General features: G+C 40.3%; 3 protein-coding genes across 5 annotated transcripts; all 3 read left to right on the top strand.

The window, feature by feature from the left end:
* Positions 1–3,082: 3,082 nt before the first annotated feature.
* LOC131198254 (uncharacterized) lies at positions 3,083–11,732 on the top strand (the record flags this gene model as incomplete). Its single annotated transcript, XM_058182744.1, has 4 exons — positions 3,083–3,178; positions 8,448–8,532; positions 11,529–11,674; positions 11,724–11,732. Coding segments are annotated over 4 exons (336 nt in total), but the record flags the coding sequence as incomplete, so codon positions are not given.
* Positions 11,733–42,898: 31,166 nt separating this feature from the next.
* Positions 42,899–123,736, top strand: SCIN (scinderin). 3 transcript variants are annotated; one of them, XM_058183267.1, is made up of 16 exons: positions 42,906–43,577; positions 52,792–52,946; positions 53,863–54,024; positions 62,441–62,590; positions 77,271–77,363; positions 79,985–80,117; positions 92,401–92,489; positions 101,594–101,809; positions 103,105–103,226; positions 108,200–108,290; positions 111,619–111,789; positions 112,741–112,918; positions 113,039–113,160; positions 115,619–115,696; positions 119,380–119,440; positions 122,175–123,736. In XM_058183267.1, exons 1-16 carry the CDS (start codon positions 43,376–43,378, stop codon positions 122,306–122,308), a joined length of 2,157 nt encoding a protein of 718 aa, XP_058039250.1. In that variant the 5' UTR covers positions 42,906–43,375; the 3' UTR covers positions 122,309–123,736. The 3 variants fall into 3 exon arrangements, with proteins under 3 accessions (XP_058039252.1, XP_058039251.1, XP_058039250.1); XM_058183269.1 differs by lacking the exon at positions 62,441–62,590 and having other exon boundaries at positions 42,899–43,577; XM_058183268.1 differs by lacking the exon at positions 115,619–115,696 and having other exon boundaries at positions 42,904–43,577.
* Positions 123,737–133,571: 9,835 nt separating this feature from the next.
* ARL4A (ADP ribosylation factor like GTPase 4A) lies at positions 133,572–136,287 on the top strand. Its single transcript, XM_058183273.1, has one exon. It carries the CDS (start codon positions 133,862–133,864, stop codon positions 134,462–134,464), a length of 603 nt encoding a protein of 200 aa, XP_058039256.1. The 5' UTR covers positions 133,572–133,861; the 3' UTR covers positions 134,465–136,287.
* The last annotated feature ends 7,892 nt before the right edge of the window (positions 136,288–144,179 follow it).

The following is a 144,179-nucleotide window of genomic DNA, read 5'->3' as shown; positions in this document are numbered from 1 at the left end:
ACATCCATTCCAGAGCCGCTAAAAGAGCGGCTGCTTGGCCCGCCCTGGTTGGGGAACGGGCACAAAAAAAGGGTCCCTGGTGACCCAGAATTCATCCTAGCCCCATTGACTGGCCCCTTTGACTCGATAGGATTTAGCTGACGGGATTGTTAAACAGCGCACCTTTCTTCTGGGGAGAGAAGTCACCTAATAAATATTGGGAGGTGTTTTCAAGGAAACATAGGGGTCCACCTTCTGCCCACAAGAAATGTAGGGAAATGCCACCATTCCCAGCCTTCTGAGCACATCAGCTTATCCTGGCAGAGGATGAGGAAAGTCGATTTCAAAGCCTTTGGAAATCACCAGCTTGGAAAAAGCTAAATTATGTAGGGCTATTCAGCTACAACTTCGTGTTTAGGTTTTGTCTTTTGAAGCGAGATAATGATAGCTAGCTAGCTAGCTAATTAGATAGATAGATAGATAGATAGATAGATAGATAGATAGATAGATAGATAGATAGATAGATAGATAGATAGATTAGAAAGAAAACAGAACAAAAAAACAGAATAATAGAGTTGGAAGGACCTTGGAGGTCTTCTAGTCTAACCTGCTTACACAGGAAACCTTATACCACTTCAAATGCTTATCCAATATCTTCTTAAAAACTTCCAGTGTTAGAGCATTCACAACTTCTGGAGGCAAGTTGTTCCACTGGTTAATTGTTCTAACTGTCAGGAAATTTCTCCTTAGTTCTAGGTTGCTTCTCTCCTTGATTAGTTTCCACCCATGCTTCTTGTCCTGCCCTCAGGTGCTTTGGAGAATAGTTTGATTCCCCCTTCTTTGTGGCAGCCCCTGAGATATTGGAATGTTCCTATCATGTCACCCCTAAACTAGACATACCCAGTTCACATGCCCGTGAGACGCCTTGCTTGCATGTCACACACACGCACCGCTCGCTGGGAAAAAAAAGGATGGAAGGAAGGAAGGAAGGAAGGATGGATTGATGGATGGAGGCGACCGCTTTGAAGCGCAACCCTTCTCCCGCAACTAAGGGGGTCAATGTTTTCCCAATCCTAGGGTGTGGGAAACAGTCATTCTTTCTTCCCTAGTCTCTCCCGAGATCGCACTGCAGCGCCCATCATCCCCAGCCGGCAATCTGAGCTCGTGCCATCGATGTGGTCCTTGAACTTCCTCCTTGTTTCTAACCCAGCCTAGGATGGCCGGGCGTGGAGGGTATGGTGGTGGTAAACGACCAGGAGAAAGCTGCCTTTTCGAGAGGTCCTCTTGGAAGGCTGCCTTGGAAAGGGAAAGTGGGAGGGGCAGAGATTTCTCCTCAAAGGTCCCCTTGGAAGGCTGGGTTGGAAAGGGAAAGTGGGAGGGGCAGAGATTTCTTCCTCTCGGGTCCCCTTGGAAGGCTGGGTTGGAAAGGGAAAGTGGGAGGGGCAGAGATTTCTTCCTCGGGTCCTTCTAGAGTCCTTGAGAAACTGATATCATACAAGGTTAATAAATTATACCCTCCTCCTCATTGATGAGTTTTTCATCCTGAAATTGATTGAAACATTGTACCATCATATGCTGCCATAGTATAGTGTTAACAACATCTGTAAAGATGATATATGAGCATGACACTAAGTTTTTCTATATTTCCCTTTATTGAAAAACTTCCATCATGCTTCTTTCTGAAAACAAAGGTCATTATAATATACCTCATTATATATTTGATTTGATGATATTTCAGTTAATAAATACCATTTAAGGTGTTAAGCTTCCTTTCTTTTCAGCAGCAAAGTGAATTACAACTTTAAAGAACTTTATTACTTTATATTCATTTATTTTAAGTATAGATTTTAGATTTTTAAACAAATATGTTTAGAGCTTTTATATCTTTCAAGTTATTCAAATTATCCCCTCAGCAGGTATATAATGGCATCCAATTCCAATATCATGTTGGGGCTTTTGAGCAAGGGAGGAGGAACGCGAGCACCACCTTTCGCGCTGGCATTCCGGGATTTCCCTTTGTTTAGAGCTGGGAATCCTCCTTCCCCCTTTTGCACTTTTATTGTTTTTCGTTCAAATAAATATTCATGTTATTTTACTTGGCTCTATCTTTATTTTTTACATTGACCAGTAGCTGCCTCATTTCCCACCCTCGGCTTATACTCGAGTCAATAGTTTTTCCCAGTTTTTTGTGGTAAAATTAGGTGCCTCGGCTTATATTCGGGTCGGCTTATACTCGAGTATATACGGTATTTATTTGTTACTGATGATTCTCTGCCATTCTTCCCCCAAACAGCTATTTTCATAGCACTGAGTTTGCTTTATTTCTTTAAGGCTCTGCACAAAAAAACAAAACAAAAACCCAAAAGTACAATATTTGTTTCTCTTCATGAATTGTGTTCTTTAATAAGTTTTTACAACTTTGTTAAAAGAGGTTCCTGCTATTTTGCTTGTACCTAATTGTCACAGCGAGGACTGTGTTGTATAAGCTTGAGCTGTGCCACAACTCCGGTATTTTCTATACCTCCTAGTTATTCGTTCTGAGAGTGTTTTATTGAAGGACGTTGTTATGTAAATGTAATAATATGCACTGGTGAAAATATTATGAGTGAAAGTGTACAGGAATTCCTGTAATTTTATATGTTGATATTAGAATAATGCATTTATTCACTGCTATAGAATACCAAATTAACAACCAACAATAATAAATTTCATTTTTTAAAACTTTTTTCAGACTTAAGGGGAGAAGTACACTATGTTTCCCAGTGCTCTTATCAAGAAGCCATCCATATGTTCTTTTGACTCAAAAGAAAAATTTGCTACAAACCTGAAGTTAGCATTAGAACGAAATCAAATCCGTATATCGAAGCAGTGCAAAGCTCCTCCAGAAAGACAAGGATGGATGTGCCAACCACCGGATTTTAGCTATAAAGTGCACTTATGTTCACGTAAGCCAGTTGCAAAGTTCCAAGAGCTGGAAAAAAAGGAAAAAAAGAAGACATTTTCTGAAGAATTACATAGATTAAGATCAGGATTGATTGTCCCAGAGGACAATCTGAGACAAATAGAAGAGGACAAACAAACAAAGATTGTTAACAAGTTTCCTTATACAGGCTCTTGTGAAGCCAAGTTAATGTCTGTGAAGATGGGAAAATTTACTAGCAACATATACCAAGATCCCAAACCATATGATTACAGACAGGTAAAAGTTCAGCTGAGGCTGGAGCAATAATCTGTATAAACTCCTATCTGGGATTTATGCTACTTTATACAGGTGATATCAATCCTATTTTGTATGTGAGCTACAAAACAGTAACAAAGATCGGTTATCCTTTGAGAGGCTCAAAAACAACAAGATGGAAGCTATGATCACTCAATCAAAGCCTTACCCACTTTTGAACATGAGTGGCAGACACAACACATATAAAAAGGGGACAGGACTTTGTCTGAATTGCTATTCTGAATTCTCCGTAAGTGTTCTCCAACAAATAAAAAAGGGCATTTTCTGCACAGTAGTACACTTGCAGCAAAAGTCTTGGCTAGATGAAGATTGTGGTGTGGATCATATTTAACTGCCCTTTGGGAGGGTTAGTTTATGTGGCTAATAATAGCCATTGAAAAATTTCTTTGAAACCTTGGGGGTTCTCAGAAAATTCTTGAATTATTGGAATATTTATCTTTAGTCCCTTTGCTCACTTAGTGCCTGGATAATTTTTGAGTTTTTTTATTAAACTCAAGTACTTTTAGACTAATTCAACTTAAAATGTATTTCTTCCACTTATGTTCCATTGGTTTTCTCCACTTTTTCACAGCAGGAATTAGTTGTAAATTAGCCCCTCTGTGATATTGTTAAATTAGCAATATTACTTTTATTGCTGGGAAGTTTTGAGAACATAGCTGAAACAATAACCTTTCCTAATGTAATGTTTTCATGCAAGACCTGTTTTTGAAATGATTCACATATGGAAATTATTTCACTGATATATATATATTTTTTGTATTCCATAATATTTTTCACAGGGAGGTCTGTTTGTAGTTCATTTGTATTGCCTGCACGATTGTTACAAAAGATAGAATTTTAAGAAAACATGGTACCTCCCAGGAATGCATCAAATAATTGTGATTAAGGATGTTTTGTCGGTTTCCTTATTGGCTTCTAGACTTACAATATTGACGTCAGCTCTCATAATCAGATAGGAAACATGATGCACTAATTCTACTTTATTGTAAGACTACATTAACCAAATCTTGCAAGTTTGAAGGTATAAACTTCCTGCCACCTCTTCTAACTCCTTTACTAATTAGGGTGGGTCTTTCTTAAGTTTCTTTCTTTGATCTATATAAGCCATTGGAAGGGGGATCTTCCCCTCTCTTGTCTGACTGTTTCTTAGGTAGCATCTCTTCTCCTTATCCTCTCAGTCATCCAGCTATTCCATCACGTATTGTGAACTTAATTTTAAGGGACAAAATAGTTCTATTCAGAATAAGTTGAATAACATTACCTTGAAAAACCCTATTATAGTTTATATTGTCTATCCATCTTATCGGGACTGAGCACTGTTTTTACAACTGGATCTCCAATCCAGTTTATTAGTAGTTTTAGCAATCTAATCAAATCATTGATCTGTTGTTCAGATTTGAGTGAAAAGGAGAAATAGTTTTATTATCATCAATATGTTCATGAGACTTTATGCATAAAAGTTGCTAAAATATCTTCAAATAACTTATTTGTGTAATTGAAATCTTTAAAAGATAAGATATGCTCTAAGATGATTATAGAGCATTACAAGATCAATTATATGGCACTATATGTCTTCCAGCAATATCTTTTTGAATTAAATTTCTACTTTGGATTAGAATACAGAATATAGGGAAATGGTGGTATGGTGTGGTATGAAACCTACTGCAAGCATTTATGTGTGGCCAATTATCAAAATACCAGACTAAGTGAAAAATGTATTTCTGACTTAAAAGGACCATGTATTATTAACAGATTGTTTTATGATCTTTAGAGCCTCTAAAGAAATGAACATATGGTTTGTCACTGAGAATGTAGCAATAATTGAATAGCAATAAATGTCAGTCTTTTTCTGCTCTTTTTTACATATGTTCATTGATTAGACTATAGTTAAAAGAAAAACCCTAATATATATATTTACAGTACATTACACATCGGGGTGAAATCCAGCAGGTTCTAGTGGAAATTTTGAGCAGTTTGGAGAACTGGCAGCAGAAATTTTGGGTAGTTCGGAGTACCGGCAAATACCACCTCTGGCTGCCCCCAGAGTGGTGTGGGAATGGAGATTTTGCAATATCCTTCCCCCAGGAGTGGGGAGGGAATGGAGATTCTGCAGCATCCTTCCCCTGCAATGCCCACCAAGCCATGTCCACCAAGCCACACCACGCCCACAGAACTGGTAGTAAAAAAAAATTGAATTCCACCACTTGGAAAAAGTAAATATTGACATTTTGAATCTCTCAAAATGTTGAATCTTTCTTACTTTGCTTAGAATACATCATGTCTTTTTAGAGAGTCCAAGGATGGGATACTCCAACCATGGAAACTGGCCGATGGGTAAGAGAGTAGAATCCTATTTCAGTTTCAATTTTTTTAAGTTAATAGGGATACTGCAAAATCCCTATTCCCTCCCCACCAAGCCACACCACGCCCACCAAGCTCTACACGCAGAACCAGTAGAAAAAAATTTGCATTTCACCACTGTTACACATCATTAAATGTTCATTTCTTTTGCACTCTAACCCCAAATATGCATTTTATTATTACCACATTTTCTGAACTGTGAAGTATGAAAACTGAAAGATAATTTCATTTTGATCTTTGTCTTAGTTTTTGAAAGGGTGATAGCAGATCCTTTTACCTTAAGAGAAAGAACAAATACAATGTTTTCTAGTAGCACAAAGGAAATTCATTTCAATTCCTGGATGGATTGATTAATTACGTGCCATCAAGTCATTGTCAGCTCTTAGTTACCATGTAGATAAATTTTGTCCATGATACTCAACCTCATCTCTCAGGTCTTCCAACAGTACATCTATTGCCATTGTAATTGAATTTCTCCACCTTGCTGCTAGTTATCCTCTTCTTCTCAAAGCTTTTTCAAAAGCTTTTTTCCTTACAATGCACTATATCTTACAACATCTTGAATCTCCAAAGACGTATGTAAGGGTTCTCTTTGTAGACTTTAGTTCAGCATTCAATACCATCATTCCAGACACTCTTCTAACTAAGCTAAACCAGCTACAGGTACCTGAACAGACTTGTAAATGGATCACAAGCTTCCTAACAAACAGGAAACAGCAGGTAAAGCTAAGTGGGATCACTTTAGATACCTGTACAATTAGGACAGGGCCCCCCCAAGGCTGTGTGCTCTCCCACTTCTCTTCTCTCTGTATACCAATGACTGCATCTCCAACGATCCATCTGTTAAACTATAGAAGTTCGCAGATGACACTACAGTGATCAGTCTCATTCAGACAATGACGAATCCGCATATAGACGTGAGGTTGAATGACTAGCCTTGTGGTACGACCGTAACAATCTGGAACTGAACACACTAAAAACTGTAGAAATGGTGGTAGACTTTAGGAAAAACCCTTCCATACTTCCACCTCTCACAATACTTGACAACACAGTATCAACAGTAAAAACCTTCAAATTTCTAGGTTCTATCATATCACAAGATCTAAAATGGACAGTTAACATCAAAAACATCATTAAAAAAGGACAACAAAGAATGTTCTTTCTGCGCCAACTCAGAAAGCTCAAACTGCCCAAGGAGCTACTGATCCAGTTCTACAGAGGAATTATTGAGTCTGTCATTTGCACCTCTATAACGGTCTGGTTCGGTTCTGCAACCCATCAAGAAAGACACAGACTTCAGTGGATAATTAGAACTGCAGAAAAAATAATTGCTACCAATCTGCCTTCCATTGAGGACCTGTATACTGCATGAATCAAGAAGAGAGCCGTGAAAATATTTACAGATCCCTCACATCCTGGACATAAAATGTTTCAACTCCTACCCTCAAAACGACGCTACAGAGCATTGCATACCAGAACAACTAGACACAAGAACATTTTTTTTCCCGAAGGCCATCACTCTGCTAAACAAATAATTCCCTCAACACTGTCAAACTATTTACTAAATCTACACTAATATTAATCTTCTCGTTTTCATCACCAATCTCTTTCCACCTATGACTGTATGACTGTAACTTTTTGTTGCTATCATTAAGGGTTAAATTGCAACCTATGACCATCATTTGTGTTAAAAATGTTGTACCTTTGATGTATTTTTTTCTTTTCTTTTTTTTACTTTTTCTTTTATACACTGAGAGCATATGCACCAAAACAAATTCCTTGTGTGTCCAATCACACTTGGCCAATAAAATTTTATTCTATTCTATTCTTAAGGAAGAGGAACAAAACATTTTACTTCTTACCCAAGATGCTCCATAAGTTGTGATGGCGGTTGGGGGAGGGGGGATGGAAGGATAGGTATTAACAGTTGAGACTGAATGGTGGAAGTTGGAAAGATATGTTCTAACCAGATAGTATGGGAGGGGAAGGGAAGGATTATATTTCTTTAAAGTGATCTGGTGGTTAGCATTCTCCCTGAGAGCTCTTGAAGCCACTTGGGGGATTTATCCTTTCCCTAAGGGTCACATGAATCAGAGTGCAATTGTTTGTGGAATTTTCTTGGAACTGCTGCAAGGGCTAAGTTGTCGACTGGAGATAGGTTGTATCTTACTCTTCTCTCTCTGTTGTAAATGGCCTCTTTTACCTCTTTTTCAAAAGGATAGATCAGAACCTATCCTTCCACCCCCCCCATGACAATCTAAACTGTCAATCCATCCTCCCACCACCACCATCACAACTAATGAAGCTTCTTGGATGAGACAAGAAATGTCTTGTTCTTCTTCTTCAAAGAAAAACAGTCCAGTTGCCTTTTGAAAAAGCATCTTAGGACAGCTATGACCTGGCTGACTGAGAATTTCCACAGACAATACTCATCTTCCCTTTCCTGCCACCTTTTCTAGTAGTAGAAGCTTCTCCAAAGAGTTAGATAATGCACATAATGTATCCAAAATAAGATTATTTGACTTTTGTTCCTGAATTATTTAATATTAATTTATTTTAGAGTAATTATTCAAAAGATCTACCAATACAGATTTGAGTTTTAAAAAACAGGAAAAAAATAGTCTGAATAAATAAATACCAACTAATAAAATTAAAAAGGAAGCAAGACAGGAGTAGAATAATTTCAGTTCAGAATATCATAACAGGAGGTTACAAAAAGGAAAAGCTACTTGTCAGTATGGCAAAATTTTTACTGTCCTAATGAACCATTATGAATGCCTAATTGGAGACAATTCATGAAACATGTCTTTAGAGTTATTTGCCATCAAAACCATATCTTTCTCCTTTGTTTCCCCCTCCCCCTTTGCAGTATGAACAAGGAATACCAGATTTTGTGACAAGTTATGACAGGGATCCTTTAAATCTAAAGTTCAAATCACAATGTTTAAGCAAAAGTAAGTCTTTGCTGATGTATTAAGGTAAGTATGAAACTTCACATGGATCATATAAACATTACAGTTTAGACATAATCTTCTCACATTAATAAATATTGGGATGAAGATACTTCAAGAAGTCAAAAAAGTGCTTGAAATTTCATCTATGATCATTAATTTTCTGGAGTGGAAACATATGTTGAGCCCCATGTAGCTATTTATTTACTTTTTAGAACAAGTACAAGAAAGGTTAGCGATTAGTGATTGTTAACAAAATATTTGTTATGAGTTCCATTTGACTCTCTATGTATAGAGTTCATGTGCCAACATTAATTCTTGGAGAAGTTTAAAGTTCAACTAATCTTTATATATAAATAAATATAAAATTCAATGAAGTAGCTCTAATTTTTCACTTTTAAGACATGACAAATAGTCTAAGCTATATATTGTGTTCTCCATACTTCACAGATATAAAAATAGAAATGTTAAATGATAGATTGTGATCCATGGAACTATGCCTTTAGTGGAAAAGGGAATATCTGCTGCATTTCTTCCAAAATTTCACACAAGATTTAACATAGATTCCCACAGTTAATAGTAACACCACTACACAGAATAGTTTGGGCAGTGGTTTAGTAATGTGGAACAATTGTGTAGGTCAATAAGTTCAAAATGAAAGAGTTAATTTTTCAGCTTTCATTCTTATAATGTAAGATAAATTTAAGCCTATAGCTCTTCTTTCTATCAAAGATGAAAAAATATAGTCTGATGGTAGCCCACGTTAAAAAACAAACACTTCCTCAGATACACTGAAAATAACTGGGAAAATAAAGAATCATTGTACCAGGTACTTAGTAAAGTAGGTATAATGGACAGATAACAAATCCATATGCAATTTTGGGTACGTTTTATTTTATAAAAGTGTATGTGCTCCACTAAGAAACTATGAAAAACATAAAACATATAATAATAAGAGTTAGAAGGGATTTTGGATGTCTTCTACTCCAACTTCATGCTCAAGCAGGAGATCCTATACTATTTCAGACAAATGGTTCTCCAGTCTCTTTTTGAAAACCTCCAGTAATGGAGCACCACAACTTCTGAAGGCAAGCTGTTCTATTATTGATTACTCTCACCATTTGGAATTTTCTCCTTAGTTCTAGGTTGGTTATCTCCTTGTTTAGTTTCCATCCATTGTTTCTTTTCAGTTTGAAGACACAAGACATTAACTTGAAATAGGTAGGCATTTCCTGACCATGCTCCTGATTTGAATTTAAATCATGGTTTCCAGTGAGGATTCATGTTGAATTAGGTATACCTGAAGGAGCAGGATAACACTGCAGTGGAGACCTGAAGCCAAACAGCGAATTCTGACCACTGCAATCTTTCCAGGTAAAGGAGAGATTTTGAGGTCATCCAATTGGATTCTGGACAGTTGCTCCTTGTTAATAGACTGCAGAACCTGAGGTTTTTGTAGTTGGCTCATGAGCTGCAGGCAGGGCAGGCTTTGGCCTAATTTTCTACCCAGAAACAATTCAGAGGCTTCATTTAGATACCCCCCACCCCACAATGGCAGAATCAGCTTTCACACCACCAAAATCATATCACAGGGGTGTAGGGGGGATCTAAATCTAAACCTATAATTTGTACTCAAATATAAACATTCCCATACATAAATATTCAGGATATATTGGCTTTTTATATGATGCCCATTTGTCTATTTGCCTGTTTGAGGTTGATTCTGTCAAGTATATTCAGCTTTAGGTAACGTCAATTATTAAGAAATAATATCAGTAGTCCTTGACTGACAACCACAATGAAGCCCAAAATTGTTTAATGTTAAATACATTTTTTAAGTGAGGTTTGACCCATTTTATGACATTTCTTGCCACAGTTAAGTGAATCAATGCAGTTGATAAGTGGATCTAGCTGATAAGTGGATCTGGCTTCCCTATTGACTTTGCTTGTCAAAAGTTGCAAAAGATGATCTTGGGACATAGCAACAGTCATAAGTATGAAATAGTTGCCAAACATCTGAATTTTGATCACATGATCATGGGGCTGCTACAAAGGACATAACTGTGAAAAATTGTCAAAAGTCACTTTTTTCAGTGCTGTTATAACTTTGAATGGTCACTAAATGAACTTTTGTAAGTACTTGTATAAGGAAGAAGCCATTTATTGTGGGAAATAGGATCTTGGACTAAGTAGATTTTTAATCTGACCTATAGAATTCTTTTTACTTTTCTTCAGTTCTACTGAACTTGTAAAATTAGTGCTTTGTATATGTCTAATTCTTTTTTTCCCCTCTTTTTAATAATGTGTGTTGCTGACCAAAATCAAATAGTTATTGAGTTAGAAGAGTATTATTATTCAGTATTTATTAGGAATACTGTGCTTAATGTTTTTAGTAGACAGTTATTGTAATTATATGATTCAATCCACTATCTGCATACTTTGCGAAGTGCCCAATGATACCTGAGGGAGAAGCTGGGTGAGGGTTTTTTTAGTAATCCTATTGCTCAACAAGTTTTTTTTTCTTGGGGCCATTTTAAAGTAAAAGTTTGCAGGTGAAAACTTGCATCCACATAGTTTTTATTACTGTATTTTCATTTTAAAATTTGTTGTTAAAACAACTTTCAAAGCTCTTTTTTTTTTTGTAAATAGTCTAGGCGTGCTTTAAAATGATTATTTCTTAATTGGTTATGGATAAAGTAGGTTGGCAAGTTAAAAAAAAAATCAAAGGAAAATCTACTACCAGAAAATTACCGGTGTCCATGGATACCTTACTTAACCTGGATACTTTACATTGTATTTTAAAAATGCCCGTGCCTTTTCTAAAGTAATAAGAATAGCACAGTCTGTTTATTATTAAATTAAATTCTTAGTGTATTTTTACAATTTGCATTCCATTTCTGAGTCTTCTTTGGATTACGGGCTTAAGTCCTTCCATTGTTAAAAATAGTGTGGTATGGTTATTAAGCACAAACTATTGTTTGTTGGTGAATTTGCTTCAGTTTATGGACTGCATCTTCTGAAAGATGAAAAAAAAAAGTCCAGCTCAAAGGAAAGATTCATCACCCACAAGCCTCAAGAACTGAAGTGGGATTCAAAGCTATTTCTACCCAAGGAGCCCTGGCCTACAAAAACTGGTTCCTTTACGGTTAGTATAAGTCAGGTTTTGATTCTTCTTTATCTGCATTTGTCCATAGGTGTTTTGAGCACTTTTAGGGAGAATATTAGTTGCAGGAGTTTTAAAAGCCTTAGCAAAGATTGCCATTTGCTGAAGTTTAACCTCCATGGAAACATTGAAAAAGCAAATATCTAAAGATGTATTAAAAATCTAGTTCTAGGGTTTCCTAAGTTTCAAGAGTGGTTATTGCTAGAACTGATTTTGAAAATGTAACCTTATTTTGCTTTGCGTAAATTGCATCATAGGAAGTATGTTCCCCTATAGTGTTTTTCTGTCGAAGCACCTGGTCTGCCCCAATGTGGGAGGGAGCATACTGCTTCCCTTTCCCCTTTTGCCTTTCAACTCCAATCTAGAAGTCCTCAAGCAGTCGCATTCATGACAAACCATTTTATACCAAATATATATTTGCTGATAAAGAAATAAAAGGAGACTAGTATAGATAGTCTCTTTATCTATTTTATATATATATATGGCTGTGAAGGTTGGACCATAAGAAAGGCTGATTGCTAAAGAATTGAGGCCTTTGAACTCTGGTGCTGGAGAAGACTCCTGCGAGTCCCTTGGACTGCAAGGCAAACAAACAAGTCAATCCTAGAGGAGATCAAACCTGACTGCTCTTTAGAAGGCCAGATCCTGAAGATGAAACTGAAATACTTTGACCACCTAATGAGAAAGAAGGACTCACTGGAGAAGAGCCTAATGCTGGGAAAGATTGAAGGCAAAAGAAGAAAGGGATGACAGAGAACGAGGTGGCTGGATGGAGTCACTGAAGCAGTAGGCGTGAACTTAAATGGGCTCCAGAGGATGGTAGAGGACAGGAAGGCCTGGAGGAACGTTGTCCATGGGGTCGCGATGGGTCAGACACGACTTCGCAACTAACAACAAGTATAGATCTATTTCAAGCTTCTTAGCTTTCATCAGTTCAGTTCTGCAACCCAACAAGAAAAACACAGACTTCAGAGGATAATTAGAACTGCAGAAAAAATAATTGCTACCAACCTGCCTTCCATTGAAGACCAAATCAAGAAGAGGGCCATGAAAATATTTGCAGATCACTCGCATCCTGGACATAAACTGTTTCAACTCCTACCCTCAAAACGACACTATAGAGCACTGCACACCAGAACAACTAGACACAAGAACAGTTTTTTCCCGAAGGCCATCACTCTGCTAAACAAATAATTCCATCAACACTGTCAGACTATTTACTGAATCTGCACTACTATTAATCGTTTCATAGTTCCCATCACCAATCTCTTTCCACTTATGACTGTATGACTATAACTTGTTGCTGGCAGTCCTTATGATTTATATTGATATATTGACCATCAATTGTGTTGTAAATGTTGTACCTTGATGAACGTATCTTTTCTTTTATGTACACTGAGAGCATATGCACCAAGACAAATTCCTTGTGTGTCCAATCACACTTGGCCAATAAAATTCTATTCTATTCTATTCTATCAGCTAGCCATACCCTTACTCAAATTCAAACTTGGGCTGCCTGCAAATTATGCAGTTGTATTAACCTCTGAGCCACGAGTTCTTCTTCCTTTATCAGCTGAGCCAGGGGAGAGATTAACTGAGGTTTTCGCGGGTGTTTGTATGTAGGTCTTTGGTTATTCGGGTTTTCTCCCGCGTAAAATTGGAAGTGTCTTGGCGACGTTTCGATGAAGTCTCATTCGTCATCTTCAGGCTAGGTGTTTACAGCTTCGTGCTTCTGGGAGCAATGTGTGATTGCAGCTGTTTCGTCCTTTTTAACTGCTAGTGGGGGTTTGAACTGATTGGGCGGGAGCTTGGCTGTGCTCTGATTGGATGGGGGTTTTTTTGTGCTCTGATTGGCTGGGGGTGTTTCCTGTTTGGGTGGGGGATTGGTTGTGCTCAGATTAGTTTGAGTTGCAGGGGGATTTGAGCTGGTGAGCTGCACTGCTGCTGTTTGGCTTCGTGGTCGTGGTCGTGGTCACACATTGCTCCCAGAAGCACGAAGTTGTAAACACCTAGCCTGAAGATGACGAATGAGACTTCGTCGAAACGTCGCCAAGACACTTCCAATTTTACGCGGGAGAAAACCCGAATAACCAAAGACCTACATATAGATAGATAGATAGATAGATAGATAGATAGATAGATAGATAGATAGATAGATAAGGTTTATTTTCTTTTGTCTTTTAAACTATCTGTATAAGAAGTTTCCTTATTGTTATGGTTCATTGCACAGTCAGCCAGGTGATTGGATTGGATTTGGCATTTTATCTTTCAAATCTTTATTGTTGACGTTATTATTTTGCGGTGACTTCCTATTTAGTTAAAAAATAATTTTCTGACAGCAGGAGTATTTAATTGTTCTCCCAAACTGTTTTAATTATTTTATTTTCAGAGGCAGAGAATCCACTGGGGTGCACCTATAGATCGTGTAGAAGAAACATTAAGCAAACAATGGCTGAAAGAGGCAAGCGATTTTTCACTAAGAATTTTTAGTAGCCTACCAAAATATTTTAGTCTGGCTTTCTGAATAGATTAAATAAATATAAAAAATGCTTAGCTAAACAGTTTTTTGCTGTTACCTGGTTGCTAAATATGTAAAATATGATTTTGAATTTATAGATATCTCCAAAGTTCCAAAGCTGTTTTTTCCCCCCCCAAAAGGCAATGGGACTTTCTTGAGGTTTTTTTCCCTTGAAACCTTTTACTTCTCAGCCAAGAATCTTCTGAAAAAGCACCTTTGGGACAACCATGACCTGGATGATTGAGAATTTTATAAGCTACAATCTTTTGTCCTTTATTTATTTTATTTTATTTATTTTATTCAATTTTTATACCGCCCTTCTCCCGAAGGACTCAGGGCGGTGTACAGCCATGTAAAAAATCACATTATAAACATTAAAAGAAATTAAAACAAGCATATTATAAGGTGGCCGAATTTAAAACCATTTAAAATATTAAAATATAAATAACCCCACTAAAATTTTAAGCCAGTCCCGCTTGAATAAATAGGTGCGTTTTCAGCTCACGGCGAAAGGTCCGAAGATCAGGCACTTGACGTAACCCAGGGGGAAGCTCGTTCCAGGCGTGGAGCTCCCACAGAGAAGGCCCTACCCCTGGGGGCCGCCAGCCGACATTGTTTGGCGGACGGCACCCTGAGAAGGCCCTCTCTGTGAGAGCGTACGGGTCGGTGGGAGGCAAAAGGTAACAGCAGGCGGTCCCGTAAGTACCTGGGTCCTAAGCCATGGAGCGCTTTAAAGGTGGTAACCAAAATCTTAAAGCGCACCCGGAAAACCACAGGAAGCCAGTGCAGACTGCGCAGGATTAGTGTTACATGGGAGCAACGAGTTGCTCCCACTATTACCCGCGCAGCTGCATTCTGGACTAACTGCAGCCTCCGGGTGCACTTCAAATAATTACTTTCATATTTCATGATATGCTATTCTGAGTGTATTTCTTCAGGACATAGCTGGAATTTATTTTGGCCTGGAACAAACATGGCTCATTAAAACCATTGCATTATTCTTATTTTGTTTACATAGTAGCTTATTATTTGAACTCCTGAGAAGTATCAAACAATACTAAGCCTTGTAGTGTAGCTGCTGAATTTTTAAAAAATGCTAACTGTTATTATGTGATAAAAAGTTGCACAATCAGGCAGGCTGTGTTGCTGTCATTATGGTTACACTATTGGAGAACTGAATTTTTTATAAAATGATAGACAGCAAAAAAGAAGAGGCGTATAAAAATGCTAATTAGTTAGACAAGTGGTGAGGATGAGTGTATTAAATAAGGAGTTCTAGGAGAAACAAATGCCATTTCTGTGAATTGCAAAGGGCAAAAGATAAGTTGCTAGAGATGAGAGAATGAAAGAAAAGAAGTCTGAAATAGCAAGAGCAAGATTATGCTCTAGTCTAGGATAATGTGCAAATGGATTATGGCAAATCCTTGGATACTTTCTCTAGGAATCACAGTGAGTGTTCAATTGTTTCATTCCAGGCAATTAAGAATCAGAAAGAAATCAGAAGGAAAACAGCAGCAAATATAAAGCAAAATTACCAAGTATACCTGTTTCCATTCGAAAGCAACAACTGACTGGAAGGAAGGAAGAAAAAAGCTTACCCCAAACATTCCATTCTCCATCACTCTCCTTAGGACAATGTGAATGGTCAATATCTAGGGTTATGAGCCTTGTAAAGCCAGAACCTTTAGGCTTCTTGCTGCCAACAGGTATAGCTCAAACTGTACAGGAGCTGAAATACAGTAATAAAATATTTCCAAAAATTACTACTATTGCTTTTTAACATTTAGAATCAATGGCATTCTGGCTAGTATAGAACTGCTAACAGCAGTTTGATTAATTTACTTTAAAAGAAGAGCAAAACTATTATAAATATAATTGTATTATATTATAGTCATTATATTGTAAATAAGAATAGGTCTACAAAAATACAGGTAGTCCTATTCAGTCAGTGACTGTTCAAAGTTATAATGGCACTTATAATGGGGCATATGAGAATTTATGAGAACCTGTGAAGTTGTGGCTATTGCACCATTCTCTGTGCCCAAATTGCAATGACAACCTTGACTGAGTTGTTGTTACATTAGAACAGAGGTGGGGAACTATGTCCCTTTTATAACGGACTCAGGAATTCTAAGACTTGAAATCCACAAGTCATAAAAGGGACATAGTTCCCCACCCCTGCATTAGAAAATTCTAATGTTCCCTATCTGCTTTCCAGAAATGAGGAAGCTGTCAGCAAGTTGGAAGTCACTCCCACTCTCATTCATTTTTCATATGCCTGTGGTCCAATAGCACTCTCCCCACAACACCCCTGAATCTTTCTATCTTGGCAGATGATGGGGGTCTTGTGAAGGGGGATGTTATGGGACCACAGGCAGCTGAAAAATTGATGAGTAGGAGCAACACTGAACTTCCCTGCCTCCTGTAGCACCTACTGAATTGTCTTAAGATTCCCATTTTTCCCACTTAACCCACATGGTCCTGGGATTGCCATTACTAAGCAAAGCAGGAAATGTGATGCCATGTTTTATGATCATATCACTTAACAATAGAAATCCCTATCCCAATTGCCATTGTAACCCAAGTCGTATTGTCCTGTATATAGTTGAAGAATAAAATTCTGTTTTTATTTTTTTAAAAAGTGCTGTTTTTGGGAAATTTATAAATTCTGGGCAACAATCACTGCAGAATTATTATATGAAAAAATATCTGGAAAAGTCATACATTTAAATCTTAACAGTATCAAAACTGGTTTCAATAAAACATCAAAATAAAAACTGAAGAGCATTGTGGACTGAATCAAAGAAGCAAATTTAGATACAGATGACAAAAGATTTCCAGCCTTATTTCACAATGTAATCTCAATATTTATTTATTTATTTTGTCACAACATCATACAAAAAGATTATATAATGTATATAAACATATATATGAGTAAATGTTAGGAGGTATAAGCATATATATATATTTATTTATTTTATTTATTTTATTAAATTTTTATACCGCCCTTCTCCCGAAGGACTCAGGGCGGTGTACAGCCATGTAAAAAATCACATTATAAACATTAAAAGAAATTAAAACAAGCATATTATAAGGTGGCCGAATTTAAAACCATTTAAAATATTAAAATATAAATAACCCCACTAAAATTTTAAGCCAGTCCCGCTTGAATAAATAGGTGCGTTTTCAGCTCACGGCGAAAGGTCCGAAGATCAGGCACTTGACGTAACCCAGGGGGAAGCTCGTTCCAGAGCGTAGGAGCTCCCACAGAGAAGGCCCTACCCCTGGGGGCCGCCAGCCGACATTGTTTGGCGGACGGCACCCTGAGAAGGCCCTCTCTGTGAGAGCGTACGGGTCGGTGGGAGGCAAAAGGTAACAGCAGGCGGTCCCGTAAGTACCTGGGTCCTAAGCCATGGAGCGCTTTAAAGGTGGTAACCAAAATCTTAAAGCGCACCCGGAAAACCACAGGAAGCCAGTGCAGACTGCGCAGGATTAGTGTTACATGGGAGCAACGAGTTGCTCCCACTATTACCCGCGCAGCTGCATTCTGGACTAACTGCAGCCTCCGGGTGCACTTCAAATAATTACTTTCATATTTCATGATATGCTATTCTGAGTGTATTTCTTCAGGACATAGCTGGAATTTATTTTGGCCTGGAACAAACATGGCTCATTAAAACCATTGCATTATTCTTATTTTGTTTACATAGTAGCTTATTATTTGAACTCCTGAGAAGTATCAAACAATACTAAGCCTTGTAGTGTAGCTGCTGAATTTTTAAAAAATGCTAACTGTTATTATGTGATAAAAAGTTGCACAATCAGGCAGGCTGTGTTGCTGTCATTATGGTTACACTATTGGAGAACTGAATTTTTTATAAAATGATAGACAGCAAAAAAGAAGAGGCGTATAAAATGCTAATTAGTTAGACAAGTGGTGAGGATGAGTGTATTAAATAAGGGAGTTCTAGGAGAAACAAATGCCATTTCTGTGAATTGCAAAGGGCAAAAGATAAGTTGCTAGAGATGAGAGAATGAAAGAAAAGAAGTCTGAAATAGCAAGAGCAAGATTATGCTCTAGTCTAGGATAATGTGCAAATGGATTATGGCAAATCCTTGGATACTTTCTCTAGGAATCACAGTGAGTGTTCAATTGTTTCATTCCAGGCAATTAAGAATCAGAAAGAAATCAGAAGGAAAACAGCAGCAAATATAAAGCAAAAATTACCAAGTATACCTGTTTCCATTCGAAAGCAACAACTGACTGGAAGGAAGGAAGAAAAAAGCTTACCCCAAACATTCCATTCTCCATCACTCTCCTTAGGACAATGTGAATGGTCAATATCTAGGGTTATGAGCCTTGTAAAGCCAGAACCTTTAGGCTTCTTGCTGCCAACAGGTATAGCTCAAACTGTACAGGAGCTGAAATACGAGTAATAAAAATATTTCCAAAAATTACTACTATTGCTTTTTAACATTTAGAATCAATGGCATTCTGGCTAGTATAGAACTGCTAACAGCAGTTTGATTAATTTACTTTAAAAGAAGAGCAAAACTATTATAAATATAATTGTATTATATTATAGTCATTATATTGTAAATAAGAATAGGTCTACAAAAATACAGGTAGTCCTATTCAGTCAGTGACTGTTCAAAGTTATAATGGCACTTATAATGGGGCATATGAGAATTTATGAGAACCTGTGAAGTTGTGGCTATTGCACCATTCTCTGTGCCCAAATTGCAATGACAACCTTGACTGAGTTGTTGTTACATTAGAACAGAGGTGGGGAACTATGTCCCTTTTATAACGGACTCAGGAATTCTAAGACTTGAAATCCACAAGTCATAAAAGGGACATAGTTCCCCACCCCTGCATTAGAAAATTCTAATGTTCCCTATCTGCTTTCCAGAAATGAGGAAGCTGTCAGCAAGTTGGAAGTCACTCCCACTCTCATTCATTTTTCATATGCCTGTGGTCCAATAGCACTCTCCCACAACACCCCTGAATCTTTCTATCTTGGCAGATGATGGGGTCTTGTGAAGGGGATGTTATGGGACCACAGGCAGCTGAAAATTGATGAGTAGGAGCAACACTGAACTTCCTGCCTCCTGTAGCACCTACTGAATTGTCTTAAGATTCCCATTTTCCCACTTAACCCACATGGTCCTGGGATTGCCATTACTAAGCAAAGCAGGAAATGTGATGCCATGTTTTATGATCATATCACTTAACAATAGAAATTCCTATCCCAATTGCCATTGTAACCCAAGTCGTATTGTCCTGTATATAGTTGAAGAATAAAATTCTGTTTTATTTTTTAAAAGTGCTGTTTTGGGAAATTTATAAATTCTGGGCAACAATCACTGCAGAATTATTATATGAAAAAATATCTGGAAAAGTCATACATTTAAATCTTAACAGTATCAAAACTGGTTTCAATAAAACATCAAAATAAAAACTGAAGAGCATTGTGGACTGAATCAAAGAAGCAAATTTAGATACAGATGACAAAAGATTTCCAGCCTTATTTCACAATGTAATCTCAATATTTATTTATTTATTTTGTCACAACATCATACAAAAAGATTATATAATGTATATAAACATATATATGAGTAAATGTTAGGAGGTATAAGCATATATATATATTTATTTATTTTATTTATTTTATTAAATTTTTATACCGCCCTTCTCCCGAAGGACTCAGGGCGGTGTACAGCCAGAAATAAAATACAAGATATATACAATTAAAAGAAATTAAAATATAGCAATTACTAAACGGCTGATAGTTAAAAATGAATTTAAAATTTAAAATATTAATAAAACCCCAATTTAAAATCAAACTATTATGCCAGTCCCGCTTGAGTAAATAAATATGTTTTTAGCTCACGAGGGAAGGTCCGAAGATCAGGCACTTGACGTAGGCCAGGGGGAGTTCATTCCAGAGCGTCGATGCTCCCACAGAGAAGGCCCTACTCCTGGGGGCCGCCAGCCGACATTGTTTGGCGGACGGCACCCTGAGGAGACCCTCTCTGTGAGAGCGTACGGGCGTATATAGGAAGAAGAAAAGAAAAACAATAGGACAGGAACGGTAGGCATGTTTGTGGCTTATGCACACCCCTTATGGTCCTCTTAGGAATGGGGTGAGGTCCATAGTTGAAAGTTTTTGGTTAAAGCTTTTAGGATTATGAGAAGAGACCACAGAGTCAGGTAGTTTATTCCAAGCATTAACAACTCTGTTACTGAAGTCATATTTTCTGCAATCAAGATTAAAGTGGTTAACATTAAGTTTAAATCTATTGGTTACCCTTGTATTATTGCAATTAAAGCTGAAGTAGTCTTTAACAGGAAGGACATTACAATAGATGATTCTGTGAGTTAAACTTAGGTCTTGTCGAAGGCGACGGAGTTCCAAGTTTTCTAAGCCTAGGATTTCAAGTCTGATAGGATAAGGTATTTTGTTGTTTTCAGAGGAATGGAGAACTCTTCTTGTAAAATATTTCTGGACACGTTCAATTGTATTGATGTCAGAGATGTGGTGAGGGTTCCAAACAGGCGAGCTGTATTCTAGAATTGGTCTAGCAAATGTTTTATATGCTCTGGTAAGTAGTGTGATGTTTTTGGAAAAGAAGCTACGCAAAATTAGGTTTACAACTCTTAGAGCTTTTTTTGCTATGTAGTTGCAGTGGGCTTTGGTACTTAGATCATTTGACATGAAAACTCCAAGGTCTTTAACGGGATGGGGGTCATCTGTAAGGTAATGTCCATCTAGTATGTATTTAGTTTTTGGGTTCTTTTTTGCTATATGTAAGACTGAGCATTTGCTGGTTGAAATTTGGAGCTGCCAATTTTTAGACCAAGCGGATAGATGATCAAGGTCGTTTTGAATGATAGAAGTATTGTCTGTGGTGTTAAATAGTTTGACATCATCAGCAAAGAGAACACAATTACTTGAGATGTGGTCACAAAGATCATTAATATATAGTATAAAGAGTGTTGGTCCAAGGACGCTGCCTTGAGGAACGCCACTCTTGACAGGAACAGGATTTGATAAAGCATTGCCAATTTTGACCACTTGTTGTCTGTTAGACAGAAAAGCAGATATCCATTTGTGGAGGGGTCCTGAGATGCCATAGGATGTTAGTTTTAGGAGAAGTTTATCGTGTACTACTGAGTCAAAAGCTTTGCAGAAGTCTATGTAGATTGCATCTATTGATTTGCCTTGATCGAGATTTGAAGTCCATATGTTTTTGCAGTGGAGAAGTTGTAAGTTACATGATAATTTTTTCCTGAAACCAAATTGTTTGTTGGAGAGTAGGTTGTTAGTTTCTAAGTGTGAGGTAATGGATTGGTTGATGATAGATTCCATGACTTTGCAGGTGACGCAGCAAAGGGAGATCGGTCTGTAGTTTTCGACGAAGCTGGGGTCTCCTTTTTTGAAGATAGGGATGACTGTGGCTAGTGACCAAAGTTTGGGAAGAGAACTGGTAGTGAAAGCTTTATCAAAGATAATACTTAGGGGTTCTGCTATATTAATGGAAAGTTTTTTTAAGAAATATGCACATAGTCCATCGGGTCCAATAGAAAGCGATGGTTTTAAGTTGTGAAGAGCTTTTCCAACGTTGTCTTCTGTGAAATCTATATGAGTTAAATCATCATAGTCATTGCTGGTTCGTTTGTGGAATGTCGGATATGTGTTATTGGAGTTAACAAAAACTGAGCCAAAGAAAATGTTGAAGAGGTTTGCTTTGACTGTTTCGTCATTGCATTCTTTGTTGTTAGAATCTTTTAGTGGTGGGATGGATCTTGAGTCTTTAAGTTTATTGTTGACATATGTATGATAGGCTTCTGAGCAATCTTGCTGATAAATAATTTTTTATTTATTTATTTATTTATTTATTTTTCAGATTTATATACCGCCCTATCTCCCTAAGGACTCAGGGCGGTTCACAGGCAATTAAAAAACAAACATATAAATACAATTTAAAATCAGACATAAAAAACTTATTCAATAGCCAGATTAGTAAAAAACAATATAAATACTAAAAACCCCATTAAAACCAATAAATTTAAAAGCTAACCCAGCCCCGCGCAAATAAATAGGTGTGTTTTGAGCTCGCGACGAAAGGTTCGGAGGTCCGGAAGTTGACGAAGTCCTGGAGGGAGTTCGTTCCAGAGGGTGGGAGCCCCCACAGAGAAGGCCCTTCCCCTGGGTGTCGCCAGACGGCACTGCCTAGCCGACGGCACCCTGAGGAGTCCCTCTCTGTGAGAGCGGACGGGTCGGTGAGAGGTACTCGGTAGCAGCAGGCGGTCCCGTAAGTAACCCGGCCCTATGCCATGGAGCGCTTTAAAGATTGTCACCAAAACCTTGAAGCGCACCCGGAAGGCCACAGGTAGCCAGTGCAGTCTGCGCAGGATAGGTGTCACACGGGAGCCACGAGGGGCTCCCTCTATCACCCGCGCAGCCGCATTCTGGACTAACTGGAGCCTCCGGATGCCCCTCAAGGGGAGCCCCATGTAGAGAGCATTGCAGTAATCCAGACGAGACATCACGAGAGCGTGAGTGACTGTGCATAAGGCATCCCGGTCTAGAAAGGGGCGCAACTGGCGCACCAGGTGAACCTGGTGGAAAGCTCTCCTGGAGACGGCCATCAGGTGATCCTCAAAAGACAGCCGTTCATCCAGGAGGACACCCAAGTTACGCACCCTCTCCATCGGGGCCAATGACTCGCCCCCAACAGTCAGCCGTGGACTCAGCTGACTGTACCGGGATGCCGGCATCCACAGCCACTCTGTCTTGGAGGGATTGAACTTGAGCCTGTTTCTCCATCCAGACCCGTACGGCTTCCAAACACCGGGACAGCACTTCGATAGCTTCATTGGGGTGGTCCGGTGTGGAAAAGTACAGCTGGGTGTCATCAGCGTACAGCTGGTACCTCACACCAAAACCACTGATGATCTCACCCAGCGGCTTCATATAGATGTTGAACAGAGAGGGTGAGAGAATCGACCCCTGCGGCACCCCACACATGAGGCGCCTCGGAGCTGACCTCTGCCCTCCTGTCAACATCGTCTGCGACCGGTCGGAGAGATAGGAGGAGAACCACCGATAAACGGTGCCTCCCACTCCCAATCCCTCCAACCGGCGCAGCAGGATACCATGGTCGATGGTATCGAAAGCCGCTGAGAGGTCTAATAGGACCAGGGCAGAGGAACAACCCCTGTCCCTGGCCCTCCAGAGATCATCCACCAATGCGACCAAAGCCGTCTCAGTGCTGTAACCGGGCCGGAAACCGGACTGGAACGGGTCTAGATAGACAGTTTCATCCAGGTGAAGGGAAAACTGATATGCCACCATACTCTCTACAACCTTCGCCGCAAAGCGAAGGTTGGAGACCGGACGATAATTACCTAAAACAGCCGGGTCCAGGGAGGGCTTCTTGAGGAGGGGCCTCACCACCGCCTCTTTCAAGGAGGCCGGAAAGACTCCCTCCAACAAAGAAGCACTCGTAATCGCCTGGAGCCAGCCTCGTGTCACCTCCCGAGTGGCCAGCACCAACCAGGAGGGGCACAGGTCCAGTAAACACGTGGTGGCATTCAACCTGCCCAACAACCTGTCCATGTCCTCGGGAGCCACAGGGTCAAACTCATCCCAGACAATATCACCAAGACCGCCCTCAGACATCCCGTCTGAATCGCCGCAATTTTGGTCCAGACCGTCTCGAAGCTGAACGATTTTATCGTATAGATAACCGTTAAACTCCTCGGCACGTCCCTGCAACGGGTCTTCCCGTTCCCCCTGGTGAAGGAGGGAGCGGGTCACCCGAAACAGGGCGGCCGGGCGGTTATCTGCCGATGCAATGAGGGAGGAGGTGTAGCAACGCCTCGCATCCCTCAGTGCCACTAGGTACGCTCTAGTATAGGACCTAACTAGTGTCCGATCAGCCTCTAAACGGCTAGACCTCCAAGAGCTCTCTAGGCGTCTTCTCCAGCGTTTCATCCCCCTCAGCTCCTCGGAGAACCAGGGAGCCGGTTGGGATCTGCGCCAGGTCAGAGGCCGCAGAGGCACGACACGGTCTAAGGCCCCAGCCGCAGCCCGTTCCCAGGCTGCGGCTAGTTCCTCCGCCGTGCCGTGGGCCAGACCCTCAGGAAATGGCCCAAGCTCCGTCCGGAACCTCTCCGGGTCCATCAGGCGCCTGGGACGGAACCACCGTAACGGTTCCGTCTCCCTGCGGTGTTGAGTAGCGGTCAGAAAGTCCAGGCGAAGGAGAGAGTGATCTGACCATGACAAAGGTTCTGTGACTACATCTCTCAAATCCAGATCCTTCAACCACTGACCAGAGATGAAAATAAGGTCCAATGTGCCTCCCCCGATGTGAGTGGGGCCATCCACTACTTGAGTCAGGTCCAGGGCCGTCATGGAAGCCATGAACTCCCGAGCTACTGTCGATGACGAGCCGGCAGATGGCAAGTTAAAGTCCCCCATGACTAAAAGTCTGGGGGTCTCCACTGCCACCCCGGCAAGCACCTCCAGGAGCTCGGGCAGGGCGGCTGTCACGCAGCAAGGAGCCAGGTACGTGACCAGCAAGCCCATCTGACACCTATGACCCCACCTCACAAAGAGGGATTCACACCCGGCAATCTGAGGTACAGTGGTCTCCCTCGGCTCTAGACTCTCTTTAATAACGACCGCCACCCCCCCACCCCTACCCTGGGCCCTCGGCTGATGGAATGCACGGAAACCCGGTGGGCACATCTCAACCAGGGGCACGCCCCCTTCAGTGCCCAACCAGGTTTCCGTAACGCCTATAATATCCGCGGCACCCCCCTGAATAAGATCATGTATTAGGGGGGCCTTATTGGCCACGGACCGTGCGTTGCATAACATCAGACGGAGGCCCAGGCTCTGAGGGTCTTGGCCATCCGGGGAACGGGAGAAGTCAGAGGGATCGGGGCACGCGATCGCCTGCGTACATCGAACGTGTGACCCCCTAAACCGATACGATTCCCCCTTCCGCCATATCTGCCCCTCCCACTTACCGTGCAGATGGACTCACCCTCACACAAAGGAACACACTCCCCCCCCATAACCTCCGAACCCATTAGATAGTCGCCACGAGCATGCGCTGGGGCTGGTTTCCCTCCCGACGGGCTACCCCCATCACCCGCCCTAACCCTCCCACCCCTTAAAAATGCCCTGTCTAAAAAACCCCAAAGGCTCTTTCTTTTCGCATGCCACCTCTGTGGGTCCCAAGACCCGTCATTGAGGCCGGCCCTTGATAGCGACGCGGGCCATTCCTGCGAGGCGGGGGCACCTCGCAGGCGCAAGAGTTCATGTACAGTTCATAATGGCTTTTGGAATGAAATTATTCCAAAATTTGGAATAATTCATTATTTGTAATTATTCATCCAACCTAAATGCATGTCAAGAGAGGATCATTTGTAATTCATTAGTTTTTGAACAAGATTGTAATACTGTTTATTTGTCCACAGACAACTTTGATACATTGTATAGAATTTAGCAGCATAGTATTAAGGTCTTCAAAATTGATATGTTGCTACCAATTTGTTGCTTTTAGGGATTCACACTGCACAGATTAAATACTAATTAGAACAATAAACAAATATCATAACACCACATACATTTAAGACATTTGATGATGAGTTTGAATAATAAAAAATTGAAATCATGCTCTTAAAGGCATTCATTTATATGAAAAGCTATAATAACAAATACTGTTTTTGTCTAAGTCCAGAGGTCCCCAAGTCCATTCAAGGTACAATTGTTCAACTAGGAAAATATTCGCCATATAAAATTGTGAAATTCAGATCCTTTATATGGTTGTTTACATTGACTATTCATGTTATTGGAGTCCATAACATTTTTCCATATTTCAGTATTTTTATTATGTTGGTTGCATCTCCATATAAAACTACAAAAGCTTGAAAATAAAGACTATTTGGGAAGTATTGCCATAAAACATTATTTATATATCTGTCATGTTCCCATTGGAGCCTGAAACTGTGGAGAAAGATGAGCCAGAATTGGAGCTGACGGAGAATAAGGAGGCTTGGTTGGTTTCAGAGAAATGTGGGGAGGAACATGCTGAGTCAGGCCAGGGCCCTTCAGGATTGGGATGGCTTGTAGGCAGGGAGGAAGGGGACAGGATGACAAAGAGAGGCTAAGCAGTGAACATAAGAGGCAGAGCTCAGGCAATGAGCAAGGACCACTCCTTTCTGTTCCTTGAACATGGAGAGTGGAGAGAAGGCAAGAACAGCACAGACTGACCCAACTACTCGGGAGGAGAGTGCCCCACCCCTCTTCACAAGGCATATCTGGAGACTAAGACTTAAGGAGATGCTGTGGGGAGGGGCATTTGTTGGGAACAAATGCTGAATTCCTGGAGTGTTGAATGCTATTGCCGATGTTTGAGGTTTCCTGGATTTTCTGCTTTCTTCCTGGCTTCCTGGATTAATTGCCTTGGTCTTTTGCTTCCTGGACTCATTGACTTGCCCTGCTGGGTTTCTTGCTTTGCAGCCATTGTGCTTTCAGCATTAGGCTAGACTACTTGCAGCCAGAGGCTGCTGAAGGGGTGTGTGTGTGTGTGTGTGTGTGTGTGTGTGTGTGTGTACGATCAATTTGTTCTGGAAGTTGCCAGAAACATGGGAACAAGGGAAATTTGGAGCAATGAACTGCCAGCTGCCTGTGTTGCCTCTGTGCCACGCTCCGGGTCATCACAATATTTATAAAGCAAAGGTTTGCAATGAATTGGGGACCAGAAACACAATCTCGCAGGCCATTTTTAAGTGCTCACTTCAAAAAATACATTAGGTCAGGGCAAAGAAGTGGATAGAACTGGGGGAAAAAACCCTAAATATCAGTAATTTGAAAACTTTGGGGGATGTGTGCTTCCAAGTTAATAGTCCAAAGAAATGTCATTTGCATTAATAATCTTATTTTTAATCTGAATTTCTTTTTTCTTGTTCTTTAAACAATGAAAAGGGTTTACGATTGTTTTCTCAATAACAAAGGCAACTTCTGTTTTGTCTCTGGAGTAAAGGGAAGCCAAAAAAAGATTGGGCATTTTATTCTGTTTTCCAGGAAGTGTACTTATTAATAAACAGAACTGGAATCATCTTATGCTTTGATGTGAAATAGTTTTTCTTTGATCTTGAAAAATGCTTTTTGCATTGGTCTTTTCCTATCAAGAATCTCCCTAAGACTTCACTCACCACTTGAAGTTTTGAATAGAAAAGAAATACCTTATTTCTATCTATTTCTAGGAGAATAGAGTTGATCTCTAAATGACACATGAATTAGTTTAGAATACAAATCGTTTTCTTCAGTCTGATTTTAATTGACCGACTCTTAGAGCTCCTCCAATTCCTTTGAAATCAGCAGAAAAACCAACCATTGATCTTAAAGAAATTTGAATCTATCACTTAATTTCTGGTAGTTTACTGCATAACACTACATTTCCTGAATAATTTCAACAGCAGTATTGATTATGTGCCATCAAGTAATTTTTGACTTAATTTTTGAGACTTCTGGTTTGATGTCATGGCTAGATTGGACATAGGAGCTGCTTCATGAACTTGTGCTGAATCCTCCTCATCAATTGACAGAGAATTGACAGGCTATAGACAGGCTATTGAGCAATATTTGGACCTATCAAAATAAGACAAAATGTTGCACTGGGGAAAATGAGTGGATTTCAGCAAAAAGTGGTGTAGATGCTCCAAAGTATTTATGATATGTTGATAAAGAACCACAGGGAGATAAAAGACTTAATGCATGACATAGTGGGGAAATCAGAAAATGTTCAACAAGGGACAATGAATAAAGATAATAAAACACAGGAAATAGAGGAGATAATGGAAAGACTAAAGAAAAAGACAGAACAGATAAATCAACAAATAAAATAAGAAAAGGAGAAGACAATAAAGACTTATGAATCAAATAAGGGACAATATATATTAAGAGTTCAAAAAATGGGATTGGATAAAAAGAAAGATATTTTTTGAAGACAAGATAAGAGGCTTGGACAGATTCTCCATAGTTATGGCAGCAAAAGATAGTAGAGATGGAAGAAATATTTGGGTTAAATAGGAAAGATGTAGACAGAGACAAAGACCCAAGGGAGGAGTTTGGGAGGCAAGTCAAAAAACAAATAAGAATTGAAATACTAAATTGGGCAAGAGATAATGGTTAGAAACTTCTGTAAGAGAGTTCTGTAACAGACTTCTGTAACAGAATTGTTAATGCTTGGAACTCATTAGCTGACTCCATAGTCTCTACCCAAAATCCCAAAATCTTCAACCAAAAACTGTCAACTATTGACCTCACCTCATTCCTAAGAGGACTATAAGGGGCGTGCATAAGAGCACAAAAGTGCCTACCGTTCCTGTCCTATTGTTCCCTTCATTGTATCAAATTAATATAGGTGAAGCATATTCTTTACTTATATATATATATATATTTTCTTCATGATATGTTTTTTTTATGACAATGTTTGTGTATACTGTTGTGACAAAATGAAAAAATCAAAAAGGGAATGCTGTTTAATATAAGATTGGCTTTATTGAGAGCTATAATAGAGGTAGAAACAAGATCAAGGGGGAATATTACATATTTTGATATAATATACTAAAAGTAATAGCTAGATGTAAAGATTAGATGTTGAAAGATGGTATCACTATGTACATTTAAATAATATTGTGATTGTTATTAGAATGGCACACAAAAACATAGAACAACTAAATAATGAAGGAACATACTCTAATACAAATTTGTATAATAATACCAAGTCATTTTTGACTCTTTGTGACCACACAGATATTCACCATGGCCTTTGTGTGCCCCAAATCTGTGCTTTCAAATATTCCAATGGTGCATTCATCTCTACTGTAACTGAGCCCATCTAACTTGCTATTGGTTATCCTTTTCTTCTCTTTCTTTCCCCTTTCCCAGCATTAGAGTCTTTTTCAAGGCAATTCAAAATATGGTATATTCGTTAAGTTAGGTAAAGACTGTCCAGAATTCTTTATGTTGTGTATTAAATAAATGAATAGAATAACAGAATAACAGAATTGAAAGGGACTTTGGGGGTCTTCTAATCCAACCCCCTGTTCCTCCCACAACTTTTGGAGGCAAGCAGTTTCACTGGTTAAATTTTCTCACTGTTAGGAAATTTCTCCATAGTTCTAGGTTGCTTCTCTTCTTGTTTAGTTTCCATTCATTATTTCTTGTCTTGCTTCTGGTGCTTTGGAAAATAGGTTGACTCTCTCTTTTTTGTTGTAGCCCTTCAAGTATTAGCTCTTCAAGTATTAGAACATAGAACTTATTAGAACATTATTATCATGCCACCCCCTAGTCCTTCCTTTCATTAGATTAGACATACTCAATTTCTGCATTTCCCGCAACTGTTCTTCATATGTTTTAGCTTCCAGCCCTCTAATCATCTTTGTTGCTCTTCTTTCCATTCCTTCCAGAGTCTGAATATCTTTTTATAATATAGTAACCAAAACTGGATGCAGTATTCTAAGTACTCTAAGCAGTAAGTAATACTTCATTTGTTTATAAAGCAGTAGTAATACTTCAGGTGATCTTAATTCTATCCCTCTATTAATGCAACCTAGGATTGCACTGGCTTTTTTGGCTGCTGCTGACCACTGCTTGCTTATATTTTTTAGAACAGAATAACAGTTGGAAGGAACCTTGGAGGTCTTCTAGTCCAACCCCCTGCGTAGGCAGGAAACCCTAAATCCACTTCAGACAAATTATCTAATCTCTACTTAAACATTTCCTGTGTTGGAGCATTTACAACTTCTGGAGGCAAATTGTTCCACTGATTAATTGTTCTAACTGTCAGGAAATTTCTCCTCAGTTCTAAGTTGCTTTTCTCCTTGATTAGTTTTCATTTTCCACTTCTTGTTCTACTCCCAGGTGCTTTGGAGAATAGTTTGACTCCCTCTTCTTTGTGGCAACCCCTGAGATATTGGAACACTGCTATCATGTCACCCCTAATCCTTCTTTTCATAAGACTAGACATATCCAGTTCCAGCAACCGTTCTTTATATATTTTATCCTTGAATCCCCATATTATCTTTGTTGCTCTTCTCTGCACTCTTTCTAGCGTCTTGACATCTTTTACATTGTGGTGATCAAAATTAGATGCAGTATTCCAAGTGTGTCCTTACCAAGGCATTGTAAAGTGATATTAACACTTCATATGATCTTGATTCTATCCCTCTGTTTATGCAGCCTAGAACTGTGTTGGATTTTTTGGCAACTGAAGCACACTCCTGCTTCATATTTAAGTGACTGTCCACTAGGATTCCAAGATCCATCTCACAGTCAGCACTATTGAGCAAGGTACCACATATACTGTACCTGTGCATTTTGTTTTTCTTGCCTAAATGTAGAACATTACTTTTTTTACCATTGAATTTCATTTTGTTAGAGTGTGCCCAATGTTCAGTTCTGACAAGATCCTTCTGTATCTTAGGCCTATCTTCTGGAGTGTTGGCTATTCCTGCTAGCTTCATGTCATCTGTAAATTTGATGAGTTCCCCGTCTATCCCCTCATCAAATCATTGATGAATATGTTGAAGAGTACTGGGCATAAAACAGAGCCTTGGGGTACCCACTGCATACCTCCCTCCATGTAGATGCAGTTATATTGAGGCCTACACATTGAGTGTAGTTGGATAGCCAGTTACTAGTCCATCTGCTGGTGATGCTGTCTAACCCACATTTTTCTATTTTATCAAGTAGTAAGTTCTGGTCTACTTTATCAAATGTCTTACTGAAGTCAAGTAAATTATATTGACAACATTCTTCTGGTCCACTAATTAGTCACATTGTCAAATAATGCAATAAGATTAGTCTGGCATAATCTGTTTTTGACAAACCCATGTTGGCTTTTGGTTACTACTTTGTTTGCTTCTACAGGTAGGTGTTTGCTGATTAGTTGCTTGATTATCTTTTCCAGAATCTTCTCTGATATTGAGGTCAGGATGATGGTTCTGTAGTTTCCTGGATCTAATTTTTTTTCTTTTTTAAATATGGGAACTACATCAGCTCTTTTCCAGTCCTCTGGCAGTTCCCTGGTGCTCCAGAATCTTTGAAAGATATATTTCAATGGTTCTGAGATCACATCTGCCAGTTCCTTCAGAACCTTGGGGTATAATCCATCTGGTCCCGGTGATTTGAACTTGTCTAGGGTAGACAGGTGCTCACTTTCCATTTTATTCCCTATTTTAATTTGTGTTCCTAATATGGTTTTTGTGGTACTGTTTTTGATAGGTTGGACTGTTTTTTTCCTTGTGTAAAGGCAGAGGAACATGGTGGCTCAGTGGCTAAGATGCTGAACTTGTCGAAAGAAAGGTCGGCAGTTCCAGCGGTTCGAATCCCTAGTTCTGCGTAATGGGGTGCGCTCCCATTACTTTTCCCAGCTTCTGCCAACCTAGCACTTCAAAAGCAAGTAGAAAAATAGGGACCACCTTTGGTGGGAAGGTAACAGCGTTCTGTGCAACTTTGGCATTTAGTCATGCCGGCCACATGACCATGGAGACGTCTTCGGACAGCGCTGGCTCTTCGGGCTTTGAAACGGAAATGAGCACCATCCCCTAAAGTGACTAGCACATATACACGAGGGGAACCTTTACCTTTACCTTAAAGACAGATACAAAAAACGAGTTAAGTATTTCTGCTTTCTCCCTGTTGCTTGTTATCTTCTTGCCACTTTCTCCTAGCAATGGACCAATTGTTTCCTTGACTTTTTTCTTCTTCTTAACATTGGAAAAAGCTTTTTTGTTGTTGTTATTTTTTTACTTTTGTCGCAAGCCTTTGTTCTTTGTGAACCTTAGCTTTCCTCACTTCATCTTTGCAGGCTCAGGCTATTTGCTGATATTCTGCTTTAGTTATGTGCCCCTCTTTCCACTTTTTATACTTGTCCGTTTTGTCATTCAATTTGTCAGAGAGTTCTTCATGCAGCCATGCTGGTTTCTTTTGAGAGCTGTTATTTTTCTTCTTCATTGGTATTTTGTTAGACTGGGCTTTTATAATCTCACTTTTCAAAATTTCCCAAGCTTCTTGAGTTGTTTTCCCCTTGAGTATTCTCATCCATGGAATCCTTCCCAAGCTCTCTCTAAGTTTATTGAAATTAAGCTCTCTCTTAAAGTCCAAGAATCTATTTATTTTATTTTATTTTTTATTTTATTTTATTTTATTTTATTTATTTATTTATTTGTCACAACAGTATATATAAGCATAAGCATGAAAAACTATACTATATAAAGCAGCGGTCACCAACTGGTGGTCCATGAGAAAATTTTGGTGGTCCGCAGAGAAATTATTTGCATTTTTAATATTGCACTAAATCAGGGGTCCTCAAACTACGCCCCCAGGGCCAGATACGTGTAATGAACGTTTGTGTTGCTGCAGAGTCTCCCCCTTCAAGGTCTTTTTGTTTGGGGCAGAGGGGGGCAGAAATTCCGATTTGGGGTCTGCTTCGGCCTCCTAGTACAGGGCTTTGGGCGAAGACTGGAGGGAAGTACCTCTGGTGGCGAAGAGCCGGAGGACCTTGTTCCAGTGGGACTGCATCATGGCCTGGAATTGGCTGACCATCTCAGCCTGCTGAGCCTCCAGGTGCTGGTACCTGGCCTTGCACTCCCGCAGGTCTTCCCTCTGCTTGGAAAGCCTATGCTAGTAGTTCTCTGTGAGGTGCTTCTGCTGAGCCTCCTTCTTTGTCAGATCCAATTTGAACTGAGCTGTTTTGCCAACTCTTTCTCATGGTGGCTGCTTAGCTCCAACAACTTCTTCCTGTTGGGGTCCAAAGGAGCCTGGTGGGGAGGCGAGGAGTTGGCTATGTCCACCCAGTCACATGACCACCAAGCCACACCCACCCAGCCGGTCATTAGGCAGATCATATTAGTGGTCCGCAGGATTTAAAATTATGGACTTAGTGGTCCCTGAGGTCGGAAAGGTTGGTGACCCCTGATATAAAGCATATATATAATCATAAGTATGTAATAACTATATGAAATTGGATACTATCAAAGGGAACATTAGGGCAGGAACGGTAGGCATGTCGGTGCTCTTATGCATGCCCCTTACAGACCTCTTAGGAATGGGGTGAGGTCAATAGTAGATAGTTTTTGGTTAAAGCTTTGGGGATTTTGGGAAGAGACCACAGAGTCTGGTAGTACATTCCAGGCATTAACAACTCTGTTACTGAAGTCATATTTTCTGCAGTCAAGATTGGAGCTGTTCACATTAAGCTTAAATCTATTGTGTGCTCGTGTATTGTTGCAATTGAAGCTGAAGTAGTCTTCAGCAGGAAGGACATTGTAATAAATGATTTTATGAGTTAAACTCAGATCATGTCGAAGGCGGTGGAGTTCTAAATTTTCTAAGCCCAGGATTTCAAGTCTGGTGGCATAAGGTATTTTGTTGAGGAGTGGAGAACTCTTCTTGTAAAATATTTCTGGACACATTCAATTGTATTGATGTCAGAAATGTGGTATGGGTTCCAGACAGTTGAGCTGTATTCAAAAATTGGTCTAGCAAATGTTTTATATACTCTGGTTAGTAATGTAGTGTTTCTGGAGAAGAAGCTACGCAAGATTAGGTTTACAACTCTTAAAGCCTTTTTTGCGATGTAGTTGCAGTGGGCTTTGGCACTTAGATCATTGGATATGAAAACTCCAAGGTCTTTAACAGGGTGGGGGTCATCTATAAGGTAATGTCCATCAAGCTTGTACTTAGTGTTTAGGTTCTTTTTTCCAATATGTAAGACTGAGCATTTCCTGGTTGAGATTTGGAGTTGCCAAGTTTTAGACTATTCAGATACAAAGTCAAGGTCTTTTTGAAGGGTAGTGTATTGTTGGTGGTGTTAAATAGTTTGACGTCGTCAGCAAAAAGAACACAATCACTTGTAATATGGTCACAGAGATCATTAATGTATAATATGAAGAGTGTTGGTCCAAGAACGATGCCTTGGGGAACGCCACTTTTGACAGGAACAGGATTTGATAGAGCATTGCCAATTTTGACCACTTGTCTGTTTGACAGGAAAGCTGTTATCCAATTGTGGAGGGGTCCTGAAATGCCATAGGATTTTAGTTTTAGGAGAAGTTTATCATGTACTACTGAGTCAAAAGCTTTACAGAAGTCTATGTAGATCACATCTATTGCTTTGCCCTGATCACGATTTGTAGTCCATATGTTTTTGCAGTGAAGAAGTTGTAAGTTACATGATAATTTTTTTCTGAAACCAAATTGTTTATTAGAGAGTAGGTTGTTTGTTTCTAGATATCATGACTAATATATTGTTTATAGATATCATGACTAATATAATCAAAGCCTTTCCATTTATATCATCTTTCAAAACTTCTGTATCATTTCCTAAATTTACATCCCTTACAATTGAATCACCAACCAGAAGGTGGCTTCTTTTTGGATAATGTTGCTCTTCTTCCATGACTGATGTGTAAAACCTGATTCACACTTTCCCCTATCCAAAGCAAGTTCTTCAACTTGGACCATGATCCTCTGCTTATTTGAATTGTCATCAATACAACAACCTTTACCTGTCACTTTAGTGTCCCTATTAAGCTCAGCAGGGCACTGTATCTGTTATGCTGTGACACAGTGAAAACTTTGTGTTTATGGTTCACAGCTCTCACCCTGCCAGATCCCACGGTGGTCCATATTGCCCTTCTCCTGCAGGATCTTTGTGGTAGAGGGAGCTGATAACATGGGAGCTCAATAGAATAGAATGACTGAATTGGATGCCTAATTTCTGCTTCAAGAGCAGAGATTAGAGACTCTAGATAGGTAATCTGTCCATGTAGACTAGTAATTTGTTTACAAATAGGACAGTATCCAAGTTTGAAAAGAGTACTGCGAAAGACAACTGCAAGACAAGTATTGCACTGAACTAAGCCAATCATCATGAAATAAAATACATTCGCACTCACCCTACATGTATTATTGCTGTTTTGGATTTTTATATAATTCAGATCGAGAGGGAGTGCAGAGGACAAAGGCAGGGTAAGTTGCCTCCATTGCATTTAAGTGATTGTCCACCAGGACTCCAAGATTTATCTCCCAGTCAGTGCTTTTCAGCCAGGTTTTACCTAATCTTTACATTTGGTTTTTCTTGCCTAAATGTAAATCTTACTTGGATTTGATTTTGAATTTCATTTTGTTATATAGGGACCAGTGTTCAAGTTCCATCTGGATCTTGAGCCTATCTTCTGGGGTATTGGCCATTCCTGCCAATTTAGTCTGCAAATTTGATGAGTTTCCCTTCTATTCCCTTATCTAAATTGTTTAAGAAGATGTTGAAGAGTACTGGGTGTAAAACAGAACCTTAACTAATCTTAATTCGTTGAATTTATTTCACAAAATATTCCCCAGAGACACATAAAACCACAAAATAGCATAGATTATGTACAGTTTATGTGGTTTTACTTCTATATCTGCTGCTAGAGAATTAAATAATAATTACTTTTTTAGTAAGTGGTACATTTTGATACACGGGCAAATGGATATACTATTTAGCAAGCTGAGGTTACTTTAGAACTGTTTTCTGAAGACAAAGTTGGTTGAATATCCATTATTGAAAACTCCACTATGATCCCAGAGAGTTGGACTGAAGAAAAGGAAACTTATAATTTTATATTTATATAAATCAAATGTCTTTCTCACTTACTACAATTTATTATTTTTTGATCCTCAGTTTTGTATATTGGTAAAAATGCCGGATTAGAACACATGATTTCCTAATTTCTAGTGCTTCTTAGACAGGTAAATCAGTTGGGTGATCTTGGGCCAGTCATTCTTTATTAGCCCAGCTTACTTCATAGAATAATTGCTATGGAGAAAACAGAAGGAAAGCGAATTATATATACTGTTTTGAATTCTATAAAATAAGTCCAGGATATAAATGTAAGAACTAAATGATTACTACAGTAATCATCATCATTTATGAAGAGTTTTAAATAAAAAGAAGGAGAATTATATATATCGTTTTAAATTCTATAAAATAAATCCAGGATATAAATGTAATGACTATATATTTACTATACTGAATCATATATAAAGGGGTTATTTTTCAGACAATAGCCTCAGAATGGTAAAAATTAAATCAAAGTATTTGAATATAATTACTAAGATTCACTCCATTTACTCAAATTTAGTTAGTGAAACATAAACTGTGTGGTATAAACAGGATATCATAAGATATAGGTGAAAAAAACTAAGCACTTTAATTCTAGTATATATTTACACTATCAAGGATAAGCTGTGGGGAAACAGACATTATAAATAAAGCAGAGCTATCTGGTTCCTTAAATTCTGGTGTATTTCAAGAAGATTCCTGAGGATTATGGAGGGAAAAAACTTCCTATAGCTTATGTTGTCACATTCTGTGTATTGTAAATATGCAAAATCAGGTTCTGTTATGTTTTCTCAGAAATGGAGAGCATATCAACATTTTAATAATACATACTCTAGCTCAGATTTGGCCTATTTTCTGGAACATGTATTTATTATTTGTATATATATTTATAATCCCCACTACTCCAGGAGCAAAACTTAATATGTCCTGTTTTCCTTCCTGATTCTCAATTTTTCCATTCTTTAAAATATATTAGGATGATAGATGGTAACTACCCAAAACTGTTCTCCATCCAGAAGTAATCTAATACTTCTACAACTACAGTATAATAATGTAGTTGATAAACTTGACTTTTTAGGAACTTTGCAATTCAAGATAACATGGTGGAAATATACAGTACAGAAATTTTGTAAATCAACATAAAAAAGTTTCCCAAAGTGGCCCAAAGATTACTGTCATTTTAGTAAATGATCTAAAAATTGTGTAGAATAAATGATAAGTAAATTAAATTAGAACTCTTGCATATATATATATATATACAGTATTTCCCTTTCCTGTTAGAAACAGCAAAGAAAGACACAGTTATCTCTGCACTTTTATAATAAGAGTAACTTTTAGATAAAATTAATCAGCCACTGCCTGATAGCCTCTTTAAAGTGTTCTGAAGCCTGCAGAGGATTTTCCGAGGCTAAACTGAAGAGCACTTGGTCTGCAATTCAATTAAAAAGCACTTAGAAAAATGCATACAAAAGACAAAAATAGTGAAACTGTGAGCTAAAAGCAGTGGTGGGATTCAAATAATTTAACAACCGGTTCTCTGCCCTAATGATTTCTTCCAACAACCAGTTCACCAAACTGCTCAGAAAGTTAATAACCGGTTCTCCCGAAGTGGTGCGAACTGGCTGAATCCCACCACTGGCTAAAAGCCTTTCCAAATTCAAATATAAAGCTAAAGGGAAAGTAGAATCTTAGTCTGAATATGCACCTAATTTAATATTTGGTAGACACTTAAAATTTTTTTTTTAACACACATGGTTTTCATATAACTATAAGCAAGCATACCTAATATTCCTTTCTCCTGTTTTTCCATAGCAACCCTATGAAATAAATTAGGCTAAGAGAGAATGACTGGCCCAAAGTCACCCAGCCCTTGAATGTGGGGTTGGTTAGAGTTAGGCAGAAATAGGTTGTGGCGTGATTTGCCATCCGTGTAGATGGTGTGATGAATTGCAAAGAAAAATTCTAATAACTCACTCTCCCATTGTGTTAACACCACAGATCCCAGAATTCCTAGCTGGAATGATTTATGATGGCGAGAATTCTTTGGAAGAAGATAACTTTAAATTAGCAAATAGCACCAATTTGAATATTTTAAGTAATTTTGCATATTAATACAGTTATGTATTAGTTTGAATTTAAAGACCTTTAAAAACTGTGGTGGTGATTTATGTGAAAAGTACTTGCAAAGGTGGGTGAGATAACATAATGTTCTCCCTAAGGTGTACTTTCTAGTAAGAACTTGTTCAGATGCTAAGTAAGAAAGTAGGAAACATATAGAATGTCAGTGGTGCAATCAAAGATAGATGGCCTAATTAAAATGTCCTCCAGACCTAAAAATATCTCTCAATTACTGGCAATGCAAATGTCAGGTGAAAAAGAAAAAAAAATTCCTAGAAATTCTATATCCCATAAATATAGGAATATTGAGACAGAGAATTTGCATTGCTGTAATTAAGATGTATTTTTAGGTCTTGAGGAGAAACTATTTTTACAATTATCCAACCACCATTGCCATGTCAGGTGGTGAACATATCTTCCTCCCCTCCTCCTATTTTCTCCACAACAACCACCCTGTGAGGTGGTTTAGGCTGAGAAAGACTAGCCCAAACTCACTCAGCTGGAAATGTCAAATAATTTACTAATTGTAACTTAAAAGAAAAAAGAAATAGAACTAAAAAGGTGAATTATTTTTTAAAAAAATCTCTAAAAACCACAAAGACAGTTGTTTAAGGAAGATTAGTATCTTCTGAGTAATCTGGATATTTATTTAAGAGTCAGTTACAGTAACTCTAGGCAGAAAACAAGGATTAAATCTGAAACATTACATAGCACGAATACTGCAGTAACCCAAACCAACCGGATAAACATGAAAATCGGAATCTAAAAACATTGCAGTTCTAATCTAAGGAGTGAAACCAAGAGATCAGCCAACAGTAACCTCCTGGCCTCAAACAGTGGCGACCAATCAGGTCTTTGGTGCCTTACAAACAGCCAAAATAGACATCCAGATCTTCAGAAGATGTTGTTCCAGTTGACGTGCAAGACTCTGTAATGATTATAACAGGGAAAACATTTTCATTTATTCCTGTAACATACATGCAGGACCAAGAGATCAAGATAATTGATAAAGTACAATATTTGTATAATTTGTCTAAGGAGACCACATCTTTCTCTTTCTGTCCTGGCCACTTTTTATAGAGGCATGATAGAGAGTGTTTTAACAAACTGCATCACTGGTTTGATGGTAGCAGTGCCTCAGATAGAAAATCCATACAAAAAGTGGTAAGGACCAGTGGTGGGTTGCTACCGGTTCGCACCAGATCGGGTGAACCAGTAGTGGTGATGACAGGAGCTTCGCCTACTCACCCAGATGCTTCTGCACAGAAGTGTTGCGTGAACGTGCACGCAGAGTGAAACAGTAGTGACGGGATTTGGAACCCGCCCCTGGTAAGGACAGCCGAAAAGTTTATAGGAAGCTCGTTTCCTGTTTTTCAGGATACTAATTGTAAGTGCTATGTGCTTAGTGCTCAAAGCATTGTTAGAGACCCCACACATCCACTTTATGGTCTGTTTCTGTTGCTCCCTCTGGGAGGAGGTTTTGAAGCATTTCTAGCTAGGGTTACCTGATTCTATAACAACTTTGTTCCCTATGCCATCCATCTGGTAAATTCAGAAGATTCATTTTTCTCACCATTTATACATCCAAACTAGACTGTGTTGTTTCTCTGTGTCATATAATATATGTGGCTATGTGAATATATGCATATTTATTATTTATTTATTTAGTCATGTTTATGTAGTGTACATTGGAGGTGGTGACCCTTTGAGACCTGTATACAATGAAACTTCATTTTAATGTATGCCAATTAGTGTACATTTAAAGTGACAATAAAGTTATTCTAAGTCTAGTTTAATTTTCAATTTTTAATCAGTTTTTTTCTCATAAAAAGTATTTAGATTATATTCAGTCACCTTTTTGCATATGTGGACCAGGTGTTTCTTTCAGAGCTGCATTCTGAGACACCATAGAACTATCACAAAAGCATAACTGTATGCAAACCATATTTGAGCACATTATTTTCTTCACACTATGGGAACTGTTTTAGGTATTTTATTTTCACATCAGATCTCAGATTATCTAAAAGGCTGTGGGTTCTAGTTCCGGTCTATGGTTTCCTGTCTTTATCCCCATTTTTCTGTTGAAAAATAATGCTGCTGTTTCCTTAAACTACAAGATAGGGGGGAGGAGGGGGAGAGAGAGAGAGAGAGAAACAGAGAGGGAGGGGGGGAATACTTCAGTTGAACAGAATTAATAACATTTATCACTTAGTCAGAAGAAATGGGTGGTGCATATATATAATAAAATAAATAAATACATAAATAAATATTTAAAATAATGCTAGACCAGGAATAGAACCTATATCAGATCTAATAATGACCTTAAAGATTTCATGCTAAAGTAATGCTTATTTACTTCTATTTACCGTACTTTTCGAAGTATAAAACACACTTTTTTCCATCCTAAAAGAGGGTGGAAATGTTGGTGCATCTTTTATACCGAATACAGCCATTTTTGGCCTTCCCACATGTTCCGCTTTTACCAAAACCAGGCATGTTTTTCACAAAAACAGGATGCACAGAAGGTTTGGGAGGGCTGCAGAGTGGTCCTGGGGGCCAGGGAGGAAAAACCTTTTTTCTCCTGTTTATCTCTTTGAAATCTTGGTGTGTCTTATAGTCCAAAAAATACAGTATTTAATGTAGTTGCCCAATTCACTGAACGCTATTTTATAAATAAAATAAAAATAATAAAAACAAAATCATAGTATTCCAACAATGATCGTAACAAATTAACATCAATATGTACTCTATATCCCCCTAGCAAGTTTATTAACATCCTGGTCCTAATATCTAAAAGGACAGGCTCCAATCTTAATCTAACAGGGGTTGACGCCAGTCAAATCTTTGGAAAAAGGGTAGAATTGAGTGAAGGCGGAAAGTTGGGTGGGGATGGGAAAATTATTCTATAGGGCAGGTATCAGGATCTGAAAAAAGGTTATGTTGCAAATAAACTTCATACCCAATATTGTTTACTTCCAGTGTTTGTCTATGTAAATTTAATCTGCAGATTCTTTTTATAAAGATTTAATTTGATTCTTGATATTATCAAACAGAAGAGTCAGTTGCTATAGTGGTTAAAACATCATGTTAGAAAATAGGAGATCATGAGTTCTAGTCCTGACTTAGGCACAAAGCCACATGATTGACTTTGGGCCAGTCATTTTCTCACAGCCCTAGGAAGGATGCAACGGTAAATCACTTTTGAAAAATATTGCCAAGAAAACTGCAGGGGCTTATCACGGAGTCTCTGAGAATTAGATGCAATTGAATGAAAGGGGAAAAAAACTTTATAAAGAGAAGAATTCCATCTGATTCTTAGTAGTCAGAATTGATTCCCATTCTGATCTTATATTTTCAGTACAAAAATGAACTTTTTCCATGTGATTGTATGCCAAATCAATATGTTAATTTTCTGAATCTACTGAATTATATATAATTCTGCACAGGATGAGTCTTTCTCTGATCTAATATTTCCATAGTTGTTATAATTGGATATAACTGTTTATTAGATTTTTGCCCTTCTTCTCATGTTTATAATATGGATATGCATATTGTACTAAGACAGAAGTGTTTAATTGTTGTTGATTGTTGTTGTGTTTAATAAATTACAATTGATTGGGTACATAGTTCATGCTAATTTCTAAATTACAGCCAAATGCCAAAGTTCATATATTATATTAAACCAAAATCAAACAATCCATATTATGAATCCAGAGATAGAGTCTTCTTACAGTGACCACTGAATGTTATTTCTCTACCATACTGTAGTGACTAAAAATCTTCTCAAATTACCCAACCTTCACTGTGTTGAAATAACAATAGTAAGGACAGGTGACACCAGATGTATTGTGAGTTTCTGGTAAATTTCTCAAGTCTTAGCTTTAAACGTCTTCTCACTGATCTTCGGACCTTTAAACTCGCGCTCAAAACTTTCTTTTTTCACCAAGCAGGGCTGGCCTAATGATTTCATTGAGAGTTTTTTAGTGGGGCTTTTAGAATTTTTAGAATTTTACATCCCTATTTTAATTATTTAGTGCATTGAATCAGTTTTTTAACTTATATTGTATTTTAACTTTTTTGTATCTTGTACACCGCCCTGAGTCTTCGGAGAAGGGCGGTATAAAAATTTGAAAAATAAATAAATCTTTGCTGTAAGTTGCTTAGATGAAGAAATTCTGGAAGTTGAAGTCCACTCATCTTGAACTTGTCAAGGTTGAGAAATACTTAGCTAGAATCATGCTATCTATACAATGCAGCAAAACCTGGCTGGAATTAACACCCACTCCTGCTCTCTTCCTACTGCTTCTTCTGTACTGCTTGTCTGCTTCACAAAGTGAGCATTTGGCTCCTAATCCTATTTCATTGCAAACTTTCTATCAAATGATAAATATTTTTGTTCCAATTTTAGTTGGCATAGCCCCTTAAGCTGGTTCTGTGTTCTACCAGCTCAATGAATTTATTCAAGAGAGAATGGTATATGTGAAGCTGCATTCCCATAGCGTTTATGAAACCATATCCTTAAATAAACATCAGCGTCGGCTGTATAATAGTCACTAATTGCGGTTTGCTTATTCTAACGGCTGGATTCATACAACCAATGCAGCAGAAACACACCCCACACCATCCCCTTTACGATTTAGCTAGATATGGAAATTTGCAGAGTTATCTTGCAAATCTCTTTCCACCCCAATCACTACATCTCTCACATTTAGAAGTTCGAATGAAATATATGTCAGGATGACCGGAGATTCTGACAGCAATCCTGTCATACGTTCAAAGAACGTCCTCCCTAAAAGAGGTAAAAATAAAAACGGGGGTATTACTTGCTTTATTTTTATCGATTTGTTTGAAAAAGGCGTTGGTTGGATCTTTGCGCCATAAATGAACTTATGGAGAGAAAAACCAGGCTGCTGGAAGGAAGGCAAGTTTCGCAGCCCTTTGGCCGCCTCGAGGTTTCCTGCTGGCTCCTCCTGAACGAACTCGCTGTTCCCTGAAACAAGTCGCCTTTCAGCCGATCGGAGGCGCGGTCAGTGGGCTTCCCTGTTCCCAGTGGAGCGTCAAGGCAAGAGGCGGCTCTCTTCCCTAGCCAGACCAGGTGCGCTTCCGAGCTTAGCGAGGCGTCGGTCTTCTTCTGAGCTGGAGGGCTGGTAAGAGAGTGTAAACAAGACACGCCTATCGGGACCGCTCCCTTTCCCGGGGCGCTGGAGGGCCCGGGCAGGCTAAAGTTTATAAAGCGGGGAGAGTTGCTTTGCTTTTCGCAGATGAAGCTCAGCAGTTGAGACGCGCAACCGATTGAAGTGAAGGGTTTGGTTGGTCTACTTGGTTAGACCGCTTGAAGCAGAAGCAGCAGCGAGATGGCACCGCCGGAGCTTTATCACAAAGAGTTTGCCCGGGCAGGCCAGAAGGTCGGGCTGCAGATCTGGAGGATAGAGAAAATGGAACTGGTGCCGGTGCCCGAACCTTTGTACGGCGATTTCTACGTCGGCGACGCCTACCTGGTGCTGCACACCTTCAAGAAGAGCAACGCCACCTTCTACAATCTCCACTATTGGCTAGGTAGGGCGCCGGGTCATCTGCTGGGATGGGGCAATTAATGGGGCAAAAAACAAAGCCTAGCTAAAATCATACTAAAAAAGACTTAAATAAGCTTTCCTGAAATTAGAGCTGCCAGAAGGATCAAACTAAAATTGTCAACATATTTAATCAATTCTGGCAGTGCTCTGTGCTGGGTAGGGATGAGCAGGGTAGTTCTAAATGCAGAGATATGGGACTGGAAGGAGAAGGTAGGTGTGATAGTCGAACACATATTGGAAAAGGAACTGAGTTTTAACAGTATCCAACAGAACTAAAAGTACCCACTACTTGGGGAAGGGTTATTATAGTCCAAGACATCTGGAAAGTGTTGCAGTATCAGGAACATACTTGAGGAAATCCTAGTTGAACTGACTATCTTTGATGATTGAAGTGGGTCTCAGTTGGGAGGAACATATTTGCTGGAAAAACAGCTATTGTTCCCAGTGGCATTAAAGAGAGAGAAAAAAGAATTCTCTCAGCTTTTAGCTGAACAGAGCACAAAGAACTCAAAGTGAATTTAGCAGACAGTTTAGGAATACATGAATAAATCTCTCTGTAGAAAGTACTCAGCTCACAAATTATTTCTCCCTGTTGCTTCCCAGATGTTGTATGGCTGCAGCACGTTCAAGTTTGCTATCCAAATGTTACCCAACTTTACTTAGCCGATTCAATTTAGTTTCTGCTTCTCATTGCAGTATATATAGCAAAGAGTGTTGCTACAGTTTGATTTGGTGGCATAGGCATGCTTAATAAAGTTGATTCTGGAGAACAAATGTTACGTTAAAAATGTCACAAAAAGAAGGGAGTCTTGTACTCTAGCTCAGCCTTTCCTAGCTTGGAATTCTCTAGATGTGTTTCAAAACCAAACTATTGTATTGGCTGTGAGTTCTGGGAGTTGTGTTGCAACATGCCAAGTTGAGAAAGTTTGAATTAGATTGTAAAAGCCTGGGATAGAAATTACAAGAATTTTGGACTCTGCATAATGCATGTGTACACTAATGGTGATTCTATTGATATAAGAAATAATGTCTACAAATGTATAGTGATATTCCTTCCCATAATGCAGCCAGATTTCTGGATAAGGTACCTGGCATTGGCAAGGTTTCATCTCTGCTAAAGCTGCATTTGTGGCCAATTAGCTAATGATCAGATTCCACGTTTTGCTTTTTCCATGTAAATCCATAGTCAGTTTGGCAGCAGGATATCTGATAGGTCATCTGTTCTGTTCTGGGCAGTCCTGTTGTATTAGTCAAGATTTTCAGAGTATCATCAGGTAAGTTACTTGTAGGACCTTCTCTGTGATGGCACCTGCAATCATACTGTGACCTGTAATTTGTGAGGTTCCTACTTAAGGGAGATGAGTTAGCAACATAAGGCATCTCCAGATTAAGTGGACAAGTTGGCATGAGAAAGTATAAATTGCAGAGTACATCACAATTTACTCGATTTACATTATAGCTTCATTATGCAATTGAAGAAAATTTCATCATTTGCAACAGTTTATGTGATTTGCATACTGATCTCATTATTTAAATGTCATAACTGGTGCAAATAATATGATTTCCATAATGATATTAAGGACGTGAGGTAAACTGCAATGGCAATTTGCTCCAGTTAGTTGAATCACACTATAGAAAATGAAGGTTTCAAGGTATTGAACATATTTTAGGCACTTTTTAAAGACTTATTGAATGTTGAATGAATGGTTCAATGGTTTTATAATTTCACCTTTTTAATTTATGCTGTTTAATTTATTGTCCTTGTCAAATTATTTCAGTAACATTATTCTACATTACTTTGTGATGCATTTATGTCAAATGTGTGAAATAAATAATTCAGGGTCTTTTGAAAGGCAGATTCCAACAGGATAAAATCAATTTCATCTCTTATACTGTAAGAAATGCAAAAAAGAATGTCTTGTCAAAATACAGCCATTATATTTTTATAGTACTACCGAGAGTTATCTGGTGGAGTAGATGTCACTTTCTTTTTCTGAAACTGGATTTCTGTAGTGCTGGATAATTATGTAATAATTGCACTAGAACTTAGACTTATATACTGCTTCACAGTGTTTTCCAATCCTCTCTAAGCGGTTTACAGAGTTAGCATATTACCCCCAGCAATCTGGGTACTCATTATATATGTTCGGGTTTTCTCCCGTGTAAAATTGGAAGTGTCTTGGCGACGTGAGTTAGAAAATCAAGGAGTATATGAAATCCCATGCACCGCCTGCCCCACCACATAAACCTTTTAAAAGGAAGAAACAGCTGCGATCACACATTGCTCCCAGAAGCACGAAGCTGAAGCCTGAAGATGACGAATGAGACTTCGTCGAAACGTTGCCAAGACATTTCCAATTTTACACGGGAGAAAACCCGAACAACCAAAGACCTATATACAAACACCCGTGAAAACCTCAGAAAACACACATATATATATATATATATATACAGACACACATACAATATAGCAAGGTTTTAAGTATAGTATAGTATAGTATAGTATAGTATAGTATAGTATAGTATAGTAAGGTTATTAACTTTGAGTAGGGCATGGCAGTATTTCCTGGAGAATCCTGTGTGCCTAACTTAATGATTATTGCAGATGCAGTTTTCTTTGGATTATTCTAATATGTTTTCTTATTTATCAACTCCATCTCACCTTTGTCCTGTCAATTCAATAAAAACCTTCGCTTGTCTGTCTTACACACACACACACACACACTTTCCAATTCATCAGACAACAGTGTTAGTTCATCTGTGTAATTTGGATTATGTTTAGTAAAAATATCTCTGGGTGAAGGAGTGGTGTAAGAACAGAGCGAAAAAAATGTCAGCTCATTTCTCAGGATTCCCCTATTCAAATCAGAATATGCTGGACTCGCTTAAATTTTATATTATCAAATTGATTTATGGGTTTTAAATTTTTGTAAATTTTAGAGGGTAATATTTTTATCTATAAGTAGCCATATTAAATAGGTTTTTTAAGGGTTGTTTTTAGTTTTGTATTGTTGTTTTCTTTTTGTATTTTATTTGTGGCTGTACACCGCCCTGAGTCCTTCGGGAGAAGGGCGGTCTATAAATAAAAATATTATTATTATTATTATTATTATTATTATTATTATTATTATTATTATTATTATTATTATTATTATTATTATTATTATATGCAAAGAAACTAGAAAGCAGCTAAGAATATTGGCAAACTCAGGTATTCCACATTTTTATTATGAGGTTTTGCTATTGTAAATACAGTACAGTGGTATATAAGTATCTTCTGTAATTTATAGCTGAGATATTTAAAGAGCTTATTTATTTATTTATTTATTATTTATTTATTATTTAGATTTTTACACCGCCCTTCTCCCGAAGGACTAAGGGCGGTGTACAGCCAGATTAAAACAGAACAATATACAAATTAAAACCACAGTTAAAATAACATATTCTATAAATGGCCGAAAATTAAAACCATCAAATTTGACCCATAAATAAAATACCCCGATTAAAATTATTAAAATTTGAAAAACTAAAAAAATTTAAAATATTAAAAAATTAAGCCAGTCCCGCTTGGATAAACAAATACGTTTTCAATTCACGGCGAAAGGTCCGAAGGTCAGGTAATTGACGCAAACCAGGGGGAAGTTCTTTCCAGAGGGTAGATGCTCCAACAGAGAAGGCCCTTCCCCTGGGGGCCGCCAACCGACATTGCTTGACGGACGGTACCCTGAGAAGACCCTCTCTGTGTGAGCGTATGGGTCGGTGGGAGGCATAAGGTAACAGCAGGCGGTCCCGTAAGTACCCGGGCCCTAAGCCATGGAGCGCTTTAAAGGTGGTAACCAACATCTTGAAGCGCACCTGAAAGACCACAGGTAGCCAGTGCAGACTGCGCAGGAGCGGTGTTACCTGGGAGCAACGTGTGGCTCCCTCAATCACCCGCGCAGCTGCATTCTGGACTAACTGAAGCCTCCGAGTGCACTTCAGGGGTAGCCCCATGTAGAGAGCATTGCAATAATCCAGATGAGAAATGACAAGAGCGTGAGTGACCGTGCATAAGGCATCCAGGTCAAGGAAGGGGCGCAACTGGCGAACCAGGCGAACCTGGTAAAAAGCTCTCCTGGAGACGACCACCAACTGGTCTTCAAACGACAGCCGTCCATCCAGGAGAATGCCCAAGTTGCGCACTCTTTCTGTTGGGGCCAATGACTCGCCCCCAACAGTCAGCTGCGGTTGCAGCTGACTGTACCGGGGTGCCGGCATCCACAGCCACTCCGTCTTGGATGGATTGAGCCTGAGTCTGTTTCTCCCCATCCAGACCCGTACGGCTTCCAGGCACCGGGACAGCACTTCGACGGCTTCGTTGGGGTGGCCCGGGGTGGAAAAGTACAGCTGAGTGTCATCAGCGTACAGCTGGTAACTCACCCCAAAGCCACTGATGACCTCGCCCAACGGCTTCATATAGATGTTGAACAGGAGAGGTGAGAGAATCGACCCCTGGGGCACCCCACAAGTAAGGCGCCTCGCGTTCGATCTCTGCCCTCCTGTCAACACCGTCTGCGACCGGTCAGAGAGATAAGAGGAGAACCACCGATAAACGGTGCCTCCCACTCCCAAACTCTCCAACCGGTGCAGCAGGATACCATGGTCGATGGTATCAAAAGCCGCTGCGAGATCTAACAGGACCAGGGCAGAGGAATAACCCCTATCCCTGGCCCTCCAGAGGTCATCCACCAACGCGACCAAAGCTGTCTCCGTGCTATATCCGGACCGGAAGCCGGACTGGAACGGGTCTAGATAGACAGCTTCATCCAGGTACTGGGGAAGCTGCCATGCCACCACACTCTCTACAACCTTCGCCACAAAGCGAAGGTTGGAGACTGGATGATAATTACCCAAAATAGCTGGGTCCAGGGAAGGCTTCTTGAGGAGGGGTCTCACCACCGCCTCTTTCAAGGCGGCGGGGAAAACCCCCTCCAACAAAGAAGCATTTATAATTCCCCGGAGCCAGCCTCGTGTCACCTCCTGAGTGGCCAGCACCAGCCAGGAGGGACACGGGTCCAGTAAACATGTAGTGGCATGTAACCTCCCCAGTAACCTGTCCACGTCCTCGAGAGCCACAGAATCAAACTCATCCCAAACAGCATCAACAAGACGCGTCTCCGTCATCTCATCCGGATCATCGCAATTTTGGTCCAAACTATCCCGAAGCTGAGCGATTTTATCGTATAGATAACCACTAAACTCCTCGGCACGTCCCTGCAAGGGGTCATCCCGCTCCTCCTGATGTAGGAGAGAACGGGTCACCCGAAACAGGGCGGCCAGGCGGTTATCTGCCGACGCAATGAGGGTGGAAATGTAAGAACGTTTCGCCTCCTTCAGTGCCACTAGGTAGGTCTTCAAAAAAGACCTAACTAGTGTCCGATCAGCCTCGGAACGGCTGGACCTCCAGGTACTTTCTAGGCGTCTTCTCCGGCGTTTCATCTCTCTCAGCTCCTCAGAGAACCAAGTACCTAGCTTATGACCTAGCTTTTTTTTTCTGGCTCAGTTTTTTGTACTTTTTCAAATGATCACATGTGAAAGAAAAAAGTCTTTAATGTGTATTGGGTCCGGAAGTAACTGAGGCGACAATGTGGAACTCTTAAGTACTCTTTATTCAACAACCAACACACATTAACTAACGCCAGCGAAACCCTTTCATCTGACAGCTCTTATATAGCTCGCTGTCAGACAGAATAGCCAATCAGAAACATTGAAACTCCCGCGCAAATAGTTGCTGTGCACCACAGCCAATCTCATGCCGCTTCAGTAATTCCAATGCGGCTTGCCGGACACAACAGTCTTCAGCTGCTTAACATGCTTCTTTTAAATATTCAGCTATAGTTACAGTGTTATGCAATATAAAAGTATGTTTCTTTGTTCTTGATTTATATAAAAAATTTATTCAACTTTTTTTCAACATTCAATATCAGTGTTTTCTGCATCTGATGGAAAATGAGTCATGCTTAAATATATGACACTATTTTGCTAATGCTTCTGAAGCAGAGGTGAAACATCTAGACATGCTTTGAATTAAATTTGGCTGGATAATCTTGCATTCACATTGGAGTGCAAGTTTCATAAAAAATTGGTGTTCAATTCAATGGATAGGATTCAACTTTATTTTCAAAGGAAAATAGTCTCTGAGAAAACAGAATTTGGACATTTCAGTTACAGAGATAGTACAGACATAAAGTTAAATGCAGACTTGTAATCCTAGCTTGGAAGACAAGAGCAGAAATTTTCTACTGATAAATGATTTATCAACAAATTACTATCCATTAAAATAGACTTCAAATGGAGGGCTATGCAATTCTGTTACCATTACATCAAACCATAGATTATTTGTTGTTAGTTTGGAAATGAAATCAAGCTATCATTTTAAAGCAACATATCTGTTCCAGTATTCACTTCTTTTAGCAGTGTGGTGGCATAGGTTTGTACAGCAGCCTCACAAAATAAAACAAAAATAATTATGTATTGACAATGTTGTGTCTAACCAAAGTGACCATATGACTGGCAATTTCACTAAAAACTGGTTTCTGATTGCAAACATTAATTTGCCAGATAGAGCCCTTATTGTGTGGCATGATGGTTTGAACTGTGTCTAATTTGTAAAGTGAGGTAGTTTCTTATATTTATTCATCACTCTATTAACATATCAAATTAACCAATTTTCCATTTTATTCATTGAGAAAAGAAGACACTTGATTTCTACAAGAGACGTGGTGGCTCAGTGGTTAGAATGCAGTACTGCAGGTTAATTCTGCTGTCTGCCGGCTGCCTGCAATTTGGCCATTCGATTCTCACCAGGCTCAAGGTTGACTCAGCCTTCCATCCTTTGAGGTCGATAAAATGAGGATCCAGATCGTTGGAGGCAATAGGCGGACCCTGTAAGCCGCTTAGAGAGGGCTGTAAAAATCACTGTGGAGCGGTATATAAGTCTAAGTGCTATTGCTATTGCTATATATTTAGGAGAAAAGGAACTAGGTACAGTATTTTTGTATAATGAATAATACAAATCTTTCTGAAGGAGTTTTATCATTTTGTAAATTATTAGAAGATAGCCAAAGATCATTACACTTTCCTGGAACATCCCACTTGGATGTCAAAAAGAAAGGAGCAGTGAAAGTCATTGGAACAAGACCAAGTTTAGATATATTTATAAATAAGTAAAGAAATCCATTGCAGATGATCTCCTGATTCTTCAGTTTGGTTTAAGTGCTTTTTGATAGTTCTTATTAAAAAATGAGCTTAGTTTTAAAAAAAGTGAAATTTGGTGATCCTAACCTGAAAGATGACATTGTCTTTGCTGTGAAGACAAACCTTCAGCTTAGTTTGGATATGCAGAACTAAAGCAATTTTTGGAGATGAGTATCCCCAACAGATATAATTTGCAAAGCCAAAGGGGGGGGGGTAACTAAACAGTGCCTATACAAAACTAAAAATAATAAAAATACACAGATTTAATTATTTAACAAATAAGTAGAAGGAAAATATAAAGCACTAGCTGAATACTAATACTCATAGTTCTGTGCTCAGCAGAGGAACTATGTGATCGGGCTTGATAAATCGACACTTAGAGTTTGAAAATTAATGAGTAGTTACGATCAGCCTCTTCTCCCCTTCCCTCCCTCAGGCTAGCCCCATAGATTGTCTCCTCTCCCCTTCTGTTCCTCATGCTGACCCCACAGAAGCCTCCCCTTATCTCCCTCAGGCTGGCCCCATAGCTCCGCTCCTTTCCCCTTCTCTCTCTCAGGCTGGCCCCATAGAAGCCTCTCCTCTCCCCTTCTCTCCATCAGCCTTGCCCCACAGAAACATCTCCTATTCTATTCCCTTCTCTCGCTCAGGTTTTCTTTTCTCCCTTCCATCCATGAGGCTTGTCCCACAGACGCCTGTCCTATGCTATCCCATTCTCTCCAGAGTTATTTTCAGATTGGGAGGGGGAGTAGAACGCCTAACTAATTAGCATCAGAGCATGTTATAATAATATAGGAAATACTAATGCTCTGATGGTCATTTCGAAAAATCCTATAAACCAAGAGGAACATACGTGGCAAATTTCATGTTTGTAGGCTTTATGGGTCTGGAGATTTTGTGATTAATGTGGTTTTTGCTTTTATATATAGAGATTGGGAGTATAGGTAGTCCTCCCTGTACTTACGACCAGTTGCTTAATAATTGTTCAAAATTTCAATGGACTCCTCAAAAGTTACTTACAACTTGATTTCAGCCTTACAATTGTCCAGCCTCCCATAGTTATATGATTATATTTTGGCTGCTTGGCAACCAACTCACCTTTATGGCCATATGAGCCATTTTTTTTCTTTTTTCTGCTGATATCCTACCAAAAAGACCCATTGGGTAAAATGGATTTGCTAAATGACCATCATAAAAAATGCTGAAAAATTGGGTCTGATAAATGATGCCTCAACTTACAATTGTAATGATTTATGACTGTAATTCCAGCTCAATTTCAGCTGTAAGTCAAAGATTACTTTTAGAGAATTGAGAATACATCTGTAACTGAAGAGAAAGCCAAAAATTAGTCATCAGCTATGCTAGTGGGATAAATTTTTCAGGGAAAACAGTAATATAGCTAATAAAATGTGTTCATTAAAATTGTTCTTCATTATAGTATTTATCAAATGCTTTTGTTGCTTAGATTTTTTAATAAGGAAAAATGCACAACTGTCACTGAATTCATTGCCATATCACTGTCTTACAACTTAAATCCATAAGTCTAGTCCTGTCTTGTAGGTCAGTATAAAATATACTATGTCCTATTCTATATGATAGGCACTTCCATTGTTTGAAGATTGGACCTTTTAATCAATTTTTCACTGATTTGAACTTTCTACAGTTCCTTAGCAGGATCTACAGCCACTATTTCAGGATGAAAATCAAGCAAATCTTTTTTATGCAAGAAGTTGCTTTGATGTCCCTGTCATTGGATGAGGTGACGATAGTCACCAATTTCTTTCTTTTTTTTAAAGGAAATTTGTAGAAATTCACAGAAGATGGATAATTGGTTTCTAGTCTATGTGATTATTCAGAATCTGCAGTATCCTGGTCTGTCTGGCTTATGGCCAACTGTGTAACTTAATCATTCACAATCGTTCCTTCTGTTTCTCTAAGTAGAACCATACTATACTTTCTCGTAGGTAAAGAATGTACTCAGGACGAAAGCACTGCAGCAGCTATTTTTACGGTTCAGCTGGATGATTATCTTGGAGGGAAACCTGTGCAGCACCGAGAAATCCAAGGTTATGAGTCCACACAATTTGTTGGATACTTCAAAGGAGGCATTAAATATAAGGTACAGCTTGAAAATATGAGACTTTTTCAAGAATTGCTTACATTAAAATATCAGTGTAATATTAAACGTGAAATTAAAGGAGGCCACAACCTTCCTATCCATTTTAAATAATAGGCATAATTACCACTAAGCCTCTTTAGCTAAAGAATTATGAGTGAGATGATTCAGTTGATGAACTCTTAGATTAGTGTACCTCTTTCAGTGTACCAGGAAGTTGTTTCATGAACTATCGTTTCCTGGTTATCAAGGATGATTGTTAATGAAGAAAATGGTAGAACTTTTTTTTATACAATTGTTACTGATATTTTTTTCAGAATTAAAAAAAATTGAATTATGAAGAATTATGTTAAATTACAGTAACATAAGGAAAAAATTAGGAAAAAGAAAAAGTAAGAAACAAGAAAAGTCATAAAAATTACTGTATTGTTCTCTAATTAATTTTTCGCAGTCCGGCCTACTGAATTTCAGTGATGTCAACTGAATAATAGTAGTGGTATCAGTCAAGCCTCAAATGTTCTTAAAATGTTTAGAAGCCCCAAAACTAGAAAAAATATGTGGGAAACTACTTCTAACATTCCCTATCTGTTTGCATTGTATAGCCATGTTTATTATAGCTTGTTTCTGCCAAAAGTACCAAAAGATATATCTGCCTTTGATGTGACGTGATCCTCATTTATCTCCTATTTCTGCTGAAGTCATTGTCTGAAACTCTTATTTGGAGCTGTTACTGCTGATTACAGCTGAATGTGGGATAACTAAAGCAAATAAGTTTTATAGTTTGCCTATATGTACTGGAAGCTCCAAGCATATAATTCATGCATAGTCTCCAAATTTAAGTTTTCTGGAAACATGTTTTTTTATGATCTCTAATACATGCTGCTAAAGCCTAGGTTCTTTGATGTGCTTGTTATTCCAGGCAGGTGGCATTGCTTCTGGTTTTAAGCATGTAATTACAAATGACCTAAGTGCTCAGAGACTACTACATATCAAGGGCCGGAGAGTAGTTAGAGCTACAGAAGTTCCTCTTAGCTGGGACAGTTTCAACAAAGGAGATTGCTTCATCGTAGATCTTGGAACGGTAAGTTGTCACAGATCTCATGTTTTCAAAACAAACAAGAGAAAGTCCTGCAAATACCATCTAATGTATAAGTTCAAACCAGAATGTCTTGTCTAGCCTTACTCTAAATTGCATGTTTTGCCAGATGTGGTTAATAACTTTAATAATGCCCCCCTACTGAAAATCTGAAAGCACCAGGTTGGGAAAAGGTTTTTTGAAATTTATATGATATAAGACTCAATATTAAATACCAGAGGAGGTTTGCTACCATTAATTTATAGTTATAGCTTGTACAGGTTGCAAAAAGATAATTTGCAGGAAATCCTGTTTCTTAGAAATCCTAAATTTGTCAAATAAAATCTATATTTTATTTAAGTAATTTGTAACCTTAACTTTTAAAATGGATGTATATGTATACATTTCTCTCTGTGTGCATGTTTTGTTTCATTTCTCAATAGAAAGTAGAAGTGCTGAAGAACTGAAACAATTCTATTCCCACAAGAGAAGAGTCAAATTTGATATATCCTTCATTTAATTTCCTCCTACTATATGTGGTTAGGAGGTATGATTCATAGATAGAGATTATCATGGGATGTGGGCCAAGTGTCATGAAAAATACTCTTGATGCAATTTTTCTGCAAAAGGAAACAGAAATTGCAGAAGTGAGATGCTCAAAACAGTGGAACGAGAATAAATTACAAATACACCTGTCCATATTGTGGACTTGAATAGGTCTTTTAGATCACAAGTTATATAAGAACCTGAAATGTGAAGCAGCTGATAAAAAGGTAAATTAGATATTAGGATCCATTAATACCGTGGGAGCATAGAGTCCAAAGTATGAAAAGTAATTGTTCCACTTTATTCTATCCTGATTAGAACCCTCTTGGAGTAGTGTAGTATTTGGTTCTATGCACCACATTCATAAATCTTGACAAATTGAAGCAAATTTCAATGACAGCAACCAAGAAACTATGGAATGTGGAAACCAAACTTTTGAGGAAATGTTAAAGGAATGCATATGTTTAATCAATGGTAGGTGATTGAAGGGAGATAAGAGTCTTCAGATAAACAGCCACACAAAATTGTAAGTTCTTCTTCCCCAGGGTTCTTCAAATACAAGCCAGATGGTCATTTGTCAACAATTATGTAATATATCTTATTCTCTGCAAGAGGTTGGATGAGGTGATAATTAAAGTCATTCCAGCTTTATGGTTTTATGATTGATGTCATTTAGAAGATTGTGGTCATTTCTCTGTTAGGTAGACAAAGACATGCATGGAAATGTAAAACATGGTTTTTATAGACACAAAATGTTTTGCTAGCGGCAAGAATATGGTATCACAGTTTTCGTTCATAGAGATTTGGAGAAGACAGAAGTTTGTTACTCATTAGAAGCAGCCTGTAGCCATGAGTGTGGAATTTAAATGGTCCAAGACCAATTGCCAGGTGCTGTTGGTCAGTGCTATGACAAGGAAAGCAGGTTATGGAAAGAGTCTTGCTATTGGACCTTGCTTTCTTCCCTTTTCTACTGGCTGTGGAAAAGAAGACTATCCTTATTGCCTTCCTTCTTTTTTTTTATACTAATTGGCAAACAACACATACACCAACTTCCAAGGAACTACATGGGCCCTATCTGAAAAGTTTTTGATCCAGACTGTCATGGAAATAATGTCTCAATTTGTTAACAGTGGAAAATCCCAGCCTGAACAGGATGTTTCTTCAGAATTCTGTGTGGGGAAAAGCAGAAGCTTTTAATGGAAACCTTTAAACCAGTTCTTTTCATATAAGTGTAGCAACGATTTTTTTACTTCTCATGTTCTAAAAAGCACTTCAGGACCTTGTCTTATCTTCTTTTGCTTTAACTATCTTTACTTTTACCATAGGAAAATTGAAAGAACAGATATTGTACTTCTCACTTCTTTATCATTATTATGCACTGTTTTATTTTACAAAAAAACTCTGCTAAAATGAAAAGAAAAATAAAACATTTTGTATTTGTGTTTGTGTTTACTATGTGCAGAGAATTCTTTCTAGAATAGAATAGAATAGAATAGAATTTTATTGGCCAAGTGTGATTGGACACACAAGGAATTTGTCTTGGTGCATATGCTCTCAGTGTACATAAAAGAAAAGATATGTTCATCAAGGTACAACATTTACAACACAATTGATGGTCAATATATCAATATAATCATAAGGATTGCCAGCAACAAGCTATAGTCATACAGTCATAAGTGGAAAGAGATTGGTGATGGGAACTATGAGACGATTAATAGTAGTGCAGATTCAGTAAATAGTTTGACAGTGTTGATGGAATTATTTGTTTAGCAGAGTGATGGCCTTCGGGAAAAAACTGTTCTTGTGTCTAGTTGTTCTGGTGTGCAGTGCACTATAGCATCGTTTTGAGGGTAGGAGTTGAAACAGTTTATGTCCAGGATGCGAGTGATCTGCAAATATTTTCACGGCCCTCTTTATTATTTATTTATTTATTTAATTAATTAAACTTTTATACCGCCCTTCTCCCGAAGGACTCAGGGCAGTGTACAGCCTACATTAAAACAATTAATATACACACTAAAATAACAATTAAAAAACTTATTCAATAAAGGCCGAAATTAAAACCGTCCAATTGACCATATAAAATACCCAATAAAATTAAAATTTAAAATTTAAAATTTAAAAAATCAGGCCAGTCCCGCTTGGATAAATAAATAAGTTTTCAGTTCCCGGCGAAAGGTCCGAAGGTCAGGCAATTGGCGTAAACCGGGGGGAAGTTCGTTCCAGAGAGTAGGTGCTCCCACAGAGAAGGCCCTTCCCCTGGGGCAGCCAGCCGACACTGCTTGGCGGACGGCACCTTGAGAAGACCCTCTCTGTGAGAGCGCACGGGTCAGTGGGAGGCATGTGGTAACAGCAGGCGGTCCCGTAAGTACCCGGGCCCTAAGCCATGGAGCGCTTTGAAGGTGGTAACCAAAACCTTGAAGCGCACCCGGAAGACCACAGGTAGCCAGTGCAGACTGCACAGGAGTGGTGTTACTCGGGAGCAACGTGGTGCTCCCTCAATCACCCGCGCAGCTGCATTCTGGACTAGCTGAAGTCTCCGAGTGCACTTCAGGGGTAGCCCCATGTAGAGAGCATTGCAATAATCCAGACAAGAAGTGACGAGGGCATGAGTGACCGTGCATAAGGCATCCCGGTCAAGAAAGGGGCGCAACTGGCGAACCAGGCGAACCTGGTAAAAAGCTCTCCTGGAGACGGCCGCCAAGTGATCTTCAAACAACAGCCGTCCATCCAGGAGAACGCCCAAGTTGCGCACCCTTTCCGTTGGGGCCAGTGACTCGCCCCCAACAGTCAGCCGCGGTTGCAGCTGACTGTACCGGGATGCCGGCATCCACAGCAACTCCGTCTTGGATGGATTGAGTCTGAGTCTGTTTCTCCCCATCCAGACCCGTACGGCCTCCAGGCAACGGGACAGCACTTCGACAGATTCGCTGGGGTGGCCCGGGGTGGAAAAGTACAGCTGAGTATCATCAGCGTACAGGTGATAACTCACCCCAAAGCCACTGATGACCTTGCCCAACGGCTTCATGTAGATGTTGAACAGGAGAGGCGAGAGAATCGACCCCTGAGGCACCCCACAAGTGAGGCGCCTCGCGGCCGATCTCTGCCCCCCTGTCAACACCGTCTGCGACCGGTCGGAGAGGTAGGAGGAGAACCACCAATAAATGGTGCCTCCCACTCCCAACCCCTCCAACCGGCGCAGCAGGATACCATGGTCGATGGTATCAAAAGCCGATGAGAGATCTAACAGGACCAGGGCAGAGGAGCAACCCATATCCCTGGCCCTCCAGAGGTCATCCACCAATGCGACCAAAGCTGTCTCCGTGCTATACCCGGACCGGAAGCCGGACTGGAACGGGTCTAGATAGACAGCTTCCTCCAGGTACTGGGGAAGCTGCCATGCCACCACACTCTCTACAACCTTCGCCACAAAGCGAAGGTTGGAGACTGGACGGTAGTTACCCAAAATAGCTGGGTCCAGGGAAGGCTTCTTGAGGAGGGGTCTCACCACCGCCTCTTTCAAGGCGGCGGGAAAGATCCCCTCCATCAGAGAAGCATTTATAATTCCCCGGAGCCAGCCTCGTGTCACCTCCTGAGTGGCCAGCACCAGCCAGGAGGGGCACGGGTCCACTAAACATGTAGTGGCATGCAGTCTCCCCAGCAACCTGTCCACGTCCTCGAGAGCCACAGAGCCAAACTCATCCCAAACAGCATCAACAAGATGCGCCTCAGTCATCTCATCTGGATCATCGCAATCTTGGTCCAAGCTATCCTGGAGCTGAGCGATTTTATCGTATAGATAACCGTTAAACTCCTCAGCACGTCCCTGTAAGGGGTCATCCCGTCCCCCCTGGTATAGAAGGGAACGGGTCACCCGAAACAGGGTGGCCGGGCGGTTATCTGCCGACGCAATGAGGGAAGAAGCATAGGAACGCTTCGCCCCCCTCAGTGCCACTAGGTAGGTCTTCAAAAAAGACCTAACTAGTGTCCGATCAACTGTTGTGTCATCTTCTTGATTCATGCAGTATACAGGTCTTCAATGGAAGGCAGGTTGGTAGCAATTATTTTTTCTGCAGTTCTAATTATCCTCTGAAGTCTGTGTTTTTCTTGTTGGGTTGCAGAACCGAACCAGACAGTTATAGAGATGCAAATGACAGACTCAATAATTCCTCTGTAGAACTGAATCAGCAGCTCCTTGGGCAGCTTGAGCTTACTGAGTTGGCGCAGAAAGAACATTCTTTGCTGTCCTTTTTTAATGATGTTTTTGATGTTAGCTGTCCATTTGAGATCTTGCGATATGATAGAACCTAGAAATTTGAAGGTTTCTATTGTTGATACTGTGTTGTCAAGTATTGTGAGAGGTGGAAGTATGGAAGGGTTTCTCCTAAAGTCTACCACCATTTCTACGGTTTTGAGTGTGTTCAGTTCCAGATTGTTTTGGTTGCACCACAAGGCTAGTCGTTCGACCTCTCATCTATATGCGGATTCGTCATTGTCTCGAATGAGACCAATCACTGTTGTGTCATCTGCGAACTTCAGTAGCTTAACAGATGGATCATTGGAGATGCAGTCATTGGTATACAGAGAGAAGAGAAGTGGGGAGAGCACACAGCCTTGGGGGGCCCCTGTGCTAATTGTACAGGTATTTGATGTGATCTTGCTTAGCTTCACCTGATCCACTTACAAGTCTGTTCCGGTACCTGTAGCTGGTTTAGCTTAGTTAGAAGAATGTCTGGAATGATGGTATTGAATGCTGAACTAAAGTCTACAAAAAGGACCCTTGCATAGGTCTTTGGAGACTCAAGATGTTGTAGGATGTAGTGCAGAGCCATATTAACAGCATCATCTGTTGATCTATTTGCTCGGTATGCAAATTGCAAGGGGTCTAACAGCGGATCCGTGATGGTTTTCAAGTAGGAAAGCATTAGCCTTTCAAAGGTTTTCATGACTACAGATGTTAAAGCAACTGGTCTGTAGTCATTCAGTTCCTTGATGGTGGGCTTCTTCGGCACTGGGATGATGGTAGAGCGTTTGAAGCAAGAAGGAACATAGCACATCTCTAGTGATTTATTGAAAATATGGGTGAAGATGGGGCCAATTGGTCAGCACAGACTTTTAAGCAAGAAGGAGTTACCTTGTCTGGGCCTGGAGCTTTTCCTGGCTTTTGTCTGTGAAATGGGTCCTGCACTTTCTTTTCTGTGATCACTAGGGTTTGTGAACCCAATGAAATGGGGTCAGTTGTAGGAGGCTTGGCTTCTGTTGGTGTGTCTGAGATGGGGGTTGTGGAGATAGGTGGCTGTAGTTTCCTTTCAAACCTGCAGTAAAACTCATTCAGGTCATTTGCCAGTTGTTGATTACCTTCAGCCTGGGAAGGAGGTTTGCCATAGCCGGTGATATTTTTAAGAGTTTTCCACATGTTTGCTGGTTCATTTGCTGAAAATTGATTCTTTAGCTTTTCAGAGTAGCTTCTTTTTGCTGCTCTGATCTCCCTTGTTAGTGCATTTCTGGCCTGATTGTACAGCATTTTATCACCTTTTCTGTAGGCTTCCTCTTTGGAATGTCATAGCTGCTTAAGTTTAGGTGTAAACCAAGGTTTGTTGTTACTTTATAGTCTCAAGTTCCTTGTAGGTACACATAGGTCTTCACAGAAGCTGACATATGATGTTACAGTATCTGTGAGTTCATCCAGGTCTGCAGAGGTATCTTTAAAAATATTCCAATCAGTGCATTCAAAACATGCCTGTAGCTGTAATTTTGATTCCTCCGTCCAGGTCTTCACTGATTTAATTATTGGTTTTGTGGCTTTAAGTCTTTGCCTGTAAGCAGGTACAAGGTGAATCATGCAATGATCAGAGTGTCCTACAGCTGCACGTGGTAAAGACCGATAAGCATCTTTTAGTGTTGTGTAGCAACACTAAATCTATCTGCTCTATTTAGGAAGACCTATCTAATATTGTGCAGTGAGCCTCAAGCACATGTATGTGTGTGCATGACACACAAATACACCTGACACAAGTTGCTTCTGAATAACAATTTTTAATCAAGCAAAGACAAAAATTGCTACATAAATAGTGATATTAGCTGCATTTAAATCGGTTTAACTTCAGCTCCTGAAGATGAAACTGAAATACTTTGGCTACCTAATGGTGCCTAATAGTGGAAGGACTCACTGGAGAAGAGCGTAATGCTGGGAATGATTGAGGGCAAAAGAAGAATGGGACGACAGAGAATGACGTGGCTGGATGGAGTCACTGAAGCAGTAGGCATGAGTTTAAATGGACTCCAGAGGATGGTAGATGACAGGAAGGCCTGGAGGAACATTGTCCATGGGGTTGCGATGGATAGACACGACTTCGCAACTAATAACAACAAACTTCAGCTAAAATTAAATGTTAATAAATTATTCATTCAATGTATACCTAGAATATTGAATATTTTCTAAACCAATTTTTAAAGTTAATTTTCTATGTTGTATGTTTTTATACCATTGAATATATTTATAAATTCATATTGTAGTATGATTTTAATTTTTGTTCTTGTGTTGGGATGTATTATGTGCAACAGAAATTGATGGAAATTCAAATGTTCCATGATATTAAAAATACAATTAGTTCTGTAACTTTTTGCAAATGTACCCTATTGTTGATAAATGACAACATGCTATTTGCTTAACTGTTAGTACTATTCATTACTAAATAGCATCTAAATAGGCTAATAAAAGTTCAAGATATACGTACTACAGTATTAATATATTATCACATTTTCCGCTTGCTCTATTTCTGGAAGTAAGAGGAAATTTTTCTAGGCTGCTTTTGGGCCACTGGATCAGCTATAGCCCCAGAGCTGGCAATTTTTGTAGCTGAGTGGCTGAATCATGCTGTTGTTGTTTACAACAACAACAACAATGCAGAATGAGTATGCACCCAATTTTCTTTATATGCCTTTTATTGGAGGAGTAGGAATTCTGAATTCGCCTTTTAAAATCCTTGTTGTAAGTCTTCTGAGTTCTGGTAGATAACCACCCAGTCAAGATGAGTATCTCAAAGAATTAACAGGATTGGATCTAATTAGTACTTAGAATATATTTGTCAGCAAAAACATAATCAATTTCTAATATGAGATAGCTTATACTAGTTTTCTGTGTGGTTTTCACCTCATTTTTTTTCATCAGCTAGATGTTAATACTTGGCAGAAAGGATCCTTTGAGAATAAATTTTGCTTGGACTCTGTGATTTATGTGCCTGGAATTTATATGCATAGAGAAAAAAGATGTGCAACTCTGCTTCCTGTTATGAAAATAGAACTTTCCTTGTGGAAATATAGAAGCTCCTGATTATTAACCTACTAGAATGCAGCATCTCTATTCTGAAGCTACAGTTCCAGAATTCTTGGCCATAAAATATGGAAAGCAAATATGGAAACACCAAGCTTGAAAAAACTAGCTTAGAACCTTTCAGAAGGGAAAACCTTCCATAAATGTAATCCATATTAATATTAAAGAAGAACACATAAATTCCTGTGAGGTACAAAGGGATTTTCAGTTTTCTCAACTATGCTTCTAAATTTTAAGACCAAATTTTAAAAAAAGGAAATGTTTAACTTCTGCATTTGCAGTGAAAGACAAGCACCTGGTATTCTGAAAATAATTTCAACAGTAAAATAGATAACGGGTGTTTGTTTGGATTGGGGGCTCATGTTCAAGTCCCTGCTGATCACAGAGCTCACTGGCTGATGGCTGTCTCTCAGTACCCCCCTTGCTGATCGTTATGTACGTAAAATGAAGGAAAGTCCCCAAGCATCCTACCTTTTTCATACTTCACATTCATGCTTTCCTAAGTAAATTCTGTTAACTGAAATTGTATTTGTTTTGTTGTAGCATATCTACCAATGGTGTGGCTCTACCTGCAATAAATATGAGCGCTTGAAAGCTACTCAGGTTGCTGTGGGCATTAGAGACAATGAACGGAATGGGAGAGCACAGTTGATTGTTGTGGATGAAGAAAGTGAACCTCGGGAGCTCCTACAGGTATCATATTCATTTGCTTTAAAAATGTCTGTTAATTGGATAGTTTAACTAGCCTGCCTTAGGCTATAGTTCCAGTTCTCATGAATGAAAGCCCAGAATTGTCCCATGGGGCCGTCCTGGCGAGAGACCAGCCTGTGCTGCCCTGATCCACCCTGGCCACGCCCACCCAGTCGGCCACAATGACCAGGCCATGCCCAACCAGCCCCCTTTGGTAAACAAAATATTGATACAGCCCACAATGAGATTGAGTTTGACACCCCTGATTTATGTAGACCAGTAGTGAGCTGCAGGCTGAAGAAGGTGGAATGAACATCAGAAAGGAATGGGTATTAAAAAGTGACCTGATGTAGTTTGAATGAGTGAATGAATGAGCAAATTGAAATGAAATTATCCTATGAGACTCCAGAGAATATCTCAGTAATTGGACCAACTCAGTATAAAATAGAATCAGGTGTATCAGGAAAGAAATGTTTTTTATTCAAAATTTGCATAGTAAATGTTTGTGTATTTATACCATAAACAGATTTTATCTCATTCTCCTTCTTCCAGGAAATGTAGAGATGTGAACAGGCTAAATTCTTGAATTACCTAGGAGAAGCAATTATATTTAATAAGAAACCATGGGGATACGACTCTGGGGCAAGCAGAGACAAGGTTTATTTGTTATAGTGTATAAGACAACTTTATATGATGGTAGTATAGAATTCTGTTGAAAGAATCAACTGTGGAACTCTTAGTATAATAATGCTTAGTATAAGGAACAGTGTGCAACCTGGGAAAGAAACATTCAGAAATGTTACTTGAAGTCATATGCTTAAGTTATCACACCAACAGTGGTAGAAGAGAAGGGCAAAATCTGGATCCATGCATAGTGATAAAAGTAGAGCTTTTCTCTGTCCATTTTGTTTCAAAGGAGTGTGGAGACAAGACAATTCAAGTTATGAAGATGACGGGGGATTTGTTGTCAGTAAATTCAAAAACTGAACAGAAAAAAACTTGCTTGGAGGATGATTTGCTTTGTTTATATGCCAGCTGTACTTTCCATGTAATATAACATGGAATAATATAATGTAATGTATGCATACACGCACACACACACACACACACAATTGTAGTTTTAAACTTTTTTAGGCTGTGGAATCTGTTGCTAAAAAAAAAAAAAGAAATCCCAGAATTCCTGATCAAGATGCAAAACTCTTGGGATGGAAATTCGCTATGGTCAATCAGACTTTTAAAAAAACTTTTACTCTTTCACAGAACTCCTGGCTATTTATTATATTAAAATGGCAGAATTGAGTCAAAGGTAATGTATTCAATTTATTTTTATAAAGTCCGTGTGATGATTATAAATGTGATGATTATAATCTCCAAAGCACAGAATTTCTCTACAGAGAAGCCAACTAGAAAGTTATGAGTTTTTGTTCCTCTCACTCAGGATTCTAATTTGCACTAGATAACTGCATGATGAAAACTATGGGATAGATATATCTCATTAAATCTTAGAAATGAACACTTATCTTTTAAATAAATATACTGCCATTTTCTTTCCCCTTTCCTGCTAGCATTATTTCAAAGTGAAAAATAACTTCCTTATATCTTTCACAGACTCATAAAAGTTAAACAGCACATTCCCTTTTCAACTTGCAGATAAGATGGTAAATGATCCATGCAGGGTGACTTGAAATTTAAGAGGCACACGTCAAACCTGCAGAGAGAGAGAGAAAAGGTATAGTGATGTAAAAAAGCACCAGATGGGATGAAGTACTTCGTAGTTCTCTGATTTGACCATAGCTCTAATCCCATCTTTTGGAAGCATGTAAAATGTCCCAAATCTGCCATACTGCTATGTAAACTTTTTGAGAATAGTCAAATAGTGGCTGAAAGTAGTTACAGTATTACAAACAATTAGCAACTGTAGTCTTTCTGCTTTTCTGCTTTCAGTGGATATTTTATCTTGAAGACTATTGGGCCATTTACCAAAGTAGTTGACCATATGTTTCATGAAGTGTGCAATAGCCAATAAAGACTGGGGGTGGCAGGTAGGCAGTGCTTTATTGTACCAGCTTGGATTAGATTTAGTATTTAGACCAGCAGTCTCCAACTTTCCTGGCTTTGCAGACTGACAGGAGGGGGAGAGGGGATGGTTTTGTGAGCAGTGGGCAAGCACATGCGCGCATAGCTGCAGTTGTGTGAGTGGCAGGCATGCACACGTGGCTCTCATACAAATAGAACTGCACTCACACTAGCCTGCTGCTTGCACAAATGGACCTTTGCGCATGGATGTGCTTGCCTGCTGCTCATGCAGGTGGAGCTATGTGTGCACCTGCACTCACCCACTGCTTCTGCAGCCCCATTCCGAAAGGCCTTCAGCCCGGCACAGGGCCATGGCCCGGGGGTTGGGGACCCCTGATTTAAACAACATGGACCTGAATCTGAAATAACATTATTTGATCTTTGCAGTGATAAAAGTACAGAATCTACATTATTATGTTATAAAATGAATAGCAATGGAGATGACTTTTCTGTTTGAGAAGTGTTTGCACACGGAAATACCCATAAAGTTTCTGCATCATTTATACATAAAACTGATTTTATTTATTTTGTTTCTATGTAAGCAGAACTACGATGTTCTTTTTTTTGTGTATATTTTTTTCTTCTTTACAAGTAGCAATTAAATCATGTCATTAATTAACCTGCAATTATTTTTTGCAGTCCCAAATGGGAAGCACCTCTCTTTTATAAATAGCTAAATTTCTAAACTTTAATTTAAAAAAGATTTAAAGTGGTTTACTCGGGCTACATTATTCAAAGTACAAATCACAATTATTCCATGGATTTATCAATAACAATGTTTTTATTCAGGATTTTTATATGGCAGAGTTTTTAAATGTTTCTTCAGTGATTATACATAAACTAGAATATATTTTTCTCATAAAATCCAAGATATTAAAAAGTGTTTTTTCTTCTGATACAGCAAAGCAGTTTTTGAAAGGAAGCTTTTATTTATTTATTTAATTTATTAAGCAATTACTTTATTCATTCACTTATCAATAGACAATTAATTAAAATCCTTAGGACTATAATTAAGAAACTGAGAATATCATTCTTTTAATAATTCAGAATTCACTGGCCAGTCTGTTCAACTTTATGATTACACAGTGACAGGCACAATGGGAATACTGATTTTTATTTGGTTAACTTGAATGCTTCCAACATGAGGACAATTGAAGTAATCTATAGCAAATGTGTTTTTCTTTATTTATTTCTCACATATGTCATGACATTCTGCTCACACTTTTCTGAAAAACAAACTTTAAAAAAAAATTGAACTCCAGGATGGAGTAACTATTGGCTCTCATTGCTTGAACTAAAAAAAAAAAAAGCTTAATTCAAATACAAAGAAATAATTTTTAAATGTATTTTAAGAGCCTTATTTATTTTATTTTATTTATTTATTTATTTATTTATTTGCATTTATATCCCGCCCTTCTCCGAAGATTCAGGGCAGTTTACACTATGTCAAGCAATAGTCTTCATCCATTTGTATATTATATACAAAGTCAACTTATTGCCCCCCAACAATCTGGGTCCTCATTTTACCTACCTTATAAAGGATGGAAGGCTGAGTCAACCTTGGGCCTGGTGGGGCTTGAACTTGCAGTAATTGCAAGCAGCTGCTGTTAATAACAGACTGTCTTACCAGCCTGAGCCACAGAGGCCCCTTAGATTTGGTTGGCAAATCTCCCATGTATCGTTGCCTTTAAAATAATTCAGGGTTTAATCACATGTTTTGTAGAGATATATGAATAGGATCTCCCATAATTTGTTTCCCCATCACATATATTATTGCTCTGAGTGTAAATTAATAGTTAACTATAAAAGGCTAATAACCAGATGAAGCAACAAACAAATAGTGTAAAATATGTAAGGCAAATCTTTAAAAATCCTCCACTTGGACTTAAACACAAATGATTGGCTATTCTGATCAGAAATCTCTATTTTAGTATTCACAAACTGTCAAGAACAATTAACCATGGGCCCATGACTGCATCCATTTCACCATGCTCCCCTAACGCAGCTGACCCATTGTGGGTGTTTATCCTCAGCTGGCCTCCATTGGTGTTTTTCCCCCACCACTAGTCACCTATCATTAGTCTCCCACCCCTGTCCCAGGTAATTCACAGACGGACACTTGTACCCAGCCAGTAACTTGTGTGGGAAAAATAGTCACACATCTGGTGTTAGGCTCCACTCCGCAGCTTCTGCTCCCACCGCCTGTTGTGTCCTACCTGATCCTGCTCTGCATCCTGCTTCCCTTGGATGCTCTAGTGTTGTGAGGAGGAGGTGGGTACAGAGCGGGCTGAGGCAGGAACCACATCTGCTTCCTCCTGAAAGGCTGGAAAGGAGAAGGCCTTGCCCCTGACTGCTTTCCCATCATGTGGACTGCCTTGAGATCCACCAACCTGGCACAGGCAATCCTGAGGTGGCAGGGCAGCCAGCTCCCAGGCCAGCCAGCTTCAAGCTTTGAAACTCTGGCTTTGCTTACCAACCTAGAGCCCAATTTGTTGAACTGATGGGATTTGAGGTCCCTGAGCTCGGGGACAGGTGTTTCTCAGGGGCTTGGGATGAACGGTCACCAGAGCCATTTGTAAGTGTAGCTTGTGCAACTCCCTCTGGGTCACTGAGTGTTGCCTCCCCTGAGATTTAGATGGAGAGAATAGGGCTCGGGAGCAAATGGGGGAGGGGTCTCTGCCAGGGTCTCAAAAGCTCGAAGCTCACTGGCCCAGGAGCCAGGCACAATGCCAGCCACCCTGTCTCGTCCAGGTTTCCTACACCAGGTTGGTGGAGCTCATGGGAGCAGCCACATGGGAGGAGCTGGTTGTGGGCAGGGCCTTCCGTTTCCTAGCTTTTCAGAAGGTGGCAGCGGCTGCCAACCATTGCATCCTGCCTGGCCCCACTCTCCACCCAGCTGTTCTTCAGAATACCAGAGTGTCCTAAATATTAAACTAAATATTAAGTTGAAGGACTTCTCAGAGAACTACCCCAATGATTTCTCACATGAAAATTATTCAAATAAATTTACGTTTATCAAGCATTTCAAGGGAAACTCTACAATGGTTACACACATAATTTCCTTCTTTAGGCAAGCTGAGACATTCTTGAATAAACTGATTAACCAGCTTTCTTAAGAAATTACATTTTTTCAACTCTTTACACTTAAATTATAGTATACTCAATCAACTCATCTATTAGCATCTTAACTACTTATAAGATCGAGGCGCTTGGACAGTAATAAATTATGTTCAAGACTCTACCTTGCAATTATCAATATAGTCATGTCTTCTTTTACACAGAAAGCTGTTATTTAACTGTTACAATTTACTGGAAAAAAGTGAAACAGTAAAAGTTGTTAGTTCCACCAAATATGGAAAATTAAACCTGGGGTTGAAATAGGACATTTGCTAGCTAAGGACAGTTTATTTTTCCCAGGAACTAACCATAGTCTTACAATTTCTATTTCTATTGAATCCAAATAGAAAATTTACATTATTAAGTTTTTAATGATAGATGATTAGGCCGCTGTAGAATAAATCCATATTTCTGGATCCTTTGTATAGTTGGGCAGTGCAAATATGACTATATTCAGGAGGTAGTTAAAACTTATTTCAAGGAGTGTTTCACCTATTTATATATTTATATAAATTTATTTATATATTTCTATGAAACTGTTGGGAAATAACAATTACTTTGAATTGAAATGTTCCCAATACGTTGAAAATTCTTTTAAGTGCCATTCCAGATCAAATTGGAAATTCTGTGAAAATTTTGAACAGGTCTCAGGGGGTTGTAAAAGACTGGAGGGATGGATTAGATTAAATTACCTCAGAACAGAGTTGATATTTGTTAGTAAGTATTTGAGCTACCTAGGAATTCAGTCCTGGATAATCATGACATTCACTTACTTCTGAAAGATTTGGTCCATGAATGTCTAAATTCATGGTTCTTGTCGGAACAACAGGTTAAGCCATGCTTAGAGTGGTCTTAGCTCAAATTTACCTGGGACAATAATTACAAGCCCTCTTTATATAAAGAAGCCAGCTGACATGTTTTAGAAGGTGCTATTGTTAAAAGGGGCAGGTGGAAAAATATATATTTAAAAATCCTTGAATTATCAGTCTTTAAGCAGTTTTAAAACATAGGGTCTTTTAAACTCTAAACTTTAAAACAAAAACCCAGATGCATTAAAATAAAGTTTAAAACTGCTTAGAAATCTGAAACTTCCTTCTCACAAGCACAATTACAGGAACACAAAACCTCCTGAAAAATTTTTGGAAGCCAGTTTGAAAGTGTAGTAAAATAAACCTTGGATCAATTGTACCCCAAGTTGTCCATTCCTATTGTTTTCTTCAGTGTGTGCCTTAAAAGCCAAGTTATACTCCACAATATTCCAGTCATACAATATTAACTTGGTAGATGTCTCTGAAGCTAGTTGCCTGCTCTTTCTCCTACTTCTCACTTAATGCTGTTACCAGAGAAAACTGGCAAGTAGCAGCTGAGTAAATCCCTCCTCCTTTTGCCCTTTTCACTCAGCGCTGCTGCCAATGCAGTCAGAACTTCCTCTCCAGATCATTGTCTGCTGCTCTTGTTTTTCCTCAGCCACATCTCACGTCTGCCACTCTTGTAGATTGCCCGAGGAAAAATAGCTGAATGAGCAGTGATTCTCCTTGGTGCTTTGCATTTCATGCTGCCACCACTACTGAGGCCATCCTGGTACTATCTTCTCCAGGTATTCCCTTGCTCATTCCTTGTGCTCTTGATGTCCTACAAGGAAGTGTCATGTGCTAGTCTGAGACCAACATTGGCTAGGCCTATTTGGGCCTATGATTCTCAGTCATCCAGATCATGTTTGTCCTGAAGGTGCTACAAAGTCCAGTTGCCTTTTGAAAAAAAGCCCACTAAGCATTTTCATGCATGTAAAAAGGAATCCTCAGATTTAATCAAAATGTTGTTCCATTGATTATAACCTATTCAACTGAAAACATCTTAGAGCTAAGGAAATTATGTTCATCATCATGGTGGACATATGAGCAAGATCCCTGATCATGAATTTAACATAAAGATTGATATGTGAAGCAAAGATGATCATCCAAGCAATCCAAATCATTCAGGGATTTCAGAAATATCAACAGTAATTTAAAATAAGACTAAAAATACATTGATCATCAGTATACTGTAATTGATGCAAAAATGATATATGCGGGGAGGGGTGGGGGTGTTTATTGGAGGAACTGTTTAATTTAGCAGTTGACCATTTTCCCAACTACCCTGAAAATAATTACTCTGTTAGGTCTGCTCTTACTCTCCTCAGCAAAGTAATAAAGGGCCATATACCATGAATAAGGTAATGCCACTGTATTTGCCAGCTGGCAAATACAATTTAATTTATATTATTGCATAATACCTTGCTAGGACAGAAAAATACAGAGGTAGCTTACTGTTTTTAATATGTTTAAAGTGCTTTTAATATCTTTATACTATATTGCTTTGCTATTTCTCCCTTATCAAATATTTGCATTGTCAACATGGAACTCTGTTTCATAAATATATACCCTGCCCTGGGTAATTCTGCATTGCAGTTATCTTATTTAAATATATTCTGGTTATACATTAAGCCAAATAAAGTTAGTTTTTCTTTACTAAATATGAAGAGAATTCAGTGATGTATTTATACCAAGTAGTGAATTTCCAACAGTCTCCCACATTTGATACCTATATAATTCAATTTTAATATTTGCTTTTTTGATTTTCTCATTTTAATTGTACAGATATAGTTATATTTCTTTCTGCCATCAAAATGAAATATACTTGAAAACAAGTCCCATACAGTATATGTGTCTCAGAATAACTTTTTTACATCCAGAATATCAAATTATATAAACTTGGCAATTATTAAAGTGTGCATCTGTTTTTGAAATTTACACAGGATTTGGCCCTTAGATAGATATTTATAAATAGTCTCGTTTTAGTGCTGACCTATCTTCATTTTGACTATGTGCCTAGCTATCAATGCATTCTGTCATTCATTAACAGATGTATTGCCTTATACAATGTAAGCCGCCCTGAGTCTTCGGAGAAGGACGGGGTATAAATGTAAATAAAAATAAAAAAATAAAATAAAATAAAGTATAAAATGGGGTTGGGTTAAATTAGTACTTGTATGGAAGACCTCTAGGAAATATCAGGGCTTCTGAGCTAGTTTGAAAAGTTAAAAAAACCTCTCAGAATATGAACAAGGCAATGGCAACCTACTTCTTCCGAGAAAACCAGTGGACATGGTCATGGAGTCACCAGAACTCAAGCTCAACTTGAAGGAAATTTTATCTTTCTTGTAATTGGTTCAAAATATTCCTAGTTCTGGGGGAGGCAAGATGCAACAGGATGGCTTATATAAAATGACTTGTGTAATCTTTCTTAGTAGCATATTTTGCTAAACCTTACTGTTCTTCCTGTTCATTGATCACATACCATACCTTCCATAAATTTTCTTTAAGTATTTAGTTTGTTCTTTGATACTGTATTTTCAATTTTGACAAGTGACCAGACCAACTAATGGGTATATTGGTTTTTCCAGTTGTTTGAATTTTATGATAGAAAACATAATTGTGAAATAACATATTTTAGACTTTCATAGTTTGAAAGTTGTATATGTTTAGAAAAGTACACTTTATGAAAGAATAAGTTCAAAAAGACATTGCAAAATATTTCTGTATTTCTATGGAAATTGGAACAGAATGGAATTATAAAGAAACACATATGGAATTTCCTGACAGTTAGAACAATTAATAAGTGGAACAACTTGCCTGCAGAAGTTGTGAATGCTCCAACATTGGAAATTTTTAAGAAAATGTTGGATAACCATCTGTCTGAGATGGTATAGGGTTTCCTGCCTGGGCAGGGGGTTGGACTAGAAGGCCTCCAAGGTCCCTTCCAACTCTGTTTTTATTATTATTATTATTATAAATTGGCGTGGGCCACAAGAAGAAGAACTATTTATCTCTTGGCATTAATCTTATCTTGTGGGCAACTGACTTATTAACCAATGGGTTGTCAGTCACTTTGCTTTGGAGCTATTGCTAAGTGGTTGCCTTTCTGCTATTGTTTGGGCACTTGTGTTTTCCCAGTGTTTGCGTGTGGTACCTGAGAATTGTATTGCTCAGTCTTGAAAAAACATGCAGCTCCTTTAATAGAATGCAGATAGGCCTGTTTATGTATCCATATATTGCAAAGCACCTTTCTGGAATCAAACCTGAAAGGTAGTGTGACACTGTTAAATGCTTCAAGGCTTAGTTTATAGTTATTATTGGGACAAAAGCAAAAAAACAACCAGAAAATCTGAAGAAACCACATAACATAAAATGTCAAAAATTAGCTGTAAACAATGTGTGTAAACTAAAAACAAAACCAGAAGCTACCAGAATACCAAGAAATGCCATATGTTCAAGAGTGGAGGAACCCAATGAAGTGATCACATTTTAAAATAACTTTTGCTATGATTATAAAGCAACTGTTTATAGTTCTGCTACCATTATAAGCCCCCTTCATGGATTACTACCCTGTTGTGGTGAAGGGGCTTGCGTAGTTCAATGAAGCTATGAGCAGGGACATCCAAGACGGACAGATCATAGCAGAGAGTTCTGACAAAACGTGATCCACTGGAGAAGGAAATGGCAACCCACTCCACTATCTTTGCCATGAAAACCCCATGGATAGTACAAAAAGGAAAAAAAATATGACGTCAGAAGATGAGCCCCTCAGGTCAGAAGGTATCCAATATGCTACTGGGGAAGAACGGCGGGCTAGTACTAGTAGTGCCAGAAAGAATGAAGTGACTGGGCCAAAGCCGAAAGGACGCTCAGCTGTGGATGTATCTGGTGGTGAAAGGAAAGTCCGATGCTGTAAAGCTTTTTTCTCCATAGGAACCTGGAATGTAAGATCTATGAATCAAGGCAAGCTGGATGTGGTCAAACAAGAGATGACAAGACTGAACATCGACATCTTAGGAATCAGCGAACTAAAATGGACAGGAATGGGTGAATTTAATTCAGATGACCATCAGGTATACTACTGCGGGCAAGAATCCCTCAGAAGAAATGGAGTAGCCTTCATAATCAATAAAAGAATAGGAAAAGCAATACTGGGATACAATCCCCAAAATGACAGAATGATCTCAGTTCGAATCCAAGGTAAACCATTCAATATCACAGTAGTCCAAGTCTATGCCCCAACCAGTGGTATTGAAGAGGATGAAATTGACCGGTTCTATGAAGCCCTACAGCACCTTATAGAATTAACACCAAAAAATGATGTCCTTATCATCATGGGGGATTGGCATGCTAAAGTAGGAAGCCAAAAGATAACTGGAATAGCAGACTAGTGTGGCCTTGGAGTACAAAATGAACCAGGGCACAGGCTGATAGAATTCTATCAAGATAACACGATGGTCATAGTAAACACTCTTTTCCAACAACCCAAGAGACGACTCTACACATGGACATCACCAGATGGTCAACACAGAAATCAGATTGACTATGTGCTCTGCAGCCAAAGATGAAGAAGCTCTATAAAGTCAGAAAAAACAAGACCAGGAGCTGACTATGGCTCAGATCATGAGCTTCTCCTTGCAAAATTTAGGCTTAAATTGAAGAAAGTAGGGGAAAGCCCCAGGCCACTCAGGTATGAACTAAATCATATCCCTGATGAATATACAGTAGAGGTGACAAATAGATTTAAAGAATTAGATCTGATAGACAGAGTGCCTGAAAAACTATGGACGGAGGTTCGCAACATTGTACAAGAGGTAGCAACTAAAACCATCCCAAAGAAAAAGAAAGGCAAGAAAGCAAAATGGCTGTCTGAAGAAGCTTTGCAAATAGCTGAGGAAAGAAGGGAAGCGAAAGGCAAGGAAGAATGAGAAAGATAGACCCTGCTGAATGCAGAATTCCAGAGAATAGCTAGAAGAGATAAGAATACATTCTTAAATGAACAGTGCAAAGAAATAGAAGAAAACAATAGAATAGCAAGGACCAGAGATCTCTTCAAGAAAATTGGAGATATGAAGGGAACGTTTCATGCAAAGATGGGCATGATAAAAGACCAAAGTGGCAGGGACCTAACGGAGGCAGAAGAGATTAAGAAGAGGTGGCAAAATTACACAGAAGAACTATACAAGAATGAGCTTAATATCCCTGATAACCACGATGGGGTGGTCACTGACCTTGAGCCAGACATCCTAGAATGTGAAGTCAAATGGGCCTTAGGCAATCTGAGCAACAATAAAGCTAGTGGAGGAGACAGTATTCCAGCTGAGCTATTCAAAATCTTAAAAGATGATGCAGTAAAAGTGCTACACTCAATTTTTCAGCAAATTTGGAAAACTCAGCAGTGGCCACAGGATTGGAAAAGGTCAGTTTACATTTCAATTCCAAAGAAAGGCAATGCCAAAGAATGTTCAAACTATTGCACCATTGCACTCATTTCACATGCTAGTAAGGTTATGCTTAAAATCCTACAAGCTAGGCTCCAGCAGTATGTGGATCGAAAACTACCAGAAGTACAGGTAGGATTTCGAAGAGGCAGAGGAACTAGAGATCAAACTGCCAACATACGCTGGATCATAGAGAAAGCTAGGGAGTTCCAGAAAAGCATCTACTTCTGCTTCATTGGCTTTGCTAAAGCCTTTGATTGTGTGGATCACAACGAATTGTGGCAAGTTCTTAAAGAGACGGGAGTAGCAGACCATCTTATTTGTCTCTTGAGAAACCTGTATGTGGGTCAAGAAGCAACAGTGAGAACTGGACACGGAACCACTGATTGGTTCAAAATTGGGAAAGGAATCTGGCAAGGCTGTATACTATCGCCCTGCCTATTTAACTTATATGCAGAGCACATCATGAGAAAGGCGGGGTTGGGTGAATCAAAAATTGGAATTAAAATTGCTGGGAGAAATGTCAACAACCTCAGATATGCAGATGATACCACTCTAATGGCAGAAAACGGAGAGGAACTAAAGAGCCTCTTGATGCATGTGAAGGAAGAGAGTGCAAAAGTTGGCTTGAAACTCAACATCAAGAAACTAAGATCATGGCATTTGGCCCTCTGGCAGATAGATGGGGAAGAAATGGAGGTAGTGACAGATTTTATTTTTCTGGGCTCCAAGATCACCACAGATGGGGATTGCAGCAGGGGTAGGTTCTAAAATTATTTACTACTGGTTCTGTGGGTGTGGCTGATTTTGTGGGCGTGGCTTGGTGACCATGTGACTGGGTGAGAGTGGCTTGGCAGTCCTGTGACTGGGTGGGCGTGGCCAATAACAATAAATAATAAAAATAATAAAGTATACAAAACAATAAGAGGTACCAAAAACCAACTTTCACACTTCACACACACACACAACACAACACAACTGACTCACACATAATGTAAAAGCAGCTGCATTTCACCCAAAATGGCCCCTGCAACAAGCAGGAACCTCACATAGCCACAAAAAGCTCAAAAACCAACTTTCACACTTTACATACACACAACACAATACAACATAACACAACTGACTCACACACAAAGTAAAAGCAGCTGCACCTCACCCAAAATGGCCCCTGCAATAAGCAGGAACCTTACACAGCCACAAAAAGTTCAAAAATTTTACACACACACAGCACAACACAACTGACTCACACACAATGTAAAAGCAGCTGCACCTCACCCAAAATGGCATGTGAGGTTCCTGCAACAAGCAGGAACCTCACACAGCTACAAAAAGCTCAAAAACCAACTTTCACACTTTACACACACACAACACAACATGACTCACACACACACACACACACAAAATGCCACATACAGCTTTGTGAGATTTTGTGTGTTTGTGTAGTTAGAGTGAAACACTACAGAAACACACCAAATCTCAGAAAGCTGCACAAATATTTTATTTTATTATTTTATTTATATTTTATAGATCAGGGATCTCCAATCTTAGTAACTTTAAGGTTTGTGGACCTCAACACCCAGAATTGAAGTCCACAAGCCTTAAAGTTACTAAGGTTGGAGACCCCTGTTTTGGATAAAACAGCTAAATTTAAAACTTCCTTAACTTTAAATTGCTGTCTAAAAAAAAAACACCAACTCTTTAAAAAAACACCAATTAACTATTTTTTAAAACTCCTCCATTTACTTACCAATTGGAGGCAGGCAGATTGAGTTGCTCACCAAGGAAATGGATTGCAGACAAGCAAATTCAGTTGCTAGCTGATGCAACTGATTATAGCACAGCGAGCCCAAAAGGAGCAGTAATTAGGTAAGTGGGGGAGGGGGCGATTGGGTGGGCATGGGCAGGGGCTGTTGTAACAGATGGTTAAAAAATGATTTTAAAAGACTGTGATAATCAGGAAACTCATCTGGGATCGCCAGAGAAAAAAAGATTTTAAAAGGCTCCTCTGACAATCCCAGCTGAAGTTGCCTCATTGCAGCCCAGAACCTCTTAAAAGGATTGTTTTAACAACCTCTTCGGCTGAAGAGATTGTAGAAAACATGTTTTTTAAAGGTTCTGGTGATCAGGCAACTCAGCTGGGATCACCAGAGGAGCCTTTTAAAACCTTTTGTTTTTACAACCTTTTCGGCCAAGAGAACCGGTTTGGGAGCATGGCCATTGTTACCAGTTCTGCGAACTTGGCCAGATTTTTGCCAATGGTTCTCAAGAACCGGTAGCAACCCACCACTGGACTACAGCCAAGAAATTAAAAGATGCTTGCTCCTGGGGAGGAAAGCTATGGCAAATCTAGACAGCGTACTAAAAAGCAGAGACATCACCCTGCCAACAAAAGTGTGTATAGTCAAGGCTATGGTTTTCCCAGTTGCAATGTATGGCTGTGAAGGTTGGACCATAAGAAAGGTTGAGCACCAAAAATTCAGGCCTTTGAACTCTGGTGCTGGAGAAGACTCCTGCGAGTCCCTTGGACTGCAAGGCGAATAAACAAGTCAGTCCTAGAGGAGATCAATCCTGACTGCTCTTTAGAAGGCCAGATACTGAAGATGAAACTGAAATACTTTGGCCACCTAAAGAGAAAGAAGGATTCACTGGAGAAGAGCCTAATGCTGGGAAAGATTGAGGGCAAAAGAAGAATGAGATGACAGAGAATGAGGTGGCTGGATGGAGTCACTGAAGCAGTAGGCGAGAGCTTAAATGGACTCCAGAGGATGGTAGAGGATAGGAAGGCCTGGAGGAACATTGTCCATGGGGTCATGATGGGTTGGACACAACTTCGCAACTAACAACAACCACCATTATAAGCAGAGAGTAGATTTGGGTCAGGGTCACATTGCTGAGAGAGAATGAAATATTTCCATTGGAGAAATACTGTGAATTTAATACCCACTACCTTCCTAGCATGTGTCTGTTTCAGATCAACCCCTTGTCATCCATCTTTCCAAAGACATGAAGGCATCTGATTGAAGTTGTAAAATTTAGATGGGCTTACCAACTTACCAAGTGTCACTTTGAAACAATCAAAATCACCAAAAAATGGTCAAGAATATTTATCCATAAGTAAAAAGGGTAGTCAATTTATTTATATTACTTTGCCATCCTATCTCTCTTTCAGCCCCCAACTTCTTTCTTTATGTTTAGGTTTTAGGACCCAAGCAAAATCTTCAGGAAGGCAATGACAATGATGACGAGGCAGCTGATATTACTAACAGGCGAAATGCTAAACTCTACATGGTAAGAATCCTCTTTTTTTATGCAGATCATTTTATATCGAGCAATGAAAGCATGTTCTTTTAATTTTTTTTTGTTTACATTTATATGTAACCATTTATATGTAACCATTTTAATGGTTTGATACAGCTACTGTGATACTTTCATATCCTTCTTGACAGTCTAAATTAGTTATTCAAATGTTTTCAGCCATTTAAATCTATGACAGATTTATCACACTAAAGATATGCGATGTATATCCACAGGCACTGTACTTGTGTGGCAAGTACAGAAATTGATAAAACATTCTTCAAGGTAATTTTGCTTAACAACTGGTTCAGGGGTGATATCCAGCAGGTTCCGACAGGTTCTGGAGAACTGGTAGCGGAAATTTTGAGAACCAGCGAATACTACCTCTGGCTGGTCCCAGAGTGGGGTGGGAATGAAGATTTTTCAATATCCTTTCCCCAGGAATGGGGGGAATGGGGATTTCGCAGTATCCTTCCCCTGCCATGTCTACCAAGCCATGCCCACCAAGCCAAGCCCGCAGAACCAGTAGTAAAAAAATTTGAATTTCACCACTGCACTGGTTGCCTAATGACAATTCAGTGTTACGACAGACCCTCCAAAAGATAGTTATGACCCAATTCATAATCATGTGATTGCATTTCAGGTGCTTGGTAACTGGTTTGCATATATGACTGATTGCTGTGTCCTATAGTCAGGTGATCCCAATTTGTGACTTTTTTTCATTTGCTTTATGACTGTAATAAAAATGGTTGTAAAAATTGAGTCAGGTCACATTATGATCTGTCAGATGACTGCAATGACTTATAATGGGCTCAGTTGTAGCCATTAAATGAGGAGTACCTGTAATATCACATAAATATTGTAATTTACATATTTACATTGGTATGAGGATTCAAATATCTAATGCTGGTATTTGGATTGTGACATTGTAAGAGTCCCTGCTGTGTTCATCCATAGCTTTTGCCTGTTGCCCTCAACCTGACACTTTGAACCTATTTTCTAAAAGCTTTCCCCTTAAAGGTACTATATCTGTATTATCTGATGTCCTATTAAAGCAAAAATTTTATGGAGGGGATATATTTACATTAAAGTAAATGTGAGTTTGGCTCCCCTTGAGATCATCCAACTGAAACCTTGGAAATGAGGAGAAAAGTGAATGGACTATTATGCATGTTGATTGTCCACCCAGTTTGAAGACTTTCACTAACAACTGAATAACAGAAAAGGACGCCATTCCAAGAAAAACATCATGTGCTAATATTCACCTGCAATTGTATACCTAAATAATTACAAATGTATGCAGAAGCAATTATAAATAGTTACTGTGTGAGAGAGGAGAAATAGACAGTCCACTGCTTTCCTTAGGAAAAGGTTATCAAGAAAAAGGTGTCAAGATATTTTTGATTATCTAGCTATACTCAGTGATTAGCAATAGGAACCTACTTCACAAACAGGAGCTGAAGTTCTTTCTTCAATTGAAGTTATAAGCTACTAATCCTGTTTTTCTGGCCTGTGAAACAATAGAGTTTCCTACTGATTTACATTGCTCATACAATTTCAGAGTGACAGTGTCTCTAAAGAACTTCAGTGACTTGATTTTAATGCTATAAAATAATCATCTCGATTTTTGAATTCTAATGCATTATAAAGAGGAAAAAAAATTACACAAATTATAAAATATAATAGTTCAGCTCCCTCTTCTGGAAACAATAAGAGATGACGCATGAGAGTACAGATGGTTCTTTGGGAAATGGAATGGAATGAAACACTGATTCACCCTCTTTTTATGTCTGGAGTAAAGGAGAGCTGGCACATACTGTATTTATTAAAAAATGTTTGGCACTGCAAAAGCACCACCTTAAGTAACTGGAAAGGATTTACATATATTTAATATAGTGCTATATTTGATCCTGTAGAGCTGGTTCCTCTTTCCAAAACATGTGGTATATTTACTCCTAAATAGGCTGTATTCAGATAAAGGATCTTTACAGAGTACAGAAAAGCTTCTAGTTTGCAGTCCCTGCTGATTTTAATGCTTCCTGTTTTTAGCATGACTAGGAAATTAAAGTGTATGTAGGAAAGGCTTTAATTTTTGGCTTCTTGTATTTTCATTCTTATAGCTCCAATCTGTTGTAACAAATGAGATGAAGGTAGCAATTGTTTCCCTCATGCTCCGGGAAAAGAAATTGGGGTTATTAGGAGATAATTCAATAAAGAATGTTGTTAGTAACATATTCAGCTTCTTTTCTTTACAAAGCTCCCTCTGTAATAATTCATTTTTAAAGTTTCAATTTAACATTATTTAAGATTACTTAATTTAAATAATTAAAATTTACTTAATTGTTATAGTTTTAATCTAAGGTCATTACAGTACCCTGAAGCAAAGCCAGTAAAACTAATTTTAAAAAGCCCTAATAAAACAATAGAAACCAGATTCTAGCTTTTTGTTGTCTTTTGCTGCATCAGGAGCACAAATTTCAAAGTTGAATGAAGTGGCATCCCCTGTACATCCTTAGACACATACATGAACTTTAGAAGTAGTAACCATGTGAAATTACTTGAACAGTAATTTCTTACTGTTGATTGATCTTAATGTGAATGTCCTGCAAATATAGGTGTCTGATGCCAGTGGCTCTATGAAGATTACACTTGTTGCAGAAGAAAATCCCTTCTCAAGAGCAATGCTTTTGTCCGAAGAATGTTTTATATTGGATTATGGTGCAGCTAGACAGATTTTTGTATGGAAAGGTAAATGGAAGTCTCTTTGCTCTCTTTTAAAATGCCAATAGAAGCTTGAAATGAAAGACACTGGCCTCAGAAGAGAAAATCTGAGACAATTTTCTTAGCCTGTTATACTCTTAGAAAAGTTTGTCAGATGGTTTAAAAAGAAAATGAGGTGGGAAGGCCACTGAATATCTGGATTCAATAGATCACTCTGGCCTCCTGCTTTATTACTGTAACTACAGAGTAAAAATATTTTTTTAAAAAATGACCAAAAAGAAAAGGAGAAATTTCCTAAGATTTTTATTTGCCAGAAAGAATTTATTGAGTAATTTGAGCTTTTAGAGTTTCCACTATCATAGTCCTCCAAGGAAATCTTTGTTTTTGCTTGCGGACATACATTGATACAAAGTCTGAAGTCTTTGTATCTGAAGAGATGAAAGGTCTTTGTTTGCTTTCCTGGTAGATCATTATCTATAATTGGTTCTTTGATAAAAGTAAAACTGTTTAGGACAGGGGTTGGCAACACGTAGCTCCAGAGCCACAAGCGACTCTTTGGGCCCTCTGCCACAGCTCCCTGTCTCATCACTAGTTGGCCCCGCCTCTCACCCCTCTTATTTCTTTTTTGGACTCCAGCCCGAAGTAGCAGGAAGGGAAGGCTGCCTTACACACAAATATGGCATGAAGGCAGGTACAGGGCTGCTTCACTCCTGCACTCTCCTCCCCCCTCCTCCTCTCACGAACCCCTGGCTGCCTGTGGCTGAGCCAGGAGCATGCACACATACAGAGAAGCTCTCCTCAAGCAAGTGCCAAAGCACAGCAAAGGCGCGCATGAGGTGGGCGACCCCTCGCTTAGGAGGAACTTAACAGGACCTTCCTCCCCCTCCTCCTCTTGTGACCCCCTGGCCAGCTGTGGCTGAGCTGGGAGCATGCACATGCGTAGGGACACCCTCCTTAAGCGAGCCACTGCCCAACCCATGGGCACCTTACCTGAGCTTTGGCGTTTGCTTGAGGGGGGGTCTCCCTTTCCATGCACACGCTCCCAGTTGACCCACAGCCCGACAGGGATTCATGAGAGGGGGGGAGGAGGAGGGGGAGAGTCACCGGAGAGTGCAGAAGTGAAGTGGCCCTTGCGCTACATTTGTACTTAAGGCAGCCTTTGCTTCCTGCTGCTTCGGGCTGGAGTTGGTGCCCTCTGTGCTTGGCCGAAGAGCTGCTAGGGGTGGGCAATGACATGGCAAGACGATGGCCGGAGCATTAGTGCAGGAGAGAAGCTGCATCCTGTTAAGACCCTTCTAATGAGCGGCCACCCGCACCATACATGCCTTTGCTGCGCTTTGGTGTTCGCTTGAGCGTATGCGTACCCTCCCGAATCAGCTGGCCAGGGGGTCACAAAAGGAGGAGGATGGTCACCCGAAGGGAGAAGGGAGATACACAGACACACACACACATATACAGAAAAGAGAGAGGGAGGGAGAGACATAGAGACACGCAGAGTGATACACAGCGGAGTAAGAGAGAGACATAGAGAGATACATACAGAGTGATACACAGAGAGGGGGTGAGAGAGAGAGACATAGACTTTCAACCGCGGACCTCCTTGCCCTGCGAGACTCCCCTCTCTCGCAGGTCTGGCCCTCCACATTATCGAGGGCACATCTTGAGGACGGGTTTTGGAACCCCGAGAGATGGCATGCGAAATCTAGGAGGCTTAGGGGATTTTTAATGAACTCTCTTAGTCGTTTTTTATCGGGGAATTTTAAGGGGAATTTTAAGGGGGAGGGATAGGGCGGGTGATGGGGTAGCCCGTCGGAAACCAGTTCCAGCGCATGCTCGTGCGACTATCAAATGGGTTCGGAGGTTATGGGGCGGGAGTGTGTTCCTTTGTGTGAGGGTGTGTCCATCTGCACGGTAAGTGGGAGGGGCAGGTATGGCGGAAGGGGGGGATCGCATCGGTTTGGGGGGTCACCCGGTCCATGTATACAGGCGATCGCGTGCCTGATCCCCTGACTTCTCCGTTCCCGGATGGTCAAGACCCTCAGAGCCTGGGCCTTCGCCTGATGTTATGCAACGCACGGTCCGTGTAATAAGGCCCCTAATACATGATCTGATTCAGGGGTGCCACGGATATTATAGGCGACGGAGACCTGGTTGGGCACTGAAGGCGTGCCCTGGTTGAGATGTGCCCACCGGGTTTCCGTGCATTCCATCAGCCGAGGGCCAGGGTAGGGGTGGGGGTGGCGGTTGTTATTAAGGAGAGTCTAGAGCCAAGGAGACCACTGTACCTCAGATTGCGGTGTGAATCCCTCTTTGTGAGGTGGGGTCATAGGTGTCAGATGGGCTTGCTGGTCGCGTACCTGGCTCCTTGCTGCATGACAGCCGCCCTACCCGAGCTTCTGGAGGTGCTTGCCGGGGTGGCAGTGGAGACCCCCAGACTTTTAGTCATGGGGGACTTTAACTTGCCATCTGCTGGCTCGTCATCGACAGTAGCTCGGGAGTTCATGGCCTCCATGACGGCCCTGGACCTGACTCAAGTAGTGGATGGCCCTACTCACATCGGGGGAGGCACACTGGACCTGATTTTCATCTCTGGTCAGTGGTTGAAGGATCTGGACTTGAGAGATATAGTCACAGAACCTTTGTCATGGTCAGATCACTCTCTCCTTCGCCTGGACTTTCTGACCGCCACCCAACACCGCAGGGAGACGGAACCACTACGTTGGTACCGTCCCAGGCGCCTGATGGACCCAGAGAGGTTTTGGACGGAGCTTGGGCCATTCCCTGAGGGTCTGGCTCACGGCACGGCAGAGGAACTAGCCGCAGCCTGGGAACGGGCTGCAGCTGGGGCGTTAGACCGTGTCGTGCCTCTGCGGCCTCTGACCCGGCGCAGATCCCAACCGGCTCCTTGGTTCTCCGAGGAGCTGAGGGGGATGAAACGCCGGAGAAGACGCCTAGAGAGTTCTTGGAGGTCCAGCCGTTCAGAGGCTGATCGGACACTAGTTAGATCCTATACTAGGACCTACCTAGTGGCACTGAGGGAAGCGGCGTTGCTCGCCTCCTCCCTCATTGCGTCGCAGATAACCGCCCAGCTGCCCTGTTTGGGTGACCCGCTCCTCCTTCACCAGGGGAGCGGGATGACCAATGCAGGGACGTGCTGAGAGTTTATGGTTATCTATACGATAAAATCGTTCAGCTGGGACGGTCTGGACCAAAATTGTGGCGATTCGGACGGGCGTCTGAGGCGGTCTTGGTGAGATTGTCTGGGATGAGTTTGACCCTGTGGCTCCGAGGACATGGACAGGTTGCTGGGTAGATTGAATGCCACCACGTGTTTACTGGACCCGTGCCTCCTGGCTGGTGCTGGCCACTCAGGAGGTGACACGAGGCTGGCTCCAGGGATTATGAGTGCTTCCTTGTTGGAGGGAGTCTTCCCAGCCGCCTTGAAAGAGGCGGTGGTGAGGCCCCTCCTCAAGAAGCCTTCCCTGGACCCCGCTGTTTTAGGTAATTATCGTCCGGTCTCCAACCTTCGCTTCGCGGCGAAGGTTGTAGAGAGTATGGTGGCATATCAGTTTCCCCTGCACCTGGAGGAAACTGTCTATCTAGACCCGTTCCAGTCCGGCTTCCGGCCGGTTACAGCACTGAGACGGCTTTGGTGGCGTTGGTGGATAATCTCTGGAGGGCCAGGGATAGGGTTGTTCCTCTGCCCTGGTCCTATTAGACCTCTCAGCGGCTTTCGATACCATCGACCATGGTATCCTGCTGCGCGGTTGGAGGATTGGGAGTGGAGGCACCGATCGGTGGTTCTCCTCCTATCTCTCCGACCGTCGCAGACGGTGACGGGGGCAGAGGTCACCCGCGCGCCTCACTTGTGGGGTGCCGAGGGCCGATTCTCGCCCCTTCTGTTCAACATCTATATGAAGCCGCTGGGTGAGATCATCAGTGGCTTCGGTGTGAGGTACCAGCTGTACGCTGATGACACCCAGCTGTACTTTTCCACACCGGGCCACCCCAATGAAGCTATCGAAGTGCTGTCCCAGTGTTTGGAAGCCGTACGGGTCTGGATGGGGAGAAACAGGCTCAAGCTCAATCCCTCCAAGACGGAGTGGCTGTGGATGCCGGCATCCCGGTACAGTCAGCTGAGTCCACGGCTGACTGTTGGGAGCGAGTCATTGGCCCCGATGGAGAGGGTGCGCAACTTGGGCGTTCTCCTGGATGAACGGCTGTCTTTTGAGGACCACCTGACGGCCGTCTCCAGGAGAGCTTTCCACCAGGTTCGCCTGGTGCGCCAGTTGCGCCCCTTTCTAGACCGGGATTTATTATTTATTATTTATTAATTAGATTTCTAGACCGCCCTTCTCCCGAAGGACTCAGGGCGGTGTACAGCCTTATTAAAACACATAGATACACAATAAATTTAAAATACATTTAAAATGAAATATTTAACCGGCCAATTTAAAATTAAAAACGGTCAAACGACCGATATAAAACCCTAAACTATAAAATCACCATTAAAAACCCATAACTTAAAAAACTAACCCAGTCCAGCGCAGATAAATAAGTAAGTTTTGAGCTCGCGGCGAAAGGTTCGGAGGTCCGGAAGTTGACGAAGTCCTGGGGGGAGCTCGTTCCAGAGGGCGGGGGCCCCCACAGAGAAGGCCCTTCCCCTGGGTGTCGCCAGACGACACTGTCGCGCCGACGGCACCCTGAGGAGTCCCTCTCTGTGAGAGCGCACGGGTCGGTGAGAGGTATTCGGTAGCAGCAGGCGGTCCCGTAAGTAACCCGGCCCTATGCCATGGAGCGCTTTAAAGACGTTCACCAACACCTTGAAGCGCACCCGGAAGGCCACAGGTAGCCAGTGCAGCCTGCGCAGGATAGGTGTCACTCGGGAGCCACGAGGGGCTCCCTCTATCACCCGCGCAGCTGCATTCTGGACCAACTGCAGCCTCCGGATGCCCTTCAAGGGGAGCCCCATGTAGAGAGCATTGCAGTAGTCCAGACGAGACGTCACAAGGGCGTGAGTGACTGTGCACAAGGCATCCCGGTCTAGAAAGGGGCGCAACTGGCGCACCAGGCGAACCTGGTGGAAAGCTCTCCTGGAGACGGCCGTCAAATGATCTTCAAAAGACAGCCGTGCATCCAGGAGAACGCCCAAATTACGCACCCTTCCCATCGGGGCCAATGACTCGCCCCCGACAGTCAGCCGCGGACTCAGCTGACTGTACCGGGATGCCGGCATCCACAGCCACTCCGTCTTGGAGGGATTGAGCTTGAGCCTGTTTCTCCCCATCCAGACCCGTACGGCTTCCAAACACCGGGACAGCACTTCGATAGCTTCATTGGGGTGGCCCGGTGTGGAAAAGTACAGCTGGGTGTCATCAGCGTACAGCGTACAGCTGGTACCTCACACCGAAGCCACTGATGATCTCACCCAGCGGCTTCATATAGATGTTGAACAGAAGGGGCGAGAGAATCGACCCCTGCGGCACCCCACAAGTGAGGCGCCGCGGGGTCGACCTCTGCCCCCCCGTCAACACCGGGCCTTGTGCACAGTCACTCACGCCCTTGTGACGTCTCGTCTGGATTACTGCAATGGTCTCTACATGGGGATCCCCTTGAGGGGCATCCGGAGGCTACAGTTAGTCCAGAATGCAGCTGCGCGGGTGATAGAGGGAGCCCCTCGTGGCTCCCGTGTGACACCTATCCTGCGCAGGCTGCACTGGCTACCTGTGGCCTTCCGGGTGCGCTTCAAGGTGTTGGTGAACGTCTTCAAAGCGCTCCATGGCATTGGGCCGGGCTATTTACGGGACCGCCTGCTGTTACCGAATACCTCTCACCGACCCGTGCGCTCTCACAGAGAGGGACTCCTCAGGGTGCCGTCGGCGCGACAGTGTCGTCTGGCGACGCCCAGGGGAAGGGCCTTCTCTGTGGGGGCTCCCGCCCTCTGGAACGAACTCCCCCCAGGACTCCGTCAACTTCCGGACCTCCGAACCTTTCGTCGCGAGCTTAAAACTCACTTATTCATCTGCGCTGGACTGGGTTAGTTTTAAATTTATGGGTTTTTAATGGGTTTTTATCCTAAATTTTTAATCTTGGCCAATTTAATAAGTTTTTTAATTGTATTTTAATTGTATTTATACTGTATCATTGTGTATTTTTACCTGGCTGTGAACCGCCCTGAGTCCTTCGGGAGAAGGGCGGTATAAAAATTTAAATAATAATAATAATAATAATAATAGACTCATAAAGAGTGATACATAGAGAGGGGGAGATAGGGAGAGTGAGAGACATAGATACAGAAAGAGGTGGGAGAGGGGGAGAGAGACATAGAGAATGGTTTTGTGGCTGGGTAGGCGTGGCTAAGGGGGATCATATGACTGGCCACACACATGTGTCTCCCGGTGTGTTTTTTTCTGTAGGAAATGGGTCCAAGTGGCTCTTTGAGTGTTTAAGGTTGCCAACCCCTGTGTTGTGTCTTGCCCGCCCTCAGAGCAGCCGGGGCCTTCTTACCTGCTCCCGCACACTGAGGAATGTATGCCTCCCGGTCCCAGTCCTGGCTCCATGCCCACACAAACTGCAGAAGGAGAATCTCCCTGCCCCAGCCCTGACTCCATGCCCAGGCAAACGGAGCAGCTAGACCCCTCCCCCTCCTCCACAGCAGGTGAGCCTGAGGAGGGTTTACTCCCAAGAACAGCTGATTGGTGTGACCCTCGCATCAGAAGATTGGAGAGGCGGAGGCTACAGAGGGAAGGGAGGGGCAGGCCTTAATGAGTGCTGAGTCATGGTGCCACACCCCATGGCCTATATAAAGGAGCTACTTTCTGGCAGTCTCTGAGTCAGGCAAAAAGTCAAACTTATCTTGCTGAAGTCACTTACTGGTCTCCTGCCTGCTCTGAGGACTTTCCTAGGACTTTAGGCAGAGCTGCAGAGGCACGCCTGATTCGGATTTCCCGGACCCAGCCGTCAGCGGAGGAGTGGGACACGACATCTTGCCTGCCCCCCCACACATCTACAAGATGGATCTGCAACAGCTGGCGCTGATTGTGCAGCAGCTACAAACAGACAACCAGCAACTGCAACAGCAAGTCGCCCAGCTGACTGCTCAACTGGCTGCTGGGAATGCCCCAGCAGTCCAACCTCCTCCTCCTCCTCCTCCTCAGCGCTACAGCCCGTACCGTGCCGGAGAAGTTCTCAGGACGGATGGAGATGTTCCCGGCCTTCATGGCCCAGTGCCAGACCTACATGGCAATGCGGCCGGGGACTTTCCAGATGACCGGGCCAGGGTGGCCTTCGTGATGAACCTGTTGTCTGGCCAGGCTGAGTGGGCCACGCCTTGGTGCTCAGGGACAGCCCCTTGCTGGCGGACTACCAGGGTTCTGGGGCAACCACGCCTGATGTATGAAGACCCTGTGCGGGCCCAGACGGCTGCCTGGCGCCTCGGAGAGATCCAACAAGGCCCCGCCCGGGATTACATCGCGAATTCCGGTTGCTGTGCCATGATTCGGACTGGAACGACACGGCACTAGCGGACGCGTTCAAGAGGGGCCTTCGAAGAGCTCCAGGACGAGCTGGCTCGGGTGAGGCGCGCGGACCTCGTGACCTGGTGCCCTCTGCCTGCGCCTCGACACCGTCTCCAGCAACGCCCGTCCTGTCGCCGCCCGCAACCGTCAAAGACCGCCGCCTCCCTCGACCCGTGCCGACCCGCCCCGGCCACCCGCGCCGTGGCCGCCGAGGAGCCCATGGAGTTAGGAGCGGCCAGGCCTGACGGCCCAGGAGCGGAGCCGGGCGCCAAGGGGCTGTGCTTGTACTGTGGGAGCCCGGCCATTTCGCGCCGCATGATGCCCCAGGAAGCGGAGCACGACGCCCGTCCCGATCCCGGCCTGGCCAGTCGGGAACGGGCAGGCCCAGCCCAGGGAAACCCTAGGCCGGCACGGACCAAGCCCCAGCCAGACATGGCCGACGTGGACCCCGGGCCCCCTCGGCACCTGATTTTGGACACCCGGGTGTGGGTGGGTGGCCGGCCGGAGGGGATCCCAGTGCACGCGCTGGTGGATTCGGGGGCCACCACGAACTTTATGGACCGGGCCTCGTGGACCATTTTGGTGTCCCTTGGTTCCGTAGACCCTCCGATGAGCGTCGAGACCATCGACGGGAGGGAGCTGGTGGCGGACCCATTAACCCGCCACGCAGCCTTGCGCCGCCATCGGGGACCACGAGGAGGCGATTCGCTTCTACGTGACGGCGGACCTCCACTTCCCGGTGATCCTTGGACTGGCCTGGCTGCGGACTCACGACCCTCAGGTGGCCTGGTCGCGGAACGCCATCTCGTTTCCCAGCCTGCAGTGTGTCGACCATCCGCCACACCTGCGCGCCAGGACGCTTCACCCGGCCGCCGTGCCCCGAGCTGCAGGACTCGCTGACGCCTTCAGCGAAAGGAGGCGGACCGCCACCCGCACCGCCCCTACGACTGCCCGTGGACCTGCAACCCGGCGCCCGCTGCCACGGGCGCCTGTATTCCATGTCCGAGCCGAGTTGGCGCCTCAGGGACTTTCTGGACAAAAATCTGGCCCGAGGGTTCATCCGCCTTCCAAGTCCCTCTGTCGGCCCCGGTCCTCTTCGTAAAAGAAGGCGGGATTTGCGCCTGTGTTGCGACTACCGCCGGCTGAACGCCATCACGGTGCGGAATCGCTACCCCGCCGCCATCCCGGAGCTGATGGACCGGCTGCGGAGGCCTCCATCTTTACCAAGCTCGACCTCCGGGGCCTACAACCTGGTGCGGATGCGTGAAGGGGACGAGTGGAAGACGCGTTCGGCACCGGTATGGACACTACGAGTACACGGTCATGCCATTCGGGCTGACCAACGCCCCGCCGTCTTCCAACATTTTATGAACGATGTGTTCCGGGACATGTTGGATCGGTTAGGTGATCTACCTGGGCGACATCCTGGTCTACTCGGTCCAGGAAAGTCACCTCCAGCACCTCCGCCTGGTCCTGCAGCGCTCATGAGCACCAGCTCTCGCCAAGCTGGAGAAGTGTTTTTCCTCCGTCGTCCATTGAGTTCTCGGGCACATCCTCTCACCCGAGGGATCGCCATGGACCCGCTGCAAGGTGGAGGCCCTGAGCAGCTGGGAAGCCCGCGTCGGGTGAAGGATGTCCAGCGGCTGCTGGGCCGCCAATTACTATCGGACCTTCATCCCGGGCTTCGCCATGCTGGCGGCTCCGCCACCCAGCTCCTTCAGAAGAAGGTCCGTTCGTGGGGTCCCCGCGGAGGAAGCCTTCACGGCTCTCAGGAAGGCTTTCGCCACGGAGCCCATCCTGCGACATCCCGACCCGCACCGCCTTCGTGGTGGAGACGGACGCCCAACGCCGCCTCGGAGCGGTGCTGCTACAGGCCCCGGCGGATGGCGGCACTCTTTTCCCCGCGCTGCACTACTCGCGGAAGCTCAACCCTTCCGGCGCAACTATACCATCTGGGAAAAGGAGTTGCTGGCTATCAAGGCCGCGAGGCGTGGCGGCACCACCTGGAGGGGCCCGGCATCAGGTGGAGGTCCGAGCGGACCATCGGAACCTCGAACATCTCACCACGGCTCGGAAGTTGAACCAGCGGCAGATCCGGTGGTCGCTGTTCTTGCCCGGTTCAACTTCCGCGTCACCTATATCCCCAGTGGCCACAACCGAGGGCGGACGCCTGTCCCGTAAGCCGGAGTACCTGAGCGCCAAGACCCTCTTCCTCCACGGACTGTACTGCCGGCGGAAGCCTTGCGCCGCCGGGAACCGGTGGACTTACGGGCCCGGGTGCGAGAGGCGCAGCGCCAAGACGCCTGGTCTCAGCAGCGGCGAGCGGAGGCGGGCCCCACGTCTCCGTGGACATTGGAAGACGACGTACTCAAGTTCCGGGGGGGGTTGTATGTGCCCACGGGCGCTCCGGTCCTCGTCCTGACCCAGTGCCACGACAACCTGCCAAGGGCCATTTCGGGTTTTTCAAGACTCTCAACCTAGTAACGCGGACCTTCTGGTGGCCCCGGGTGCGGCATGATGTCCATGCCTATGTGACGTCCTGCGTGCCGTGCCGGCAAGCCAAGGCCGCCACGGAGGCCCCTCCCGGTCTCCTCCAGCCCTTGCCGACTCTGACAGACCCTGGGGCGATTTCCATGGACTTCCTGACGGACCTGCCGCCGTCCTCGGGTTCACCACGGTGCTGGTGGTGGTGGACATGCTCACCAAGATGGCACACTTCATCCCGTGCAGCGGGCTGCCCACCGCCACCAAGACGGCCCGTCTCTTCTTGCAGCACGCCTTCCGCCTCCACGGCCTGCGGACAGGGTGGTGTCGGACCGTGGGGTGCAGTCCACGGCTCGCTTTTGGAAAAGCCTGATGGCCGCATTGGAGGTGCAGGTGTGCCTGTCGTCGGCGCACCATCCGGAGACCGACGGCGGGACGGAGAAGATCATCGGCGTCCTGGAGCAGTACCTCCAGTGCTTCGTGAACCAACAGCAGGACAACTGGGCGATTACCTGTCCCTGGCGGAGTTCGCATTCAACAACTCCCAACACACCTCCACCCAGACCACCCGTTCCTGGCCAACTTGGGGTACCATCCGCGCTCTTCCTCTGGCGCCCCGGACTCCCGGTTCCCGAGACACAGTCCTTTCTCTCCGAGTTGCGCGATCCAGCAGATGGTGCGCCGGCAGCTGAATCGGGCAAGGAGGACTACAAGCGGGTCGCCGATCGTTCCCGACGGGCAACACCCCCACTGGTGGTCGGAGACCGCGTGTGGCTCTCCACAAAGCATCTCCCGTCCGACCGGCCGGCGAAGAAACTGGACCACCGGTTCATCGGTCCGTTCCCCGTCGAGGCGGTCATCAATCCGGTGGCCTACCGATTGACCCTGCCGCGTTCCATGCGGATCCATCCCGTCTTCCATCGGTCCTTGCTGGTCCCTGAGGCCCCGGCGTCGCCCTCTGGCGCCCGGGCGCCACCCGCCGCTGTCGACGAGGACGGGGCGGAGGAGTACGAGGTGCACAGCATACGCGACTCCCGCTGGCTGAAGGGGCGCTTCCAATACCTGGTGGCGTGGCAAGGGTACGGGACCGAGTTCACCTGGGTCAATGCCTCCGACGTCCACGCCCCGGACCTGGTGCGGGCCTTCCACGAGCAGAACCCGGCCCGACCGCATCCCGATCGTCAGCCCCGGGGGAAGGGCCCTGCGGTGAGGGATAGTGTTGTGTCTTGCCCGCCCTCAGAGCAGCCGGGGCCTTCTTACCTGCTCCCGCACACTGAGGAATGTATGCCTCCCGGTCCCAGTCCTGGCTCCATGCCCACACAAACTGCAGAAGGAGAATCTCCCTGCCCCAGCCCTGACTCCATGCCCAGGCAAACGGAGCAGCTAGACCCCTCCCCCTCCTCCACAGCAGGTGAGCCTGAGGAGGGTTTACTCCCAAGAACAGCTGATTGGTGTGACCCTCGCATCAGAAGATTGGAGAGGCGGAGGCTACAGAGGGAAGGGAGGGGCAGGCCTTAATGAGTGCTGAGTCATGGTGCCACACCCCATGGCCTATATAAAGGAGCTACTTTCTGGCAGTCTCTGAGTCAGGCAAAAAGTCAAACTTATCTTGCTGAAGTCACTTACTGGACTCCTGCCTGCTCTGAGGACTTTGCTAGGACTTTGGACAGAGCTGCAGAGGCACGCCTGATTCGGATTTCCCGGACCCAGCCGTCAGCGGAGGAGTGGGACACGACACCCTGGTTTAGGACATGTAAATGGTAGGGTTGTGAAGTCATCAAATCGGTATTCAATATAGATTTTCTTAGGTGTGCTGTGTGTATGTATTGTTTTTGTTGTTCTTTTCTTTGTGTCTTGGAATGCATTGATAGTGTAAAACATGCATCATGCTACCAATATTGTTAAACATGCTGGTGGTGGGATTCTGGGAGTTAAAAATCTACTCATCTTAAGGTTTCCAAGTATGAAAAAGCTCCTATAAAAATCAGCTATGATAGAGCTATTTCCTGTAATCAATAAAGAACACTGTAAACCTGACCAGATTAAATTAAGTTTTTGATTACAACTACCACTTATCAAACTTTATTGTCTAAATCAGTGAATTATATCAATTGCTACCATTTTTGCTGGAATCTTTTCTATTATGCCATTTGAAGTTATGCTGCTCCCCAAAAAATCATATTGAGCTTAGACTCAGCAATATTTTTTAAAAAGAACTGTCAGTAACAGTTCTGAAGAAGTTTCTGAATTGTTCTTTTTATCTAATGAATTCATTGTTGTAATGTGAACTATCACTTTATATTAATAAGGTAAAAATGCTAATCCAGATGAGAGGAGAGCTGCCATGAAATCAGCTGAGGAATTTGTTCAGCAAATGAATTATCCTCCCAACACACAGGTATGCTTATTAAAGAAACACCTGCTATTTACACAAGAAGATTTCTAAAGTTATATATTAACTGCAGTTGTATGGCTACCATAATCCAATTGCTATGGGTACAACTGAGGTGTAAAATATATTACCTTTATATTAAAATGTTCCCAATATTCAGATGAAAAAAAACATTTACTATTTCATGTCTAGGTTTAAATTTTATATTTATTATAAAAATTAAGATTGTCAAAATTAAAAACACCAACATAAAATCCTACAGTAACTAAAAGCACCATAAAATCAAATCAAAAACTATAACAAAATCTACTACATATATGGGATCTAAAAAGCAGAAAAGCCTTGTAAAATAGAAAAGTCATACAGTATAGTGTTGGCATTTCTAAACAAATAGGCAATTTCTCAAGCAGTTATTATTAACATTTGTTAGAAGCACCTAGAGGAATACCTCAAAAAGATCCATCTACTATTTGTTTTGCATGAGCATGAACATTCATGCTGATTTCAAGCAGAAAGAAAGAAGTAATGATCACTTACCTGGAAAAGAATAACAGTAGACTGAGAGAGGACAGGGTTTGGAAAAATCTGAGTAGTTGCAAATGCATGACAAAGCTTTCTTGATCTGTCAGCCAGAAATAGAAAAGGAGAGTCAAGATTTGCAAGAAAATGAACTACTTAAGCAAGAAAATGCAGCAATTTGCAGGCTCCAGCAACCAAAACTAACTGAAAGGCAAAAAGGATTGGCTGGAAAAGTCATTAAAAACTTGTAAGAATTGATAGCAAGAATGAGACTACCTGTCTTAAAGCAAACAAAGAGGAGACTCTTATCTGAGATATTTCAGAACATTAACCTGAAAACCATTTCAGCATTAATACTTGTGAAACAAATCAACTAATGTATTATGCTGCTTGCATTGTTACCAAAGATTGAGATGTGAAAGTAAGGAACAAAAACAAATTTAAAAAAATACTTGGAAAATTCTCTTAGAATTAAAACTGAAAGAAGTAAACAAAGATCTGAATAATTTGCAAGATCTAAAACTATGAAAACAGAAAAATAAATAGTTGAAACTGATTCTAAAAATTGCAGTGGTTTTTGGCAAGTGAAAGATGATTTTGGTTTTTAAAGATCTTTTTTGCATATCAGCAACCAAGATAAAATGAATGATTGACTTAAAAAAGCAGGGCATTATCAGAACCAAAATGACAGCTCATAACCAAGAACTAAAACAGAGAATTATATTATTATCAGAAAAAAGAACCCACACTGAGTAATATAATGGTCATAAAAGCCAATTCAAACAAAATTTAAAATTTAAAGCTAATCAAGATAAATTCTAAAGGAATATTGATTCCAAGTACAGGTAATCCTTGGTTACAAATGTTCCCTTAGCAAACGTTCGAAGTTATGCGGTAAGTGCCTCCTAGCATTTGTGAACAAGTCCCAAAACTATGAATCTTGCAGCACTATGGCAGTTGTTCGCCTTTATGAACAACTGCAATGGCTCTGCAACATTTGTCCTGAATGTTGCTGGCTGAAATGGAGCTTCTGAGGGGTGAATTTGCCCCTCCAATGCTCCGTTTGGGCCACCAGATGCCTTGCTTGACCCGTTGCAGGCCAAAATGGAGGTTCCAAGGGGAGGATCCGGCCCTTAGAAGCTTCATTTCAGCCTGTAACGGGATAAGGGTGTAATGGGATAAGGGAGGCCCATTGAGGCCCAAACAGAGCATCGGAGGGGCAGATTCACTGCTCAGAAGCTCTCTTTTGGCCAACAATCTGCAGGTGAGGCTGCGGAGGCCTGAACCAAACTGCAGAGGGGCGCACACATCTGACAGGCTGGAGAGGAGACTGCTTGCTAGATCTTCACAAGATAAGTGACCCAGCATGGCAGGTTGGGGGGGAAGTGTGAGGTATTTCAGTGGGTCAGGGTGGCCTTGGGTGGTCTTAGGCAGATGGCCTGTTGCATCAATAGCAGCCCCGACATGGCCTTCTCCATCCTAAAATACCGCATGTGCACTTAACGAGCCTCTCATTCGATTAGCGAATGCATGACTGAAAGGAGGGAGTGATTTCATTCAAAGTACGAGATTCACTCCCCTGAATCCTTGGGTTACAAATGGAATGGCAGGCTCCATTTCATTCATAATTTGAGGACTACCTGTTGTGACCCAGGTTCCTGGACCCAGACTCCTGGACTCGGATGATTCAGAAAATGAGGGAGAAGACCTGGCAAGCCCTGTTTCTCTTGAGCCCTCTCCCTCCCTGGCACCCACTCAAAGGGAGGAGGAGGGGCCGGCACGGCCTGATTCTCCCGGGCCTTCTTCTGATTTGGCAACGCCCCAAGAGCAGTTTTGGAGTGACGCAAGATTACGAAGACTTGATCGACGTGCGCAGCAGCGGAAGAGTTGGGACAAAGCCAAGTCATAATTGTCATGCAGTGACATCTGCAGAGACTATAAATAGGAGGCGGGACTTCCTGGTTTTTTGTCTTGGACAAAGCAATGAATTTGGCGCGAGCTAACTATTTCATGGAGGGAAGAATATATTCGTGAGTAATTCTGGCCTTATCTATAATTTCCTCGTTATCTCCAGAAACTTGGCAGGCCCGTGGGTAGACGTGGCCAGGACATGTATCTATGTAAATAAAAGGAAAAAAAAGGAAGGCCTCTGACGGACTCTTTGCTGGGAGTATTGGGGGAAGGGAAACAGAACATTTTGTCCAAGACCTGACTAAAACATCTTCCACCAAAGATGGATCAGCAGCAGGTACAGCAGCAGTTAGAGCAGCTACAGCGGCTAATCAACAGCTCCAGCAGCAAGTGGCTCACTTGGCAGGCCAACTTGCTGCCAGGAATGTGCCTGCAGCCCCCCATCCTCCTCCTCCTCCTCCTCGCCGCAAGTGCCCGATAACCGTGCGGATAAGTTTTCTGGGCAGCCTGAGATGTTCCCGACCTTCTTGGGACAGTGCCAGCTCTACATGGCTATGAGGCCAGAGGATTTCCCAGGCGACCGGGCTAAGGTGGCCTTCGTGATTAACCTTCTTTCCGGCTCGGCTGCTCGATGGGCCACGCCCTCTTGCTCCAGGACAGCCCCTGCTGGCGGACCAACAGCGTTTTGGCAGCACCTGCGCACCATGTATGAGGACCCGTTCGAATGCTGGCGGCAACCAGGCGCCTTAAGGAACTCCGTCAAGAAACGCCCCTGCAGGAGTACATCGCCAAATTTCGTCTTTTGTGCCAGGACTCTGACTGGAATGATGCAGCGCTGGTGGGCGTTCAGGAGGGACTCTCAGAGGAATTGCAAGGCGAGCTGGCCCAGCGTGGGCGCCACGGACCCTCGACAACTTGGTGCCTTTGTCTCCGCCTCGATGCCCGTCTGCAACGGCGACCGTCCCGTCGCACCCCGGGACCCTCCGTCGACATCTGCACCCCACTTCCTGCACCACCAGCACCCAGGGTCGCCCACGTTTTGTAACCGCTGCGGAAGAGCCCATGGAGTTGGGAGCGGCCAGACCTCGCCTAACAGCCCAGGAGGCGGAACCGGGCGCCAAGGGGATTGTGCCTGTACTGTGGGGAGCCCGGCCGCCGCTGCTTCTTGCCCCAGAAAGCGGCGGCACGCACGGCGGTCCCCGAATCACAGCGTGACCCATCGGGAAACGGAGCAGGCCCGACCTCGGGGAAACCCTAGGTCGGGCACGTACTAAGCCCCCACTGGACGTTGCGGAAGGAGACTCTGGGCCCCCTCGGCATCTGATTCTGGACACACGGATATGGTTGGGGAACCAGTCGGACGGGCTCCAGGCGCATGCGCTGGTGGACTCAGGGGCCACAACAAACTTTATGGACCAGGCCTTTGTGACCCAGTTTGCGGTCCCCGTGGTTCCGGTGGACCCTCCGATGCAGGTAGAGACAATTGATGGACGAGAACTGGTGTCCGGCCCCATTAAATTCGCCACCCAGCCTTTGCGCCTGGCTATTGGGGACCATGAGGAGGCGATCCAGTTTTATGTCACGGCAGACCTTCATTTTCCCTTGGTCCTTGGGTTGGCCTGGCTTTGGACCCACGATCCTCAGGTGGCCTGGTCGCGGGCGCCATCTCTTTCCCGAGTCTGCAGTGCGTCGATCACATCCGCCACACCTGTGCCGGCCAGAACGTCCCCACGCTGCCATCACCTTGCCTCCTGAGCTGGCGGACTTCGCCCGGCGTGTTCAGCGAGAAGGAGGCGGACCGACTACCCGCGCCGGCCCTCGATTGCCCGTGGACCTTCTGCCCAACGCACCACTGCCTGTGGGCGCCTGTATTCCATGTCGGGCCGAGTTGGCCGCCCTCAGGGACTTCCTGGACAAAAACCTGGCCCGAGGGTTCATCCGGCCTTCAAAGTCCCTCTCGGCCCCGGTCCTCTTTGTGAAGAAGAAGACAGGGACTTGCGCCTATGCTGTGATTACCGCCGGCTAAACGCCATTACGGTGCGGAATCGCTACCCCTGCCGCTCATCCGGAGCTACTGGAAAGGTTGCGGAGGCCACGATCTTCACCAAGCTCGATCTCCGGGGCCTACAACCTGGTGCGGATACGAGAAGGAGGCGAATGGAAGACGGCATTCGGCACCCGATACGGACACTACTGAATACACTGTCATGCCATTTGGGTTGACCAATGCTCCGCCGTTTTCAGCACTTCATGAACGACGTGTTCGAGACATGTTGGATCGGTTCGTGGTTATCTACCTCGACGACATCCTGATTTACTCGGTCCAGGGAAAGCCACCTTCGACACGTCAGTCTGGTTCTGCAACGCTATGGAGCAACAACTCAATGCGAAGCTGGAGAAATCGTCTTCTTCCGGACTTCCATAGAATTCCTCGGCATATCATCTCGCCCGAGGGCATAGCCATGGACCCATGTAAAGTAGAAGCTTTGTGTAGCTGGGAAGCCCCTCGTCGGGTGAAGGATGTTCAGCGCCTACTGGGCTTCGCCAACTACTACCGGACCTTCATCCCGAGCTTCGCCACACTGACAGCTCCACTTACCCAGCTCCTCAGGAAGAAGGTTGCATTCCGGTGGGGTCCCCCGCAGCAAGAAGCATTCACAGCCCTCAAGAAAGCCTTCGTCACGGAACCCGTCCTGAGGCATCCCGACCCGCTCCGGCCTTTTGTGGTGGAAACGGACGCGTCCAATGTGGCTCTGGGAGCGGTGCTGCTACAGGCTCCGACGAATGGCGGCACACTTTTTCCCTGCGCTTACTACTCCCGGAAACTCAACCCTTCCGAGCGCAACTACACTATCTGGGAAAAAGAGTTGCTGGCTATCAAGGCTGCATTCGAGGCTTGGCGACACCATCTGGAGGGGGCCCGACATCAGGTGGAGGTCCGAACGGACCATCGGAATCTCGAGCACCTCACCACAGCTCGGAAGTTGAACCAGCGGTGGTCGTTGTTTTTTGCCCGGTTCAACTTCCGCGTGACCTACATTCCCAGCGGTCACAACCGGAGGGCGGATGCCCTGTCCCGCAAGCCAGAGTACCTCTGCGCCAAGGACCCCCTTCCTCCACGGACGGTGCTGCGGCAGAAGCCTTGGCCGCAGCACGGAGCCAGTGGACTTGCGGGCCCAGGTGCGAGGCGCAGCGCCAGGACGCCTGGTCGCAGCAAAGGAGAGCGGAGGTGGGCCCCACGCCTCCTTGGACCTTGGAGGAGGACTTACTCAAGTTTGGGCGATTATATGTGCCCACAGGACCACTCCGAGCCCTCGTCATGACCCAGTGCCACGACAACCCTGCAGCAGGACATTTTGGGTTCTTCAAGACCCTCCACCTGGTGACACGGACCTTTTGGTGGCCCCGAGTGCGGCATGATATACATGCCTACGTGACATCCTGCGTACCGTGCCGGCAAGCCAAGACCGCCACGGGGGCCCCTCCCGGGCTCCCCCAGCCCTTGCCGACACCCGACAGACCCTGGGGGGCGATCTCTATGGATTTCCTGACAGACCTGCCGCCGTCCTCTGGGTTCACCACGGTGCTGGTGGTGGTGGACATGCTCACCAAGATGGCACACTTCATCCCATGCCGCGGACTGCCCACAGCCGCAAAACGCCCGTCTCTTTCTGCAGCACATCTTCCGCCTCCATGGTCTACCGGACAGGGTGGTTTCGGACCGCTGGAGTTCAGTTCACAGCCCGCTTCTGGAAGAGCCTGATGGCGCGTTGGAGGTGCAGGTATGTCTGTCGTCATCGCACCATCCGGAGACCGACGGGGGTACAGAGAAGGTCATCGGTATACTGGAACAGTATCTCCGTTGCTTCATCAACCAGCAACAGGACAACTGGGCCGACTACCTGTCCCTGGCGGAGTTTGCTTTTAACAACTCTCAGCAAACCCCTACTCAGATGACCCCGTTCTTTGCCAATGTGGGTACCATCCGCTCTTCCTCTGGCACCACCGGACTCCCCTGTTCCCGAAACGCAGACCTTCCTGACAGAATTGCATGCGGTCCAACAGTTGGTACGTCAGCAGCTGAATCGGGCAAAGGAGGACTACAAACGGTCCGCCGACCGCTCCCGACGGGCAACGCCCCCGCTGGCAGTTGGAGACCGGTGTGGCTCTCCACCAAACACCTCCCGTCCGACCGCCCGGTAAAGAAGTTGGACCACCGATTCATCGGCCCGTTCCCTGTCGAGGCAGTCATCAACCCGGTAGCCTACCGACTGACCTGCCACGATCCATGCGGATCCACCCGTTTTCACCGGTCCCTTCTGGTTCCTGAGGCCACACCGAGTCCCCTTCGGTGCCCAACAGCACCGTCACTGTCGCTGAGGACGGATCGGAGGAATACGAAGTCCACAGCGTCGAGACTCTCGCTGGCTAAAGGGTCGCTTCCAATATTTGATCGCGTGGAAGGGATACGGGACTGATTTCTCCTGGTTAGATGCCTCCGACGTTCATGCCCCTGACCTGGTGCAGGCCTTCCTTGAGCAGAACCCAGCCCGACCGCATCCCGACTCAGCCCCGGGGAAGGGCCCTGCGGTGAGGATAGTGTTGTGACCCAGGTTCCTGGACCCAGACTCCTGGACTCGGATGATTCAGAAAATGAGGAGAAGACCTGGCAAGCCCTGTTTCTCTTGAGCCCTCTCCTCCCTGGCACCCACTCAAAGGGAGGAGGAGGCCGCACGGCCTGATTCTCCCGGCCTTCTTCTGATTTGGCAACGCCCCAAGAGCAGTTTTGGAGTGACGCAAGATTACGAAGACTTGATCGACATGCGCAGCAGCGGAAGAGTTGGGACAAAGCCAAGTCATAATTGTCATGCAGTGACATCTGCAGAGACTATAAATAGGAGGCGGGACTTCCTGGTTTTTTGTCTTGGACAAAGCAATGAATTTGGCGCGAGCTAACTATTTCATGGAGGGAAGAATATATTCGTGAGTAATTCTGGCCTTATCTATAATTTCCTCGTTATCTCCAGAAACTTGGCAGGCCCGTGGGTAGACGTGGCCAGGACATGTATCTATGTAAATAAAAGGAAAAAAAAAGGAAGGCCTCTGACGGACTCTTTGCTGGGAGTATTGGGGGAAGGGAAACAGAACACTACCCGTATCATCAGAGTGGAATAATGTTTGTAAACCTAAGCAAAATTAAAATAAATATAAATAAATATAAAATATTGTTGATATAAACAAATATTTAAAGACAAAGTAATGTTACTTTTCAGGACAGAGCTATGGGATCATCCCATTTAAAATAACAAAAGGACATTATTGAGAGTTACATTACTGAAATTATGTAAACTTTTAAAGGGAAAAATGGTTCAGAAGTAGTAAAAATATATATCAAAAAATGAAGTCTGCCTGGGATTGATAAATTGCATGCAAATTATAGAGGGAGAAATGATTTAATGATTACTTTTAGACAGTGATCCCCAACCTTTTTGGCACCAGGGGCTGGTTTCATGGAAGATCATTTTTCCATGGACTGGGTGGGGGGGGAATGCTTCAGAAAGAAGAAATAGTATTTAGACATGACTATTAAAAAGCAACAATTAAAAATGAGATTAGAAAATGAAAGCACTCAATGGACATTTTTTGAAAAATACTAATGGAAAATTGGACAGTACCAGACCATGGTATTGGATAGGAATGGCATATTAAAAAAGAAAAAAAGAAGGAATATTTTTGTTGCCTAGGAACTGGTCCTATGCATAAATGTCATTAAGTCCAAATAGGAAATATAGTTTCAATAGTAGATGCTGAGATAAGATTTTAACAAATAAAATTGGATATAGTGAAATCATACAGATTGATTAACCCCCCTCCTCAAAAAAAAGGCATAACTTGCAAAATATTACATCAGCATTTATATAAAAACTATGGCTTCACTATCAATGAGAACTACTTATGATATGAATTCACTATAACGTAATTGAAAATGACAGAGCAAAAATGTATATGTTGTACCTGAAAAAATCAAAGTATCATTGTCATTGAAAATAACTATAATTTGTTTATCAGTGAAGCTATTCTAAGAGACTAAGGTTGAAAAGAAGGAATGAGAAACTATTACAAAATACTAGTGTTTGGAAATAGAGATCACAAATTTTTGGAAATCTACAGTGGTATCAGTTGTATTTTGGTCAGTTCATAGGCCCCTTGATAGGATTTAAATCATTAAGAAGAAAGCCAACAATATTGGCTGGGAAACATAAGTAAATTTGAAATAATAATTATAATTATGCAGCATTGTTTGTATTCTAGAATATTATGGAATATGATCCAATCTTTAAATATGCCCTGTGATCTGCATCAAATACTGTTTGATACTATTTTCCTACAATATAGAATAGAATAGAATTTTTTATTGGCAAATTGTAATTGGACACATAAGGAATTTGTCTTGGTGCATATGCTCTCAGTGTACATAAACGAAAAGATACATTCATCAAGAATCATAAGGTACAACACATTGATAGTTATAGGGTACAATAAGCAATCAGGAAACAATATCAATATAAATCGTAAGGATACAAGCAACAAAGTTACAGTCATAGTCATAGGCGAAAAATAGTACTGGTAATTATATGTATTTCAATTTTATATATATAATTCTGTGATTTGACATACAGATTCAGATTCTTCCAGAAGGAGGTGAGACACCCATCTTCAAACAGTTCTTTAAAGACTGGAAAGATAAAGATCAAAGCAATGGCTTTGGAAAAGTGCATGTCATGGAGAGAGTGGCAAAAATTGAACCAATTGAATTTGATGCTAGCAAGTTACATGAATCTCCCCAGATGGCAGCCCAGCACAACATGATAGATGATGGCTCTGGGAAAGTGGAGGTATTTATGCATATTGACCTTATATTGTTGTTAACTTTTATTTTATTTATTTATTTATTTTGTCACGCAGTATATATAAGCACAAGTATGAAGTAACTATACAATATATAAGCATATATATGAGTATGAGTATGTAATAACTATATTAATTGGATATAACAAAAGGAAACAATAGGACAGGAACGGTAGGCACATTTGTGCTCTTATGCACGCCCCTTACAGACCTCTTAGGAATGGGGTGAGAACTTCCAATACTTACTGTTTTAGTTGTTTTGCTTTATGGTAGTATTTTTGTAATTTTTTTCCCCAAACACTCTTACAGTTCACATTTTAATTGAGGTATTTTGGTTCATAAATATAAAACTTTAATGCAAGATACATGGACATATCTTAGCACAATGCTTTAACAAGTGCAGCTGCAGCAAACTTTACATCTGGTCCTCGGGTCAGGGGAAGGGCAATTGATTGTTCTTTCACTTCTGCGTCTCTACCCAGGCTTCAGAAAAGCTTTCTTGGTATTAAAGAGAACCCCCCCCCTTTATAGAAAAACATCAGGGGAGGGGTGATTTTTATTTGAACTACAAGTAAAGAAGAGACAGAAAAACCCCTCCCCCACATCCCTGCATACATTATTCCCAATGATGATCGCTTTTCTATGTCTATAATTAAAGAAGGGAAGTGAGACATGCTTATATTCTGTGGATTAAAACAAAAGTTTGAAGCTTCGTTGTTTGTTTCCATTGAATTTCCAAGATATCTAGAACCTGAATCCAATGAAATGGAAAAGGATTTCCTCAGTTGCAGAATCCTTTGCAGATTAAAAAAAAAAACCTGTTGTAATTTCTCCCCTTCCAAGTTATATTACACAGGAAGATGAGAATTATTATACTGTGTGATTTCTTAACAAAACATAATATGCATGATATCCTCATTAGTGTTCCTATAGACTAGAGATCTCTGGACAAGCCACAAATAAAAGACCATTTAAGGGTTGTAGGATACTAGTGCTTTCTTTTTCTCAGACTCATAGATGTCTGAGGTACCAAATCTGAATTAAGTAAATGTGAATAAGTTGTTACTTTGACATCTAACTATTAAATTATAACTGTGCCTTTAATGTATCTATATGGGAAAAAAAATGTAAGCTTATACCTTAATGTGCCTCAGGATTTATTTCTGCTGTAAAAGATTTCAGACAGATTATCCCTCTGGAAATGAGTTTATAAAAATATTCTGTTTGAGGATCTGCAAAAGCTATGTACAGTCGTTTCCCATTCACATCTTATTTTTCTTAGATTTGGCGAGTTGAAAGTAATGGCAGAATCCCTATAGAACCTGGTAGCTATGGGCAGTTTTATGGTGGTGACTGCTACATCGTATTGTACACCTACCCTAAGGGCAAGATTATCTATACATGGTATGGGCTATTATTGTGTTAATATGATTTGAATAGTCTGTCTAAAAACTTTGGGTTACTGTAGGCATAGAGAGTCATGCTAAGCATAGTTCTGGGCTTCAGCTTGTCTTAGGACAAGGATGGACCTCCTATTATTTTGGGATGGCTAGAATGGATGGCATCACCCTTTGAACAGTTCTCAGCCTGTTCAGAAACGGACCTTCACCTGAGTTTCTGAGCTGCATCAAAAGTGGTTCCTGACACCTCATTCCATTTTTTTAAAATAAATGTCTTCATTCTAATTGATTGATATGATGCCCTACCCAGTCTCTACTTTTGTCTTCACCCGCCATTTTGTATTGGCCTGGTGATGTGCCTACCAGGAAAAATTGACGTTTTGTTTTGGGTGATTGCTGGCTATTCCTTTGGTGTTTTTTTTTTGGTTTTTTAAAAAATTTTTTATTACTTTTTTTGCAACAAACAAACAAAAAGAAAATACATTATTACACCCTTGTGCTATACATAAAAGGAAGATTTGGGTCTTCGGATATATCCTCATGATTGCCAAAATCCACATTCTCGAGGTACAGGTACTAAAGCGTCCAATGTTCCAAGCGCAAAGTCCACAAATGGTTTCCAAGTCTTCCAGAAAATATCTTCTTTATACACACCACTTCTAATTTTAATATCACATGTCATTTTATCATTTAAAGCTAATTTCCACATTTCAGAATTCCACTCTTCTATTCTAAAAATCACATCTAGTTTCCAATATCTAGCTATTATAATTCTACCTATTATAATCATAATTCTAATCAATTCTTTTTCATATTTTGTTAATTCTATTTCCTTAATTACCAACAATAATATAGTTTCCACTCTCAATGTTATTACTTTCCCCATCATTTCAAATATCATTTTCTTCAGTTGTTGCCAAAACTTTTTAACCTTATCACAATTATACCACATATGTTCATAAGTCCCCAATTCCATCTCACATCTCCAACATTTTTTACTAATTTTTTTATCCATTTGTGACAATCTTACTGGAGTCAAATACCATTTCCAAACAACTTTATAATTGTGCTCTTTAATCCTTATAGATAAAGTTCTCATAATTCTACTCTTCCAATTCACATTCCAATCTGACTCTGGTATTTCAATATTAAGATCTTTTTCCCAATTTGTCCTCATCACTCTTTGTAATTTTTCATCAGAATTTATAATCTTATAAACCCTACTAACGAGTCCCTTTAGCCCAATTTCATCTTTCATAATCCGAGATACTAAATATTCAAATTCAGTTTCACATCTATTTATCGAATAATTTTCCTTAGTTTTTTGTCCATTTTTCTATCTGTATTTTTCAAACCAACTTAACCCTAATTTTTCAATAATTTCTTTATTCCTCCTTTCATTTTCCATAACTTTTATCCAATCTCTAATAATTTCTATATTTTCCTCTTTAATCACTTCATTGCGTATTATATTATTTTTAATTGGCCAAATTCCAATTGTCTCCCCCAAAAAGATTATATCCGGAATTAAAATTTTAACAAATTTATTCCACATTTTACTTAATCCCTTTAACCAATAACTTCTACTTACACATTTTAAATTTGCTTTATCTAAAAACCACCTTGATCCAAATTTCTATATCCTTTAACTCTAAGTCTCTCCAATAGTTATCTTCACCTTTTAATATTTTTACCACTATCCGGATACCATACGCACAATAATAATTAAATAATTTGGGGATTCCTAATCCACCTTCCTTTTGATTTTGATACCACATTTTCTTCACTAATCTAGGTCTTTTGCCACCGTTACAAAATTTATCCAGTTTTTTCTGATATCCTTCAATATCTTTCTCTGTCAAATTTAGTGGTAGCATCTCGAATAAAAAGTTGAACTTAGGCAGCAACATCATCTTACACATTGCAATTCTACCAAACCAAGACAATTTTAAAGTTTATATTTATCTATCTTCTTCTCAATTTCGTTAATCACCACATCATAATTAAGTTTTTTCAATTCTTTAACCTTAAGTGAAAGCACTATACCCAAATATTTCAATGTGTTTTTAATCCTTATCCCAAATTGCTCTTGCATATTCTCAGACTCATTACCATTACTATCCATCAATAATTCTGACTTTGACCAATTTACTTTCAATCCTGTCATTTCCTCAAATTCTATCAAATGCTTATATATCTTTTCAGATCTTTCTCTACATTTTTCAAAATAATTAAAGTATCATCCATACAAATTTATCTTATACCCTTTATATCCTTCTAATTCTTCATCTTTTCTATCATTTTGTCAATATTTCCATAGCCAATAAAAATAATGTTGGGGACAGGGACATCCTTGTCTCGTGCCAGCTTCTAATTTTATCTCTTCAGTTAATATTCCATTCACCTTCACTCTTGCACTGCTCTTTTGGTACAATTTTGAAATAACATGTATAAACTTATTACCAAAGCCTAAAGCCTCCACAATTACTTTAATAGTTTCCCATTGTACAGAATCAAAAGCTTTAAAAATATCCAATGATACTATACCAATTTTATCACCATTATATTCAGCTACATCTATAATATTTAATACTCTTCTAACAATATCACTCATGTATCTACCCTTCACAAAACCTACTTGATTATAACTTATATATCTATCTATAAATCTATTTAATCTATTACTTATAATAGCAGTAAATATCTTTGCATCCTGATTAATTAAAGAAATGGGCTGATAGGACTCAATCCTTTCTAAATCTTTATCTGGTTTAGGAATTAGGGATATCACCGTTCTATTCCATGACGAAGGTACTTCCCCACCATGTAATATTCCATTGAATAATTTTTGCAGTCTTGGTATTATTAATTCTTTAAATTCTTTATAAAACTCAACAGGTAATCCATCCTCACCTGGAGCTTTCCCTAATTTTAATTTTTGTATTATTCCATTAATCTCATCTTGTGTTATATCTTCTTCCATCAATTCCTTATATGTTTGATCAATTTTCACCACATACTTTTCTAAATAGCTTTGCAATTTTCCCCGATTAATTGGTTTCTTTGAATATAGATTCTGAAAAAAGTTTCTAACCACTTCACATTTCTCTAATTTTTTATAACATCTTATACCTCTATCATCTATCAAAACTCCAATTTCTCTCTTCTCTCTTTTATCTTCGCCATCTTTGCCAATAATTTAGAATTTCTATTACTAAATTCAAAAATTCCTATTTAAAATCTCAAATTTCTTTTTACTAACTCTGTATCTTCTTCTATCATTTTATTTCTTAACATATTAAGCTCCTGAAGAATTTTTTTTCTTTAGTAAGCAAAAATTGATTTTCCAATTCTTTAATCTGATTTTTATCTCTTTCCATTTTAATTTTATAATTTTTATATTTCCTACTTGATAATTTGATACTCTCCCCTCTAAACACCGCTTTCATCGCATCCCAAACAATTTCAAATTTAACCTCCCCGTTATCATTTAATCTCCAACTTTCCTCCAATTTTTTAAGTATCCATTTTTTATCCTTTTCATTTTTATACAATTTCTCGTCATATCTCCAATAGCTTCTTTTTTTCTCAAAATTAAAATCTAAGTCCACCATCCTTTGGTTTTGTTTTAAATGAGATAAATTGACAAGAGTTCACTCCTGTTTTTATTCTCTGAGAGAAAGAATGCAAAACTGTTTTTACCCCACCAGTCCTGAAAAATCATGCTCACAAAAGGGAAAGCAATTGACCTTTGCTTTTCTGATATGGGTGAAAGGGGAAAAGAACCAGGAAATGGCCACAATTGTGGCTGTATTACTCATGGCCTAGATCAGTGGTAGTCAACCTGGTCTCTGCCACCCACCAGTGGGCGTTCCAGCTTTCATGGTGGGCAGTAGGGGTTTTGTCCGATACTGAAGCATTTTCCTTTTTTAAAATTTAATTGACTTTTTAAAAAGTTGTCATAGCATTATTTAAAAACATTTTCATTAGATTTTCATAAAATTCCCCGTGACAATTTAAATTTCTGAAAAAATACTATTTGTATCACCCACGCATAAATTTAGTTCACGCTACGTAAGTGAAACTAAATGGCGCTATAGTACGACTGCAAATAAAAGAGTCTCATCCCAGAATAGCTTGCGCATCTCCCCCCCATACCACCCAGCTGTAACAGACAAGCAGAGCTGGTAGCCGGCATCCCCTCCCCCAACCCCAATCCACAATGCGTGAAAGGCATGCGCAGATGATGATACACGGTGCATTACTGTGGAACCAGTGGGCGGTTAGAAAATTTTACTACTAACAGAGATACAAAAGTGGGCGGTAGGTATAAAAAGGTTGATTACCCCGGCATAGATTAAAAGATCTGGCTATCACTGTGACCAAAGTGGAAGAAAAGGTTGAAATCTGGAATGGTATTACTTAAATTGGCTTAATTAGCTGGTTTATGCAAGAAAGGCAAGCAGCTGCAAACCACAGTGAGAGAAAACTCTTTAGTTTTACTGTAAAAATAGTTCCATTTACAATAAAGACCAATGCTGTTTTAGATAAAAGATATACTAGATGTTTTAGATAAAAGATATTCAGTCCTTTGACTTTTGGTCCTGTCTCACACAAACTGTGAAGTATAATACATTTATAATGCAATGAGATCTAAAAAGAAATTATCCTAGTACAGTAACATGCATAATTTTATGACAAATTTAGGATTTCCTTGTGTCCCTTCTATTACTATAGAACAGACTTCATATCAGTGCCTGCCTTGATCCTAATCTTCTAAATTATTGATCTTTTCAAGTAGTTTTTGGAATAAGATTATTTATTTAAGTTTTGTATTTCTGTGGTTTCATTTATTCCAAATGTGTTCTAACCCCACTACTTCATGCTTCTTGACACAAAAAAAAAGAGTTATACTTTATATAATCTTGGGGGAGATTGATTTGAAATGAGAGTTAATTGTAGTTTTTCTATCCACAGGCAAGGAGCTCATGCAACTAAAGATGAGCTTACTCATTCAGCATTCTTAACTGTCCAGCTTGATCGATCACTTGATGGACATGCCGTCCAGGTTAGTACTCTATTGGGAAATATGAAAATCTTGATGGTGCAAACTTGAGAAAACATGAAAGAAATAACAAATAAAGCAACAGTCACTGTTTAAATCACTTTTAAATTACATATCAAATATTTTCATATTTTTCTAATCAGTTTCAGTAAGAACATTAATTCATTTTTAATGCTGCTTGTTCTTTACAGAGAACAAAAATATCCCCTCACTTTTTGTTACACTTAAAGAAACAATCAGGGATCTGGAGGCTAAAACTTACGAAGAATGTTTGCAGGAATTGGGTATGTCTGGTCTAGTGAAAAGAAGAACTAGGGGAAACATAATAGCAGTATTCCAATATTTGAGGGACTACCAGGAAGATGAGGGAGCCAATCTATTTTCCAAAGCATCAGAAGGCAGGACAAAAAGTAATGGATAGAAACTAATCAAGGAGAAAAGCTAACCAAAGAGAAATTTCCTAACAGAGAACAATTAACCCGTGGAAGTTGTGGTGTCCCATTGCTGGAGGCTTTTAAGAATAGATTGGACAGCTACTTGTTTGAAATGGTATAGAGTCTCTTGCTCAAGCAGAGGATTGGACTAGAAGACCTCCAACTCTAATATTTTATGTTCTAATTAGATTTTGAAAAGGAAACAGATCTTTCAAAATTCTTACTAGATAATCTAGAATGCAGTTAGGTTATCAGTCACCAGATGGCACTGCTGCCTATTTTTACAACAAATATAAAGCTCTCTAAACATTAAATTCTATACTATTATGCTGTTTTCCTAGGAATCTCCATAAGATCATGATTATCCTCCTCACTATTTATTAAATATCTCCATGGTCAGACTCTGGATTATGTACAATAATGTAACCAGTTAAAACAAGGCCAGATAATAACAAGAAACCAGAAAAACATAACATTAATAATTATCAAGTAATTATAAATGTGTCTACAGTCAGTTTGGACTAAAACTATGATGGATAAAAATGTTTTTGTCTTAAAAAATGCAAGTTGAGAGGATGAGTCCATAGTAATTCTAAACCATATAAGGACCAACAAAATAAAAAGCAAACTTCACATTAGAACTGTGAATAAAATTGTAGCGATCTCAAATCTCAAGACTGGGTTTAAAAGATTGTTTGATAGAGACTAGGGTTATTATGCAAGATGAACTGTCACTTGTAGCAAATAGGGAAACATCCAACCTTCTGTGTGCTCACTTTTCTCTTTCCCAAATCACGTCTGTCCTCTCCTACCACCAAGCTCAGGGCAAGCTCTCTGAGAAGATATGCCATGTGCTTGAACAAGTTTCATTTCTGGCATCCTGATGAGAAACCAGGAATTAGTATATTTATCAAGTTCTTAGTAATCCATAATACTTATTGTGTATGGACAGGGGGCTGTGTTGCTTGAAAGTTTGGAACACTTACAGGAAACTGGCATCCAACGTAGATTGATGAGAAGCTTTGATACTCTTCAGTGCCTATGAAAGAATGGTGCTACAAAGAATCATTCCTTCCCTAACCTGTAACGCAAATCTTTCTCTTGTGTTGTTTCTACCTATCATTCTTTTCCTCCACTCGTAACTGACTTACTTTAAGGTACAACTAGCCAACTTCACATTGTCCTTTTGAAACTGCACTATAACCCAACCAAGTTACTTAAAAGGAGTCAAATAGATATATAAAAATGCAGTACACAAATGGCCTGAAAGAAGAGTAATATCTTGGAAAACATCCATATATTCCAGGAACAGAGTTCTGTAGTTGAGAAAGACTACTTCCTGCCTATCTTTCTGTTTCTTCTACGTTAGATGCTGGATTGTACATTTCTTGGGCATAAAGACAATTCTGATGGGAAAAACAGAGCAATGCAAGTATTTTTAAGCATATATAGAGAGAACATGAAATAATTGGGTTGGAAGTGGCATTGGAAGTCTTCTAGTCCAACCCCTTGCCAGTGACTGGAGATCCTAACTATTTTGGACAACTTTTCGGCTTGATGGAATGGATATCCCACCAAGAGCCATGGTGGCGCAGTAGTTTGAGTGCAGTACTGCAGGCTATTTCTGCTGACTGCAGGCTGCCTGAAATTTGCATTTCGAATCTCACCAGGCTCCAGGTTGATTCAGCCTTCCATCCTTCCGAGGTGGGTCAAATGAGGACCCAGATTGTTGGGGGCAATATGCTGACTTTGTAAACCGCTTAGAGAGGGCTGTAAAACCACTATGAAGCGGTATATATGTCTAAGTGCTATTGCTATATACATGACCATAGAAAGAATAACTGCATTGAGCTGGTGAGCTGCATTGTTGTTGTTTGGCTTCGTGTTCGTGGTCGTGCTACATCTGCAGCTCAAATCCCCCCGCAACTCAAACTAATCTGAGCAAAACCAAGCCCCCACCCAAACAGGACACCCCCCCATCCAATCAGAGCACAAAAAAACCCCATCCAATCAGAGCACAGCCAAGCTTCCACCCAATCAGTTCAAACCCCTACTAGCAGTTAAAAAGGAAGAAACAGCTGCAATCACACATTGCTCGCAGAAGCACGAAGCTGAAGCCTGAAGATGACGAATGAGACTTCGTCGAAACGTTGCCAAGACACTTCTAATTTTACGCGGGAGAAAACCCGAACAACCAAAGACCTACATATATATATATTATGTGTGTATTATTTATATATATATATATATATATATATATATATATATATATATATATATATATATATATATATATATATATATATATATATATATATATATATATAAATAATACACACACACACACACACACACACACACACACACATATATATATAGAGAGAGAAGGAGAGCGCACTAATGGTCAAAAATATGTCTCAGGTTTTTGTCAAGGCAATTTGGCACAATGTAATTTAGATTATTTTTGGAATGCTTGAAGAACAGACAATGTTGAGGGAGTGTTAAAGAGGTTTCTTAAAATAGATGTAGAGTTTTCCTATGTGTGGTAAATACCCCTGCTTTCTTCTGAATTTATATGCAAATCTTCCTGAATCATACACAGAAACACTCACTCCATTTTACTTCAGGTAATATTTAAATTGCCACAAGCATGTGTCATACTATTGCTATGATGGGAGAGAGAATAGACTTAAAGTTCTATAACTGTACTACATGCCTGCTACAATCTTATTTTAAAGCTTACATTTTTAAATATTGTTTTAAAGCTTAAATTATTCAAGAAATGATTCCTGCCAAGATGCAATGAAGATCTATTGTTGAGGTTAGAACTGAGCAGTAGACTTTCTCATATAAGACTTGTAAAAATATCCTGTATTTTATATTAAAATACTTTGCAGATTAGAGTGAGTCAAGGCAAGGAACCTCCACATTTGTTGAGTTTGTTCAAAGATAAGCCACTCATTGTTTATAAAGATGGGACTTCCAAGGCTACTGGCCAAGTGCCCCCTCCTGCAACCCGCTTGTTCCAAATTCGCAGAAACCTTGGAGCCATCACCAGGATTGTAGAGGTAACAAATTTCCATTCAGAAATCTGTTCTCGGTGTAACTAAATATAATTACTTGGAGACCAGACTCAGAGCCAGGTATTTTCATATAGATCTATCGCAGACTAGTCCATTACGCCTCTTGTATTCATGCTTCTGCTGCTATAAACTACTCTAATGAAATCCAGCCAGTTTGCAGCTTAAGCTAATTTGCATTCAATGAGCAAATATCTGTATACTGAATACACATTTTGGGAAACTTCAGCCAATAAAAATAATGTATGAAATTGTATTAGAAAAGATAATTTTGCAAAAAAAATAAAATTGGGGAAAATGTTTTTAAAAATCCATAGACTAATCCATCCATTAAAAATTACAAATGGATACAAAACTGGAACAAAAAAAACCTTGGATAATCAAAATAAGAAACTGAACAAAACAATTGAGCTGAATGTGCAGCTGAGAAAATACAACTCTTTGCTTAAGATCTTCCCATGTTCCTTGTGTCTGTGATACCACTTCATAACATATTTTAATTTACAATATTATAAACCAGCTTGTCTCCAAATTACAATCTAATAAATTAAGGACAAGTCTGATTAAGCACAAATTAAATCCCTTCTTCTCTCCCCCCTTCTAAAAAATATGCCATTACTAGAATATTGTTATATTTAAAGTGCATGAAATACTGGTTGCACTTCTGATTTGCATGTTACACTGAACAATATATTCTCTGTTCCTATTTTTATGATTATTTTGAGTGTTTATGTATGTGTAATAGAAACTTTTTCCTAACTAGTTACTCTTAAGATTATAAATGGCAATTCATGTCTCAATTACATAGTATTTGATTTCAAGGACTTGCCTCCTTAACTCAAGCATATGATGCTTGAAAAAATTAATGCTTGCTTACAATATAAAGTTCAGAAATGGGGGCAAACAGAAAAAAATGAATCTGTCTTTTCTTTATCTCAGGTTGATGTTGATGCAATTTCATTGAATTCCAATGATGTTTTTGTTTTGAAACTGCCAACTAAGTCTGGATATACTTGGATTGGTAAAGGAGCAAGCAAAGAAGAAGAAAAAGGTGCTAAGTATGTAGCTGGTGTCCTAAAATGTCAAACTTCAAGAATTGAAGAATGTCATGAACCCCGTGAGTGTGCTAAATAAATAAATAAATAAACAAACAAACAAATAAATCTCGGCATGACATGGCAATCAGGAAGATGGTCTTTAATATTTGCATGGTAATTTTTGTGTGATTACTTTTTAGAGGAATTTTGGACTGCGCTTGGTGGAAAAAAACAATACCAATCATCATCCCATTTGCAATCTGAATCAGAAGACCATCCGCCTCGTCTATATGGTTGTTCTAATAAAACTGGCAGGTTTATAGTAAGTTTAAGACTGTTTTTTCCATTTATTATGGTTGTTTATTTCTTGGGCATAATAAAGTTATTTGAATATGTTTTAAGTAAATAAAAATATTTTTGCAGGAACATAAAATATAAAGGAATATTTTATAAAGATTCAGGTAATAGGTCTTGTCATAGCAGCATCAGGCACTTGAGGAAGAAAGGGTATCTCAGGCAAAATGATGGTGGAAACAACCCTGTTCCTTTTCTATGTGCATCAGTGTTACATACATGTTCAAAAAAGCAGAATTTCATTTGCAATGCTGTACTGTCATCTTGCCTATTTTGATCCTTTCCCACAGATGTTGCTGCCTTGAGGTTGATAGAATAATATTGGGACACTATACATTAATTTTCAATTGTTTTCTTCCTACTGACATTTAAACTTCATTCACTAAGCTACTATATGGTTCATTTATTTAAACTTCGTCAAAGTGATATGGCTTCAAAACTTTCAGAATTTAATATGCAACATGCTAAATATAAGCCAGATGTTTAGCTTTGGTGTTCTTGACAGAGTTATATAAAGCAGAACTTTAGAAATATGGTAAAACAATTGCATTCTTTAAGAATTCTGTCATCTAATCTAGAAAAATAAAAATAAATAAAAGTAATTTGAGCCAAATGCAGATAATTTTAAAGTGTGCAAGTCCTTTAGAATATTTTTATGTGGCCAGATGATCAGAACAAAATTTAAAACAAGTGAAACATGTTTATCCTTTACATACTGTATTTTTCGGAGTATAAGACGCACCGAAATATAAGACGCCCCTTAGTTTTGGGGGAGGAAAATAAGAAAAAAGCTGATTGGCAGGTGGATTGGCCTCCTGGAATACCTCCAATCAGCTGTTCCCAGAGGTGAATTTTAGCAACAGGTTCGTTTGTTGTGAGCTCTGTGCCTTGCTTTTTTTGGCTTTTTTTCCTGCCTCTGAAACTCTGTTTCAACTTTTTTCTGCTTCTGAAAGCCTCCAAAACAGAACTTCAGGAAAAAAGCCTCTGAAGCTCCGTTTGGGGCTTTTTTTCTGAAGTTCCATTTCTGATACTTTTTTCAGCCTCTGAAACCTCCGTTTGAGAAGCTGGGCGGGGCTACATTCGGAATATAAGATGCACCCAGATTTTCACCCTCTTTTGTGGGGGAAAAAGGTGTGTCTTATACTCTTAAAAATACGTTTGCTGTACATACACAATTTATCAAAATAAAAGGTTAATATTTCTGATTTTCTAATGAAATTTCAAGCCTACATTTCAGTTCTACACTCTTCAAATTATTAATTTTGAACTTTGTTTAAAGTAGGATAATAAGATTTGAAACATCTAGTGAGCATATTCTCTTAATGATATAAATGGGCAAGAGAACATCTTAGCAGTTTCTGCATATGGTAGGTTTATATTACAGCTAATCAAATAAGAATACTATAATTATAAGTCAAATAACAGGTGCAACACAAATTCCCACACACATCTGCTCTCATTTACAAAAACATAATGTTCTGTACTGAAAGTTTTTATCATGAACATTTGCTAATTAATTATTTTTTTCTTTAAGTATAGTAAGCTGGTGCCCAATTAATGTTATAGATTTATTGCTATTTATTCTGTATTAAGATATTTTATGAAGGTAGTCCTGCAGTTCATTGGAGCCTGTAATTATAATGCCTTTGGAATATTTTTGTTCAATGTATCATCTTCTGTTTAGACTGGCTAAGTAAAGGTGTGCCACACTGTTGGGTTGGTTCACATATGAATCTGAAATTATAAATGGTGGCATATTGGCTAAGATTTCTGTGAAAATCTTGTACTATAAGCCATTTTGGTATGCTGCTTTTAACTCAGTATCTGTAAGCTCGGTATCTGTAAGGGCCGTGGATAGCTCAGGCTGGTAAAGCCTGTTATTAAGAACACAAAGCCTGCAATTACTGCAGGTTCAAGCCCGGCCCAGGGTTGATTCAGCCTTCCATCCTTTATAAGGTAGGTAAAATGAGGACCCAGATTGTTGGGGGGGCAATAAGTTGACTTTGTAAAAATATACAAATAGAATGAGACTATTGCCTTATACACTGTAAGCCGCCCTGAGTCTTCGGAGAAGGGCAGGGTATAAATGTAAACAAAAAAAAAAAAGCTCATATCCTCATTCAGGATGCATAAACTATTGTTTGTTTAGTATTATACTTAGCTTTTGACAAATTTCTTCTCTTACTTGACCTGAATTGCTAATGTCATTTGGCTATGACCATCTGTAGCCTCTTTATACTTGTTAATTTTTCAGCTTTTGCAGTCGTATTTACTTTCTCTTTTTCCCCCTTGTTAAACACCTTCTGCCAATCTTAAAATAATATGAATAATATTAACTTATCTCATTAGTAAGGAGATCTTTTAGTTTAGCATGGGTGTTTTTAATAAGAGAAATGTATGATTCAATAAAACATTATTTCCTAAAGATTGAAGAAGTCCCTGGAGAGTTCACTCAGGAAGATTTGGCTGAGGATGATGTCATGTTGTTAGATACTTGGGATCAGGTAAAATATTTATTTTACTAGAGGATTTCTGTATGAAAGAAGCTACAGTATAGAGCTAAGTGTACAACGGGTACATGATATAAAGATTTGTGTCATTTAAGATAAAGATAGGCAATGACATTTTGAATTCTGTATCCAGAAATTAAAAAAGGAGGGGAGAAAATGGGTAAGGTTAGAAACAATTTGTATAATGCTTATTTTATGTCCTTAGTTGACTATGTTTGTTTTTTTAAAATCTAGAAAAAGAGTGAAAAGTAATATTCACATACCTATACCCATTTGATTCTAAGCTCATTCCTAATAACTATTTAATGTAGAAAAAATTAATTATTTAAATAAATGAGATTAAGAGAATATTGCAATTAAGTATTAAATGAATATATTTGAGGAAATGTCAATGAGATTGAGGAAGAAATGTAAGAGGGAAGATCTCCATCCAGCCGCCTCATTCTCTTGTCGTCCCCTTCTTCTTTTGCCCTCAGTCTTTCCCAGCATTAGCTCTTCTCCAGTGAGCCCTTCCTTCTCATTAGGTGGCCAAAGTATTTCAGTTTCATCTTCAGGATCTGGCCTTCTAAAGATCAGTCAGGGTTGATCTCCTCTAGGACTGAGTTGTTCGTTCGCCTTGCAGTCCAAGAGACTTGCAGTCCAAGGGACTCACAGTATTAATCTTTAATACTTTTATACTAATTGTTTTATTATGGTTTTATGTATTGTAGGTTTTCATGTTTTAATATTTGTTTTATTATGATTTTTAACTTTTTGGAAGCTATCCAGCAGAGTCCTATTAAATGATAGGATATTAATCAAGTTAAGGGAACTCTTTTAGAATGCAGAAGTATTGCCTGGAAAGTGAAAGACTTGAATGAATATGTCTATACTATGAGCTGTGAAACAATAGCTGGTTTTCAAATGTAAGTTGGAACAATATATTTGCATAGCAAAATAAACACTCAGACAATGCTTCATGTATGAAAATACATGTACAATTTGATACTAAAATAAAACATGAAAATGCATTTGCAGTAGTGGTGATTTCCTACCAGTTCTGTCCGGTTATACCGAATAGGTAGTAACTTTAGGGAGTAGTTCTCCAAACCAGTAGTAAGGGCAGCCTGGCCAGGCCCCTGAACTGGTTCCCCGGTCGCCGCTTGCTTGCCCACCCAATGCGTCCGTCGAACGGTAAGCTGACTAGAACTGGGAAGTGGCTGGCTGGCAAAGAAGCCTCTTAACTGCCTGGCCACAGAGCACCAAAAATTCCTTCAGCTGGTGAGAAGAAAGCTACGCATGTGCAAAGACGGTGGCAGTGACCAGAGGTCTTTTTGGTGCCCTGCTCCGCGGCTGAGTGGAAAAGAAGCCTCTCGGCTTCCAAATTCAGCAGCAGGCTTGGTCCCTTCGCAGGGTTGCTTTTCTCTGCGCCCAAGAAAGATCAAAAGGCATGGCACAGCCTTTAAGGACACAGTCTGCATAGCTACCTCAATGGGTAAAAGAAAATGAACCACTGAAGGAAGGAGCCCCCTGATGCTGCTGGCGTTGCAGCTGCCCTCCCTCCCCGCAGCTTGGAGCTCCAAGCAGAAGAGATCCTCGGCTGTTGCAAAGAACCGGCAGCTTTGCAAAGCTGCTCTCAAAGAGGATGAAGCAGGCGTGGTGCACCCGGAGCTGCCGCTTCTTTGCAACAGCCAAGGACGGAAGAGTTCGCTCAGGAGCGACGCTGGTGAGAAAGGCGGCTGGGTCCTCCCCATAGCCCAAACTCTCTGGGATGGGTAAACAAGTGTGGGGAGGTGAAGGGGAATGGGTTTAGCCCCCCATGTGTTGCACCCCCCCTCCCAGCCTTCGCCTGCACCTCCATGCCACCAGCGTCTCCCAAAACTGCCACCGTTGAAGGTGTGACCGGGACTGGGGCAGCTCGGTAAGCTGGATGCTCAAAAATGGTGTGGAGGTTCCCCGCAGTTTGTCAGCTCATCTGGGTTGCAGCTGAGTCCGCTGCCCTGAGCTGGCAGATGGAGGCAACCCTCCCCAGCCAGATATTTCTGGAGTTGACTTGGAGGAAAGCACAGCTCATGGCTGCTACATTTCGCTGTGCTGGACAAGCGAAGAGGAAGAAACAGCCAGTGGAGAGCAAAGAGCTGCTCCAGTCCACGTGTTCTCCAGGTCAGCGGCTATTTCTCTCCTTCGTTATTCTTTATGGGAAAGAGTTTAGCGCAGCACAGTGAAATTTAACAGCCATGAGCCATACTTTACTCCAAGTCTCATCCAAAAAGCTCTGTGCAGAGAAAAACTTCTGTTTTCCTCTTCCGCCCACAGCGCTTAAGGGAAAGCACAGCTCATGGCTGTTAAATTTTGCTGTGCTGTGCCAAACGCTTTCCTCTAAAGAGTAATGAAGGAAACAGCCACTGACCAGGAGAACATGTGGACTGGAACAGCTCTGTGTTCTCCACTGGCTGTTTCTCAGCTGCAGCCCAGACGAGCCAAGGGACTGTGGGGAGCCTCCTGTGTGTTGCATTCCCATCTCAGCCTTCACCCGTGCCTCCGTGCTGCCAGTGTCTCCCGAAGCCACCGCCACTGGAGCCGTGACACAGATGGGGGCAGCTCAATAAGCTGGGCCCCCGAAAACGGTGCAGAGGCGCGGGCGAAGGCTGGGAGGGGGGGGTGCAACACGCAGGAGACTCCCCACAGTTCCTCGGCTCATCTGGTCTGCAGCTGAATCCGCTGCCCGGAACCATCGGAGGCCACACAGGGCGCAGCTGGGAGCGTGCTAACCTTGCCCTTCCCGCGTGCCAGGCTCTGCTGTTGCCATCGCCCCTCCCCTGCCTGCTCCGGCTGCAACCATGGGGAAGGCCCATCAGAAATGAGAGAGGGCGCTTTTCGGCCAGGAAGGGCAACGGAGGGAAAGCCGAAACAACCACTGCCACCTCACCACGTCCTGCCCTGGATATGGGGCTGGAGTGTCAAAAAAAGTGTCAAAAAGTCTCAAAAAGTTTTGCTGCCATTTTGGTGGGCGTGGCTTGGTGGAGTGGTCATGTGACTGAGTGCGTGAGTGACGTCAGGTTGGCCACACTCACTCAGTCATCTCCCCCCCACTTAGCCACACACACAGAACCAGTAGTAAAAAATTTTAGAACCCACCCCTGATTTGCAGGTATAGTAATCCTTAATTTATGACTACTTCTTATGACTTACGACAAACATTCAAAAATATGTCATGACTGATAAAAATGACTTATAAATGGCTGTCACACTTATAACCATCAGTTTCCTCATGGGCATACGATCAAAAATTGGGTGCTTTACAGCTGGCAAATATTTATGATGGTTGCAGCATCCCAGAATCATGTGACCATTTGAAAACTTTCCAGCTGGCTTCTGATGAGCAAAGTAAATGGGAAAATTGAATTTGTTTAATGACTGATTTATTTGACAACTATGATGATCCACTTAATGATTATGACAAAAAAAGTAATAAAATCAGTCATGACTCACTTGAAGACAGCCTCACTTAACAATGGCAATTCCAGTCCCAATTGGTAGTAAATTAAGTACAACCTGTAATGTTTTAGTAAATGAGAAAAAATAAGGGTTAAAACTGGACACAAGTTTCATAACTTTAATCTGTAGAATGATTTTCAAACTCCATTTTAAAAGCTGATATATGGGTTTTGTTTTTTTTTCTTCCTTGTTATTCCAAGGTATTTGTCTGGATTGGCAAAGATGCTAACGAAACCGAACGTGCTGAATCAGTTAAATCCGGTAAGAAAAGAAACCAAATAGTTGATTTTCAGGATGTTCATATTTTAAGTTCAGTGTTTCTGTTCAAATATGCATCTATACTTCCCTATCAACATAACAATTGAAAGCAAATAATTAAAAATAAATAAAAATAAATAAATAAATAAAGAAAGAAAGAAAGAAAGAAAGAAAGAAAGAAAGAAAGAAAGAAAGAAAGAAAGAAAGAAAGAAAGAAAGTTTTCAATGAGATCATTTTTTTTCAGGCACATACCTAATTGAGATATATTTATTCCTAGAAGACAGTACATTATGATGAGTAAGATAAACCAATTACTTTTGTGACATAGCAGTTGCTTCAAGTGTACACATTTGTTTGCACAACCACAATCATCCTTTATCACACTTCTCTTTTACATATTTCATTTGTTCATTAGATAAATTTAGTCAGTTTTGCAAATCATTATTTCTATTTTTTTAAATGCCTATTTAATATATGTTCCAAAAATATGGTAGCAAAGCATTAGAACTTTTTCTACCTGTTTGCTGCCATCTAAAGGTGGTTCAGGTTTTGCATTCCAAATACAGTATCCCAGATGTTTTGCAAATCGTTGCAGTGTTTTAAACGCACTTTTGATATGCTGCAGTTGCATACAACTGTTATTGCATTCTGAAAACCCATGGTTAATCCAGTTTCTTCTGCAACACGCCAAAACCAAAAACTTTCAACTATGGACCTCACCCCATTCCTAAGAGGACCATAAGGGGCGTGCATAAGCGCACAAACGTGCCTACCGTTCCTGTCCTATTGTTTTTCTTTTCTTCTTCCTAAATATATATATGCTTATACCTCCTAACATTTACTCATATATATGTTTATATACTATATAATCTTTTTGTATGATGATGTGACAAAATAAATAAATAAATAAATAAATTCTATAGTGAGATGATGATGCCCTTCAAAATATATGGCTTGGCATAGGTTTAATAGAAACCTCTTTTTAATAATAAGAAAATATGTATTGAAAGATAAGGTTTATGTACAGTAAGGATGGGTTGCTTGTGTTTTAAAACCACTAAAGTGTGGTGGCTTTTAACTGCAAGTTTTCTTTATATCGCCGGCTAATTGGTTCATTATTTGATCTTACATTTTGTAATTATAATGAATTATTTTAAGTTTTTTCTTTGGCTGTTGCTCTGAATAGCTTGACATTTGTTTGAATCTATTTCTTTTCACTGTTGAGACCTTTAAATTATGTTTATACAACATGCTGTTTCACAATAGAGGTAGTTCTCCCTTAACAGTTATTCATTCAGTGACTGAAGTGCAGTGGTGCTGAATGAGTAGTTGTTACAGCCACTGCAGCAGCCTCCTGGTTATGTGATCAAAATTTAGGCATTTGGCAGTCTTGCCTAAGGCAGAACAAGAGCTCATGGTCTCCTAGTAGCTCATGGTCTCCTAGTATCTCTAACTACACCATATTAGCTCTCTTACATCAATTCACTGCAGTACAAAATGTTAACAATTTATATAAAAATGGCAAATATACCACAGCACTGCTATTTCCTTTTACCTGCTAATAAGAGATCAGAGAGATAACTGAGTATTTGCAAATGCCATGCATATTTGTCTTCTGATTTGGGGAACACTGTTAAAATGACAGTTGCCTCACAATCCCCTAGAACTTCAATTTATACAACTGAAAGTATAACAGTTAAAATCAACAATAAGAGCAAGTCTCTCTTCTATATATACGCCTACTTCCAAGATATTGGAAGACTATTACTCTTACAAAGAACGTTTTGGATATTGCTGAGATGACAGTACAGTAACTTATCACGAGCCCACTCATGGACTAGTCTTTGTTAAGAGGGGATAATACAATATAGGAGAAAGAGTAGGCTGTGTAAAAATATTGCGCATTTTGCTTAGTTTTGGTTTAATGTATTGTGCAAATCAAATAATAGTACTGCAATTTTAAATTCATGGTGTGTGCCTCGGTATCATATATGAATCCATCCATCATGATTCAGTATGAAGTGTGAATCCAATTTATATTTTCAGTGATTCAGATACTATCAATACAAAGATATATATCATTTTTCTTTAAATTACAAATAATTCTATTCAGTATTAAAATACATTACTAAAATTGTGTTATTTGCATAGACAATATAAAATTAAAATTAAACTATTGTGTCAGAACTTTCAGTGACTGAAAATTGGATAATCTTTAAATTATAAAAAGGACCAGCTTATCATAGATAATTCTCTTAAAATCATTTCATTCAATACCACCCAGCTTGTGTTCTAAGATAGTGGGAAATTCCTCTTTGTGGTTTTCTCTGGTATGTTTGGCTGTTTGCAGGACCATCTCAGTGCTGGTATCCAGTTATGGGACTCTTTCTTCAGATGTTTGGCTGACCCTCAGAATGTCCTCTTTATTGTAAACAATTCAAGATTTATGTGTATGGGAAAACAATGACTCCTTCAGCATTCGGCTTTAATTTTGCTGATTATTTATCTAATGAGCTTTTTAAAAAAAAATATATCTTATTTTTAAATATGAATGATTTTATTAGAATAGCTCTATGCCAGATTTCCCATACCCCTCTTGGGCTCTAGGGTTCTTGTAAGAGGAAGAATGATGTAGAAATTAAATAAAGTGATTTTAAAAATAGCTAAAAATAGAACACTATTTTGCAGTGATAACGTTATTACAGTATTATTTTCCATATATTTCATGTATTTCAGCCAAAAACTACATTGAGACTGATCCTTCTGGACGAGATAAAGGGACTCCAGTTGTTATTGTAAAACAAGGTTTTGAACCTCCAACATTCACAGGCTGGTTTTTGGGTTGGGATTACAACAAATGGAAGAACTAATAGCTGCAAAACACTGAAACATGGAAAATGTATCATAGCTGCACATTCTCCAACAGTTTTGAGTATGTGATTTTAAAGGGGATTAAAAACAACTATTATTGAGATCTGTGCCTTAATCTTGGGTATATATTTAGGGAATAAAACATATGTCACATTCTACAAGCATAAATGCATGCTCCCAGCATAATTAGAAAATGTCTTTTCATAAATACATTGTTCAGGAAGAAAGAAATCCAAAATCTCTGGGCAACATTTAGGGCTATCATTGTCCATTTCACTGACTGAACACCAGAGCTCCACTCTGAAAAGACATTATGGAATTTCAACAGAATAGCCTTTTTTCTGCCTGTAGCTTGGCTTATTATGTACTTTTCTATTATTAATCCCAGTGTGATTGAGTACTAGCTCAGTAATTTATAGCTTTCTAATTAAGTATTTAGGAAAGATTGGTCTGAGTGTCCAGACTTTTTTCCTGACTCATTATGTTCGTGCAGTCATTTTAGTTTTGCTTATACTTCAATCATAAAACATCTATTTTTCATCTATTTTTATGCCAAGTCCTGGACAGTAATCACAATTTAACTCTTCAAACCTGACATTTAAAGACCCAGAGAATTGTATAGCCCAGAGAAACTCCCAGTTTTTGAAAGTGGCAATTATGCAATACCTGAGCTTGTCTGTCAATGCTTAGAAAAGGAAATGAAAATAGCTGGTTTTAATATTCCAAGTTATTTAAATACTCCACGAAATGTTGCATCTTATAAAGCTCTATAGGAAGAAAACTATACACTGTTGCTCAGAACGAAGATTTGCCAAAAACAACGTTATTTATATTTCTTTGTCATCTGAACATTTTAGAAAAACTTTGATCTACCATGCTTCTCTTCTGATCCTTTATACAAACACAAAATTACAATGTGATGACCATTAGATGGCAGAAAAGAAATATAGAAAAATTCATTAGTTACTATTGTTTATTGAGATTTTTGCAGTACTGATCTGGTAATCCTGTATTTACTGATTGTAAGAATTATATTTTCAATAGTAGTATTAATTTTTTTGTCTCCAGTTTAAGATGCTCTGAATTATTTACATTCTAGAGCTTGTAGCACTTATGAGTAACAAAACTATTATGCATTATTAATTGGATTGGTATTTTTAGATCTATTTACTATATGTTCAGTTTCTGATTAAGAAAACGTTATGGAAGCCTGCTTTGACCTATAATTCTTTCTTCCTTGACATGACCAACTATAGTAAGTATTAAGTTTGATGAGAACATGAAGGCTCAAGATGAATATGTTATCAAAAAGTGGGAATAATTGTTCAGTTTTTTATTTGTGAGGGGGAGCTTATAGTAAATGAAACATGAGATATGCTTTTAAATATGAATTTTATACTTCCAATTAATAAAGCCTCTTAATCAAAGCTACTGTTAAACGGTTGTCTTCCTTTTATATAATTATGTTTGATTTACTTACATATTCAAGTAGTTTATTACCTTGTTCATCTTCTAAAGAGTTTGTCTCCAATATACATAGTTATTTTGGCAGAAGTAATCATTTAATTTTATCTGTTTTCTCCAAATTATATCAGAATATAGTGTATAAATTTCTGCCCATTCCATTATCATTATAAGTCTGAGAGACATATTAACAAAAACACTTCAAGACATTTGTTAAGCTTTACACTTTAATCTACCACTGTATATCACACTAAAAGAGGAAAATGAGTATAGGTAGTCCTTGACTTAATGACCACAATTGAGCCCAAAATTTCTCACTGTTAAGTGAGACTTTTTAAGTTAATTTTGCCCCATTTTTCGACCATTCTTGCCTTGTTATTAAGTGAATCACTGCAATTGATAAGTTAGTAACCCAGTTGTTAAGTGAATTTGGCTTTTCCATTGACTTTGCTTGCCAGAAGGTCACAAAAGGGACAAGGTCACAAAACATGACCTTGAGACAGAGCAACAGTCATAAATATGAACCAGTTGCCAAGTGCCTGAAATTTGATCACATGATCATGGGAGTCTGGAAAGATAATTGTGTAAAACAGTCATAAATCACTTTTTTCAATACTATTGTAAATTTGAATGGTCACTAAATGAACTAAACAAAGACCTTGGAGGTCTTCTAGTACAACCTCCTGCTTAATAGAATAGAATAGAATTTTTTATTGGTCAAGTGTACTTGGACACACAAGGAATTTGTCTTAGTGCATATGCTTTCAGTGTACATAAAAGAAAAGATACCTTCATCAAGATACAACACTTACAACACTTAATGATAGTCATAGGCTACAAATAAGCAATCAGGAAACAATATCAGTATAAATCGTAAGGATGCAAGCAACAAAGTTATAGTCATACAGTCGTAAGTGGAAGGAGATGGGTGATGGGAACAATGAGAAGCTTAATAGTAGTGCAGATTTAGTAAATAGTAAATAGTAAATAGTTTGATAGTGTTTAAGAAATTATTTGTTTAGTAGAGTGATGGCGTTCACTCTTTTTGTGTCTAGTTGTTCTGATGTGCAGTACTCTATAGTATTGTTTTGAGGGTAGGAGTTGAAACAGTTTATGTCCAGGATGAGAGAGGTCTGTAAATATTTTCACAGCCCTCTTTTTGACTCGTGCAGTATACAGGTCCTCAATGGAAGGCAGGTTGGTAGCAATTGTTTTTTCTGCAGTTCTAATTATCCTCTGAAGTCTGTATCTATCTTACTGGGTTGCAGAACCAAACCAGACAGTTATAGAGATGCAGATGACAGATTCAATAATTCCTCTGTAGAACTGGATCTGCAGCTCCTTGGGCAGTTTGAGCTTTCTGAGTTGGCGCAGAAAGAACATTCTTTGTTGTCCTTTTTTGATGACGTTTTTGATGTTAGCTGTCCATTTTAGATCTTGTCATATGGTAGAACCTAGATATTTGAAGGTTTCTACTGTTGATACTGTGTTGTCTAGTATTGTGAGAGGTGGAAGTATGGAAGAGTTTCTCCTAGTGTACTGTTGTGATCCAGGCCCAAGTAGGTAATAATAAACTTAGTCCGTGGAAAAACAAACTTTATTCAAACGGCTGGGAATTACTTCATTCAACTCAAAAGTAAAACAAATCGTTCAACTCAAAGTAAAACAAATTCCTCCCAACACAAATTCTTCAGTTATCTAACAAACCTTAGTCCAATTAGGCAAACTGCCAAAGGCCCTTCCTGGCAAACATCCAGAAGCCACAAAAACAAAGACGTACACGAAGCAGAAGACGCAGCTACAACGTTGTTTTCCGGCAAAGCTGAAACACCAGCGCTGGTCCGTTTTAAGCCTTATGGGAGGGGCCAATCATCTCTTGGCCCTACTCCCGAGTTGTCCTCTGTTTTTGAACTACTCCTGCCTTCTGGCAGCTCTTCTCATTCGTGCATTATGAATAGGCTCCTCCTGTTCCTCTGCGTCACTACTATGAGTCTCTGGAGGCTCTGGAGTCCGCACCTCACTTCCCGATAGTCCTGGCCTCACCTCAGCCTCATGATGGTATTGAATGCTGAACTAAAGTCTACAAAGATGACCCTTGTGTAGGTCTTTGGAGATTCCAAATGTTGTAGGATGTAGTGCAGAGCCATATTAACAGCTCATTTGTTGTTCTATTTTTTTAAAATTTATTTGAATTTATATCCCGCCCTTCTCGGAAGACTCAGGGCGGCTTACACTGTGTGAAGCAATAGTCTTCATCCATTTGTATATTATATACAAAGTCAACTTTTATTGCCCCCAACAATCTGGGTCCTCATTTTACCTACCTTATAAAGGATGGAAGGCTGAGTCAACCTTGGGCCTGGTACTGCTTGGTACGCAAATTGCAAGGGGTCTAACAGTGGATCCGTGGTGGTTTTCAAGTGGGACAGCACTAGCCCTTCAAAGGTTTTCATGACTACAGATGTTAGAGCAACTGGTCTGTAGTCATTCAGTTCCTTGATGGTGGGCTTCTTCGGCACTGGGATGATAGTAGAGCATTTAAAGCAACAAGGAACATAGCACATCTCTAGTGATTTATTGATGATATGGGGGCCAATAGTCAGCACAGACTTTTAAGCAAGAAGGAGTTATCTTGTCTGGGCCTGGCTTTTCCTGGCTTTTGTCTGTGAAATAGGTCTTGCAATTCCTTTTCTGTGATCATAGGTGTTGTGAACCTAATGGGATGGGGTAGGTGGCTTGGCTGTTATTGGTGTGTCTGAGATGGGTGTTGTGGAGATAGGTAGCTGTAGTTTCCTTTCAAACCTGCAATAAACACATTCAAGTCATCTGCCAGTTGTTGATTTCCTTCAGCCTGGGAAGGAGGTTTGCCGTTGCCGGTGATATTTTTAAGAGTTTTCCATATGTTTGCTGGTTCATTTGTTGAGAACTGTTTCTTTAGCTTTTCAGAGTAGCTTCTCTTTGCTGCTCTAATCTCCCTTGTTAATACATTTCTGGCCTGATTGTACAGCATTTTATCACCTTTTCTGTAGGCTTCCTCTTTGGGACGACGTAGCTGCTTAAGTTTAGCTGTGATTGTGGTTACTCTATATTTGCAAGTTCCTTTTCAGCACACATAGGTACATATACGCCCTTACATAAATTGTCACAATAGTATTCCTAACTACAACTTCAAAAAAGCCAACTACGACTTTATAAACAACGATCTCTCAACTCTGGACTGGCAAAATCTGTTCTCAACAGATAGTGCTGAAGACCACTATACAGTTTTCCGTCTTGAAATCAATAGAGTCATTAAACTATACGTATACCACAAATGACCACCAAGATCAGGAAAAGCAAGCTACCCGTATCAATTAAAAAGCTTCAATCAAAAAAAAATCCCTCTGGAGAAGAAACAAAAAGGGCTATGTAGCGAATTTCAAATTTTCACCGCTACAGAAATATATGCAACCAAATAAAAACCGAATGCACAATACCACACCAAGCAAGAAGAGGACCTTCTGCGCACAAATTCCAATTGTGCCTTTTATAATTTTGTTAACAATAAACTTAAAGACTCAAGATCCATCCCACCACTAAAAGATTCTAACAGCAAAGAATGCAATGACGAAACAGTCAAAGCAAACCTCTTCAACATATTCTTTGGCTCAGTTTTTGTTAACAGCAATGACACATATCCGACATTCCCAAATCGTACCAGCAATGAATATGATGACTTAACACATACAGATTTCACAGAAGATAATGTTGGAAAGGCTCTTCATAACTTGAAACCATCTCTATCTATTGGACCTGATGGACTATGTGCATACTTCTTAAAAAAACTTTCCACTAATATAGCAGAACCCCTAAGCATAATCTTTGATAAAGCTTTCACCACCAGTTCCCTTCCTAAACTTTGGTCACTAGCCACATCCCAATCTTCAAAAAAGGAGACCCCAGCTTAGTTGAAAATTACAGACCAATCTCTCTATGCTGCGTCACCTGCAAAGTAATGGAATCAATCATCAACCAATCCATTACCTTCCACTTAGAAATAAACAACCTACTCTCTAATAAACAATTTGGTTTCAGAAAAAAATTATCATGTAACTTACAACCTCTCCACTGTAAAAACATATGGACTACAAATCTTGATCAAGGCAAAGCAATAGGTGCAATCTACGTAGACTTCTGCAAAGCTTTTGACTCAGTAGTACCCAATAAACTTCTCCTAAAACTAAAATCCTATGGCATTTCAGGACCCTTTCACAATTGGATATCTGCTTTTCTGTCTAACAGACAACAAGTGGTAAAAATTAGCAATGCTCTATCAAATCCTATTCCTGTCAAGAGTGGCGTTCCTCAAGGTAGTGTTCTTGGACCAACACTCTTCATACTATACTTAAATGATCTTTGTGACCATATCTCAAGTAATTGTGTTCTCTTTGCTGACGATGTCAAACTATTTAACATCACCGACAATACATCTACCATTCAAAAAGACCTTGATCATCTAACCGCTTGGTCTAAAACTTGGCAACTCCAAATCTAACCAGCAAATGCTCAGTCTTACATATTGGAAAAAAGAACCCAAACACTAACTACATGCTTGATGCACATAACCTTACAGATGACCCCCACCCTGTCAAAGACCTTGGAGTTTTCATATCCAATGATCTAAGTGCCAAAGCCCATTGCAACTACATCGCAAAAAAGGCTTTAAGAGTTGTAAACCTAATCTAACCTAATCTAAACTTAGAACACTGTCAACTTCGACAAGACCTAAGTTTAACTCATAGAATCATCTATTGTAATGTCCTTCCTGTTAAAGACTACTTCAGCTTCAATTGCAATAATACAAGAGCAACCAATAGATTCAAACTTAATTTTATTTATTTATTTATTTATTTTATTTTGTCACAACAATATATGTAGGTATCATACAAAAAGATTATATAGTATATAAACACATATATGAGTAAATATAAGGAGGTATAAGCATATATATAGGAAGAAAAGAAAAAAACAATAGGACAGGAATGGTAGGCACGTTTGTGCGCTTATGCACGCCCCTTATGATCCTCTTAGGAATGGGGTGAGGTCAATAGTAGAAAGTTTTTGGATAAAACTTTTAGGATTATGGGAAGAGACCACAGTTATTATGGGAAGAGACAATGTTAACCGCTTCAATCTAGATTGCAGAAAATATGACTTCTGTTACAGAGTTATCAGTATTTGGAACACATTACCTGACTCTGTGGTCTCTTCCCATAATCCCAAAAGCTTTAACCAAAAACTTTCTACTATTGACCTCACCCCATTCCTAAAAGGACTATGAGGGGCGTGCATAAGAGCACAAACGTGCCTACCGTTCCTGTCCTATTGTTTGGTTGTTTCTTTTTTCCCCTCTTATATATATATGCTTATACTTCCTTATATTACCTCATATATATATTTATATACTTTATAATCTTTTTTATGTGATGCTTATATATATTGTTGTGACAAAATAAATAAAATAAAATAAATAAAATAAATAGGTCTTCACAGAAGCTGACATATGATGTTACAGTATCTGTGAGTTCATCAAGGTCTGCAGAGATATCTTCAAATAAGATACTTCCTTAAGTAGGAAGCCCTATACTATTTTAGGTAAGTGGCTATCCAGTCTCCACTTAAAAATCTCCAGTGATGAAGGACCTACAACTTCTGAAGGCAAGTTTTCCACTTGTTAATTGTCCTCACTGTTAGTTGCTTCTCTCCTTTATTGATTTCCATCCATTGTTTCTTGTATTGCCTTTTGGTACTTTTGAAAATAAGTTGTTTTCTTCTTTGTGATAGTCCCTAAAATAATGGAATACTGCTATCATGTCACCCCAGTCCCTTTTTTCTCTAAACTGGCCATAACCAATTCTTGCAACAGTTCTTCATATGCTTTTGTCTCCAGGCGTTTAATCATCTTTATTGCTGCTCTTTGCACTTTTTCCAAAGTCTCAACATCTTCTTTGTAATGTGATGACCAAAACTGGATGCAGTTTAGATGAAATCTTACTAATGATTTATAAAACAGTACTAATGCTTCACATGATTTTGATTCTATGCCTCTTTGTACTCTACAACCAAGGCTTGAATTAGCCTTTTTGGCTGCTGCGGCAAACTGTTGGCTCTTGTTTAAGTGATTGTCCACCAGGACTTCAAGGTCCTTCTCATAGTTACTGTTTTTGAGCCAGGTTTTGCCTAATCTGTACTTGTTCCTTTGGTTTTCCTGCCTAGGCATAGAACCTTGTTTTTATCCAAATTAAATTTCATGTTGTTGGATAGGGCCTATTGTTCAAGTCTGTCAGTATTTTTTTGGATACTGAGCTTCTAATCTGGGGTGTTAGCTATTCCTGCCAGTTTAGTGTCATCTGCAAATTTGATGAGTTCCCCTTCTATTCCCTCATCTAAGTCATTTATCAAGATCTTGAAGAGTCCTGGGCCTAAAACAGAACCTTGTACTACCCCACTGCTTACTTCACTTCATGTAAATGTAGTACCATTAAGGACTACTTATTGAGTACCGTTTGTCAGCCAGTTACAAATCCATCTGGTGGTGATGCTGTCTATCTCACATTTTTCTAATTTACCAAGAAGTAGGTTGTGGTCTACTTTGTCAAATGCTTTGCTGAAGTCTAAGTATACTATGTCCAAAGCATTTAGCTGATGTACTAATTTAGTCATTCTGTCAAAGAATGAAATAAGATTGATTTGGCATGATCTGTTTTTAACAAACCTGTTACTAGTTATAGCTTTATTTGTTTCTAGATGTTCACAGATGTTTATTTTTTCCAGTATCTTCCCAAGAATTGATGTTAGGCTGATTAGTCTGTAGTTTCCTGGGTCTGTTTCCCACTCCCACCTCTACCCCCACCCACCCACCTTTTTTTTTTTTTTTTTTTGAAGATGGGAACCACATTAGCTCTTTTCCAATTCTTTGGTAGTTCTCTAGTGCTCCAGGATTTTTAAAAGCTATGGTACAATGATTCTGAGATAACATCTACCAGCTCCTTCAGAACTCTGGGATGTAATCCATCAGATCCAAGTGATTTATAATCACATTGTTGAAGTTTTCCAAGTATCACAAGATTTGGAATTCCATCCATGAGGAAAAATATTCCAAAATGTCTCCGATTGGCATTCTAACTCAAAAAAATGCTTACTGCCCCGATTGCTACATTATATGAAGAAAAAAAGGGAAGGATCAGAAATAATATACATAGGTACTGTAAGGTAATTGCATGGTCCAAGATTTGAATTTAAGGATGCTTTTTTCCAAGTAGAAAATTTATTTAAAGATGGATAAATGATGGAGATATTTGGTTTCATACTTTTAGAAATTTAGTTTAGCTTGGAGAAATATGTTATTTTATACTACAATCATTTAAACCAAATACAATTTCATGCTACAAATATTAGTCTAGCCTGGAAAGACTGATTTAATACCACGCACACAATCTTAGCATAGCTAATAGACTATTTTGACTTTATACATGAAAACTGCTGAAACTTTCAAAGGCTTATGATTCTGTTCCACAAAAGCTGATTTATGTCACACAGACCTAATAGTTTCATGACAAATATTAGTTTAAGTTAAAGAGGCTAACACATAAAAACTGGCTTAACTCACAAAGATCTCTATTTCATAACCTAAGTATTTTCATTCCCAAAAACCCTCATATAGCAAAAGCTAATTTAGCAAGCAGAAACTTGTGACTAAAAACAGTTTAATTCTGGTTTAATTCAGGCACAGATTATTTTATATAATTTAACATTGGCTTAACTTGAAAAAGACTTACGGGTATGTTATAATTAGTTGTTTAATTCAGACAGATTTATGAGCTTTGCAAATTCTATATCAATCTATTTTGCAAAACTTTCATTAAACCACACACAATGCCTTTATCTACCTATTTTTTAAAAATATGTTGCTTTCATGTCACAACCAATAGCCTAGCTTTTAGCAATTTGCTCAGAACTGGTTTGAGAGATCTTGTGATTTTATAAACCAGACCCTGGTGTAAGTAGTCAAGATTTGGGATTCCATACCACACACCCTGGATTACCTACAAGTGCTGAGGCAGAGAGGCTACTGTGAGGAAGAGCAGATAATAGCAGCACCTTCATTATGAATACACATCATACAAAATTCAATGATAAATCTAAACAACTTTTGGTTTGACAACCTTGAGAAACAAAGCCAGGCTATAGTAGAAATAATTGGAATTAACACTGGAACAACACTGGAGTAAGATTGAAATGGCTGACAAAGATAATTATAATTAAGTAGCAGAGAGAAGAATATCTGGCTTAGAAACATCTTATGGGTATGCAGTTTATTAACACGAATACATGTGAGTGGAATTCTGAATTAATTTAGAACAGAATTATTGGCCAAGTGTGACTGGACACACAAGGAATTTGTTTTGGTGCATATGCTCTCAGTGTACATAAAAGAAAAGAAAAAGAAAGAAAAAAAATACCTTCATCAAAGGTACAACATTTACATTAACATTGTTAATTTTACAACATTAACAATTTGTATTAACAAATACAACATTAACATTGCCAATTTTCTAATCAGAACCCCATTTATTTACATAGGAATTAAGGAGGCATATGTGTTCACGGCTAGGGAAAAGGGTAACTTTTTAAATCTCTCTATCAAATAACATTTCTGTTACACTTCCCGAAAACGGCGAGTTTCTTTTAGGAGCAGGAAAAATTAACATTTTCCCGGGAAGTCATCAGGTAACCAAGGCCGCGTGGATGCCTCAATACGATCAATACAAAAGGGCCGGCGTGGCCAAGGAGCCCGGTCTGCCATTCACGTGACCTGGCCGAGAAGCGCTGAGGAAGGTGATGCGTAACAGGCAGAACTCCGAGAAGGAGGAGGGGCTATTCGGGAAAGACGTGCCAGAAACCGGGAGGGGGGGAGGAAGGGGGATGTCTGATAGTTTTAAAGCGTTTGCTTCGCCTCTTTGCCGGTTACTTGAGGGCATTATTTGAAAACGGTTGCTAGGAAACGAGTGCACGGGGAGGCCAACTGAGAAGGTCTTCGGTTACTGCGCCTAACGCAACTGGGCTTGTAAAATGTATGAAAAGCTGGTTTGGCAGAAATAATGGTTTAGCCATTATTTCACCTCATGAACTTTGAAGATACACACTTCCCCCTCCTTCCACGTTTAGGAAGGAAAAGAGGATTAAGAGCAAGGCTTCAAAAAATGAATCTCAGTGTTCCTATAGGTGGCAGGAGTAGCCACGTCAAATCGCCCAAGCACACTTGTTCTTTAGCCTTGGCAGGGTGTTCCCTGCTAGAAAAGGAGGGCGGAATCTGAAGCCAGACCGAAGAGGCTGCCTCAGTTTCAGCGATCTTTTTCCTTCCTCTCGAAAACAGGACGGGAGGCAACTCCCTTTCTGTTGAAGGCGTAAGAAGGACAGGCACTGCAGCACATTCCGTTCTCAACAGCTATGAATGGAGAAAAAACGGCGGGAGAAGGGCGGGGGGGAGAGAGCAGGCCAGCCCCAGGGAGGTAACGTCCAACTTCCTCCTGCCTTCACGCGCTTCGCCTTGACCAATGAGGTTCAAACAGATTGGGCAATCAGATTGATGGGTGGCTGTTGGAGCCAGTAACTGAAAGGGGAGAGCAGAGCCTGCAGAGTGGTTTCCCTACTTTGCCGCCCAATTGCTTCCTCGACAAGACCTTCCTGATCCAATGGCGAGCGGAGCGTGAACGAGGGGGTGGGAAGGATGAGGGGTTGGGTAAAACGGTAAGGAGGCGCGGCCCGACAAGAAGCACAGGCGGGTTTTGCTGCAGCGTTGGAAGGTGCCTTCTCGGAGTCTCCGGGGAAGAGACGGCGAGACTTTACCTGAGCAGCCGATGGGGATTTTCTGCTTTCGTGGCTTGAGTTTTCTGCCCTGCAATAGTTGTCTGGTCTGACCCTGCGCTCGTCTGCTTGTCAGGGAAGCAAGATCGTCACTAGGAGCTTGGGACAGGCGAAGAAGCCTTGCGACGGCGGCAGCGGCGGGCGACTGGTGCCCACTGCTCGCCGCGGGCCCCTCCCCTGCGATGGGGAATGGGTTGTCGGAGCAGACGCCGATCCTGTCGAGCCTGCCTTCCTTCCAGTGCTTCCACATCGTGATCTTGGGGCTGGACTGTGCCGGCAAGACCACCGTCCTCTATCGGTTGCAATTCAACGAATTCGTCAACACTGTGCCCACTAAAGGCTTCAATACGGAGAAAATCAAGGTGACGCTGGGAAACCACAAGACCGTCACTTTTCACTTCTGGGACGTCGGAGGCCAGGAGAAGCTGCGGCCGCTTTGGAAGTCCTACACCCGCTGCACGGACGGCATCATCTTCGTGGTGGATTCCGTGGATGTGGAAAGAATGGAAGAAGCAAAAACGGAACTTCACAAAATCACACGGATTTCCGAAAACCAGGGAGTGCCTGTGCTCATTGTGGCCAACAAGCAGGACTTGAGACATTCACTGTCGCTTTCGGAGGTGGAAAAGATGTTGGCAACCAGCGAGTTGACCTCTTCGACTCCCTGGCATCTGCAGCCCACTTGTGCTATAATCGGAGATGGGCTTAAAGAAGGGCTGGAGAAACTGCATGACATGATAATTAAACGAAGGAAAATGCTGAGGCAACAGAAGAAGAAAAGATGAGCTGCTGTGACTGTAGGGGTGAATTTCTTCTTGGTATTTGACAAAAAAAAAAAAAAAAAAAGTCGGCAGCACCAGACTTGCTCATTTGGATCTTGTACAGATTGATTAAACATGCAGCCTGGTGGGAAGTTTTGCAGGCAGATGATTTTATCATTTCCCTATATGTATTTGGGCACTACTACTTAAAAAAAAAAAGCAGCTCCCTTGTTACATAGTACAAAGAGTTCAGGAAACAGATGGGTGGGTAAATGTAATCTGGATATCTAAATAACCAAATAAAACAATAAAGAGTGGTTTGCTTGATGGTATAGTCATGTCTGAGAGTGCCTTTGCAAGAAAATTGCATTCAAGGCATTTTTCACCTACTGCTTGTGTGAGTAGGGTGTTTAGATGAATATACAGCTTTAAAACAATATCTATTAACATGCCTGGATCTAGACAACCAGTATTTAAGAGGCTGTGAATGTGAAAGATTTGTTGAATGGTATATGCTTTTAACTAGTTTCTCTTAAAATACTACTTGGAACTCAAATGATGTGAACTACCACTATTGTGGTAGTCATGTTATTTGCAGCTTGATAGAAAAAATATTGACTATGTAAGAGTATGGATGAGTTTCCTGATAATATAGCATGTCTTGGTGTGTAGGAGTTATTTAGAAATAGCTGTGCATCTTTAAAGCAGTGCTAATCAGATTTGGACCATGCTTATTTGTTCCAAGAAGACATGTTTTAGACAAAAAACCCAAACAATTAGACAAATGTAAACTATTACCATAAGGAGTTTCAGGATTCTTATAGTGCAATATTACCTTTAGATTAAATTGATGGCAATAAAATTTGATAGTGGTTCAGTATAAGTCAAACTAACATCAGCAAAGCTACATGTCCTTTGTGCCCAATATTGTTGAAATGTACTGCCAGGTTTTTGTAAAAAAAAAAAATGTTTTGTAGTACTAAGAATGTACTTAATCTTTATACACTTGAAAACTTTGACACTGTGGAAAACAAGAGTTTAAAGATGACATGTCTGTTCTAATTATGCTTTAAGCTTTTCTTGTTTACGGTCATGCAAACAGTGTTTGAGTTGGGATGGCATGTAATATTGAAACATGTTTCTTATTGGTACAATTTTTTTCCAAAAAAAATCAGTTGGTATGGGTAGCAGGTCAAAGGGCTAAAGTGAAGCCTGTATTACTCTACTGGTGCTGTGAGAAATTATAATTCCAATACTAAATGAACTTGAAAGGAACATAGATTTGCCCTTCCTTCAGCACAACCAACGAAGTTAGTATGATTTTATTGATCAGATATAGGGAGGGTTAACTATTGTTCTGACTGTTAAGAAATAAAAACTTCTGCAAAATCAAATTTTATAGCCAGAAACTGGTTAGAAGGTAACCAAAAATGCACTTTAGTGTTTTCCAATACTGAAAGTGTAAGCTTTTTTTAAAAAAAGAAAAGAAATCCTGATCCTTTTTGAAAGAATTGAAGTAGCTTCTAATGGAGCTTTTGTATGGTGGTTATATGTATCTGCACTAGTGACATTAAAAGTCACTTAATGTCTATATTTATAGAAATGTAGATAACTTCTTAAACCTCAATAAACTCAATTCCAAGTAATCATTGAAACACAAGTTGAACACATTTTATTATGTTGATTTTGCTTTTTATTAAGACTCTGCATGAAACTGAACTCTATTCATGTGACATTTGTAAAATGTGACAATGTTTTTAAAATCACTGGTATCTCATTAAAATTTTAATGGCAATTTGCATTATGTTTTGTCTGTTTATAACAATGAAATATAATTGTTGATACAATTTCTTGTCTCAATTTTGTGATTTTAGGGTCTGACAAGCTTTAGTACACAATAGATGTTCTCACTAAGTTGTAGAATAATTTAGCTGTTACAAGGTGTGGCACATTTCTCTAATCTTATTTTAGTATGCAAATGTTCTTCATTTCTTCCCTTGAAGTCTATGATCACTCATTCAACTGAATACAAAATGTAAGGGGTTAGTCCTTGTGTCTCTAAAAATGACCCATATACACAACTTGACAATGTATTTCTGGTAATACCTGAAAGTATTACCAATTATGATGTTTATGAACAATGGTGGTCTATTTCTGTTCTGAGAGCATCCTATTAATTAAACTATATTTTATGTCATAAAAGCATTGTCCTAGTACTTTCACTAGGGAATAAAATAAAAAATTACATCACAGATTATAGCTATGTTTTGCACTGGTTAATGTTTTAGAAACTGCTGCAGGGTGGGGGGGTGGCGACTGGTTCTAGGCCATTAAACATTTAAACAATGATATTTTCTCATTCTAATCTGATAAAGTAGTGCCAAGGAGTTCAACCAGACATATAATCTACACAAAGTGTTGATGGAAGGGAGTGACTAGCTATTATTTATTTCCTTACTAGTTTTCTTTTGAAGAGAGGTGAATATTGCAAATTTTGCAAATAAATATCATACTTTGAATAATGTATAAAAATGGGGAGAAATTGAATATCTTTTTTTTTATTATGGGACAATTCTTGATATCCATGCTTAAGTTTTGTTGAACCACAGGCATGCTGAAGTTTTCTTTTTTGGAGGAAAGTGAAACTGGTGGGAGATTTTTTAAGACTTGTGCAACAAGCTGCTGATCCTTTAGAAGCAATGATCCAAAGACCCCTACCAAAGGCTGGCTATGCTTGGCAGTATCATATAAATACTTCAAACAAAAACATTTTTCTTTAAAACTCTTATAAACAATTATTAGAAAGTAGCAATTATACACATTCAGAATCTAAATGAGTGCAAACATTGGCTGAAATTATTTCACCAGCCTACAAAGGATTTTTTGCAGGATTGTTTTTTCCTATTCAGGACTGTCAAGAAAAATCCTGCATGGCAGGTTATTTGAGAGGCTGTGAAAAGGCATTTTAGATATAAGGATTTCTAAATATATCCCACTGTTGCTGAGATCAGATGAGCATTGTTATCCAGTTCACAAAGCTCTGCTGGCCCAGCTTCAGGACTCTTTTTTTGAGAAAACATCTCACTGCAGAATGTAGCACAGCTGTGTTCATTCTGGGGTATGTGTAAACAGGATCACGGGTAGAAACCAGAAAACTACTGCAGGGCTTTTGTATTCCATTTTAAAGTAGGGGTCATTGGCCAAGTTACCTATAAAAATAGTATTTTTATTATCTTGGCTAATGCAAATGCAAATTGGCTTTGCATTTAAAAATTGAATAGACTATATGAATGTATTAATAAGTACTGTTACTTCATTGTTTATTAATTTGAGTCACATCCCCAACTTACTACTTTTCTATAATGTAGTAGTACCATATCTTCATTCATAATTCATTCCTGCAAAGGCAGGAAACTCAACTTTCTGAAAAATGTGTATTAACATGATAGGCCACCCCATCCCATTCCACCCTCCTTTAAAAAGGATGGGCCCTGAATTTTTTATCTAATACCTCTCCATGCTTTTATCAGTGGCAACAGCCTTCATGACTTGCTCAGTTCTGAAGTGCTTTTAGAATGGACAGAAGTATCTCACTAAGCAACATTTGATAAGTAGGTGTAAAAGAGGAATGTGGCTTCTTTTCAAATAGTACAATAAAACAAAGGGAAAAATATTACTTTTTATTGTAGACTGAGCTGTTCCTAAAAGTCTTGGAATACAAGCAACAAAAAGTTGGCAAACCTAACCTTTTGTTTTCATTCTGCTTGTTTCCCACTATACTGAAAATTCTGTTAAAAGTAGATTCGCTTTTGGCTACATCCCATTAATCATATAGATTAACATTGTTCTGTGCTATTATCACTTATCATAGCCTATTCTATACTATGTAACCTCAATCAAGGGGCTAAACCATATGAAATACTGGAGTCTTGTAATCGATACCTTCATCCTATAATTTGTGTTAATCATTCTTGCTTATAAAGGAATTACTTTTTTAGTATATGAATGACAAGATATTTAACTTTGTTCTGGGACTTCAAATATACATTTTCAATTAATCTTAAGCAAAGCAAGTGATGGTCTTTCCCTCTAACTTTCATGATTTGATATGGGTCAAGTACAAGATGAAATAAATTGAAGGTTTTATCTGACTTTTCTAACTATGAGTTGTATTTTATTGAGCTTGAATGCAGCCTACTAGACATATGCGTTACCAGTCAGATTGCTCAATGTGCCATCTTTTCTTTGACTAAGGTGACGGACAACTTAACATATTTAATGGGCATCAAGATAGGTATTACATTTATCAGACTAGTCTGCAAAAATCTATCACTAAATGGCTACAAAGAATTAGAATTTTTGTGTCTCTTTGTAGCCATATAACGGCTGTCCATATTTTTGCAGTCCAATTCTAATAGACAAAATAGGGAAGGGTATCTAGAGAAACCCTTTATTCCCCATGTAGCTGGCATTGGGGCAAGCTAAACTTGATGAATAAATGAGACTTGTTCTCAGTGCTCTTCAGAAAGTCTTTGGAGCAAAGATGGAAAAGGAATGTGTTCCATGTTTAAGACAGGGATGCTGAATTTTTTGCATTGATTTTTTAAGTAAAACATTCATTAATTTGCTTAAAACAAAATCTATTACTAAAACAATCCAGTCACTTCCTTCCATATATGCACTGCTATTCCTGCAAAGGAATCGTATAGATTTTTTCCCATAATTATTTAAGTAACTGCATACCACTCAAGATTCACAAGGAAGCTTTAAATGGAGGCCAATGCTATGGGATTTGACTGACCCTGTGAGTTGTCACTATATTTTCTCCTTTGGCTCAGAAAGGAGCCAAAGGTCAGAAAGGAGCCAAAGGTCTTGTCGCCTTCAACAAGACCTAAGCTTAACTCACAGAATCATCTATTGTAATGTCCTTCCTGTTAAAGACTACTTCAGCTTTAATTGCAATAATAGTAGAGCAACTAATAGATTTAAACTTAATGTCAACCGCTTTAATCTAGATTGCAGAAAATATGACTTCTGTAACAGAATCATCAGTGCTTGGACTCTGACTCTGTGGTCTCTTCCCATAATCTTAAAAGTTTTATCCAAAAACTTTCTACTATTGACCTCACCCCATTCCTAAGAGGTCCATAAGGGGCGTGCATAAGCGCACAAACGTGCCTACCGTTCCTGTCCTATTGTTTTTTTTTCTTTTCTTCTTCCTATATATATGCTTATACCTCCTTATATTTACTCATATATGTGTTTATTTACTATATAATCTTTTTGTATGATACCTACATATATTGTTGTGACAAAATAAAATAAATAAATAAAATAAATAAATAAATAAAAATAAATAAAGCCCAATAGCTTTAAAAGCAATAAAATTATTTATTTATCTGATAACTGGCTTCAAGCATCTTATTTTTGGAATTCTGTCAAAATATGATGATTTAATTTGACATCAATACTAAAATGTACACAAACCAAAAAGAACTTTTTTTACAATATACAATTCAAAATTTACTTTTTAAATAAAAAGTATTAGGCCATGAATCTTGAAAGTTATCCAAAGTTTTTGAAATTATATTTGATAGTATTTTAGGATATGAGAATTAGAGTACAGTACTTGCCTATCTGGATAAATAAGTGTAGCAATCTCAAATATGCTCAGATTCTTCCACAAGTATTAATAAAATAATCAACAACTGGTTCAGATTAATCCTTTCCTCTCCCAATCTTTCTGCAATAACATATTCCTGCTAGAACTGCTCATCGAACTGCTGATCTTTCTGCTGGACTGTTACCTGCATGCTTTCAACTGAATGCTGTATAACAGCTGTAAAAATATGCTACATCCAATTTAGAATGGCATGTCTAAGGACAAGATATAATTTTTGAAATGTTATCAACTCTTTTTTTCTTTCTTTCTTTCTTTCTTTCTTTCTTTCTTTCTTTCTTTCTTTCTTTCTTTCTTTCTTTCAAACTGGGTCAGATGAGATAAGCTGCTGCTGCTGCTGCTGCTTCCATCCTTCCATGCTGCTACTTCCATCACAAGATAGCATTGGCCAGTTTACCTTTCCTTCTGTTTTGATTTTGAGGCTTTGTTTAATAGCTGCATAACAGAGTTCAAGATGTTAAGATTGTGAAGGACAGAAGCCAATGCATTTGGAAAAACTGCTCTGGGCTATTTTGAAATCATGGACACATGATTTCAAAACAGTAGGACCTGATACATCTAGTAGGACCAGATGTGTTTTCTTTTCAGATCATTGCCACACTGAGCACCAACTGAACTAACAATAAAGGAACATGGTCCCTTAAACACATGGATTCATATTGCGGAAATTGCTTTATTGAATGCAAGTCCACTTTATCAAATACATTACCATTGTCTTATATACATTGTCTTATATGAATTTCAGTCAGTAGAATTTTTTAATTGGATACATATAGAATAGATGCAAGCATCTCTATATAATAATACAAAGGGCAAGATATACTTCAATGTAGTAGAGAGAGTTGGAAAGCAAGAAGCAAGAAAATAATGTAACTTTTTGTTAGACTTTTTGACAAAAATCTAGACCCTGGAGCAGATCTTCTGAAATTAAGAAGCCTTAATTTGTGTTTGTTCATTTATTTATTTTTCTTTATTGCCTTAACCCAAGGAAATTTAGGTAACTAGGCTTCAAGCCACTATAGGTTTTATGCTATATTAGGATTTGGCATAACCTATAAATGCATATAAACATTCAACTTAAAACCCATTTTAGTTCAGAAGTCAACCTTATGCCTCTGGAATGTTTACTAGTGGTATGTAGTATTCTGGCAATTGTACATAGAAATATTTCTGCTGTATATTCTCGGGTCCTGGTAGCTGTATTAAATGTTGAAGAAAAATTAAAACAAAAGCAAGCTGCATAAACTGAGCATTCAGAGATGCAAATCACAAGTTCAGGGAATATCAAAGAGTTGTCGGCTGCCAATCCACAGTTCATTCTGGTAATCCAAACAGCATTGGGCAGAGTTTCAAGACGGGAAGTAGAACATTATTTATCATAAAAAACCAGAAACACAGATGTCCCCTTTTTAAAGCCCTTATTACAATTGGCTGAATCATACTTCTTTCAAGTAGATAACTTTACTTTGGTTATTTTACTCTGCATAATTTGTGATGCCCAAGCCTTTGCCAGCCTCTGATGTTGAATCAGCCTGCACTTGTGTCTTCTCAAATCTCTCTTCCACTGGTGCATTCTCCCCTCCTACCTGCTACAGTGCAGTTAACACCTTGCTTGATTAGGCTATTCAATTTCTAAATATGAAGAATGAATCTGATCTCTAAGAAATTAAGATTTATCTCCGTCCCACAATTGGTATTGGTTGATCACCAATGGTTGATCTCTTGACTCTTCAAGAGATCTATCTTTCATTAATTTATTCAATTTCTTTTTAAAACTATACAAATTAATAATGTTGTTATCATCGCATTGTATATTGATTAATTCCTTAGGTTGATTATGAGCTCTATGACAAATGGGTGTTAAAATGAGAAACAGCTGACACCATTATCTTTCTAAATATGGTACGTAAGTTCTTCGGGGAAATGGTATCTCTATTTTTGTTCATTCTTCTGAAAGAATGAGCTGGTTATGCAAAACATATGGGACATGCCTGTATAAACCCACAATAGGATAAAAAACTTTTTCATTCAGTAAAAATCCACATTTGAACAGGCCTAAGTAAAAAGAGTTCTTTGTTGTAGATTTTGCTTGTTTTCATCCATTCTTATGTATTATGACACTTTTTTATCAACTTGTCCCGCCGAAGATCTAATGCATCATCATTGGCAGTAAAACTAGGATGTACAGTGAAAACTTGATTTAATGTACCAGTTTGGAGGAGGAATGTCTTTTAATCCTAGGACAGCAATTTGTAATGTTGTATTATTTGTGTAATGATGTCTTTATCTAATGGCATCTCTGTGAATGACGTAAAATTAATGTAACTTTAACTGCCTCATCTAAACTCCTTTTTTTTTTAAGGGCAAGGGGAATCTCAGATGGAAATTTAGTCCACTGCATCCAAAGTCTGCTAAAATGGGATCTGTTAAATCAAGGCTTCACTGTACTAAATTTTTGCTATGGGATAACTGTATGGAAAGGAGTGCAGATGGAAATAAAATATTTACAAGCTCTGGTGGATTTCATAGAACAACTGGCCATTTCTTAATGGTTGTAAATCTAAGAATATCAGAAATAAAGGTTAGAAATTAAAGTATAATTCTGTCTAATAGCTAGCAGAGAAGCTTAAATAGCTAAATTGCTGAAAAGGACTTCTTGGTTGCTCCTGAAATTGTGCTTCCCATATCAGTGCTTATCCAGAAGGACTCCTAAATTGTACAATTGGTATTCAGGGAATGTTCAATTCTATTTAAGATCTATAAAAAGTAATCACTTCTGGATTTTGTGCTTCTGATGGAAAAATAAAACTTTGATTTTGGTTTTGTTTATCAGATAGGTTTGTTGATATAAAAATTGATATTATATATTATGATACAAAAGAAAAAGTTGAGGTTGTAATATTATCATCTTCTATTGTGCTAAATAGAGTCAGAATACGCTCAGTACCTTTTCCCCCCCTTTTCTCCTCCTGTAGATCATATTATTTTTATTTTCCTTTGTGTTTTATATTCTGATAAACTCATAAAAGCTGATGTTGGCAAAACATCTTGTAAAAAGGGATTGCACTGTATAAAATATTGAGATCTAATTAGGATGTTATTTACCATTCCTAACTGCTTCCTAAAATGTTACAGAGCATCTTAATATCCTTTGGAGCAAGAGATGGAAATGAGAGAGAATGCAATCTTTTTCTTACAGAAGAATCTATAAAGAGGATAAAAAAATGACTCTACAATTGAAGAAGCTGAAGAAGCTTCTTGGATGAGAAGAGAAACATTTTCAAGGAAAAACGAAGTCCAGTTGCCCCAAAGGTTTCTACAGGCAGTTGGACAAAGAAAACAGATTTTCTTTGAAGACATTTCACTTCTCATCCAAGAAGCATCTTCAGCTCTGACTGGGTGCTGGGGAATGGAAGGATTTATATTCCTTGCAGACAGCTGGTCATTTGCATTCTTTTAGCAAATTATTAAGGCCACCTGGAGGCTTATCAGTGTCGTCAGGGTCATCTCAGTGGTGCGGATGGGTGGAGCCTTCGAACTATTGAAAGGATTATGTTGTAGACTGGAGATAGATGATGTCTATAGACAAGTCTAGTTGCCTTTTGAAAAAGAACTTTTGGGTGAAGCCATAACTCTTTTTTTACGTGCATATTTATAGAAAGCCATGTAGAATCTGAGCCAGAGTTTCTCAAAGTAGCCAATATCAACTTGCAAAAATCAATGGGTCAGTAAATGTTGGGGGTTCAACAGGTGATTGAGTTCCTCACCAGTCCCTAATCTTGAAGATAAGGTATCTAGGGATGAAGTAATGTTTTCCAGGGTTGCATGGTTAACCACCAGTGCTATGGTGGGTTTCTACCAGTTTGCCCCAGTTCAGCCGAACCACTAGTGGCTGCGACGGGAAACTTCGCCCACTCACCCAGATGTTATTATGGACACTCTATGCATGTGCAGACAGTTCTGCGCATGCCCAGGAATGCCACGAGTGAAGCAAGTGCACACAAGCGCATATTCACAGTTCCAAACTGATAGCTGAGGTAAGTGGAACCCACTACTGCG

Source organism: Ahaetulla prasina, chromosome 4, assembly GCF_028640845.1.
Source record: "Ahaetulla prasina isolate Xishuangbanna chromosome 4, ASM2864084v1, whole genome shotgun sequence".
Classification (NCBI taxonomy): Eukaryota; Metazoa; Chordata; class Lepidosauria; order Squamata; family Colubridae; genus Ahaetulla; species Ahaetulla prasina.
This window is presented reverse-complemented; position numbering and strand designations above follow the sequence as displayed.

Coding starts and splice junctions, on each gene's coding strand:
- SCIN (XM_058183267.1), top strand. CDS start 43,376: ATGGCACCGCCGGAGCTTTATCACAAAGAGTTTGCCCGGGCAGGCCAG. Junction 54,025..62,440: donor TCATCGTAGATCTTGGAACG/GTAAGTTGTCAC, acceptor GTTTTGTTGTAG/CATATCTACCAATGGTGTGG. Junction 103,227..108,199: donor GGCAAGATTATCTATACATG/GTATGGGCTATT, acceptor TTCTATCCACAG/GCAAGGAGCTCATGCAACTA.
- ARL4A (XM_058183273.1), top strand. CDS start 133,862: ATGGGGAATGGGTTGTCGGAGCAGACGCCGATCCTGTCGAGCCTGCCT.